The 123,625-nt window shown below is 42.7% G+C and overlaps 5 protein-coding genes and 1 long non-coding RNA gene across 15 annotated transcripts in view; 2 read left to right on the top strand and 4 right to left on the bottom strand.

The window, feature by feature from the left end:
* Positions 1-3,283: 3,283 nt before the first annotated feature.
* adamtsl4 (ADAMTS-like 4) lies at positions 3,284-38,351 on the bottom strand. The gene is made up of 17 exons (XM_047341009.1): positions 38,109-38,351; positions 36,381-36,444; positions 32,819-33,399; positions 30,926-31,631; positions 18,876-18,978; positions 11,309-11,448; positions 10,655-10,859; positions 10,097-10,275; positions 8,290-8,449; positions 7,507-7,779; positions 7,215-7,344; positions 6,297-6,501; positions 5,429-5,602; positions 5,125-5,304; positions 4,715-4,894; positions 3,853-4,000; positions 3,284-3,761 (listed from the first exon to the last, which is right to left on the bottom strand). Exons 1-17 carry the CDS (start codon positions 38,129-38,131, stop codon positions 3,631-3,633), a joined length of 3,582 nt encoding a protein of 1,193 aa, XP_047196965.1. The 5' UTR covers positions 38,132-38,351; the 3' UTR covers positions 3,284-3,630.
* Positions 38,352-50,574: 12,223 nt separating this feature from the next.
* Positions 50,575-77,636, bottom strand: tars2 (threonyl-tRNA synthetase 2, mitochondrial). Of its 6 annotated transcripts, none has more exons than XM_035164186.2 (18): positions 61,342-65,788; positions 59,400-59,581; positions 59,193-59,307; positions 58,775-58,896; positions 58,260-58,368; positions 57,278-57,342; positions 56,873-56,951; positions 56,166-56,312; positions 55,950-56,048; positions 54,812-54,981; positions 54,569-54,731; positions 53,490-53,627; positions 52,984-53,061; positions 52,276-52,376; positions 51,407-51,508; positions 51,239-51,311; positions 50,988-51,102; positions 50,575-50,841 (listed from the first exon to the last, which is right to left on the bottom strand). In XM_035164186.2, exons 1-18 carry the CDS (start codon positions 61,549-61,551, stop codon positions 50,699-50,701), a joined length of 2,211 nt encoding a protein of 736 aa, XP_035020077.2. In that variant the 5' UTR covers positions 61,552-65,788; the 3' UTR covers positions 50,575-50,698. The 6 variants fall into 6 exon arrangements, with proteins under 6 accessions (XP_035020077.2, XP_035020079.2, XP_035020080.2 ...); XM_035164188.2 differs by having other exon boundaries at positions 61,332-61,514; XM_035164189.2 differs by having other exon boundaries at positions 59,400-59,575; positions 61,332-61,514.
* A 157-nt stretch (positions 77,637-77,793) lies between these two features.
* On the bottom strand, positions 77,794-85,021 carry prpf3 (PRP3 pre-mRNA processing factor 3 homolog (yeast)). The gene is made up of 17 exons (XM_035164191.2): positions 84,836-85,021; positions 83,082-83,234; positions 82,525-82,655; positions 82,130-82,297; positions 81,952-82,038; positions 81,565-81,851; positions 81,345-81,463; positions 81,072-81,259; positions 80,758-80,924; positions 80,549-80,631; positions 80,239-80,382; positions 80,058-80,157; positions 79,816-79,929; positions 79,586-79,704; positions 78,799-78,876; positions 78,669-78,724; positions 77,794-78,560 (listed from the first exon to the last, which is right to left on the bottom strand). Exons 2-17 carry the CDS (start codon positions 83,224-83,226, stop codon positions 78,411-78,413), a joined length of 2,136 nt encoding a protein of 711 aa, XP_035020082.2. The 5' UTR covers positions 83,227-83,234; positions 84,836-85,021; the 3' UTR covers positions 77,794-78,410.
* A 7,456-nt stretch (positions 85,022-92,477) lies between these two features.
* Positions 92,478-97,846, bottom strand: LOC118113094 (serine/arginine repetitive matrix protein 1). Its single transcript, XM_035162461.1, has 6 exons — positions 97,541-97,846; positions 95,689-96,011; positions 95,490-95,565; positions 94,939-95,017; positions 94,381-94,564; positions 92,478-94,288 (listed from the first exon to the last, which is right to left on the bottom strand). Exons 2-6 carry the CDS (start codon positions 96,007-96,009, stop codon positions 93,677-93,679), a joined length of 1,272 nt encoding a protein of 423 aa, XP_035018352.1. The 5' UTR covers positions 96,010-96,011; positions 97,541-97,846; the 3' UTR covers positions 92,478-93,676.
* Positions 97,847-105,074: 7,228 nt separating this feature from the next.
* ca14 (carbonic anhydrase XIV) lies at positions 105,075-117,948 on the top strand. 5 transcript variants are annotated; one of them, XM_035162817.2, is made up of 13 exons: positions 105,079-105,216; positions 105,484-105,507; positions 108,807-108,986; positions 109,325-109,470; positions 110,470-110,565; positions 110,689-110,755; positions 111,432-111,589; positions 112,232-112,358; positions 113,185-113,208; positions 113,559-113,643; positions 113,794-113,827; positions 115,392-115,445; positions 117,085-117,948. In XM_035162817.2, exons 1-12 carry the CDS (start codon positions 105,147-105,149, stop codon positions 115,401-115,403), a joined length of 1,023 nt encoding a protein of 340 aa, XP_035018708.1. In that variant the 5' UTR covers positions 105,079-105,146; the 3' UTR covers positions 115,404-115,445; positions 117,085-117,948. The 5 variants fall into 5 exon arrangements, with proteins under 5 accessions (XP_035018704.1, XP_035018708.1, XP_035018703.1 ...); XM_035162812.2 differs by having other exon boundaries at positions 113,794-113,835; XM_035162813.2 differs by lacking the exon at positions 105,484-105,507 and having other exon boundaries at positions 105,075-105,216; positions 113,794-113,835.
* Positions 117,949-121,868: 3,920 nt separating this feature from the next.
* The window catches only part of LOC124852285, a 2,781-nt gene continuing 1,024 nt past the window's right edge, over positions 121,869-123,625 (top strand). Inside the window, exons 1-2 of the long non-coding RNA XR_007032898.1 lie at positions 121,869-122,074; positions 122,157-123,625. The exon at positions 122,157-123,625 is cut by the window's right edge and continues 40 nt beyond it. This is a non-coding gene — a long non-coding RNA (uncharacterized LOC124852285). The remainder of the gene's footprint in view (positions 122,075-122,156) is intronic.

Here is a 123,625-nt window from a genome sequence, read left to right as displayed (position 1 = left end):
CACACACACACACACACACACACACACACACACACACACACACACACACACACACACACACACACACATGTGCATACATATCACTACTCCAGGGGCTTCTTGCAAACCCAGACGTGGCACGCAACGCCCGCTGTGCCCTGTGGATGTGAACGGTGTGCAGGCAGCAGGAATCACGCCACCGGCAAGATGAGGAACACACAACGCACGCAACTGCAAGAGCAGGGAAGCTCTGTATTACTCAGCTTTTTTTTTTAGCTATGCAGCCATCAAACTCATTCCATCAGACTGAAGGTTGAATCGTATTTGAAAGACACATTACAGATTCAGTTTTATGAACCTCTACAGCTAAACGTTTTGATTATTTTAATGCAGTTAGCACTGATTTATAACAAATGCTTTTATAAAAGTCCCCTTTGGCCAAAAAGCTAATATTCTGTATTGGGGTAATTTTCTAGAAACACCTGAGTTCTGTCAGCTGGACCTGAAGGCTAAAGAGGTCATGTCCTGTTATTTCAGTTTAAGTGTGACAACTTCTATTCATATCACTACACATCAGTTTTCTTATTGAAAGGTGCAGGGCAAAGCTTTTAGAATTCAGCCATTATCATGTTAGGAAATCTAATTTACTCAAATTCAATTGAACTCCAAAGACTATCCTAGAGGTAAGGGGAGACTTGGCCTCATGACCAGAGTGTTTGTAAACCAGGAGATGAACCAGGCCTCCTAAGCAGCATATATACAAGGCTGCTATGACCTTTACATTTTCAATCTCCTCTCCCCTGCTTTCACTTTGTTTTACTGTTGACCTTACTCATCACACTGCTTCTCCTCCAGCCTCTAACTCCGACAGCAAGACATAGCTGACCTTTCTCAACCGGGAAAAATTTGGAATAATCTCCTTGATAAAATTCATGTGGCAACACAGTTTTCATATCGGGCATTTTAACATCACACCGCACATAAAAAGGCCTCACAGGAAGTGTAATTATTTAAACAATTGCTTTTTTGGTTTCATGTCTTTCAGGCCCCATACTATTTATTGAATGTAAAATGATCTGACTTAAATTACTGCATTGTTTTGGGTGTCTCTCTTTTATGAAACAGACAATATCAACATAATATGTAATAAGAGACGGAAGCAAAAATAAATCATAGTAAATAAATCATCAATGCAACTGGCCTCAATGTGAATTTGACACCAAAACAGACGTGTATCCTGTAGTAGATTCATTTCTGTGGACAACTGGGCCTGGTCCAGTATGACACTCAAGGGCGCCATCATTTGGAAGAAACGGGCAACATCACCCTCAGTCATTGGACAAAAAGAAAACACTGAAAAAGATCCAGGCTGAACGTTGTTTCAGTTTTATTTAAAATGTAGGTTTTTCATTTAATAATTTTTCCACACTGCTTTTTGCTTTTACATGATAAAAAATGACCGGGTAACAATAAAAACAATCTCATAAACTCTGATGGTGACAAAAAAATTGCTACAGCCCCTTAGAAAAAGAAAATAACTTACATGTTCTTTAGATAATAGATAAATTACTATCGTTTTTTTGGGGGGTGTTTTTGTATAAAATGTAATTTTCACTACGAGGGATTAGAAACGAGAAGGACACATTCAAAGCCACGATCGGAAAAAAACAACAACAACCATTCACGCACACACACACAAACACTCACACATCCATAATTCATGTGTACACATCAAGGGCCAAATACAATAGTTATAAGACAGTTAGATGAGAATAAATGCAGTCTACAACAACACTTCTGATAACTCTACTTAGTTACAGTATAAAACATAAGTGCCTACTATATTCAAAAAGAAATTATAGACATTAAAACATATCTGACAAATATACAGACTCCTCGAGTACATGTTTCTTTGTGGGAGGTGAAGAAAAATGAAAGAAAAAACAAGAAAGAGCTAAGTAAAACAGTCAAAGCATAAAGATTACTTACACACATATACAGAGGACGCCACCTCGATATGCAATATTTTTACTTTCAGGTCAAAGCAGAATGGTTTTATTATTAGATCCTATCTTAGCTTATAAGAAACAGCTTCCTCAGTAATGTTTGTCTTAATTCTGGCATCACCTATTCTCACAGGACAGATTTATCCTCTCCCTCCCAACAAGGCGATGATGGAAAGGATGTATTGAGATGAGGCGAGGAAACCGGGGGGGGCATGAAGCTGTGTTTTTTTAAGACCTCAGCCCAATAGTCACGGTGTGGTGTGATCTCACAGCAGGAAATAGTCCCTAACAAATGAGCAATGAGTTGAGTGACATTTGTTGATGACTAAATTACCCAATGGTTTTAGAAAATTGCTGAATTTGTTTAATGAAACTAAATTAGTGAGCGGTTTTCAAGCTTTACATCTTCAGTAGGAACATGTGAACTCGGGGCAGAGAGCCAGAGACATTGACAGGAAGTCATAAATTCTTACGAAACGGACAAATCATTGATATTTTGAGGTTTTTGGTGGCTGTGGCTCAGGAGACAGAGCGGGTCGTCCACTAACCAGAATGTCTGTGGTTCGATACCGGGCTCCTCTGCATTCCCAAGTGTCCTTGAGCAAGAAACCAAACCCTGAACTGCAAATGGTGTATGATTGGAAAAAAAATGCAACATATAGAAGTGCTGTGGTCGATAAGTCTAGAAAAGCACTAAATATATACAGTCAGTTTTTTCACGTGATTTGTTGACAAGAGGATTCCACAACCAACCAACGACCCAAAATCTCTTTGTCTTATCACTTGATAATATATATATTCCTTTAAATCTTATTTAGAGAGCAGTATCGTCTTTAGCCCAGTAAAAACACAACTGCAACTATGAGCCTTCGCACCTTAACGGCAGAATTTCACACCCTTCCATCAACTCTCTTTAAAAAGACCTTCATGTATATTGACATGAACACGTCGAAGGACCGTTCAGAGTCTGTGCTGCTTGTTTAACATTCCTGTCTAAGATCCTCCTGGTCCTGGAGGCCTCTCACTCTTTTTATTTGGTCACTTACTGCCATGGTCACCCCTCTCCTTTGGTTCATCTGTCCAAATACTGACGTGAACAATAAAAGGACACTTGAGGAAATATTTTTGGCAAACAAACAAAAATAATGACACACTATATGTAAATTAAATCCTTCAAGCTCGGTTGGGGGACATGTGCAGCAAACAGAAACACAGTAGATCTATTCCAGTAGATCCTCAGCACACATAGAACTACAGTACACACACTTTACTCTAGCACACATGGTAATTATTTTTTCAGAACATAATTAGTGGTATGCATGTCTGTTTAAATCTGTCTCAGGATCCTGTAGATTAGGATGAATCTTGACAAATACTAAAATAAGTAAACAGAAACAAGCTCAGTGGAATAAGCGGTTCTAAGAGACGATGTTAAACTGTATGCAAAGTAATGGCAAGAGGAACCGGCTGCTTTCACAGTGTTTGGCCTGGAGACTCAGGAGAAAAAAAAAAGCTGAATGTTAACTGAAGCCATCACACGCCTACTCTGGGCCGTCCGTTTCTACAGACTCGTCATTTCAGGGGTGATCGGCCCTCTTGACCTAATCCTCGACTACTTCCTGCGCACCTGTCTCTGCTTGGCAGGTCATTGCCTCTTGGCACGCTGAGCACTCTGGGTACACGAGGCGCAGCAGGCGGTCTTGTAGTAGGAGTAGACGCACAGCCGGGCCTGCACCACCATCACGCAGTTGTGACGTCTGTCCCGGCAGTTTTCATCTGTGATTGAGGAAGAGGAGTGAGATGCTGGGAGGGATCAAGCCAAACACACACATAAATACACAGTCACATCGAGCATTCACACACCAACCTGAGACTTGGGGACTGCAGGGGATTGTGTTGCATATTTGCTCCTGTGCTGGTTTGGTGTCGGAGTCACATTCAGGGCTGTGCGTTTTGTCTGGTTTAAGACACCGCACCTCCCTCATCTGTAAACCTTTTCCACATGAACGTGAGCACTGAGAACAAAGGTAGAGAGAGGTAATAATATTATTAGACATATAAATTCAACATTATTCCTCCGTAAACCAGCTTAGCTAGAGCATAGTTTTTGCCCCTGCTTGCCCCATGTGTGTGTATGTGCATAATAACTCGAAAATGCATTGGATGGAATTAGACCAAACCTGCGAGGAATGTTACTTGGAAGGTAAATCTCCAGATTATTACCTTTCGGAGCCAATTGATTAAAGGTCATGGTAAAATATCGACATTAATATGGTCAAATAATAGGGCTAGAGAGACAAATTAGAGGTTATATTGATAAGAAAATTATTCTAATTATAATAATAAAAAAACACGACTCCATGCATAATTCAAAAATGCATTTTCCAGGCATCTCTGCATCCAGTTGGACCATAGATACAACTTAAAGCTTAAAGAGATCAAAAATAATTTATCATCATATGGAAGTAATGAGAGAGAATGATATCATAAAATAGTAGTAATGCAAACAATAAGACAAGAGACAGGATCTACAGCTTATTCAGATTAATCCCTCATTCATTATCATATGGTAGAATTTACGTCATGATGAAGTCATTTTTAAATGGCATTATGACAATATAAAGCAGAATGTAACAGAACACTAACAATCTTCTAAAGACAATTCACTTGTTTTGCCCTGTTATTTAAATATTTCAACATTTTAATCCCACATTCCCCTCGTCTCTCACCGCGCTCCACTCTGTCGTGAACCACTGTGACTGACACTCTCCCATCTCACACTCCTGGACCGCAGCAGGTTTGTCCAGATGAGCACACTCACTGACAGGCGCGACAGCAAAATCGTTCCCCGTCTTTTGAACACAAATGAAGTCACGTCGCTGAGTTCCACTTCCGCATGGCACGTTACACTGGAATGAAAACAAACATAAATAAGTCGTATAATCTACACCAGCAACACGGTAGCTGTAACCACTGCAAAATAAATGCTGTACCTTAAAAGGTACAAAGGTAAAACAAAAGGTTTAGTCAAGTAAATTTAACTAAAAACACAATTGACATGAAACTTGACAGGAAATAAACAAAACAAAAAAGAAGTAGGTCTCAGTATTTCCTTCCTTCTTTATTCCCTCCATCTTACCTGTGTCCAGGGGCTGCTGTACCACATGGCTGTTGGCACACAGGGGCCTCCATTACAGGCCTTCATCTCTGCCGGTTTGTCCCCAACACAGTCCCCTCCTCCTTTACCCTCTCTGACCCCTCCTCGAGTCAGACACACCACCTCTCTCTTCTGCACCCCGGGGCCACACTGTGCGGAACACTGAGCGACACAAAGTGGAAGTTCGTGTTGAGGATTATACTGTGAAGTGCTGTGTTCATTCCTTTGTTTCTGTGTGTGTGTGTGTGTGTGTGTGTGTGTGTGTGTGTGTGTGTGTGTTACTCACCGTGCTGGCCCAGTCGGTGAAGTACCAGTTGGTGACACAGGGCCCCATGTTGCACTCCTCACTTCCCTGTGGACGGAGTCCGGAGTTGCAGTCCATGTCGTTCACCAAGCTGCCTTGATCGCTGACACAGCGCACGCCCCTTGTCCTCCTCCCTACTCCACAGTCCACTGAGCACTGCGATAGACAGAGAGGAGAAAAACAAGAAGGAGAGGAAACAGATGAAAGGAAGGACATAAACTCCAGAGATCTAATTCATCGACATTCCCATTACCTCGTCTGTAATGCAGAGGAAATCAAATTCTATTCAAAGAAGGTTGAGGGTTGATTATCAATAAATTACTCACTTTATTTGTAACCAAAGGGAAATTGGTTGGGCAGCAGTAAAAACAGAAACAGAAGATAAGCACACACATACCATACGTATAAAACAGAATATGTAAATAATATTATAGGTACAGATATAAACAGAAATGAGAATCAGAGAACACAATTTAAATAGAAGTTAAGTTATGAATAAAAACTTAAAAATCACATTTAAGATCATTAAACACGTGGAGGTTGTTTGTTGGCTTCACAAATTAATGAAATTACTTATCATTCATCATTATTGTGATACTTTAAGTATCTCAAATATGTAACAAATAAAAAAATGGTTTTCTGCCACTCACTTGTGTAATCTGACCTCATGAAGGGATTTTAAAAATTCATGCTACAGACACTGCCATCATTTCAAAGCACCAGGCCAGAATTTCAAGGAACTCTACAAACTACTCAGGTTTATTTTAACCAGACTCTTTCTGCCTGGGTTGTGTTCAGATGCTGAAGAACTTGGCCTCTTGTAACCATGTAACTGGTGTTGTGGACTTACTGTGGTCCAGTCCGAGTTGACCTCCCAGTGGGAGCAGAGGCGGAGCTCGCAGGCCTGCATGGAATCTGGTGGCGTGAGGCTGGCACAGCGCTGCGGGTGGACCATGGTGGAGCGGTTCCCAAAGCTCTGCCTGCACTGGAGCTGCCTCTGCTGCAGGCCGGGTCCACAGGAAACGCTGCACTCGGACCAGGCACTGGCTTCCCAGCTTTAACACAGACAGGGAAGGAGACAGGAGGAATAAAGTTAAAGATAAATGTTGGTGAAAAATCAACCAAGGTCAAATATTATTTATATCAAATATACAATTATAGATTGTTACTGCATTCATCTATATTTTGAGACCACAGATAGCTACTGTATGGCTTTCAGCAAATTAACAGATTAGAAATATTACTTGTATATACTTGTATTGTCAAGAACTCATCACAGTCACCATCATTCTCAGCTTAATTGAGCGCAAACTAATGAAAATAAATGGGCGACAACTCATCTTTGACTTAAGCCTTTAACTTTAAAAAACCCACAGAGCAAAAAAGAAATCAATATAATTCAGCATAATTTTTTTTTTAAACCAATGAAAAGAAATCATCTAATGTCAAACTGTTAATGGTAGAAATCATCTTGTTTGTTGCTTTCCAGAAATTAATTTATCTTACAGAAGAAAAATTAAACTTGATTATTCTATATAAGATGCTGTAGATGTAGAATTTTTTGAATTGTTTAAGGAAAATGAGACTTTAAGGACACAAACCCACAAAAATGACTGGATAGGGAGATTTTGTGGTTTTAAATTCTCAGCTATGAGACATGCATGAGCTTCTGTCAGCAAATAACTTATTCACCTCCGATAGTTTCATAAACAGAAACACAATATTTATAAAGTTGCGTCTCCTCAAGGGTAATTGGGAATAAGCTCACAATGGTGGGCAGGGGTGTGTGTTACAAGGCTCCTCCTCAGGAACAGGTTTGGCTGCAGAGTCACACGTCCTCTCTGGAACTTCCTCGTCTGTGTGACGATTTATACACAGAATCGCTCGATACTGAGAACCTAGAGAAACAGAGGCATGGGCAAATTAAAAGGGATTTTAGTTCAATGTCTTGTAATCGCGTCCACCAGCCACAAGAGGGAGACATCACATCATTCAAAGTAACAGCATTTTTGGTCAATGGGGCAATGACTTTTAAAATGACATATATGAGGACGTCTGACCTTTGCCACAGGAAGCAGAACACTCTGTGAGTCCACCTCTTTTCCAGACAAATGGTGGCTGAGTGTCCGGTGGCAGGTCAGTGCGAGGGGGGATCCGAGCGTTTCTATTGGGGGCGGATCCTCGAGGCCGCAACCTGTCAGGTATCCAGCGGTCTGAGGACGGGGATGAAAATGCCGAGGTGGACGAGGAGGAGGAGGAAGAAGAGGGGAAAGAGGGGATGGAAACAGGGTGAGGGGCAGGAAGAGGGTCTTCTACTGACACGGTGAGGGGACCTGGGAGAGAGGAGCAAAACACAGAGGGACATAAAGACACATTAGAAAGGGCAGGAGAGGCAGTGGAGACATGGGGAGCAGGGGGGAAGAGCGATAGTGTGAGTAAAGGGGCAAAACACAAGTGATGAACTATTGAGCATAAGGAGGAAGGCAGTGAGTCAGACGCTAATGATGTCATGATGAGGTCAGGGTCTCATGACGACCGACATGTGCACCAGATAGCCTCCCATCTAGGTCATACACAAACACACAAGCACATTTCTCAAATAATTCCACCCACTCGGCCAACGACCACACCCGTCAATAAACTTGTCAATCATTTTACGAGTATATGAGTTGCTGTTACCCCGACTAATTTGGAAAGAATGAAGCTGGAGAGCCTTGATTTAATTTGTTTGTGTAAATTCCGCCACCACCAACATTAAGCTGTATATGTGTCCTACTACTGTACGGAACAAGGAGAAAACAGTCATCGTAGGGTTTGCTGAGGAGAAGGTGTGATAGACGTACTGCGAAGGGGCGCCCTCACTGGCTCCCGCTCCCTGGGCCTCTCTCGGGCCGACTCCCGCTCCCGCCCTCTCTCCGTCAGCCTCTCCCTCCCTGCCTCCTTCTTCTCCACGGGGATGTAAAACTCGTAGTCGATGCCCGGGTTCTCCTTGTGGAAAATGATCTGCGGAGCAAAACGAAGGGGCGAGAAGGCACAGATGTGAAACGTAGCCAGGAACAAGAAAAAAAAAAAGAATAAAACAATTTGACTGATCCCCAAAGAGAAATGTGCTACTCCCCTCTTCTCCACAGGGAGGTCAGAGGTGAGAGTGAGCTACAGAGGGGTCAGTGACATGATGGGGTTACCTCAGCAGGGTTTACACTTGTCACTCTGTTCCTCCTCTCGCAGTAAATCCCCATCTACAACACTTAACACAGTAAAGGTCATCTATACTCAATCAACAGGAGTCTGCTGTGTTGTGCCAGAGATGTGATGTTCTGAAACAGCGTCTGTGCGGAGGATGTTTTTTTGGGGAGTTTTTTGGGGGGCTATTTTAAACCTTGATACTTGAGATACTTGAGATACTTGAGATACTTGAGATACTTGAGATAAAGAGGAAGAGAGAGAAATAAGCCGTTTTCCCACATAAACTCCAGATAATGTCGGCACAATAGGATCAGGACAGAACAAACAGTTTCCCTTTCACATAGGAAGAACCCAGCAGGAGATTGTCCAGACGCGTTAACAACAACAGAAAACGTTGGGGTGAGGGGTGGCCTCTGGGTAGCACATGCAGGAGGCATGTTTCATCCCCGTTTATACCGTGAAGATCATGTGTTTTCATTTACATCCCATCGACACCGGCATCGGCCATTATCACCAAAAACTCTCAAATCTAATAGTTATTTCATGTCGACATCTTCTTCAGTGTCTTCTGTTCTTCAGGGTTTTGCATCTGTCATGTGTTAGAAAGGTCATCAACACGTCCACGCTCGCGGTGAATTCTCCAGACAATATCCTGCAGTATTTCACACAAGTTTTTACTCGGGGGGGCTTCCAGGAAATACTCGAAAGTTTGGGGAGCAACTGACTCGGAAATTTGTGTTCTCACATGCAGCCCCTCTGGATAATTTCAGGAGAGTTTTGTGCAGGTCTGAGAACAGCTGTGCAGCAAAGGCTTCCGGCCAGACGTGAACCTTGCAGTTCATAGTCAGTGTCTTTACTGTCTTTAAGCTCCGGGGATGCCTCCAAACATTTATTTTCTCAGCAGTGGCAGTGGATGTGCAGCCAGCAGACTTGTCTTTCTAATTGAATCCATCCAATAATGTCTTTTCCAGCATGTAATGAGCAATGCAGCCTCGCAGTGACGCTGGTGTGGTCACAGACTCTCAGCCTCTTGGCATCTTCAACCTACATCCCAGTAAGTCTTAAAAATGCAGGTGATTCCAGAGGAGATCAACCTCTGTTCTCGGTGGACGCTTGTTATTTCTACCCCCCTCCTGGATGTAAAGCTACACATGACTTCTGTTCTTCAATAAGATCTTAGCCTGAGGGCAGAATTGTCATTATTAAGCCATGGATAGTCTGATGTGGCTCAGGCTAAGCTATAGTGTAGCTGACTTTATCCCACCATGATGTGAAAATAATGCTGCTATCGGGAGGATCTTCTCGACACAGGAGAGCGCCTCGGGCTCACAATAATGTTATATGGACGTGAAATAGTCTGTATATACATGTGTGTGTGATTCTTATCGTTAACTTCATTTTGTCATGCCCTGGTTCATGTTTACTTACATTAAAATAAAAACCTTCCTGTGTTCCACTACTTACATATAACAGTAGCTGTGTGGTGGTGGGTCCTGGGGCCTTGAGGGACTCTCCCTTCTGTTCCTCCCCCTCCGCTCTAGGTCGGGTGTAGGTGAAGGTGGTCCCCCCTGCCTGGTAGTCTCCTGCAGGGTCCACAGCCCAACGCCCGTTCACCACTGAGGCCCCGGTGCCACTTCTCATGGCTGGAGGAATAAGACAGGGTCGGAAGGTCAGACAGGAGAAGAAGATGATAGTTTAGAAAGATTCTTAAGAAACACCCATGAGACTGGGAGAGTTGTATCATTACCAGACAGAGTGCTGGCAAGACAAACACTCACACACACTTCACTCGCTCCTTCTGGGCTCTAACCGTTACGAGCTTTATCTGCCCCGAGTCCGCAAGGCCACAAAATTTACAGTCTCAGTTCAGGCCAGCACACACATGCTCATGGGCCAAATCTCATTCCCAAATCTGCAATTTCCCTGCCAACATCCCACTTTTACTGGAGCTGTATTATTCAAGTAATCTTAAACTGCATGTGCGTGTGTGTGTGTGTGTGTGCATAATTTTATGTCTCTCACCCAGGTAGTTAGGGCTTGCTCGTCTCTCCGTGATGTTAATGAATGTAGCTCCCGGTGGGATGTCCAGGATCTTGTGGTAACCGAGGGGAACCGTGTCATTTTGGAAGCTTCCCGTCACCTTCCGACAGGAGGTGTCCTGCCCGCCACACACTCCGCACTTGTCAGTCACGGAGCCGGAGCCCAGGACGCCGTCGCAGCCCTCCGTCTGGCAGGAGAAGAAGGTGACAGTGAGTGACGGGAAGGACAATGGGGGGAGAAGTGGGGTATAGGGGAACAAGGGAGACATGTGGGAGGAGGAGCGGGGAACAGCTCCTCCAATCTTGTTGGCATTTCACGTCCACTGCCAGTGTTTATTTCACCGTTGTTTGTGCGAATGGGTGACTGCAGCTCGCCAAATTACAACCAGGAGGGTGGAATGAGGGTGAAATCAGCAAGTGAGCGAGCAAATGAGAGAAATTGGGAAAGAGAGACAGAAAAGAGGCCCAGAGAAGGGTAATAAAGAAGAAAAAAAAAGATTGGAGACACTCTGAATCTGAATGCCAGGCTTAAATCAGCCTCTAGACGTGAGACTAACAGAGCCAGGTCCTGGAAATTGTCAACCCTGACTAGACAGGAGGGACTCAGAAACCTGACACGTGTTTGAAATCCACTCACCAGACACTGTCCTTCTACACACACGTCATTTGAGCTGACGTTGAAGCAGGGAGTCCCGTCTCTGACACGCTCGGCCTGACGAACGTAGAAACGATAGCTGGCAGGTCTGCAGGTCAGCTCGCACTGCTTGTCCGCACCAACTGCAAACACAGAGACAGAGCAGGGTTCATGCACAACATACGTGTTCGGTGACTGTGAGATGTCCTGTGTGACTCTGTGCAGTTTCTCAGTGCCTGGAGAGGAGAAGACACAGCAAGGGGATGAATGTCTTTCCATGTGGCCAGGAGTCCGAGGCCAGACCATATAACACATGACTGTCATACGGTGAGAGAGTGATTTGATATTTCCCCTGCTGCTCGTTTGCTCGCTCGTGCACTCACCGCAGCGCTTTCCCAGGGGATGCAGACCCAGAAGTGAAGTAAAACGTACGGTCGAGATTTATGAGAGGAACCCAACGGGCGCGTGCTTTGGGGAGACATGTACGTGGAAATGGAGCATGGAAGGAAAGAATCAAAAAAGAGAAGTAGGGAGAAGAAGGAGAAGAAGAAGAAGAAGAAGAAGAAGAAGAAGAAGAAGAAGAAGAAGAAGAAGAAGAAGAAGAGCGCTTTAAGGTAAAAGAGGAAATGAAAAGACCTTCAGCACTTGGAGAATAAGCCGACAAACAGACCAGTAGAGAATACAGAGGATCTCACAGGGGAACGGGGGTGAGGTAAACACAAAAAATGTGGAGACAATAAGAAGTGTGTGACTACATGTTGAAACACAAGAAGCAGGTTTAAAGGAATAGTTCACATTTTTCAGAAATGTAATGTGAAATGAAAAGAGCTGGAACATAACTTGGTTAGTTTCCGAGGTGTTGGTTGGTGTTTGGAAAAAGTCTGGCCATCCCTTTCCTCCTGCTTCCAGTCTTATGCTAAGCCAGGCTAAACAAATTCATACTCCATACTTACAAGTACAAAATGTAATTTTGGACGCCAGGGGGTCTCTCAACACCAACAATAACAAAAGACCTAGTTTGATGATGCGGGTTAAGCTGATGTGACGCAATTAAAAGGCGACCAAAACGAAACGTCCTGTTACCTTGAATAAAATTGGGTATTTCTCTGGGTTTGAACATTGTTGGACACATTTTGCATAATGTAAGTTGAAGTCAACAAAATATATAACATCTCCCTTTTAGACGTTTTAACGAAGAATTGTTTCATATCATATCTTTATCACACAGGCGAGATGGATATAGATCTTTAAATCAGTCAACTGGTTCCTGTTATCTTGTTTTCAATATCAGAATTTGGCAAAGGTGAAAAAAAGGTTTAGATCGTGCAGCAGACCTTCAGTTTCAGGGTTCAGTCTTTTTAACTTTTAACTTTTCACCCACAATAAACGTCAATCACAGGCTACATGAAGTCAGAGGCATCCTCAGGCCTCACTGAAAGCTCACAGGGCTCCTTCCGAACAATAAACCCCATTAACTTAACTTAAACCTGGGTTTTACGTGGATGCATCTAAATGTTTTTGTCTCACTTGCAAAGAAAAGATTCAATAAGCAGATTTCTGAAATTGTCAGAAAGAGATGAACAAAGAGGTGATAAAGAAAGGAAGGGACAGTGAGGGGCTTGACTGTTCATCATTTGAGACAGGGGGTGCAACAGGGGTTAAAGACCTAAAGGCATAGCTGGTGTGTGTGTGTGTGTGTGTGTGTGTGTGTGTGTGTGTGTGTGTGTGTGTGTGTGTGTGTGTGTGTGTGTGTGTGTGTGTGTGTGTGTGTGTGTGCCCGCGTGTGTGTGTGCAGACATGAGCTCATAGCATGAGCAAAGGGTCAGAGATTAGGTTGCAGGGAGGGAGGGAGGAGTTTCTGTAATTGGGAGTTCAAGGGTTAAAAGGACAATCTCTGTGCTTCTGAAATTATGACTTCCCACTGTGGTGTCATATTTCTCTGCTGCATAATGACAGAAATGTACGCACTATTAAATTCCATATAAACACGAGCAGCAGGACATTTTGCCAAGAGTGGTCAGAAAACATTCCACAGTTTTATTATTCTGTCCCTGAAACAAAATGTAAGTTTCCTTCCAAAAGTCTTAATGAAACAATTGGACATTACAAAGTCATCAAACTGCACTTCTGATATTACCTCAACACGCCAAAACATTTTCATATAATAACACTGAATATTGTTACACCATGAAAAAACATGCTGTCATAGCTCAGTGAGACATGAAACGGTAATAACACAAAGCTCCTGTACCACCTTCAAAGTCAAGAGGTCCCTCAGAGATAGTCGAGAGCAAAGGTCACAGGTCAAAAGGGTCAAATACCAGACCCCGCCTTCCACCTTGTGTCTAAGGGAGAATTCAAAACCAGTGCAGTAAGTCGTCAACACAAAGGAATTCCATATGCTCTCACAGAATAAGTGAATTGAACTTCGTAAAATACAAAAACGCTTTGACATGTGTAATACAAGTAGTACAGAGGTCAACATCGAGGATAAAAGATTGAAAACCTCCAGACAAAAGAGAGGGATTAGTAAAACTGGACTGTTTAGATGCCTTTTCATTGTTTTGTTGGTTTTCATTCCAGCAGGACACCACCCAGTCAGAAAGAGAAGGTGAAAGAGAAGTATTTCAGTGGGAGAGAATCACAATGAGAAAATATCTTCTGTCTAAAATACGTACATCTGCATGGAGGCTGAGATGAGATTCTCAATTTAAAACATTTAAGTTGAGACCAAGACACCGTGTTCAGTTTCGTGTCTTCAATCCATGGTTGTTTGCTTGACCCAATATGTGAAGACATTACAGACTGTATTTAATCTCGCTAAGTGGTGAGGAAGTCGTACACGTGACGCCACTGACCCAGACGTGTTTATCTTTCCACGAGAAATGAAATGAAGGTCATGTGTAACTAGGTACAACAATTTGCTTATAAATAATAAAGGTTAAAAAAAAGTACACTTCAAAAAGTCATTCCGATGGTTAATCACAACATGGACCACACACCGTGGTACAGACGGCCCTCTTCAGGTCTTGTTTATAAATATAATTTGGGTAATGTAGAAGTGGTCCCTCGGCATTGGTATACATCAGCTCCACTATCCTTAAATCCTTTAGCCAGAGTTTAGGGAGCAGTGACACACGTTCACTGAGATAAATCAAAGGTTAGTGAATTCTGTGAATGTCTCTATAATATAATGAGAAAGGATGTAAATCATTAAAGAAAGAGCTTCATAAACATACAGCAGTATATCGTCAGCATACTGTGTGCAGCAATGTTCTGGTGCCAATTAAAGAAAGTGGTGTCTCTTTGTTCCTCTATGTGACAGAAAAAGGAAACGTTGGACCAAAACTTTCATTAAGACAAAGCCATCAGTAAATCTTAAAGAAAATGAATATGATATATATTTAAAACTCACAGCTCAAGTTGACTCCGACCTTCAGCAGCAAACTGCTTTATTTTGATGGTATTTTTACAGAAAAGGAGAAAAAGCAAAGTAATAAATGTACTTTTTCTATTTTTATTGATTTTACCGATTAATGTTATGATTTTTATTAACCAACAAATGTCAATCTAATTAATTATGTATCACGACTCTAAAGAAAATCAGGAAATCATGAGAATCTTGAGTCCTGTCCAAACTGTAATTTGCTACTGTCTAATAACTGCAGAGACATATATACAGTACATGAGAGACAGAAAAGAGAGGGGAAGTTAAAAGTGGGAGATGTGTTGCCACCCAATCACTCTTTGCCTCTCTCTCTCTATATATATTTTTACTCTTCACCACCTTCATGCTCCATCTCCTCTTCTTCATTTCCTGTCCTGATGTCATGCTTGAGCGCCCTCCCACTCTTAATCACCCTTAATCTCCTCTCACTATTTTTGGTCCTTATCTCACATTTGTCTCTCCCTACTGCTCCGCTCCGCTTCTCTGCTCCTCTTTTTTTCACCTCCATCTCTGGCCTCTCTTTTTCTCTGCCACTGTCTCCCTCTCCCTCTCTGAGCTTAGTGTTCAGACAGTGGAATATATGTTGTCTAAATATACTTCCCCACTATCTCTCCATCTAAACAAACTCCAGCAGGGGCAGAGAAAGAGAGAGGCAGTGGGACAGGAAGAGGGGAGGAGCGGGGGTGCAGAGAGGGGATGAGGCCTGGAAAAAAATAAAATAATATTGAAGTAAAACAACACCTGCACGTGCAGCGATTTACAAAACTACAGTGGTTCTGCTTACAGAGCGGAGCATGTGGGGGGAATTAGTCAGGACCATCACTTCTGTGGTTTCTAAGTGCATTGGCAGCTTTACAGTTTAAACCTCCAGATCTAAACCATAGGCCGCAGTACTTAGCAAGTCATATATATCAGTGTTGTCACCTCCAAGGCACAGGAATCATACACAGGGCAGCGAGAGATCAACATAAATACTCATGGGGAATATACGCAACAGTGTCCTAAACAGATGAGTGCAGCTGGAGAGAAATGACGAATACACTATTCAGTGTCGAAACACACACACACACTCCTCACAGCCTCCAGTGTGTTGATGGGAAACTAGATATGAAGGTCTGGGCTGCAGCCAATGGGACCGGACTGAAGTAAACAGAGCGATAGAGTTTACTTAGCAGAGTGGAAAAGGATCATCTCCAGCACAGGCCGAGTGTGTCTGGCCCAGCTGACGTCATCCGCGAATACTTCACAGTAAAATAACCGAGCTGTGTCTTTCTAATGCACGTACCATGATTGATTTGATTTACGTCCCTATCAGAGGTTGTCTGTCTGTTTTCCTTCCCCTGCTCTTTCTCCTCTGTCCGGGCCCGGGCCCTGTCCCCGTCCCAGCAGAGCTCAAGGACATGACCGGTTTAAAATAAGCTCGGCCGGAGAAGAGGGCAAGGACGCGCATGCAGAGGGAGAAATTCTAAGAGCGGCTCAGTTCAGGATAAGTACAGCAATCATGCTCTTTCCCCCTCGATAACACACTGGAGCAGGGGTGGTGGACATGAGGAAAGCCCCTGTGTGTTTATGCAGACATTCTGACTCCAGCTGAGAGCTACCGATACTGATGGACGGCATGCATCGTCTAGATCTGCCTCCATCCTCAAAACCGCCCTCAGTCTGCTCTGGTAATTACATAAAATGTATAAAAAAACGATCCTCTAAGTCTGAAACCCTTTGTTCCCTTGGACAAAACAGGAAATCAAACAGCACAACACCTGCCTCTTATATTTCAAGTAATGGGATTGGGCCATTTTAAGGCAATGTTGTCAGCAACTATATTCACTGGATTACACAGAAACAGATGTTTGTCATCAGGCTCCGCTGTCCAAAACAAAAGCGCCTCCGTTTATTTTGTAGGAAAATGTAATATATCTTGAAATAATGCGATATTTTATTATTTCATTCATACTACCCACTCCTACCTGAACTTCTTTGGCCTTTGAAGAGGAAACTGGAGTAGCTGGAGGAAACTATAAAGTTATACTCCTGCGTGTTATTACTTTACTATTAAACTTTGGGCAAATTTAAGTATGACACAGGAAAATACAATGAATGAGTGTAACACATTTCCAAAGTTTCCACTTCATTTATCAGACTGGCACAAAACACTACTGTATTTGTTTGGAGATGTTAATAACTGCAAGTCCAATATGTACTTTCTTATAACTATAGCCGTATGTCTGTTTTCTGGAGGTTGCCTTTCACACATGAACAACGCAGCAGGAGCTTCTCTGCTCAGACGACGGGTGGCGCAGCGTGCAGATGCAGGACATAATAAATTCTGCTGCCGAGATCACGTGTTTTTGTTTCGCGCACATCGACCCCCGCATCGGCCCTGATCCGAAAATGCTCCGTTGACATCTTCTTCCTGGTCTTCAACGTGTATGTCACCACTTTTTCATCCATTTGTGAAACATCATCAATTCGCCCACACGCTCGTGGTGAATCCTGCGGAGGAGGTTTTTATTAGGGGGGCTGGCAGGAGAAACTCGAGAGAAAGTCCGGTGTTCGCACATACAGCCCCTCTGGAGAATGTGGGGAGATTATCCGGAGTTCAGTGCACATCTGAAAGCAGCTAACTTCATCTGTGGGTAGTTAGTGTGGAGTGTTTAGTGTGTACGGTGGCTTCATCAGAGCGTTTCCACTGTAAACCTCTGCCTGCTGTGGCTGGTAACGAGGCTGATGGGAGCGGTGAACCATTACACTAACGCTGAGGTGCTGGAAAAGCTAAACAATGAGCCTAAAGTGGGAACTGCAGAGCTGGGTAATTATTCTCTGCAGGTCCGTCATTATGAGCGACCTCCGTTTATCTAATATAAAAAACAATGAGGAGTGCAGCTTTAGCTTTTAGTGTTTTTAACCTCTCATGCAAATATTGCTTGTGTGAATCACTGTTTTTAAATGGGTGTGTTATGTATGTTTGAACAGTGTGTCTGTGGGTAATAGTGTGTTATGCGTGTATTGTCTTAAGATGGAATGAAATCAAACTGATGAACGTGGACGAATTGTGTTGCTGATCTAGTGCGTCTGGCTCTGCGCTCTCACACTGAGCGTGTTGAGTAACTTGAGCCAGCTGTTATATTGACCACAGACAGATACACAAACATACGTATGCAAACATTTTTCCGCATATTATCTTGGCTCCATTAAGCCGCTCGGCTGCGGTGCCAGAGCACTCGCCAATAAAGTCGCACTGTAAATACACAGAGGCCCGTACGCATATTTCTCAGTGTAATGACGAGTACATGTTGATATCATCCCACAGCTGTGTTTCCCACCTCTTTACCTCTCCCAAGTTTGTCATATTCTCTCCATTCATTCTTCCTTTTCTGTCAAATTCTTCAAATTTCTGTTTGTCTCTCTTCCTCTTTCTTTCCCTGTGGCCGGGGAAAACAAAGCTAAACAGACACAATCTCCACTGGGCTGAACTTTTGTTCTCTTGCACAAGAAAGTAAACATACACGCGCACACACACACAGAGAAACAATGACACAACACACACACATGCACAAACACACACAGGCTGTGCTGTCTCGCTTTGCTCCCTGTGGTCATGTGACGAAACACTTGCATCCCATCACCTCTCACCTCCCTCTTCATCTTGCGCTCTTTATCTCACTCAGTAGGAATCTGAGTGCTTAGTCAGAGCAGGGAGGTGGAGAGGCTCGACGGGAGAGGAAGGGAGAGAGGGATATGTTGAGCGAATGAGAGGAAAACAGAGAGGAGGGAGAGTGTGTTGTGTAGAGAATAAAAGCCGGGTGAGTTCCAGTCATTCTCTTTTCCTCCCTCGACTCTCATCACGCTTCATGTAGATGTCGGCCTGCTCCAATGAGTGGAGGGGATTGTGGTGGGTTGGGCAGGCTGCAGGGAGGCCTGTACTGATGCCAGAACAACACACGTTTTTTACTGACTCTCCTCTCCTCTCCTCCTCTCCTCTCCTCTCCCTCTCCTCTCCTCTCCTCTCTCCTCTCCTCTCCTCTCCTCTCCTCTCCTCTCCTCTCCTCTCCTCTCCTCTCCTGAACCCTAAACTACTGTGTGTGTGTGTGTGTGTGTGTGTGTTTCCACAGCAGGCCTCACCCTCAGTGAAAGGTTCCCAGTCGTAGATTCGACCCATGAACTCCTGGGTGTTAAACGCTGCACACTGCTCCGCCCTGGAGTCCAGCGCCCCACCTGCACACACCTGGAAGACAGAAACAGGCAGAGGAAAGTCAGTGCCTCACATTAACATAATATGAAATCACTCAGCTCGTAAACCTGTTTCTCTCCCAGTCCCCAAAGACCCGAGGGTGGAGTGAACTGCTGCACGTAAAAGTGAGGGAAAACAGCTAATAAAGAAGAGGAGAATTAACTTGAGATCATAGAGGTAAGTGCAACCATTCCATACCCTCATACACAAACACACACACACTGACACACATGCACGCACACACACTGTCTCCATGCTGCTTTTGGCAGTCGGTGAGGGTATTAGGAGCATATGGAAATAATAGACTTTTTGGAAGAGGCAGCTCACATAAATCCACTGTGACTTTCAGTGCATGACCACAGACTGTGTGAGCGCGTGTGTGAGTGTGTGCGTTTGTGTGTATGAGCACATGTCCAGCTTGCGCTCATTCAAGAAGAGCCGTAGAGTGGAAATAGTTTTAGCATACCTGCACTTAAACATCAGGTGAAAGATCGTCACAGACACGACCCTGCTGGTTCATACTGTACTGACCATAACTCAGAGAGGTTTACCATAGTCCTGGGAAACACACACACACACGCACAAACACACACATGCACACACTTCGTCCAACACGGCTCACAAATTCAACTTCATCTGTTATTGTTACTTTGGGGAAGCAACAACCATCCGGCCTGGTCAAAAACCCACTGAGTTTACAACCCTCTGATATACAGCAGGGTTCAAACACATACACAGACACACACAGACACACACAGACACACACAGACACACACACTCTTGCATACCGCACACAGAGCTCTCGGATTTCCCTGCAGCTCTTGATCTCTGTCAGCTCCACAATCTTCTTTTCTTTCCCCTCCGCTCTCTTTCTTTGATTGGTTTCTCTTGTCCTTTTTTTATTTTTTTTTAACCTCTCTCCGCTCACACAGCTGTCACAAACAGCTGGAAAGCTTCTCATCTAGGGAGACAAGAGCGAGGGAGTAGTCGATCTACACACGCACACACACATGCACTCCCACCAGACCCACACAGACAGTTCCCATGTGAACCCACCTCTTGTGACAAAGTGTAACTAAAAGACTCTCATGGATGAAACGTCAAAGCATGCACTCATCGACACTGGCCTTGCAGAATTTCACACTGTGAGAAGGAATGCTTGTGGCCGTCACATCACCAGGCCCTCACATAAGGATCATCTGTTGTTTCTGTTCTTGTGAGGTGTGAAACCAGCTTGTCAAACTTTATGTGCTGTGCTCCGCATCGGTTTCACGCTACTGAAACAGACTTAATTTTGTCTTCGATTTATGGCCGTTTTTTCTTAAGCCGCTTACATGAGAGTTGGTTGGAGCTGCATCGACTGAACATGTGAGTGTGTGCAGGCGCTTGAAGGTCAGCATACGCACGTGACCCCGTCGGTGTGCTCGGATGTTTGTGAGAAATACGGTTGGTAATGGTTGTAAATATTTCTGCTGGACATAAACATGTTGGGCCCCCATTATAAACTGGATAGTTTCTGTGTATCAGTGCCTGTGTGTGTGTGCTTGTGAGGCCATAAACAATGAGTGGACACCAACCGCAGACACATGTACAAGGACGGTGAGTGTGCAGCAGTGGGATGCTTCAGTAAAAAAGAAAAGAACGAGAGAAGGCGCCTGCTGACAAGATAAAAAAGGGATGTAAAAGAAAAGAAAGAATGCAAGAAAATGTCAAGTGTGTTCATTCATGCGTCGGGGATTGTACGAGAGCTACAGGGCGAGTGGGATCTCCTCCCAAAAGAGTTTAGGGTGTGTAAAAACAGAGGGAGGCTAATGGGCTGAATGAAAGCCTAGGGAGGGGAGGTGAAGTGAGAGTAAAAACAGGAGCGAGAAAAACCTTTTCACTGGTGTTTCATGGTTCTGCCGGAGAATTTGTGTGTTATTGTAAAGGCTGGAATACTCTAGTTTTACCCCCCATTTACTGTGAGCTCAGGGTCAGGGGGTCTCCTCATAACCGCCGAGGAGAGAGGGAGCGGAGGGACAGGTGGAGGCGTGGAGCGACAGAAGAGACAAAAGGGAGAGAGGCAGATATTGAATGGGCCAAAGTCAGAGAGAAAAGGATGGAATCAAAACATCTAAACCACAGGAATGTACTGTATGTAACAGTCACAACAGCTCAATCACTTAGCAACATAAGAAAATTAAGATTTAAAGCTTTTTGTGGCCTCATTGCAGTTTATTTACCTGTGGATTAACCGTAGACTGTATATGAAGATCCAGAAATGAAGCTAAAATATCCCATGTAGGAACGCCGTGGTATCAAGGTCTTATTGATACACGCGACCAATCATGAGTCAGTCTCAGCTGTAAATCATGATGTTTCACCCTGTAGTTATAGCTTCAAATAAAACTTATCGGAAAAAATGAGCACTTGCATGAGTGTGATAAGAGCTATACTAAAATGACCGAAGCCATCTTTGAGAAATAAATATGTGACGTGTAATTTGACTTTTCTATGTCCCATCCACTGACACGGAGGAGGCAGGTCATATTGGCCATCTTTATATAGTCTATGTTATCAACTAATTAAATACACTGTAAATACACTATTCACATTTCTGAGAATACAAATCTTTCTTTATCTTCTGGCTCATTGTGATAAAAACAACATTTCATAGAGAGGATGGATTATTGAACTGAAATATGTCAGTGGCAACGTGTAACAAAAGTAGTCAGGTACTACTTAATACTGCTGTTTTTATATGTTTAGACAACATAGAAGTTTGGGTTAATTGTGTTGGACTAATCATGTTGCTTATTATGTAATCAGATAGTTCCTGATGGAAATCCCATTTAGAAAATTTTAATTTTAATTTTTTTCTATTCTTGTAGAGCTTTTTGTTTAACATTTAACATTTATCTTTTGTTCAATGTTTAAAAAATTGAGTTTGCAGAATCTGTTTTATATTTCTCTAAGTACAGCACTGAAGTATTGTTTTAGTATTGGTATCCAACCTCAAGTACCCCGCTGACACTATGGACAAATACCCTTAAATTGATTTGTGGTTCATAAATAGAGAGCGATAACACACTGACTTTTTAAAGGTGATTAATTTTTACTCGATTAACTAAAACAATAATAGTCACCGCCTGTGTGCATCTTATTCTGAAAGTTGTGTCAATCATTTACACTCCACATGGAAATGAGTTAGTAAAGATAACAATGTGCTCGGTGAAGTAATGACTGTGAACTGGGAACGCTGTGATTGCATCGGTGAAGTAACACGAGGCAAGTGGTCACACGAGAGGTCGACGATCAGACAGGATGTAAACAGGTTGAGCCAGATTACCTAAAACACTTCAGAGGTCAAAGTGAAAGTTGGTCATACGCCCTCACTGCACAGGAAAAGTTCAATCCAGAGGTCGGTGTGTAAACTGGTGGATGTTTACAGTAGATTGGGAAATTGTTTCACCTTTTGCCTTCATTTTCTTCTTCAAAATAGGTTTGGCTAACAAAAGTGACGTCTCTCACATTTCCGCATTTACCTCGGTATATACAATGATATAATTACAGATAACACTGATGATTAAAAAGACCAAAATTGGGTAAAATCTGGATTTCCCATTAACTTTCATTATTCACTCAAACGATCACAACTCAACTCTTAAACACTGTTTAAGTACTTGAGAGGGGGCAGCTCAAAGCCTCAGTTAGGCTTATGTAAGTAAACATGAAAGCAGCACGAGATGAAAGATGTAGAAACTGTCTCATCCTGGACTGACAGGCTGAAAGATGGAGCCGAGAGCAGGTGAAAGAAAAATGAATCCAGCTGCTGAAAGAGAGACAGTGTTTTTGTACGGGAGCTGGCAGATGTGTTTTTACTGCCAGGGAGGAGGGAGCCCAGAGAAAGTGAGTGTGTGTGTCTGGGTACTACCGCCTGAGGGCCGGGGACTTTGTTTTGAGCACACACAGACAGACACACATGAAATCGCCACCCACATAAACATACACAAGCCAAGTTCTTGATCACATATAACGCTACCACGTGAAACGCAAACACCGACCCACACAAGACCTGTGATCTTTGAGGAGGGACGGAATATGTGGGAAAAGCAGGAACCTTTCACCGCATGTTAGTTTCCGTCTGGGAGAGCCCAGGTGACGCGTCGCTGTCGCCGTCGCCGTCCTCACCGCTCAGTCGTTTAAGAAATGCACAACCGAGAGTCGCCTCAATACCGCATGCAGGTTAAGGCTGGCCGGTCATTCCTGAAGCATTACACACTCAGACTAAACAACCGACGGCTGGTCCCTGCAGCCATAAATCAACATCCTTCACACGGCAGGAGTAATGACTGCATGCACACAAATCCATGACATGTGTTGATACTGTATGGGCGGGTGTGTGTATGTGTTTGTTCTCAGCGATTAACATCCTCTGGCTAATCTTGTTGCTGAGGCCGTGTGTCGGAGGTTTGCAGCGCACCACCCTGACTCCAGCCTTCACCCTGGTTGGGGGGTGGGAGTCAGGAGTCGTCCAGAGGAAACGCTGCTCATCTGTCAACAACAGTCACAGGAGTGAGGGAGGAGGAGGAGGAGGAGGCATCGAGACAGTTCAAGCTTCAAAACAACAAGTGTTCGAGGAAAAGAAAAGTCAAGAAAAGAAAGGAAAAGAAGAAAAACTCCAAATAAACACTGCAACCACAAGATCAATAAATGAAACCAGAACTTGGCTCAGAGGCACAGACCAAGACAATCTTTCCACGTTCCACTTTTCACCTCACACCTCGACACACTCGCATCATATTTCTACAAATATGTATTTCATGCACAGTGATAACTCTTCACTTATTTCTATAATAACACAACAGAGTAAGAGATTGAGACTTGGAAAGTGTGAACAGTTTTTTTTTCTCGTTGGACTAATTTCCTCCAACAGATCCCAAAATCCAGACTGAACCTAAAAGAACCTTTTCTGTGTAATGCTGCTTCCTCTGCCTGGAAGCTTCTGCACCTGGATGTGAAATCACTAAACGTGAATTCAAATCACTGCTGCAGACGCTCGGTGCTCCGTCGTCATGCTGCTCATGTTCTGGAGCATGTTCTCAGACAGTTTCACCCTTTGGATTGTTGCGAGTTTCTGTTTTCGTTGTTACTGTGATGAAATCTTTTGCATGGTTGGATGTGAAAAACAACTCATTCTTTTACCATTGCATTTTTGTTTTATTTCTAATTTTACGGCTTCTTGTGTTCTTTGTCTTCTGTTCTTTATCTCAAACTCAGTCTTATTGATGTTGGCCAGGAAAACTGAACCAGAGATGTTTAATCTAAATCAGACTTTTCCCAGCGGCAGTAATTACAACACGATCGATACAGATTTTTGGGACTGATACAGATTAGGGAGTGAAACATTTTTGATACCATTATTTCAGAAGATATATATATATAAACTGAATCTTTACAGTTTAACCCTAAACATATTCAAAATAAATGCTGAATAAATAATGGCCTTTATTTGTATTGTGTTTTTCCAGCACTCATAGACTGTTAACACAGCCTTTGGGGGCAAGGTTCAGGGTCTTGCCCAAGGACCCTTCGGATTGAATCACCGACCTCCTGGTTAGTTGATGCCCCTCAGCCACCATTGACTATACATTCAAAGAAAAAACAAACACAACCAAATATATAGAACTAAAATTAAGAAAATAAATATAATTTCTAACATAAATGCACATCTTTTGTAGGTTGCTGATTCTGTAAAATAAAAGGTTTTATATCGGTGCATATCAGCGAACAAATGCAGACCCAGATATGTCTAAATTGGTCGGGCTCTAGCGGTTAGGCAGATTTTGGCCTGTTCTTCTTTAAAAAGATCAACATCAGCTGTTTGCCTTTCTCCAGTCTTTGAGCAATAAACCAAGCTGATGGCTTCAAAATAATTGTATGGGCGTGAGGGTGGCATCAATCTAAAAAAGGGAATAAAAGTATTTCCAAAACAGTTCAGCTATTCCTTTAAAGGGGACATAGCATGCCCATTTTACCACAAGTTGATATGGTTCCTTGGGGTCTTAATGAAATGTCTGTAACATACTTTGGGCCAAGGCCATGTAGGGAGACTTCCAGTGCCTTGTTACGACACAAAACCCAGGAAGCTCAATCGAGTCACTCAAGCATGACGTTTCTGACTTAGAGGAACCATAACAAAACGTGCGAGTGTTTTTTTCCCAGAGTTTTTGGGTTGGTAGACATGCCAGATACCCACATTAACCTGTAGAAGCACTAACAAAGTGGAATTTGCATGCTATGTCCCCTTTAAATAAAGACAAACTTCTAAAAATGGCTGAAAAGGTGGGCACTGAGAAAAAGACCAAAAGAGATGAAAAGCCACATGAAAGAAAGATTTTAAGGGGAACTCAGAGAAAACAGGAGCAAATGTAATCAGACTTTAACAAGCAGAGACGTACCTGGTTTCTGTTGAGAAGCAGCTACCTCGGCTTATTAAAAGAGCAAAGGACGTGCACATGAATGAGAGCATGTGTTGGAGTGTTTTTGTGAGTGTGTGGAGTGGTAATCCAACACATCTGGGCCTGTTTGTTGCTTCACGACAACAGCAGTGTTAGTGTGTGCACGCGGTCGTTACAGCAGAGGAGTGTAGCTCTGTGCTGACAGTCGTGATAATTTATTAAACACTGTGTAATGACAGCCTGTGGTCGGATCGCATGACTCTGGCTGCTGCAGCCTGAAGCCACGTTAAGTGAGTCGAGGTAAAACATAAACTCCTCAGGTTTCAGCTGCAGCAGTGAGATCAGTGACCTTCTTCAGTGTAAACTCGAACAATAACGTTGTGTTATTGAGTCGGTTCAAGGGCAATGTGTTCAGTGTTAGAAGAGGTGGAGTGATAAATCACATGTGAGTGCGAAAGCCTGCGTTTAAATATGTTAAAATCAATCCAAAGAAATAAAAAATTACCATTTAACAGATCCAACTACAAACTCCACCATTTTGTAAAGCAGACTGTATGATATATGATCGGATGATTCATTGATCAACAGAAAAACTATTTTAATCACTGATGGATTGCTGCACTTGATTTTATAACTAAAACTGTGAAAAGATGCCGATCATTCTCTTCTGCACGATGAGGATTTCCACAAAACTTGGTAGGAGATGACAGCGTCGGGGAAGAAACCATTCAAATTTGGTGCCGATTCTGATCAGGGGGCGGATCCAGTATTTTCTTACCCACTTTCTTTAACTTAATGAGATAGAACTAATATTTCGTTTTACATTTCCCCCAATTTTCCAGGAAACTAGAATGAGTCTCTGGAGTCTATATCTCTGCCAAGGCCCAACACTCCCCTTAAATTCAATCAAGCTGCACCAAATTTCACACACTCGCGGATAATTTATTGGCACCTTCCCTGACGCACACTGCACGCTTCCTCCAAGTTTGGAAGTAATCTGTTTAGTTGTTTTTGTGAAATCTTGCTTAGAAACAAACCAACAAACATCTGAGAGGGGTGAACACATAACATCCTTGGTGGAGGCAATAATTCATGGATCTGGCACATTTAGGGAACTCATATCTATGAGTGTGTACATTTGGTGCAGCGTGATTGAATTTAAGGAGACTCTAGGGCCTTGTTGGAGGTATGTGCTCTACTGTATGTTCTAAATCGCTAACAAAAATATTATTAATGGCAGCCTGGAGCCATATGTCGCCTGTGAGGTGAGATCCAGGGTGGAATGGCACTCTGCTGTGATTCAACATTAACAACTCCGAGCTTCTCTCATCTGGATTTTGGCAGATGAACAGTACGAGGACAATGATCAGAGAGATATTTAGTCTCCCCCGTCCCCAGTGGGAATTAGGCCCCGGTGTCCGTCGGTATCGATCTCACTAGGCCGCGTGTTGAAGTGCTACCTACACACATGTCTGAAATCCACATGCTTCTCATCTCCCCTCACTTCGTGTTGCAGGGCCACACACTGTCAGTGACCCTCCGTAAATATTTACTCCAAAGAAGAGGACAGAAAAAGAAGTGAGAGGAGATGTTCCAAGCTTCATCGGAATCTGTGGTTGGAACACTTCAAAGACTGAGAGTAAAGGACGAGAAGAGCAGCGACGTCTGCTTCAAGCTGCAGTGTCTCTTCTTTTTTCTTTTCGTGCAGCTTCTTCTCAAATTCCACCTTTTCCTCCCCTCTCGCTCTGACAGAATAACTTCTTCTCTGGTTACACTTGCTCGCTCACACACACACACACTTCACTTTTCCATGAATCCCTCTCTTCCTTTGACACAAACTTCCTCTTGTTTTTCCTGCAGGATTTTAGTTTTCTCCCTGTTGCCACTTCTGACCATCCCTCCTGTTACTCCTCATTTGCCTCCTGCACAATACAATACAACTCTCTCTCTCTCTCTCTCTCTCTCTCTCTCTCTCTCTCTCTCTCTCTCTCTCTCTCTCTCTCTCTCTCTCTCTCTCTCTCTCTCTCTCTCTCTCTCTCTCTCTCTCTCTCTCTCTCTCTCTCTCTCTCTCTCTCTCTCTCTCTCTCTCTCACACTCTCACACACACACACACACACACACACACACACACACACACAGTACTTCCATCTTAGTGAGGTCACTCATTTGGCATTTTGCATTCCCTAGCCCCTTACTCTGACATCAACCCAAAGCCTAACCTAAACCTAACCTTACCTTAACCTCTAGCTATAGTAAACCTAACCTAAACCTAAATTTAACATTTAACCTTTAATCTAGCAAAAACCGAAACCGAAACCTGATCTCTCCAACTTCAAATGTAATGTTTTATGTTATGGGGACTTGCTTTTTGGTCCCTTTTCTGACCCTTCACCAGCCTTCATCTTGTCTTTGTCTCCCTCCCCCTCTCCACCTTCTCTGTCCCTTTGCCCTTTAGCTCACTCTCCCACTACTGTGTGCAGATTTCTAAAAACAGTACTCTCTTTCACTACTACTTATACTTACCCTGCCCTCTCTCACTCACACACACACACACACACACACACACACACACACACACACACACACACACACACACACACACACACACACACACACACACACACACACACACACACACACACACACACACACACACACACACACACACACACACACACACTTCCCCTTTCGCCCTCCTCATTTCCTCTGTCCCTCTCCTGGTTCCCCATTTGCTTCTACGCAACAGTAAAAACACATGTACACACAGCCAATCACACTTGTGATGGGCCTCAGGCGCGCAGTGTTATGACAAACATACCTAATAGATAATAGCATGTGTCACACTCAGTCTGGCTCACTCCCTACCATCGCAAAAACACACATGCACTGACAAACACACACATGTATGTACAAGCCTGGGCAAAGTCCTGCATTCATCAGAGCTTTTAACCGATCTTCAAGCAATGATCAGACGTATAAAAATGCGAACCAACAATCCACTGCAGGAACAAACAAGGCTGGAGAGCACGAGCTAATGTTGAGTAAATATGTAACTCAATGAGTCAGGCTCAGTCCTCACAGGACTGCTATTAGCACTGCTGGCACACAGGCGGCCTGTACGCTGCCAGCTGCTAAATCTGTTTTACCATAGGGACTATCGCACAAAGTCAGATAGAGACGGAGAGAGAGGAGGATGAAAGACGATGAGAGGCTGCCAAATTATCTGGAGAGAAAAAGTCAAGGGCTCATGAGTGCCAACCTGTCTCCAGACTCAAGTGTCTACTTCCACTCAGTGAGAGCCACATGTAGAGTGAGTGTGAGAGTGAAAATGAATTTGTAGTTGTGTGTGTGTTTGCACGTGTGTGTGTGTGTGTGGTATTACTTCACGTCTATCTTTTCACCTCCCTCTACAGTCTCACACAAATCGGACCTGCTGCCAGTGGCCCGCGGGCGTAAATAACCTGATCACATGTCCCTCATGAAGTATTTTTGTCCCCATGATCAAATCTGAAAAGGGGACTATAGATCTGTTTCTTTCAGTTTATCTCATCTGTCTGTTCCTCCATCCATCATGTGCAATATCTCACTCGTGGTTGATCCATTTTGCGTGAAAGCAGAGACGGAATCAAACTTTTCATGATTGCATTTTGTTGTTTTTAAAAAGAAAAAACACTCTGATAAGCCCAAGAGAGATACCTGCCGTTAGTTTGTCCTAGTGGGGCCATCGAGGGGACATCATTTACACAGAGGATCCAATTATATGTCCAACATCAATGTAAAATTCCTGATTCAGTAAAGTCCACATTCAAGTCATTCCTTCCTTGTGTTCTGCAGAAATGATTGGAAAACTAACATTTTTAGCAGATTGTCTTAATTTTGCTAGTATTGTTAGTAAGTAAGAAATCGGGGCAAATCCGATTTCAGGTGTGGCCAGTGCCCCCTGGCTCCCCCCCTGAATCCCCCCGTGGTTCGTCCTGAAACTGTCTAAAATTTTGCGACGTGATGGACAACAACATAATCTTTCAATACCTGACTTTGAAGAATCTTTACTTTTTCTTTGTACTTTGCACATAGAAAACTAACTTCTTAATGTTAAATGTTGTTTTAAAACGTGTTGTTTTCTGAAGAATAAGACATTGACATCCATCCATGATACGTGACCCTACATGTGTCATGCATAACTCCATAGATAGTAAAGATCTGTTTTTGGTTTACGAGTCAACTACTTAACTCTTGTCTAAATAAAGATGCAGGAGCTGTTTTGTGGTTGCACTATAGACAAGAATAAATTGAATCTAAAACATGTGACTTTCACCTGGTAGAGCGTGGAGGAGAGAGTCCTCCACGCTCACACTGTTTCTTTAAATAAAGACCCCCAAAAATATACTCTGTGACTTTCCATTCCACTGTGTTGTGGCTCTTCTTTTATTTCCTGACAGAAGAGTTGATTTATGGTATTTAAAATAAAAAAAAGGCAAATATGGCGGAAAATCCTACTGTTAATATAAAGCAGCCACTGTAAAAGGTGGAGAATGCGTGAGCTTGTCAGATGTGGTATGCTGGGATGTTGCATCTGATTAACATATGTGGAATTTTCTTTATTCGGTGCTCTTTCAAAAATGATTGATGTTTTTATGCTTAAAATATTCCAGCGTACCAACAGAGACATTATTTTTACCAAGATATTAGAGAAACTAAATCGCTGGTAGGACCTCTGAGAAAAACACCTGGTCAGTAAAAACTCCCAGTGTGGTTGAAAAGCTCTATTCACTCTCAGTCGCACACTTAATTGAGTGAAATCAAGTGTGGCATTCCTGTGTCAGTGAGAGCTGAGTTACGGCGAGGTCGCCTTCACTTTCTCACCTGTGTGTTGAGAGTGAGTTTGGCCCGACTGACACCCCCGGCCTGTCTGTGTCTGGCTGCTCTTCTTGGCAACATCGACACGCACTTTGATACTGATACTGTTTACACTGTGCGGCTCTGAGAGGTACGGAGCTGCTTGCAACCACGGATCATCACTGCAGGCCCCGAGCCAGGCCAGGAGCCACTACACGCTGTTCAACACACACTGTGCTACTGACACGCAATAAGACACAGACATAGGCAGATACACACATGTGCAGTCACCACAATCACGTGAGCTTCGCACTACAGAGGTGTGTGCACTGGTTGTGACCCAATATGCCCTGCGGAGGCACCAGCAGGTCGTTTCCATCTGAGTGCTCAGAGACAACCAGCCAGTGTCGGAGCCGGGGAATGATCTGCCTATCGAATCCTCTCTGCTGACCTTCAGCTCCTCGTTTTACAGTCTCCTAACTGTTCCCTTCGACACATGGCGTGCATATAAATCAAGAACAACTGCAGGCTACACACAGATGAGGCAGAACACAGCAGAGGGGAACATTTGGCCACCTGAAGTGATTTACTGGTGCTAAGATGGTGGGAAGCCGATAAATTAAGGGGAGTATCCCTTTTCTGGGAATTACGTGTGAAGGTTTTACCTGTGAGAAGCACCTGCGGTACTCCTTCTCCGGCCCAGAGCATCTGATGACCGGAGGAGCTCCTCTTCCACCATCCCGGTCTGATTCCACCCCCAGGTGGGGGACGTGGGGGTGCTGCAGAGGGTAGATGCTCCCTGCGGGTTGGGCCTGCGGGCTGAAGACTGGGTGGAGCTCCCTGTCTATGTGCACGGGGCTGGGGCGGTGGAGGGATTGGGAGAAGGGCGAGGCGGGGGAGTTGGGGCGTGAGAGAGGAGGGTTGGGAGGGGGTGGAGCGGTGACGGAGTGCCAGTCAAAGCGGTGGCGGCTGGATCCAGACGGCGATGAGGAGCGGGAGAAGGAGCGGGAGGACGGGTGCTGCTCCCTCCCCCTCACGTGCTCTGTACGGGAGTGTGAGGGTCTGTCAACATGGCGGTGAGGTTTGCCAGGTGTTGCGGCCGTGGTGGGCACCTCCTCGGCAGCAGGGGGCTCCGTGCTCTCCTGCTCTACGTTCCTCCTCTCTTCCTCTCTCCTCACCACATGCCTATCTTCTCCATCACTCCCCCTCTCTTCCTCTCCCCTGTTGTTCCCTGCCTCATCTTCAGCCAGTCCAGATGTTGGTGATGCTGTGCCGTTGACTGTGTGGCGAGCCTGTCGGTTCGGGCGGTGCAGTGGTAAAGAGAAGGGGACCCTGCCGTACCCAAACTGACCTGGACGGATGTTGGAGGACCTGCGAGCCAAAAAAAAAGGAGAAGATGAACCATGAGATAATAAATTTAGAGAGAGAGATTTACAGAAGAGCAGAAAGAGCAGAAGCAGACGCCGATTGTTAAATGTCCAGTGTAATTACAACCGACATGAGCGGGCAGAAATAACACAGCAGATACCAGAGGCACAGACGGGCACAACTCCAATACTCAGAATAATGAATGTTCTCTGATGCACAAACAATGCAAACACTTAAACTAAGAGCAAGACGTGTACATGAAACAGTGATCTGAGGAATCAGCGGTTCTTTTATTTTGGTGACGTCCTTGCTGTTTCTGGGTTAGTTAAGTATAACATTGTTTTTCCTTGTATTTTGTGATAGGATGGAAATCTGTTCTGATTCTACTCTAATGCGGTGGCTCTTGCTGCTCATCCTAGAAACCAAGTTCTTTTTATTTATCCCAAACAAACAAACAAACAAACACCGTTGCTAGTGGCAGCGATGCAGAACTCACGTTCTGTTTGCTCGAGGCAGTTTCCTGGAATAGATGAACTGCCAAGCAAAGCAAACGTAAAAGCTTCCATTACCAAATCAGTTAAATTACTGTTTATAGCTTTTGTGTTAAATAAAACGATTTCACTATTAAGAAAACAATAACATCATTGAGGCTGATAAAAACAGCTGGTAACAAGGATTCAATTTGTGTTTAAGAAAACAAACATACACATACAGACATAAAGACAAAAATTCTGATAATATATGAAAAAGAAAAGTATTAGTTGAGATATTTTCAAATCTAAAAATAGTGATTTCTGTGAAATGTGACTATTTGAACTCTCAGTAGCTGCTCTGGAGCTTCTGATCAAATCACGCCACATTTTTCTGTGGCTGCACATGTGGCAGATGTTGCAGATGTGGCCCATTTATCATGGAAATGCTGATTTTCTCAGTTCTACTCATCCATGCTAAGTTTTAAAAGTGCTCAAAAGAAATGGAAAAACTCAACATCTGCACTCATCACCACTGGGCACCTCCATCTGCTGAGGAGGATTGTGTTGTGTGATACGACTGAACAGCTGCTAAATGGACCTCATAGAGAAATTATTTTGTCTGGTCCTGAAAAACCTCTGACATAACTTTGGTGTGTTCTTGTTATTTATCAACCATTAAACATGCTGATATTAATAGCAAGCTTAATTCTGTCTCACCTTCTCGCTGGCAAACCCTCCCGACTGGGGGAGACGGACCTCCTGCTTCCGCTTCCTCCACCCCTCACTGCTCCTGGATTGGTCGGTCTCCTGATGGTCCGTGCCGGCTGGGTGTAGCCATGCGAAGGAGCATGATAGGGAGATCGGTAAACGGACACATGGTCCTGATTTGTTGGGGAGAATTCTTGTTGGTAAAAAGGGAGAGATGGATTGGCCTGTCTGGGAACAGGAGCTCCTCCCCCACCTCCTGTGGGGGCATTCCGATACAGAGACAATCCTGGGTTGTGATTAGAGGAGATTGGCGGGGAGTGATACGGTGGGTGTTGCCCAGGGAAACGAGGGGGGTAGTAGGGGAACCCAGGTGAGATGACAGGACCTCCTATGCCCCCAGGCAGATACCCCGCCCAGTTAGGTGGGGAGTGGGAGAGGGGAGGGGACTGTGGAGGAGGTAAACACGTCCTGCTCCTCTGCGAGACGCCAACACCGCAGGTCTGAGAGCATTCTGACCACTCCCCCCAAGCAGACCACACCCCATCCACAGGCTCCGCCTCAAACACCTGTCTGGACCGTCGGCCTGTCACCTGACACACGGATGAAAAAAACAAACCAAAAAAAAAAATTTTTAGGAAATTTTCATTTTCAAACTGATTATTTTCTTGATGAATTGATTGATCATTAGCCACTAAAATGCTAACATCTAACAGATCATGCCAATCACAAGCTCCCAGGGGTCAGACTTAAGATCGTTTTTCGTCCAAACATCAATTATTCAAAATAATATAAAAGGAAGGGGTTTAGTTTAAAAACCTTTATAATAGTATTCAGCATAAAAAATTTTGATTCAGGAGATAAAAGTTCAAAAATCGTTTTTTGTTACTTTTGTTCTACTTTTTAGAGCTGAATAAAGTAATAAGGAATATGACTAACTTTCAAAAAGCACTACAACTAACTGTGACCTTAACTCTGCTGTCAAAACTGCAAACCTTGGTAATATTTTAAAGAAGCACTTAACTTAGCAAAGCTGTTGCCACTGCAAAATTTTAAATCTCTGGAAAGACTTATTTCTTCACAGTAACTGAGTCGACTGATGAGCTGTAGTCTCGTGAGTTTCCTTCCTCAGAGGCCAACATATATAAGAGCTGAACCCTTCACAGTTCACTCAGGATTAGGAGAGACTCAGTAACCTGCCAGCAGCTTGTGAGCAAATGAATAAATCCACTGGAGCTGGTGTCATACAGTATGTACGCGCTGCAGAGACGACATAATCAGAGCTAATCTGGCTGTGAATTTGTGTTTGTATATGTATATATGTGCAAGTGTGTTTGTGTGTATGTGCCAAGTCAGTCCTTGATCCCTTCCTCGGTGGCTGTAGATACATTTTTCTCCTCTCATTTAATAACTGAAGCATTGGCCAGGTTGGCAGATCAGCAAACATGAGAGCTGAACAAAAGTTTCCATTCAGAAAGAACCAGTTCATGAATCAGTGCTCCACTTCTCTCCTCTCCGTGTGTTTGAGTATGTGTGTGTACTCGAGCAGAAATGTGCTGGTAAACATTCAGTTCAAAGTGTCTGTGGATGGAGGAGAAACGACAGGTGTAAGTTATGTGTTTTTCTCTGTTCAGTCCAGCTCACCACCTGATTAAGGGTTCCTGCCTATGTACGAGGTAAAGTGGCGGGAAGCGGGCGGGCAAGGAAAGAGAAAGTGTGTGTGTGTGTGGAGGAGAGGTGTGGTGGGTCATAATGACTGACATCAAACACACAGCTGCCACATAACTGGGACCATAATGAGCTGCGGTGCGGTGACCCTGCAGCAGCTGCCGTCGACCTCTGCAGCTACTGGTTAAACTCCTGCGGCGCGGTACCACCAGCAAAGAACCAGTCGGGGCTGTGAGTGTAAACTCTGGGCCCCATGTCATTTTATTACCATTAGGTTATGTTTTCATTGCTGTGTTATTTAGCAGGGTTACTCAAAAACTACTAAACCAATTCTGGAGGGGCAGGACATGACCCAAGGATGGACCTATTCAATTTTGGAATTGATCGTGATAAAGGAACTGATCCAGGGTTTTTATTTTTACTTTCTTTAACAAGGCGAGATAGGGCGTTAGCCTTGGCGGAGATATGCGCTTTCTAAACACCCTTCTAGTTTTTAAAATAAAATGGTCAAACTGCTGTTACTGTGGCCTCGCTCCAGCTCTCTTTGACAGAGAGCTTCACATTTTTTCAAGTCTGTCGTAAAACAAGACCCAAATATATACAATGATATGGAAATCTGTCACTGTAATTACTATGCTGCCCCCAATTAGGGGCAGCAGAAACAACTTGACATATCATCACCTGTGAAGTTGTCGCACTTGTTAGCAAACAGTTGTTTATTTAAACATCCAGCAGAACGTGGCATTGTCTTTTTTTGCTCCGATTTTGGTCTCCACCAACTCCTATGGGATATATCTGTCCCTTTAACCACTAAATGCTCCCCAGCGTTCGCCAGCCTGTCACTAACTGTGTTTGTCTGCTAATTGGTGCTGAAAACAGCTGAGACGACCGTATGAGAGCGGTGGGAGTGAACCAAACCAGTAAAGTTGCAAGTTGGACGGATGAACAATGAGCTGGAAGTCCACAAAGCTGTGTTAAGTGACTCCTCTCACGCTGTGTGATGTTTTCATCTGCATTTGTTTTGTTTGTTTGTCTGTTAGTTAGCAGGATTTGGCAAAAACTACTGGACAAATAAGGATGTGGGTCAGGAGAGAACCAAATCATTTTTTATTTCTTTAACATTGCAAGATAGGGCAGTTTTTTTATCATTTTTGTTGATTTCTCAATGAATAACTCATGGATCTTGAGGAAAAAAATCTGGCATGTTTAGGGGACTGATATTGTTTTTGCCATTTGGTGCGGATCAAAATACGAATCCAGACCTAGTTAAATTAAATGTGGGGAGGTATGTGCTCTTGAGTGCCTGTCTAGTTTGAACTTTGTCATTTAATTCATAAAAACAACAGACAGCTGCTTTAAGATGAATAGACAATAAATTTAAAAAAAAGATTATCTCCTAAATGAATTGTCAAAAAGCTAAATAAAACAGGCCTGTTTAATTTAGCTTGTAAAAAGATGAGGTTGTCTATTACAAAAATGGAGAATCAGCTGTCGGAGTGAATCAAATCAAGTGGGGATTTAGCAAAGACTTTTAATCTTTTTAGTTTCAAAATTCTCTCTTTGTGTTTTACAGTAAACTCATTTCTCGGGTGCTGTGGAGGGAACTCAAAGGGTGAATTTCACACCAGAAAGACGATCTCTTTGTAGTTTGGCTCCATTTCAGCGCAGAACAAGGACTGCGGCTCCATTTGAATCATGTTAACAAGCGAAACAATAACAGTGACCAAAGACTCTTTTAATGTCGGCTGCATAACTCTTTCAAGTGTACAAAATTATTTCCGTGGGCATGTGAGCATAAGACAGACGTGAACAAATGTGAATCTATCCTTTAATTGCCGTGACCTTTGACCCCTCCACAGGGATGCCATTGTCTGCGGTTGGGACTTATGATGAGTTAATGACTCACCTTCCGTTTGGCGGCCTTGGTCACAGAGGTCGTGACCACCACAAAGCCCCACAGCACATAGAGCCTGCAGGGATAAAGGCGACAGAGTGAAAGAAGTTGCAGATAAACAGCATTTTGAATATCAGCAGGTTGAATGAGCTCTTTCATAAAAGGGACACAACTGTTCCATGATCTAAACGTGAAGCGGCGACATGCTGGGTGAACTCACACAGACTTCCATTATCCTCCGCTCAGTGATCGCCAACTTTCTTCTCCCTCAATGTACATTTATTTAAAGGACAGAGTCAAACGTGTTGGGCGAACCCCCTATCAAATGTTCCAGTGACCTAACTGTACTTTAGCAGCCAATTATACCACTTTCCCTCCTGCCACAGGTGGTGTGTGGGCTCAACGGGGTCGAACAAAGGTTTCTTTTTCCCTTCAGGGTTCACGGGCAAATATCTCAATTAATCTGGGGATGCCTGAGAGGTGCTAACAAACTAATGGGTTTAAACAGCAAGCATGTTTTCCCTCTGCATGCCTCTCTCTGGGACTGTACACACCCTGAGGATGTGGTCATACACACACACACACACACACACACACACACACACACACACACACACACACACACACACACACACACACACACACACACACACACACACACACACACTCAGGCTCAATCACTCACAACATCCCAAACCATCTTGTACTAAGGGGAACTTTTTATTTGAGGTCTGATCTTCAAGGGAGGTGGTTTATGGTTTTCCGATGGTGTTGAGTGTCTCCTTTAATTTTGGGATAGGAGTCCTTAAATTTAACGTGGAAGTGCTTCAGGGAGTATGTTGACCCACAGCAGGGTGTGCACCGAACAGTCTGCCAGTTCGAAAAAGTAATTTATCATTGTAGGTCTCGTTTTTTGGCAGGAAAATGTGACAGCAAAGTAAAGTGAATGCACTTGTTCCAACTCAAAATGAACTTGTTGCAAGAAATTCCTGAAATCAGCCGGTTATTGCGTAATTGTCCCAACTCTAACCACACACAGAGTGGAGACAAGTGCACTGGAAACAAGTGGAACACCATCTCTGCATCTGCCAGGGACAAACAGCCTGAACATGATGCTAAACGACTTATAAAGATGGACATTTGAGCGCTCACCACCAGAACCAAACCATCACCACATCACCAGTCCGCAAGCCACATGCAGTCAGGGTAATTGGTCCCTTCTTCCCAGTGTGGTGCACCGCCGTGGTCTCTGGAAGCTTCCCCAAAACCGGACTACACAATTACCCCCGAAAAACTCAGACAAAGGTTCCGCACAGTCCGACACAACAGAGCCGCTCAGGCCGAAGTAACGACCCCCTACCCGCGTCCACGTTTCCCTGGCCGCTACAGTGGCACATTGTAGAATAAACTCTCGGAGCCGCGGGGACAAGGAAAGGGGAAGGGAGAGGGAGAGGGAGACATTGCAGCGGGGGAAGCCTCACAAAAACCCACCCTGAGGAGAAAAGGGGAAAGAGGCTAAACCTAAACCCAGATGCCTTCGGGTACATTCCTATCATGTAACCTGCCCGGCGCCTAGTGCGCAACGAGAGCGGCGTCGTGCGTAAAAGCCAAATAACTTCGCCGCAAAACAAACTTTTAGGAATCACAGCCACAGTCAAGTTAAACTCTGTGTGGGCTCCGAGGAGGATGCAGAGCTCAGTGTGGTGTGATGGACAGAGGCAGCAGATGTGTGAGTGTTACCTGAACAGTGAATCCAGCCGCATGCTCCTCCAAAACGCAGAAACACTCCGCTGCTGATCAGAGATATTGATTATCAGTCCAGATTAAAGCTCCAGTCTGGTCCGTGCAAAGAAACGTAGTGAAGTCCTGAGAAGTTCCTCTGCTCCTTCTTCTGCTCTCTCTCTCTCTCTCTCTCCCTCTCTCTCTCTGTCGCCTTCCTCCTGTCACAGTCACTCCCCGTGATTTTTTGGAGAGTGGGAAGGGTTCCGTTTCTCTCTCTCTCTCTCTCTCTCTCTCTCTCTCTCTCTCTCTCTCTCTCTCTTTTTCTTTTCAGCCTCGTTCACTCCACAAACTTTTTTTTTCTTTTCTTTTCTGGGTCCTTATTATAAACTGGTGTGACGCCTGGCAGCCAGGGGGCCGGAGGGGGAGAGGGGTGAGAGGGGTGAGGGGATGGGGGGTGACAGGAGACACAAAATGGACAGATTACACAACTCTTTTCTTTCTTCTTCTTTCTTTCTCTCTCTCTCTCTCTCTCTCTCTCTCTCTCTCTCTCTCTCTCTATCTCCCTATTTCACACGCTTAAGCCATGCACTCCCACTACTGCCTCTCTCTCTCTCTGTCATACACACACACACACACACACACACACACACACACACACACACACACACACACACACGACGCACACACGCACACACACACACAGCCTACCCACCCACACACCACTATGGGCCCTGACTAAGCTATAATAACTCAGAGAGCCGCTTTCTTAGTTGCACAATCCAACGTAAGAATGCTCCATTGTACAGGGTCACACTGATCAGTAGTAATGATCTAGCCATTGTCGGAACCGGCCCTGAGCTGGCAGCATCTGCAGCAGGGACACTGCTGGGAGAGTCCAGCGGCATTATGGACATACTATTATTGTGCCAATACAAACACTAATTGTTCCGCAGCACCGATACAGACACATGTTCAAAGTAGAGATAATGATTCTTTTCTTGTTGTGTGCATGGCTGAAATATGGCTGTTGACTTACTGTAAGTGTGTAGCTGCACATGCAAAACATATTTCTGAACAACACAAGCACGGCTGTGTTTTCTCGAAGCTGTTTAATCACAGTTGAACTCTTGAAACCAGACATGCTCCACCAATTTGGAGCATAGATAAGTGCACCCTAGAGACACGTGTCTTCTGAGCAGGATTGATATCCCTGTGTATATATGTGTGTGTGTGTGTGTGTGTGTGTGTGTACTTGTATTTTTGTGACCACATTTTTGGAAAGTAAGGACATTTTGACCTGTCCTCACTTTTTCACAGGGTTGTTTGAGGGTTTAGACTTGGTTTCAGGGCTAGGGTTAGAATAGGGTTAGGGTTAGGGTAAGAGTTAGGCCTAGAAAAGTGTGTGATCGTGTGTGTGTGTGTGTGTGTGTGTCTGTGCGTGTGTGTGGGAGAGCGGACTCATTTTTGTTACCCTTTTGGACCTTTTCCAGCATAAACACTGACCTGGTCAAGACCAGTTGTCCTTAAAGGGAAAACGTCTCGGTCCTAGTTTAGGGGTCAGATGTGAATTGTGGTTAAGGTTGATTAGTGGGGACCAAAATCTGTTAACACAGTCACATTATGCAGAATTGTCATCTTTCTGCAGACAAAAAGCAAGTCCCCATAACATAAACCGTTAAGGTTAAGGTTAAGGTTAGGTTAGGGGTTAGGGTTAGGGTTAACCGTTACCCTAACCGTTAAGATTAGGGTAACGGTTAGGCAAGTAGTGACTATGGTTAATGTTAGAATAAGTCTCCAGGAAATCAATATAATGTCCTCGGAAGTCAGCAGAAGGTCTTTGAGCATAGACCTAAGGATTGAGGACATTTTTGGAAAGCAGTACATTTTGGCGTGTGTGTGTGTGTGTGTGTGTGTGTGTGTGTGTGTGTGTGTGTGTGTGCGTGTGTGTGTGTGCGTGTGTGTGTGTGGTCTAAATCAGAACTGAAACCTGCTTGATGCCAACTTACATAATAATAAAAAGATTTTAATCCACCGACATTCCATGTCAGTTTTTCTAATGCCATCCAAACAGCCCAGTGGAAGCAGTGGGGGGTACGGAGTGACACAGAGGGTAAAATGAAAAGTTCTCTGTGGAAGAAAGTGCGTCGCTCACTTTCTAAGAAGGCTGGAACCCGGCCAGGATTTCTGCTGTTAACGCTTGAAACCGTTAACTGTGACTTTTCCTTTCAGACTGAAGAAAAAAATTTGGTCACAGCCAAATTGAAGGTCATGTACAGGATGCAAGGTTTCCTAGTCGTGCTTATCGCAAAGATCTTTAGCTGCACAGACAGAACTGGTAGTCATCCTCTATCTACTGAGGTTGACGGATTCCATAACATCACTGAGGCAAAGAGACTGTGTGAGAGAAAGAGTCACATGTTCTGCGGGGTTGTCGAGTCATGTCGACAAGACGGAGTTGATTTATATTTCTTTTGACTTGAAGACACTGAACGTCAGTCATGAGAATTATGTGATTTGGTTCCTCTTCAAATTTTTTTTGACTCTTATTAAAGTTGTTTACGAATGTATGTGCTGTATTGTTGATCTGGTTCTTCTTAGTCATTTGTGGTGTCTTTTCACGACTCAAGTCTCTTGAGGCATAGTCACATGCACGACACAGTAATAAATAACATCATCTTCATCATGAAAGGGCAGAAAGAGGAGAGAGTCAGCACAGGGCCGACACGCAGGAGAATAAAGGTGAAAATTTGCTAGAATGGGAGGAACAGGAACACTAATGAGACTAAACACATTCACTACTGATCCTCTGGGAGATAAAATACACTACAGCACTTCCAGAGCTGTCTCATCCTGTCCTCAAACGTTCCCCACCCTGCCGCCACTGAGAGGCCAGAGAGTGGAAATGTGGGAGAAATGATGAGTGCAAGGAAAGGGTGGGTTCTCTGTGAGTTATGGTCTAACTAACACGTACAGTGTTAAACACACCCAGGGCCTGAGATGTCCCAGGGCCAGACTGCCGCTGCTTTTCTTGGACAGGCATCCTACAACATGGGCGCAGCGATGGTGACGGAGATTAGGGACTTCAAAGTCCACTGCGAGCCAACAAGTAAAGCCTGAACCACATTACAGAGCGGGCTTAAGATTCGATCTGTCAAAATACAAAAAGTTAACGTCGGAGTTGGGTCGCGAATGAAGAGGGTGGATTCCAGCGGGTGATGCACGTGCATACACACATATGCAGAAGCTTAGGGTGTGTTTCATGTGTGATTAGTGAAATGGATATCTCTGTGAGCAGCGTGTCTATCAGCAACTACAATTAGCCAGAGGTCATTGCCATGGCCACCAGTGGTTCGTGACCACTTATAGCCCTCCGCTCCCCTCCTCCCGCCCTCATTCTCTCTATCTGCCTCTTTCTTGTCCTCCTTTCCCTATCTCCCTCTCCCACTGGATCCTTGAGAGGCAATAACTTACATGCCGGCCCGTGGACATGCGCCACCGACCGCAGAACACTGATTAGCGAAATGTCTGTATCAACTAGTGACAACAACACACAGATGTGTGTGTGTGTGTGTGTGTGTGTGTGTGTGTGTGTGTGTGTGTGTGTGTGTGTGTGTGTGTGTGTGTGTGTGTCCGAGTAGGTCTGTATGTAAGCAGCAGATCTGCTATTTGTCTTGGATGGCTGATCTGAGTAACAGAACTGCAGATCAGAGTGTTGGGGCCCTGTGGGGGCGATAAATCACTTGAAAAACTTCTTGCATGCACACACACCCTGCCTCCAGAAAACACACACACACACCCCAGCTCCAGGCTCCAGACACAGTAGGCCCACGACCCTTTTAACTGTGAAAGTTAACGAGGCCTCCAGGCTTCTTCAGACCGACCGAGGGTTCAGGGGCTTCCTCCTGTGAAGGCGGCAGCGAGACAGTGCGACTTAAATGGGTCAAAGTGGGGAGACGAGAGCAAAGACCTGTCTGATGGTTATCGTCGACCATTTTCAGACCACAGAGCATCTCTGTTCTTGTGGCTCTGCTCCAGTGATGACGACACAGCAGCTCGCACACTGAGATATATGGCTGAAGGAGTCAGAGAAGATGTGTGTGATCGTCTCTGTAGGTGGAAAGAGACAGTGTTTTTAAACCATGCTAGTGGTTTGTATCAGGGGATGGCAATGGAAAGTTCTTGAAGACATTCCTGGAGACCAGAGGATGAATCTTAATGACTTTGTCGATCGCCAGATTTTTCATCTGGCCATTATGTTCAAATTTGTCCAAAACTGTAATGATAGTTTGGAGATATCTGATGGCTGTTTATTTTACTTCGATACTTTGTTTTTCTCTCTGTGTTTTGAACCCAACTCCAGAAAAGAGATGGATTAGCCTATTGACATTCTTGATGTGCAGGTCCATGTGATTCTGATATCGCTGAGATTTGGAACGGCTTCTCTGCGACTCACTGTTTCCCAAAACAACAAAGCTTCTGAGAGATGTTTAAAAGAATCTTCTCAGAAGTTTAATGCCAGCTTTAGTTCTGTGGAGAAACTCTGGCTCACATCAGAGTCAGATGTAAAACGAAAAGAAAAAAAAAACTTCAAATAATCTGTACCTGTAATCCGGTGCATTAGAATCAAACAAACCAAAGTCTTCACACTTCGCCTGTGCATGCTTTCACACTCACAGCTGCACAAGTATGTTCCAGGCTCAAGGCAGCAGCATGTAGTCCGACATACAGGTGGGACATCCAGACCATAGCTTGACACTGAGATTCCAAACGGATTGAATTGATTGATCTCTAATTCAGCCGAGAGGAGGAGGAGAGGCCTGACCGAACCGCAGTGACAGCCTGAGAAGCCTGGAGGAGAGTGAGAGGGAGAGAGGGAGAGAGGGAGAGAGGGAGACTGACGGACTGGGACACAAAGGCAGTGAAAAGAGAGGCAGCGGCAGAAAGGGGATGAAAGGGAATGTGAGAGAAAGAGGTAATGGCAGATTAGACTGGGAACTGAGCAAGTGTAAAGGAGAGGGAAAGAGAAAGAGCTCGGGAAGGGGGAGTGATTTGTCTGGCTCAGATGGAGTCAATATTTGCTCCATTCCACCAATCCTGTGCCAGGGTCCGGATCAAAGTAGGGCGTGTGTGCTCAGAAATAGGTGCCGAGGGCCAGAGAAGAAAAACGGCTGACATCTTTACAGTCTGCTCTGGATGTGGCCGAGTGCACAGAGAGGAGATACTTTTCCACTCAGGCCATTTTGGTTTGAATTCAACCTCTGAGAATCCATAATGCACGGGGCCAAATGGGAGCCCTCGATTAGCCGCAGATGGAAAACTGTTGGAAAAGGAGCAGAGGAGAGGGAGATAAGACGATCGCTGAGTGGAGCGCTCTAATGAGGAGATACAGTCGTCACTGGCCAGACCCGGACGTGAGAGGGAGAGAGACAGGTCGGCTCAGTCGGGCCCTAATTGGCTGAGGAAACTGCTGAAATAACCTTGTTCCAATTATTCACACAATGAGCAATTGTTGGCCATTCAGAGAAGCCACTGGGCCACGTATGTACACACAACAACAACAAACAACAGGATTTATATCTGTGTGAACAGGCATGTATGGCAGAGGAGACACATGGGCCACGAAGAGATAGAGCGGGAACAATGCTGCTGGGTAACGGGAGCCTCGCTATGTTTATGATGTGTTGGTCATACATCACTGTGTGTTGTATCACAGCCTATATTTCAATTGACTGCTGCTGGTGGGGAATTCCTGCTCTGCTCGTTCACGGAGACCTCGGCCGCTGACGACAGATCTAACGGCCATCAGGAATGCATCGCCATTCCTTTTAGATTTCTGTGTTATGTTTGATGCATACAAGTTAATTTCTTCAGAAAAGACTCCAAGTGAGGCCGTAATGCTCATATGGCGAAAAACTAACTTGGGTCAAATTTTGTGCCGATACAAATTGACATATATTTTACTCAAAAACTGTAAACTTTGACTTGTTGGCAGAGCAAAAACCAGAGCGTCACCAAAGTCTTCAGGGTTAAACTTCTGGGAAACATTAATGTCCAGACACAATTTCATAGTAACTCATACTGTGGTTGCTGAGGTACTTCATTCTGGACCAAAGTTGTGAGATGACCGTCAGTCAGGGGTGGAGCCAGTACTCAACCATTTTACTTAAGTAAAAGTACCAATAAAAAAAAGTTAAAGTACCATATTAACTTTTCTACTTAAATAAAAGTACATAGAGTATTAAAAGTAAAAGAACTCGCTGAGTGTTTCCTATTACTGCATCATTCTGCGTCCCGGCTGCTGCAGGAGGCGCGGCCTAATCTAGCCTGCCAGCTTGAGTCATCCTCAAAGTGATGAAGCCAAAAAACTTTTATTTTCTTTTGGCAGATACACTTAGAATCTTTATCAGGACTTTTACTGCTGTTCTGTTTAGACGTATCACCCAAAGAAGAAAACAACAGATACTGGGAATTGCTACTACACGGTTACTTCACTACTACCACTAACAATAAAAGTCATTAATCATAAACCCAATGATTTGAGAAAAGTGAAAACTTCCAAAGATTTATTCTATTTACAACCAAAAAATAACTTCAAAAGATCCTTTCTGTCTATTATGCATATGAATCCTAAGCAGATTCATCCAGAGGCAGGACCATGATGCAAATTCACCACGAGTCCCGACCAACTGTGGTGTGAAGGGGCCCAGACCTCCACACAACAGAGACACAAGACCGGCTAATAATGCAGGGCTCAGAGAGAGAGAGGCCCCGGCCAGTGCAGCTGATACCGAGTCTGAATGCTGCAGACTCCCACACAAATTTACATTTCATCTAATTGTCACAGGAAACAAGAGGAATCTTTGCGGAGTTTCAGGGTCTTTGGGGAAGTGGATGCCGGACGATCATGAACTGAAATCCAATCTAAATAGAATCATCTCTCCCAAAAATATTATCGGAGCTCAAAACAATAAGGGGAACTTGCTTTTTTATCGGAACAGAAATTCTGGAAGAATATTTTAAGAAAGCAACAAAAAGAGAGAAAAAGAAAGAATTTATTTCATGTGTTCACTCAAGTATCTGTAAACCCACATAAACCTAATACAAACCCACAGCTTGTCATTTTGTACTTTGCTTTTTTGGATGAATTCATCAAACAAGGCACACTGTTTTCATTATTCAGCTTCAGAGGTGCCAGTAGTTCTTACTTCACTCAGACACAGACCAGCTCTTCCCCTGTGGTCTTTGTGCTAAGCTAAGCGGCCGCTAACAGTGGCTTCATGTTTCTGTCTGAGTCTCAGTAGGAAGTGAACTTCCCAAAACTATTTTTTTTAACTTACAGAAATCAGTTATTCTTTACAATAAAGAATATTTTTGTATCCACCTGTAATCAATACCCAGCATATCTGAATAATGGGACTAGATATCTAATTAAACATTTAGAAAACCAGTATGTTATGAAGATGCATGAAGTATTATGTGACTGCTGTTGCAAAACAAGCTGTGACCCACAAAAAATCTCACACACATACACGCACACACACACACACAAATAAATAATGAAACCTCTCCGATACACAGAATAAAGAAATATCTGCCTTTCATCATAATCTCCTGCAATATTTTAAACAAACTCCGAGCCACATATCCATCAAAGATTTGGCTGGGGATCATCCCCTCCCCCCTCTCTCCCCCCTCTCTCTCCCTCCTTTTAGCCTCGTATGAACTGACCGCTCCATCTCTCCTTCCCTCGGCCAGGTTTCAGTTACCCTCCAAAAGCAGGAATCTTGAAAACAACCTGAGGGTCAGCGTCAGAGGTCAGCTCCATCTCCTTCGACTCCCCAGGGCTGCAGCACTGCAGAGTGTCTACACTGAGACCGAGAGGAGAGGGAGGGAGTGTTTATACTACATGTTCTAGATATGTTACATGCACAGTAGATCATGCAGGCCTGAATCTCTATATGAACTCCTCCTGGTTAAAAAAAATAAAGTTTATTCTGTGGTTTAAATTACAACTTGAGGGTACTTGGAAAGAAAAGCAACATTCTTTTAAATACTGGCTCTTTTGTAGCATTTTATTACAAAAACTTACTTGATTCAACTTTCTACAATGATGTTTTCTTTAATAATATTGAATAACATTTATTTCATAATCATGCAGTGATAAATGACCATGACTTTAACTCGCCAGTAAATATCACATCATTTGTACTTCCCTTGCATCAAAAATGTTGTATTTTTGTTATATAAGAAGCTCTGTTATCACTTTTGAATGGTTGACTTGCAGTTTGGAAGTCTTTAAGTCTAGATTAATGTCCCAACTTCATTTTTTTCTTTACTGCTCCTTTATTTCTTGGGTCTGCTTTGGTTCCTCCGTGTCCTGCACAGTTTGAAACAACAACAGCAGTAGTGCGCGATGTCAGAGCACGGGCGTCTTCCACATGGGCTGGCACGAAGTCACACGAGCAAATTCAAAACTGATGCTCGCCTCTCGAGCCGTTCCTTTCCTCACTCCTCCTCGCAAAGGGAGAAAATTCAGAATTTACAGTGGGCTGCTGCAGCACGAGAGGGGCATATGTAAATATTTGTGAATTTGCCGAGGGGTCGGTTTATTGTCCTCACTTACTAAGCTGGCCTGAGAGCCAACATGACCTCTGACCTCCCCCTGAACCCGTTAACTTCTCCCTTGTGAGAGCGATTGAGCAGGTTGGCTGGAACAATAAACCAAATGCCTCTTTCCTTCAGGAAAGCTTATTTCTCTGGCCTCTGCCTGCTCCCTCTCGTCTCTAGGTATCCTGCTCTGATGAGGAGCCGGACAGAAAATCAGGTCAGCGGTGTGTCGAGCATTGCAGACATACTTGGGAGCAGGTTGAGGCCAAGCGGAGACTGTGCACTACTGTGCTGCGTTATAAGTTATCTGCGTGTCCTTGTGAGTGTGACTTCCCCGGGCCCTGGCACAGTCACCGGCTCGGCGTAAGGGCGTGCGTGCCAGAGCATCCATTACTGTTAAATGAATCTAAAGCCAAGTGCAAGCAAACGAAAGGCGTGAACTGTACACTGGTGGATTAGAGCAGAGACTGGCTGCCGGCTTCCGAGAGCAGCTAGACAAAATAATTACTAACATACCGAGAAACTCTTTCTTTTTTCAAAGAGAGTGGACTGTGCCGAGTTACTGGACCCAGAAGAGAGGGAGAGAGGAACAGAGACAGAGGGGGAGTTGGCGAGAAGGAGCCGAGCATGTTAGGCCTGGCAGCGCGGGTGGGCTGAGGTTTTGGAGTCGAGGCCGAAATATTTCTGATGACTTTAATCTGCTGTCTTGGATTTACAAGGAAGAATTTTTTCAGCCGACTGTTGCCCGGCATGGTACACGAGCAAACGTGTCCCCACCCAGCTGCATCACACTTTGTTAGATGCCGTGTTTTGTGTGTGCACTCATGCTGCAGTGACAGACGTTCACCCCCCCGGCCACACCTGCGGAACAGAATAAACAGTCGGGTGATATTCCCTCAGGTGGTCATTTACAAACCCCCCTAACTCAAACATCACTGAATTACAACAGGCATGAATGTAGGCACATGCTCAGATGAGTAAATATGGAATGTGGATATTGGAGGGAGATTAATTACTGCTGCTGGCATGAGAGTCACAATCAGTGTGTGTGTGTGTGTGTGTGTGTGTGTGTGTGTGTGTGTTGTACAGAGGTCAGCGGAGGGTCTCGACCACTGGGCCCCTGTCACTGTTTGATTTTAAGTCTCACAAACCTCCTGTTATTGTTTTCAGTGCTCTCACTTTCTAAGGCCGCCTCACATTTCTCCCTCTTTCCGCTCACACACACTTTCTTTCTCGCCCCTTTTCTAAAACACCGACCCACACAGAGGGACACACACATAAAATGCAGCAACACAGGACGCGCACACGCACGCACACAAACAGAGGGGGTATTTATAACAGGGTGGGAGGGAACGGCAGCTCGGCCTCGCAGCTCCTATTTTGGGAGGTCGAGCCTTCAATCAGTCAGGATGACAGCTTTTCAGTGATACCAGCAGAACAATACAGAGCAGCCTGTTTATCTTCCTCCGCCACAGCCTGGGAGTCTCTGCCCCCCCCGGCCTGGCTCACTGTCACCCTGCCTCCCTCCAGGAAAAGACCCCGACTTCCAGGACAGCAATGATCTCAAGAATCTGTCACTAAACAACCACGTGAGCTCCAGGAAATGCTTCCCCAATCAGGAAGCACTTTCCCAAACCAAGTTTTATCTCTACACCGTTTATCTCTGGTGCCTCCACAATGCTAGATAATCAAAAATGACTAACTTTAGGAGGGAGAATCAGGTTTTATTTTTTTAAGGGATACAGTGAAAGACATGTGCAATAGATGCAGCGTGTAACTGAACACATCAACAAAACATCAGTATTTACAACATTGATTAGAAGAAACAGATTTTAGTGTAAAGGGTTTGTCAATGTTTAAAGTATCTATACATAAGAAAACGTCTGATAGAGATGAAGGGAGCAGCAATGACATTTGAAATGGAGGAGTTATTGCCAGAAATGGTAGAATATGTGACCTTTCTCACTATTTTCCGACAAATGAAAATGATAATTGTATGAATGAAAATAAAAAAGGCTATGAATTGATAAAGAAAACAATTACACAACATTCAGTGTGGTGTTTATAGTTCCCCTTTTATAAACTCGTGCACTTCTGTAAACTTTGGAGATAAATGGTTCCTCCGGGCTGCACTGCACAGTAGTAACATAGTGATGACATCGACCATTAGCTCCAGCAAACACTCCTGAAATCTTCACGTCATTAATAACACAACATCAGGCGGCCTTCACCCACCCTCTGCCCGCCTATCTCTCCCCTGCTGCGCACACACGCGCACACACACGCACACGCACAAAGCAATCCTTCATCTGACTGGTGGAGTCACACAGAGTTCATAGTAAATTATTTTTAGCTAAAGGGGTTTACCAGAAAATCAGAGCTGCTGTGGGGCCAGTGAAACAAGCTTTTTTACCACAGAACACAGAGAAACAATGAAGAGCTTTAATTCAGAGAGGAACAGATTGATAGACTGTTTATTAGAGCAACAAAGACAAAGTCCAAAGTTCAAACGTATCCTCTCTGTCAAGCTCTCATTGTGAGTTATGAGGCTTGACATCCTCATTTTCTGATAGAGTCACAGCAGATCCGTTTCCTTTACATGAGACCTTTCTGTATTTCCTAACTCCCTGTGTTTTTCCCCTCTGGTTTCAAGTGGGTGAGGCCCAGTTAGATGAAAAATATGTTTAGGGCTTTCACAATTGAATCAGGCTGGAACCACCCATTATTTGAAGTATTATTTTCTCAGGTTACCTCTCAACAGTTTTGCCTGTAAAATGTCCCAAAATAGTGAAAGATGCTTTTTGATATTCCACAGCACAAAGTGACAATTTCTTTTTTCTATCTTTAAAAGATATTGAATTTAGAGGATCGAGAAAAGTATCATCTTGCCACATCTGAAAAGCTGACGCCTATAAATGTTTGGGACTTTTTACCAAAGTCGCCAAGGAGGGTATGTTTTCACCCATTGTCCCTTTGAGTGTAAACAGGATTTCACAGAAACGACCGCAGAGATTTCTCAGAAACTTGGTTGGAGGATGTGATGTGGTTCAGGGAAGAACCCATTACATCTTTGTGTGAATCCAGGATTTCTTTTACTTTCTTTTCAACATTTTCCCTGTTTCCCCAGGGACTAATTCTTGAATCTTGATAAAAATCAGGCACAATGAGGGAGCTGATCTTTGAGTGTGTGCATGTTGGTGCAGCTTGGTTGAATTAAAGGCGACCGTTGGGCTGAGGTGTTGCAGTTTGCTTTCAAATCTGGGCTTGATTGACATCTGTCAATCAGAGGTGACCCGAGTTCAGCGGATGCTCCATCATGAACCTGCGTCACCTTGTCCTCTGGAACTAAACACACACTCCTCTCCACCTGTTTCACAATCAGCCTTGTTGAGGCAGTTTCCTTTTGTTCGGTTTATTCTTTCAGAGCCGCGACTCCCTCTGCCTCTGTGTCACTGTTGTGACTGATGTCTTTTCCATCCTGCTGCCCCCGCTCAATTAAAGAGGAAAAAATGTCCAATCCCTTTGACCTTTACCTTGACTTGCCTGTTTCCACTAAACACACATGAAAACACACAGCCCTGACATGGCTGCTCCCGCTCCTATTTTAGTCAAATCCCCCTCCGTATCCTCCCTCTCTTCCAGTCTTTTAAAGGTATGCGAGCTCTTCTATTCTGATATCATGACACATGCTTACGTAAGAGGGACGTTTGCATATTTAATGGCCTTAAGTGAACATCTGAGGCTGAGTAATGTTTGCATTAGACTGATAATGATCTTTTAATAGTCTATAATCTCTTCTCTGTCCTTTTTTAGAACCCAGAATTATCAGCGAATGCCATTAGAGGGCAAATCAACAATGAGCGAACGTGCACGTAAGATTAGTTCTATGACTTTATTATAAATTTCAGACGGATCTTCAGACAAACCTTGAGTGCAACAGCTTTAACAAGTAAAACAAACATTAATAACATCAGTGGCTCATTATTTCCTGAACGTTTTCCTCAAAACTCGTCTACGTTGCTCCTTGTGTCTCGTAGCTGTGTGAGGGACTTCAGCACCTCCTCTGATGGCCTCCTCCCAAGCTGTTTACCCCGTCTGCTCCTCACACTCACTGTTCCGCTCTCACTCTCCTTATCACCCACCACTGGGTAGAAAAACACAGTAAAATGCCTGTAGTCATAATTAAGTATGATAACTTTAAAAGTAATGAATGAGCAGTTGGAGTTTGTGTAGTAAATTAAAGAACAACAGTGGCAGGCTTCAGTGTGTAGCCTCAGCTTTCATCTTTACCAAATATGTAGTTGTACTGAGCCAGCTGAGCCGAGCGTATCTTCTTATTTAAGGTGGCTCCCTCATCGTCACTGAAATCAGCCATGAAGCCAGCCTCACGAAACTGCCGGACCACCTTAACAGGCGAGGGAGAGACGCTTCTATAAAGGTTTTATCTCTGTAACGTGCTTATCACATTTTAAAGGACAAATGAATGATGACAGCAAGAACGTGTTCTTCCTCAGCTCATGAAATCTTCATCATACACTGACCTGCTTGGCGTATGACGCATTGTTGCCCCCTACAGGAATAACTGTGACCTGCGCCGGAGACAGCCACAGTGGCCTAGACGAGGGTAAGACAGAGGTGATGAGTCAGCGAGCGTCATAAGAGCAAAAACAAAATGCATCTGACTTAATGTGATTGTTGTCATTTCGCACCATTTCCCTCCAAAGTTTTCAGCCAGTATAGCGATCATCCTCTCCAGGGATCCCAGCACCGCTCTGTGGATCATCACGGGCCTGTGCAACTGTCCGTCTCGCCTGAGAGAGAGAAGGAAAAGGTTGATCGTGCCAGCGAATGTTGGGTGATATCCTATGAGAATGCCAGGAATTTCTGTATGTAAATAAAAATGTATGCATGTTGGGTGAATGGTTGTTTGTCTCTCTTTGTTGCCCCTGCGATACAAACTGGTCCAGGGTGTAATCTGCCTCTCGCCCAACGTCAGCTGAGATGGTTTGACGACCATTATACTGTGGTTGTTTTCTTTTAGTATCTCTGAGATTATTAGGTCACTATGTACGATTTAGCACATCAATAAGTCAGATGGATTTATTATAATTTCTGCATCGATGTGAGGTACATTTAACTCTAATGTGTTTGCTGGATTAACTAAAAAGAGGTGGTCGTGTTCAGCATAAAGTTGTTTCCTCACAAAATGTGCTGTGTCATGACACATTGTCATTGCAATTACAGATATTTGTATCCTTATTGATCTCTGCTAAACTGTGTGATAAAATACACTTTTACATACAGCAGACTAATGAAGGAAGTAGGGCAAACAAATACGAGGCTAAACGGCGTTGAAGGCAGAAACATGGAGTGTGATCGTCTAAATCAACAAATTCAATAAAAGACAAACCTTTCATAATGAAATTAGGCCCCTAAGACGTTAGACTCGTACAACTTGAGTGACAAACATGAGGTTTTATCACACAGACCAGCACATTGTGCGAGAGCAAGGTTTTAAAACTCTGCCGATGTAGGAATGTTTAAAAGACTCAGCGCCAAATGCTGAAATTTGACTCACCCGACATACTGAAGATCAAATCTGATTGGCAGCTGGAAGTCCAACTGGATCGTGGCACACTGGTGTTGTCGGCCAATGGCATCTCTGATCTGAATGTCAATCTATGAAGAAACAGTGTTTTAGTTTCAGGATTTGTTTCTCTTTTTCAGGCAAGATCTAGTTCCCTGAGACGCTGCTGGTGACAAACCACGTGTATTCTGTACAGACATGAAAACAAATGCGTTGCCAAGACAAGCTGCTAATAGCAAATTTTGGCTATGAAATCCTATCAACATGACTTAGAGGAAGATCTGTTTATTTTTACCGAGCATGTTCTTGTGCATCCCCACCCTGACTTGATTTACGTCCATAGCCCTGGAGTATATTGACTTCTTGTCTGACTAATTTTGAATTTGAAGGTGTCTACACACTATAATAAAGTAGAAAATAAAAACAACAATGTGTCGTTTTTACACTTTTTACGAATGCTAATATAACAGTTGACCACCAAACAGTACTTAACAGACAAGAGTGGGAGAGGTGTCAATCGTCTCATTTAATTCTTAGCAGAACAGTAAAGTGTAGTTAACAGATTTTGAACTTTTAGCATTAAGTGAATAAAATGAGATGTTGACCAAAAGGTATTTTGGCTGCAAATTTTTTGATAAACTACATTTACTTTGGTGTGTAAATCAGTATCCTTTCGTGCATGATTCACTTTCCACTGACCTTTGGTCCGTAGAAGGCTCCGTCTCCTGGATTCAACTCCCAACGTTCACCAAAGTGCTGCAGACTCCTCTCTAACTGCTGCTCACACAAGCACATGCAGAACATGGAGCGTAGCAAGTGAGTCGGCCCAATAGAAAATGTTAAGTACATTAGTGATTGTCATTTAGGTCCTGCTTGGTTGTGTGTGTGTGTGTGTGTGTGTGTGTGTGTGTGTGTGTGTGGTATGACCATAATGTCCAATTACACTCAATTGAATCAGCTTTAATTGCCTCTGTGCCAATTTAAAAGGCATCTGTGGGGACTTAAAGATATACATCTACCCAGCAGCCTGACACGGAGCAGCGCTCTACTGCAAAGTACCACTGGCTTCACTGATTGGTTAAGTAGATCTTATTAAACCATGTTGTTTTGTTTAAATAAGATCTTTAACTTGGCTCCTCTCTAGGACTAAGTCTGTTTTTGGCAGAGCACAAGATGATAAGTGTGTGAGAATGTTTTGCGTTTACCTGCTCAGCACTGTCCCACTGTTCAGGCTCCCCGAGGCACGGTGTGGGACGAGTGGACAGGAGGCAGTGGAAAGAAAACCCAAACACTTGATATACATTCCTCACAAAGTCCAAACAGGCCACAATCTCTTCTTCAAGCTGGGAGGAAAGAATATAACAAAAGCACAAACAAGGAGGAATTAATGATACAAAATAAGGAGCTCAGGCACAGGAGTTGAGGATTGTGGATTGTGCTCATCTTTCCACCATTTACAGAAATCTCTGTCTGTGGATCCCATATCTCAAGAACCGTTCATCTCATCGGCTTCACACTTTGCATGTATAGTTTTAAAGGACCAAGAAAATGCTGTGTCGAATTTAGTGCAATTTGGACATGTAATTTGTTCAATATTAATAATATTTGAATAAACAGTCTTCCAGCACTCTGCAGCAACAACAACTGATTATCTAGCTCTGGTTTCTGTGCACTGACTCAAACATTACTGAACTTTGAATAAACAGGTGAAGAGCTCTTTGCGCAGCAGCTGGGGCGCAGCTTCAGGGTTACACGGACTCACTGTCGGTCTTTTCTTCAGAAAGAAAGCTGCAACCAGCATTACCACAGGTCAAGAAAACAGCCCATTCCAAACAGGCAGGTTTAAAACAGGCGCTACACTGGTTTATACTAACTATATTTACTGTAATGCTCTAAATGTTCCATTGGATTAGTATCCATAGTAGTGATTATCATGTGAGTGTTATCTGTGAAGAACAGGATGCCAACCAAGGAGCTAGAGCCGCACAATCAGTATCATGGGAACGTTCCAGGTCTCTCTGTAGGGGATCAGGATTACACAGACTGCAGAGATGTACATATGGAGGTGTAATGTTTAAACAGCACAAAGAGCTTCATTCATCTGGGCTAAGGCCTCCAGGAATGTCTGGAGTTATTTGTACAGCCCATCTAATCACTGTGATATGGTTCCACATGTGTCCCATTTACCGCTTCTATCCTAGTTACTGCACCTCAGCGAGTATGCGGTCATCGAGAGATGGTGAATCTGACACAAACCCATGGTTGCATGTGTGTTTCTGTGTACCTGCTCAGGTGTGCAGAAGATGTGAGCATCATCCTGGCAGAACCGGCGAACACGAGTGAGACCTCCCAGTGCGCCGGAGAGTTCATTACGATGCAGCGCCCCGAAATCAGCCCATCGCAGAGGAAGCTCCCTCCACGAGCGAACTCGCTGCTCAAACATAAGACTAAAAATAACAAAGGAGAGTCAGCCACTGCGAAGTCTCTGTAATAACACTTCAGTACAGGAATGTGTGTGGGTGTTCACCAGTGTGCAGGGCAGTTCATGGGTTTGAGAGCGTAGGTCTGAGAGCCCTCTGACGTCACAGTAAACATGTTCTCGCTGTAGTGCTCCCAGTGGCCTGAGCGTTCCCATAATGCAGTGCTGTACAGAGTGGGGGTCATGACCTCGGTAAAGCCTCGCCTTTGGTATTCACTCTGTGAGATGTCAGGAAGGACAATGAGCGCAGGACAGAGTCAGACGGTCACACGAGTAATAATCGCAGACTAACGAGAGCAATATCCTGACGACTTATATGAACATGTTTATCCTCAGGACACAATCAACACAGCACATGTTAATGCATGCGTGTGTGTGTGTGTGTGTGTGTGTGTGAAACTGATTCTGTTCAAATGGATGTTATTACACTATAAACCCATTGAAGGACGTTTTGGTTATTGGTGCTTAACAGGGCGATCAGGTGTCAGTTAATTAAAAGTGGTTTTATGATTTAATCGGAGGCTGCAGGGGAAAAGTTGAACAGGAGGGATTTGTCTCTGAAATACAGCCTGTAACACCACAGTAGTTCTACCATAGATCTACTGTAACTTTATGTTATAGAATACTGTGTGCATCAGTTTACTCAAAAGCGAAGACAGATCCATGTTAAGGTATTTTTGGAGCAGCAACTCAGATGCAGGTTACATGACACATGTTGATCTATTAACACTGACACAATATATGGTGGTTAAATCGAGGTTTATACTGTATATGATTGTCAGTGCAACTAAATGTTGCAACACTGCCCTTTGTAATTAGCTTAATACGGCTTTAAAAATAATGGTATTTATCATCTGAACATGAGGATTCCTCAATGCACCTTAAGGTGCCTCCTGAGGTTTGTGGGTTTCTTCCCGAGGATTTTGTAGCTCTACTGCTTCTCTCCCAACAACTACACACACTTTTCTCTCAGAAATCCTTACTGTATGTGATATTATCTCCAACAGCCATAACAGTTGAGTGCATATCTAGGTCCAGTCTAACACTGCTGTCAGTCTATGTTGATATAGTCACAGTTAATGTTCATTGATGTCTCATCATCGTTTCTTTTTAGTCAAGGAAAAAAAGGTTGTCATATTTCTCATTAATGACACTAGTGAGTGAACAGTGACTCCTGTGTGTTCACCTTAATGAAGTCAGTGAGTCTGTTGTAGATGTGGGCTCCTTTCGGCAGGAAGAAGCAACTGCCTGGACTGACGTCATTGAAGAAGAACAGCTCCTGGTCCTGAGCAGAAACATGCACACAAGATATTTATGACCAGAAAACCTTTCAACATAAGATTTTCACTTCTCTCTCTTGATCTTGATTTATTCAATTCTCCATATTAAGACTTTGTTTAACCGTTCCGATGCGCCTGTGGTCCCTCCTCCTCGCCTCCTCCTGCTCCTTCTCCCACTCAGCTTTGTCCTTCTCTCCCGGAAAGGCAACACCAAACAGACGCATCAAACCTGAAGACTCCGTCTGATTGGCCAGGGTGACGGGCGACAGCTGCCATGTTACAGAGAGAGAGAGAGAGAGAATACTGAGTGAACAAAGAGGTTGATAGAGAGTGACTGTGAAAGCACTTCTGGTGGATGGCAGTGTGTTTGTAGGAGCATAGAACAGGAAACTGGGCTCTGACAAACACAACATCCTGCTGCTGATACTGTATTTCCAGCCTGACTGCCATGAAATTCCAGTCTACCCAGTCAAAGCCCAGTATGGAAACACCTCTTTCTCTCTCTCTCTGTCTGGATCAATAAAGACAAGGAAAATTCCATTTAGCCAGCGTGGGTCCCACAGGATGGTCGGCGCCAAATGGGCCCAAATACAACAGGTTTTTATAGACTAAATGAGGTTAACCCTGCATCGTTGGTTCTGTGGATATTGTTTCAATAAAAAAATAGGCTCTGGCCACCAAACCATAAGCTGAAATGTGATAAAACAGCTGATGCATGAGGCAAATATGGAAGAAGTTGTGCAGTAAATATTCAAGGAAAAAAGAGGTGAGAACACACATAAAACCACAAAGGGGCAAGTGGTGGACCGGCAATTACACACACACACACCTGGAGCATCTTGAAGGCCTTGAGGAAGCCGGTATGTGGGAGGAGGGGGCCGGTGCAGACCCCTATGCTGTCTCCACATCTGTCACACAGAGAAAGAAGAAACGGGTTTAAACATTTCATTCATGTTTTGAAAACATGGACAAGTGAGTCAACATCAGGTACAGATATCTCGTGATGACAATTTTGAGCATAGACCTTAAGGAGTGGTGACAATTTGATCTGTCCTCACTTTTTCAAAGGGCTGTTTAAGGGTTAAGACTTTTAGGGTTAAGGTTAGACTTAGGTTTAGGTAAGGTTTAGCGTTACGATGATTCCAGCTAGGGTAAGAGAAATGTAATCTGCCGACGAGTGTCCTCACTAAGACAGAAGTGCAAGAAAGTATGTGTGATTGTGAATATTACATGCCTGTATACTGCGACGGTGGGACCATTCATCTGTTCCTCAACAAGCTGCAGTCTCAAATTACTGCTCTATAACAACAACAAAAACACACAAATTCCTTTATTACTACATTTTTATACAGAGCAGAACTGCAGGAGCCCTGTCCTCAGTAATTATGTCTTTATAATCACTACTACTCACATTATCATGGGCAACATAGAAAAACACAAGCTGCTACATGTATAGCGCAAAGCAACATGCAAAGATTACAGGTCCACTGTGTAAAATTTATGTGAAAGGGATCTACTGGGAAAAATGCTATGTCAAAATAATCCAAGTGATATTTTCACCAGTGTCTAATTTTCACGAACTGTTTTCTTTACCCTAGAAAGGACCTGTATATTTAAATACTTTATATCCACATCGGGGGCGGATCCTCTCTACGGAGGCCCTTTCATGTTTTTTTACAGTAGCCTAAACTGGAAAAACTAAACCCCTTTTGAGTTTTTATGACAACTGAAGGCTGCCACAGGTTCTCTTTCATGTTTGGAGGGGGGAGAGGAGGTGGGGAGGGTGAGGGGTGTTCAGCTGCAAAATGCCACTTCACCACTAGATGTCACTAGATCTTACCCACTGACCTCTACTTGTTTTTTTATGTCTGTAATATATTATTTTTCTCTTAGTCTTTATAAAGGCTGTTGCGCTTGCATACAAGAAATACACCAGCCCATGATAAACATCAACAATATATACCTCATGCCATATATACGCCAGAAGGAGCCACATTCCTAATCAACTATTCAATATCAACTAATATAATTTAAACTAATAACAATTTACATTTTTAGAATAACTCAAATTCAAGGCAAATATTTGACAAGGCATTGAAGCAAGCAAAAAAAACACAAAAGGCCTAAACCAGGTTGATGAAACTGACAGAACTGATGGGACAGGAGTCAAACTGTCTGATGTGAAACGTGTGTATTGGTACTTCTGTATCACTGACCTGGAAGAGCTCTCGCACCTCTTCTACATTCAGCAGAAGTCTGGACAGAGGGAGTTTGAGAGCTCCAGCTTCCTTACATCTGTCCTCCACATCACTTAGAGACAAGGCACTGGAGGTGAAAACAGATTCAGGTAAAACATCACAAACAGAAAAATATGCGGAAGGACGACACAACTAAGGAGTGACAACGTGATTATGGGGGAGGAAAGGGGTTGTGTATGCATGTGTGAGATTAACTAATCCCTGCAGGGCAAAATGAGTCATAGCAGCACAGCAATAAGAAAACAACAGACCATCACTTGTTAATCAACCTCTTCAAGGAAAATGAACTAAATGTTATTGAAAAAAACAACCATTACTTTTGTATCGGTCAGTTATTCTTATAGTATTCTACTAATGTTAATAGTCTACGCAGAGCCTGATGATATTGGGACGCATGTTTCGCAAAAAGCAAAACATCACTGGACATGTTTTCAATACAGAAAATATCAGGAATAGTGACATGAATAGCTCACCTGTTATCTTTCAGATGGTCACAGTAAAACCCATGCTCTGATGCTCCTTCTCTGCAAACCTCGGCATCAAAGACCCCCCCCAACACGCCGCCAAGGACACACGCTGCTGTCCTCCATGCTGCCTGACAAAGAGAGGGTGGTGCAGACTAGAATTGCTGTAAATGGCAACTATGTGAGCGGCAACCCGGGTGCAAACTGTGTACAGTTCTTAACTACTCCCTTTCATAATTAAATTAATTAGAATATAATGAACAATATTCAGTGGCATGATTGTCTTTTACGGCTCCTATATTTTAAGTGCACCTCATGCGTTTTTACCTGGACACTTCCCACTGAGGTCAATAAAAATGATTAGGAAAAAAAAAAGTGGAGAAATACTTTAGGATAAGTTCCACCTTAAGCTTAAAGGTGGGATTACCTGTTTTCCCTCTACTGTGTCAAACCCCAGAAGTTGTAGTTCGCAGTCTGCCTCTAGGGGCTGTCCAAGCTCCCACAGCTCCCCATTCACCTTACTCACCAGTGCCCCCTTCACCCTGCAGTAATCACATGCAACAACACTGTTACAACACTAAAGCTTTAATAAATAGTACAAAATTAAACTTTTCTGCACGAGCTGTGTATTTACCGGACACTCTGAGCAACAAAGAGAGGTGTGGTCACTCCTGCCTTTCCCTTCACCGTCCGGCCGTCAGCCAATCGAATGCTGAGGGGTTTCTCTGAAGCTTCAACCCTCTTCTTAATGCCTCGTTTCTCAATGAGCGACTCGAAGACTTGCAGTCGCTCCGATAAAACTGGCGACACCTGCAGCTGGAAAGAGAGAGATAAGCGTCAAAAGCTGTGGAAAGGAAGAGGGTGACAGAAGTAAAATGTGAAGTAGGAGACAGAGACCAGGAGAAAAAGAGACCGAGGAGAGGAGCAGAAAAGCAGGTTTATATACAGGAGGCAGAATAGATATATACATCATTAATAAAAAGTAATTTTCACTCTGACAAAATGTAATTGCTAACTTAACCTCAGTTTATATGCTGTATTGTTATAACATGATAGCATTTGTATTATTTTAGTATTCGAGCAGAGTGAATTATGCACACAAGCCTCGTTTTCCCTCATTAACTTTGTCCCTTATCAATAGTTTACGTCAAGTATTTCTCTCACTAATACATGGAGTGTGGATGTTAGAACAACCTGTTGGATTAATGCAAACCTATTCAAAAAAAGTTGAGTGAGTCCTCCAACACTTTAGTGAACTCCTCAGTAGAACAGTTTCAATCAAAACTGAATTGGAACCATGATGAAGGGTAGATTTACTGATTGGCTATTGTATTAGACTGCAGACATGATTAACTGGCTATTGAAATCTATTTTGATACATCAGTATCAACAGTATAATGACAGTGTTCTAAAAGCTTTAGCTTCATCTTTTCCTCACTTTAATGGCTGTATTATGGCATCATCCAAATTAATGGAAGAAAAATAATATATTAAAACAAAAATAAATGACATCTTTACACATCAGCTTGATTTTCCTTTTTGTTTTATCACTAACTCCTTGTTAACATTAAATTGTGTGTAGTACTGACAGTCATGTCCCAAATGACCAGTTTGGAGGCATTCAGCCAAAATAGAAATATTTTACATTTGAAAGAAGCTGAAGGTGCGGTTGGGTTTATTTATCTCATGTCGAACACACTAGTTTACTGCATATTAAGCTAAAACTAACAGTTATTTTCCTTGTTAATGAATCTGCCACTTTCTCAATTAAAGGATTATTTGTTTTGTCAGGATAAGGTTTGAAAGTAAAGACAGTCTATCTCAGTTTCACAGAGCTCAAGGTCACATCCTCTAAGATATTTTCTGCTCAATCAATGGATCAAAACTAGGACTGGACAATAAGACAATATTAATATCAATATCAATAATCATCCATATAATTTTCATTAAAAGCAATATAACAAAAGTTTATGTATATATATATATATATATATAGTAAAATACTTAGGCATTGAGCACAGTGAGATGGTTTAACAAATATTTTGTTTATCAAGTGTTTGTCAGTCTCTGCTCATAAAGAAGAGTTTAAAACCACAAACTTCACTCAGGAACAAAAGCAATCTGTCTTTACACCTAAATAACAATGTGAAATTTATAGTGATAATATGATCAACTGATATAAAATGTTTTATCATGATATAATGTGTGTCCCTATGGCCCAGCTCTGTTCCAAAGATATTTAATTTGAAATCATATGAAACAAAATCAAACAGGAAAATAAATCCCACAATCCAAATAGGTCTTCTGTCATTTGACTGGTGAGTTCAGCTGAACTGTAGCTACAGAGAATTACAGAAATAAAACTATATCTGAACAACATGAATAAGAACAATGTAAATTTAACAATAAGTCTAGATAGATGGTATTTAACAGGGTAGTTTGGTTGGCACGACACAAAACAACACAATCTGCACAGAGCATCTATATATATATACACACACACACACAGTGCAGATGCTAACATTAGCTGTGGCTACTGTACTGCTGTCATAACAAGCACGCGCACCTGGCTGTACCTCCTGTGCACGCGGAGTGTCGCACGAGCTGCCGGTCGACAGACAAACAGCTGTAACAGCTGTGTCACCGCCATCACACACGCAAACACACAAGTCTACACACACACGTTCATTTCCAAATCTCCGACATTGCATCCACCGCAAGCGGCCATTACACCGGAAGTCGGAAAGCAGCGGTGACGTCAGGACGGAAACCCGTGACGCCGCCATGAAGCAGCGTGCGCGGTCCCGAGTGTTTACGGTCTAGACAAGAGCGCGCCTCCACAGAGGAGCTGCACATGTGGATAAAGCGAAACATCTGCAGCTGTTCGCGAGAATACCGAGATGTGCACGTGAAGAGTAATATGATGTACTTTCACACAAACAGCGCACACACAACCACATGAACCGTGTCTGTAGTTCACTGATCCTCTAGCGTGTGACCACAGACACAACACACACACACACAGAACAGGAGACCCTGAGCTCCATGATAGAGCTGCACACAACCTAGGAATTGGTAGATTGTGGATCAATAATTGAAAAAAACAAAAAACTGAACGCAATTATAAATGTACCATCTACGACATCCATCTTCACCCTTCAATTAATTTACTCATTTTAAAACCCCCCCTCTGGATACTTTTACAAAGTGCAAAAGTAATCAAATGTGGAATTTAACATCTAAATCTGATCTGCTTGAGTATTTAAGTTTTCAATAAAATAACTGAATTAAGTTTGTAACCATATTTCTTCCAAATGATCTGCAATAACTCAGGAGCACGTTAACAGCTCATGTCTGGTTGTGCCATAGTAACAGTATGACTGTACATAATGGACACTGACCTAAGAGCTGAAGTTACCACTGAGATGCCACTTGGGGGAGCTACAACACTGAGAAATTGTATGGTCCCTCTTCATAGTAAAGTGCATGGAATGCATGTAAGGAGACGAGACCCTTTTCTCAATGATACCATGTATTCAGACGCCTATCAATTAATTTTCATCCCACCAAACCGAGACCATTGTACTGCTGTTTTGCCCAACTTTTCATAAATCCTTTGTGAATTTAAAATCTGGGACTAGTGTCACCATGTCCACAGTAAAATGAAGCTGAATGTACACACATGTACATACAATATATTGTAATATAAGCCAGCTACATCTTTTCAAGTGAAAACAGATCAGCCTGAAAAGAAGAGCTGGTAGTTTGGCCTCGTGGTGCAAATACAGCAGAAGTATGTAAGCACCAGTTTGTATGTACGATTAACAACACTACACAGGCATGAAGGCCACAATAAAACATGTCCGCATGTCCAGTGTAGCTGACTTGATGCATGAATGCATTAAGGTGATTCACCCTTGTGTCATATTAATTCAATACTACATTTAGATGTAGCTACACAGCCACTGCTTGTTATTCTTTGAAAGTGAGACCGAGGTCATGGCTGCAAAGTTAAGCTAATAAAGCCTGTGTGATAATGAGTAATGCTGCAGTTTAAAACTGACATCAGTAGTGTTGCAACAAATTTGAATTACATTCCCAGAAAATATGGCTTCCCATCAACTGTGTGTATTGTGGTGTGCAAATGTTTAGTGGAAACCACAAATTGAGGTAGTGAGAGAAAAAAGTGAGTTGAGGTCTTTGCAAGAGAAAATAAGTTGTCAAAAACAGCAAAATACCTCCCATGACAAATTTAGACAGAGCACCGACTGCTTACAGTCAGTAACACAAACAAAATTACAGATATATTAAATGTGTGAGGATAAGTCACCCTGTTAAAGCACTAATAATAAAACAGAAAACAAACAAACAAAAGTCTTCTATATAATACTGTCATGTGTTCTGTAAAAAAAGGATGTATGCATATTTTCACTGTGTCAAAATACTGCTGCGGAATGTGTGCATCACACCAGAAAGGATTGGACACTCGAAGACCAGTGATATAGCATCATTGATGAGAACAGCAGTAATAGCAACTTCTCAATATACACAGACACACATCTTCAGTCATTTTCAAACAAACTTGTCTTAAGGGGAAAACGTGAAGATGTTATTTACAAGAGCAATTTAAGAATTCTTCAGAAGGTGCTGAGTGAGCATCAAGAGGTTTAACAGTTCATCTATTTTTCTGTGCACACACCAAACTAATGTGGCTTGATAATTAGCAGTTGGATTGTGACTGCAGAGAAGACAGATAACAGTTTACAGAGTAGTAACAGACTTTGTGTGACATTCAATAAAAGATCTCAGAGGATGTGCCGACAGTGTGGTGACAAATATAATCTTTGTTGTTACATTTTTATAATGTATCTGTTTACCAGCTTTACATGGGAACATCTGCAGATGCCCAGTGTGTCGATGAAGCTGTACTTTCAGGTCAACTTGTGAATGAGCAAAGGAGACACCACACACACACACTCCATGATCAGACAAACTCTGGAGATATGAGGCTTGGACAGAAACACTCAGCCTGCACCTCTCACTGTGTAGATACGCCACATCAGTGCAGGGCAGAGAGCAGCATCACGGCAACAGCTCCTGTATAAGAAAGCTGCTGACGTCGTGCTGACTCGTGTTTGAGTGTTTTTGGGTGAAGCCACGTGAGCACAAGGGGACTTGGGGGCGAAAGCATGAAAGTAGCAAAGAAATAAAACAGAAGGAGGGGCCAAAACTGAAATATTTAAAGAAACCATTTTCAAAACAATCCTAACTGGCTCAAATGTCTTTCTGATAACACATGTGGGTGCTGCTGCTAGAAAATTACCAGAACTATCTAGTTAAGAAAAACAAAAACAAAACACAAAAAGCGCAAACAAAATAATAATGGAAATGGCAGCAGCTGTGTAGGTTAATGAAAAGTTTCTTGGTGAACAGGCAGAAAATACAGCCCTACAGCGCGATTAAACTAAAACAGCGCAATTCAAGTGACTAATAGTGACCAAATAAAAATACCTCCCCCCCAGTTGAATTGAAACTCTGGATTTTATTCAAGTCAGTACATGTTGAAGCCGAGCAAGAGTGTGGTCCAACCTGAAAAGTCTCCCCCCCCACCCGCCATCCTCTACGGAGTATCTTGATGACTTGAGTCTAACTTGAAGCGCGCACAGGCAGACATTAATGTTAGAAATAAAAGACAGAATTATCTTCACCCTCCTCTTCTGCGTGGTGGTTTTCAAAAAGGAGGAGAGAAAGGCGCGACAGATAACTGCAGAGAAATTCTTCGGGAGCTAAAAGCTTATCCAAGGCCTCAATCACAGTAAAGACGAGAGGTGCATGAGAGGCGGTCATTTTCCTCTAGCCAGAAACAAGAGCTTGAAGAGAAAAAGCTGCATCATCTCAGTTTCTTTTTTATATTTACAAGCTTAGAAATATACAGTGGGAGAAATAGAAAGGTGAAAAAGGTTTTAGCAGGAGAAGAATATTATTTACAGCAGGTTCTCTGGAAATATGAACAAGTGTTAACCTCAACTGCGACACAAATCTCATTACTTCAAATGAGAAGTACCTTTTTTCAGACAAATAGACGCACTCACACGGAAGAAAAGATAACTTTCAAACCAACATTCATCGTTTCGATTAAACATTTTAAAAGCAATAGTTTGACATTTTTGAAAATGTGATTATTTTTTTGGGGGGGACAAATCCGTCTTTCAAATATGAAGCTGGTGATAAAAGACATTAGCTTAGCGTAGCATAAAGACTGGAAATGGGCAAACAGCTTTTATGCTTCAGTAACAATTGGATCTGCCTGCTGTGAACGAGAGCAAACCTCCTGGAGTCCTGCTGTCGGTGTCAGGAAATCAGCAGAGGCTCAATGAAGTCACTGTGCCCAGTCATGAAATGATTCACTGTGAACCACATATGTCATCTTGATAGTTCAGTTTTATGTACCATTTAAACAAATACGAGAAATTAGCTTTAGAGGTGTTAGTACCTGGACATTTCTTTTTACATTTGGACAGAGCCAGGTAACATTTCCTCTCTTTTCCAGTATTTATGCTAAGCTAAGTTGGTTGTAGCTTCATTTTTAGTGAACAGATCTTCTCAACCAACTCTCAAAAAGAAAACAAATACGCTCATTTAATCAAACTATTGCTTCTTGTTTCTTTTCCTCTGTATCCCACGACAACCATTCCTTTTCAAGCTCCGACTCGCTCTCAGGTAGTGTAACTCAAAATTCACATAGGTAGAACATTTCTAGGTATAGTTTCATTTCTGCTTCAACTATCTGTATCATTCCTATTGTTATGTCACTCTTGAACCTAATGAAACTACTTTCTATTGTGTATGGAGAAATGGTAAGAAGGGACAGATTGAGGGTTGATACACAACACTCTAGCTTGAACTCTTAGCTGTACAGTTTAAGGAGGCTGCCTACGGAGCTGAAGCATGAAAATTTAATCAGTTATTTACACATGACTCAAGGTAGTTTTAAGCTAATTAACAGAGTAAAGATATCTGGGCTCATACCAGTGGGGCTAACACACACACTGCGCTGCTAGATGTGTGGCTTGCACTTCATTCAGCTTGTTATAGATGACCACTTCAGTAGCGTGGGGGTAGGAAGGGTCTCTTCTGCCCATGATGGAAAGGACCACCTGTGAATGGAGGACCGTGCCGCTTGCCCCCACGAAATCCCCCCATGTGGTGATCTTGGTTATGGTGGTGAGAGGGTGTACGGCCTCGCAGCAGAGGTCTCTGTGAGATGTGACCTGAAAGGTTTGGGGGCCGAGAAGTGGGCAAGTTGAGGAGGGGGACGGGGTTCGAGGTTTGGTTGCGGGGCTGAGGTGGAGGACTGGCAGGGGGTTTCTGGAGAGGGGGGGCAGCGGACTGAGAAGGGAGACGACCAGGGCCAGAGTCGACTGCAGGGGAATTAGGCGTGGAGGGAGAGGTTGTGGAGGATGTGGAGGAGGGAGAGCGGGGTGGAAGAGGTAGATTGAGTGGCTCCTTCACTCTGCCCAGTAAAGGTGGAGGGACACCAGGGGTACCTGGGCGGTGAAGAGGGGGTGCATGGCGTGGGAAAAAAGGCTCTTTAACTGTGCCAGGGCGGGGCATCTTATGGGGCTCACCTAGCAATGATGTCATGAGGGGTGGAGGACCACCTTTGTTTCCTCTGCTCCCCATTCCGCCTCGCTCAACACCGTCAGGTCTGATTTGGGGAGGAAGAGATAGGGGACGGTCAACGGGGACCAACACTCCTCCCACCATGACTGCAGAGGGCAAGGAGCCGTGCTGTGGTAAAGGGGGGGGAGGGGGTCGGGGGATTGGTGGAGGATTGCTGAAGAAAGAGGATGGAGGAGGAAGAGCATGCTGGTGGTGGTGTGATGGCGGAGGGTCCGTGTGGTAGGGCATTTGGAACTGAGCTTGGGGAGGGGGGTGTGGGTGAGGATGGCCCGGAGGCGGGTGAAGATGAGGGAGGAGGAGTTGTGGGTGAGGAGGTGGCATGGAGGGGGTCATGTCCTCTGCGCCTCCTTGGCCAATGTTAAGAGGAGGTGGGCCAGTGCGGGGTGAGGGAGGCTGAGCTTCCATGTATTCTTCCTCTTCATACCACATCGCTCCTCCTGGCCGGCCGCCAGCCCCTCCTCCTCGCCGAGAGCCCCGGCCAATCACGCGGATGCTCTCTACCGTCTTGATGCGCTCTCCAGCAAGGGGGCGATTAGAGTAGCCCAGAGTTTGGATAGGTGCCCCTTCAGTGCAGGGTGACACTAGTGTCTCAATACGATGGTACTGCCCCTCTTTCCTATCCCTGCCTGCAGCCTCTTTCCCATTGTCTTCTCTTTTTCCACTCAGACTTCCGTCATCTGAGCCAGTGCTCGTTTTACGAGAGCCTGAAGAGAGTCTCCTCTCTCCTGCTCTGTTGATGCCCATCATCCTTAACTGGTTGTGTTGTCCATCTTTCTTACCCTTCATGTCATTACTGGGGGAGGAGGAGACCTGCCTCCTTACATTTATCGCTTCATCCTCCTTCAATTTTGTGCTGTTCTTTTTCCCAGCTCCATATCGGGAAGAAGAGGAGCTCAGGAACTCTCCATCGCTGTTGCCTCCTGACGGGGTGATCACAGCATCCCAGGGTTCCTTGCGGTAGGCTGTGGGTGAGAGGTTATGACCTCCAGAAGACCCTAGAGATTCTGGCACACTCCCAGGCGTGTCCATGATCTCATCCTGGGTGGGGGTTCCAGCTGCCTCATCTCTCACTGGAGTCCCCTCCACCCCATCGGGACTGACATCACCTAGAGCAAGACTAAAACCTGGATTACCCTGCAAGAAACTGTTGATTTTCGATTCTAGGCTGGGGGGAGAGACAGAAGGAACTGTGGGACGAGGAGGAGGAGGTGGAGGAGGGGACAGCTGTCTCTCTTTTTCCCAGTCTCTGGTTCTTCCAGACGCGTCACGTTTGAGGCTGTTCCCCAGACTGGGTTTTGTTTTTGGGGTGGTTGGGCTGAGTGGGGTTTTAACTGTTGAAGACTCAGGGGAGGTTCTGGTGGGAGGAGCGGAGGCAGTGTTTGTCACACTTTGCAGGAGAGAGGACAAACCTGTGCCAAGATAGAAACACAGGGGGACAGATAAGATAATTGTATATCATATACATATTATTTTTGGATATCATCTTTAATTTAAAATACAAGCAGCGTTTGTAGATCTTACCTTGTGTGTTTGTTTTAGACAGAGCATTGAGTATGCCTTCAGGTGTGATGTCAACACGTGACAGGATGCTGGCCAGGGCAGGGCTAGGAGGGGTCACTTTGGAGGCTGCTGATTGGATAGAGGGGGTGGTGGGAGTCCCAGGAGACGGCCGAGGTGACGGACTAGCTGCTGATAGACAGTCAAGGACAGAGAGACAGAATATTTGAAGCTCTAAACTAAAATCGTATACTTGTAATCCTGCGCTGCACTACACCATGCAGTGATCATTTTTCAGGTCAGGTAAGACTTCTTCTCATAAAAGGGGGGCACAGAATCTGTTTGTACCGCATAATTGCATCATATCACATAAAGTTGTAATGTGTTGAATCTCACTGCATATCGACAGGGGTGAATCACACATTGGTTATTTACTTTATATTATATTTAATGTATCGTATTGTTGGCATCAGGTGTGTGTTGCATCAGGAAGTGATGAAGATGATAAAAACCATGTGATACTACATTAAGGTAAACAATTACGTTTCAACAGAAACCTGCCATTACTTCTGCTCAAAAACAGTACAAATATTTTGACCAACAGTAATAACCAATAACTTCCAAAGAATAAAATACATTGTACTTAGAGAAATGTCAGTGTGTATCTGTCAGAACTTGACTGTGAATTTAACTGAGTCTCACAATTACTTATGATCCCAGGGGAATTGTTAAATAATTGTTAACTATTGATGATAAATTTACCATCTTGTCCCAAACCCAAACAAACCTGTATTCTTCATGGCAGACGTGAGGGAGCTGAGAATGGAGCTGATCTTTCCTAAGTCGACCTTCGCCAGGTTGACTCCCAGCGGGCTGGTGGGAGCGCTCTGAGCAGAGGCAGAGGTGGGAGTCATTGGAGTCGTAGTAACAGCAGCTGTGTTAGCGTTCGTCTTAGCAGCCTTTGTAGGTGTAGTTGGAACCTTTGGTGCCAAATCGGACTTTGTAGCCTTGGAAACAGCAGCAGACGCCTTTTCTTTCTTCTCATCTGTTGATGACAATAATGCAAAAAGAGCTGATACGGTTTAAAATCAAAATCACAACCCTACAACAGGGCAGCCTGGATCTGAATAGATTTTTTGTAACACTGCAACCTGAGACCTAAAACCCTCTGCAGCCACTAACCTGCTGTGGCAGCATCAGATTCTTCATCAGACATATCCATGTCCTCCATGTCTCTGTTGTCAATTTGTATTTCTCCTTCATCCATTGCTTTGCCGTCGAGCTCTGGATCCACCTGGGCTCTGGTAGCCACCTGTCCCAGGAAGGGCGAGTCGGAGCCAGTCGGGGAGGGGGCATCTTCAGAGGGAGAGGGGATGGGGGAGTCGTCAGGTCCAGGTAGAGTCGACTTGAGGGAATCCAATTTCCTTTTAAGACTGGCCACACGGTTGGCAAAGGCATTGTATGCCTGAACAGAACGGCAGCAAGAAAGTAAAAGAAACAGAATTAAACGCGAGATAAAGAAAAACAATGTCTACTTGAACATCTATTGTAACATTTATTTGTTTCTAGAATCAATTCACCAACTTTCCTTTCAAAGTAATACAGGAATCATATCATTACAATAATAATCTAGGTCAAAATTCGACCCCTCACTCACATTGGCCACAATCTTAACCTCCTTGTACTGCATCTCGTAGAAAATGTCTGCATTTCCCAAAGCTTCCAGCAGAGGAGGCCCTGTTTTCAACTCTTGCTCCAGGAAGCTGACAAATTCCTGCAGCTTTAAACTGCCGTCCTCAACGTCCTTTGCGAACTTGTTCCCTCCTGCCTTGTCTGCAGCAGGAGAAATTGACAAGCAAAGTTTTAATACAAAACAAAAAATTATGTTTTCTTAAAATTATTCTACTGACATTAAAGTTCCTTTACTTCTGTACCATCCTTTTCACTAAAGTCATTTCTACTGTTTGTGGATACTTTTTGCCTCCCAATAAGTATATAGTAGTATAATATAGTCTAAAACCAAAAAATTCACTAGGCATGCGAGTGTTCTCGTGGTTTACAGCAGAATATACATTATGTACTGAATCAACAGCACCAGTTAAAACTCAAATAATTTATGATAATCTTGAGGGTTAACTGTGAACTGCAACAAACAACTTTCTACTGAAGAAACATTAGCAGAAATCCCACAGACTACATCTACACCTCCCCTACAAATGAGTAATGTCTTATCACGTGGCATGAAGAGGGGGACACATTAAGAGTCAGTTGTGTTTGGGATTTAAGACAAAGTGCAAAGGACAATGAGTGCATGTTGATGCAGAAATAAGCTCGGTGACATCCGACCTTTAAGTCTCTTGAGGGCCTCTGTGCTGCAGACATCCAGCCTGAGAGCTGCCAGCTGCTTCTCCTTGAGTTCCTCTTCTGCCACTGCTCTCTTGTATCTCGACAACTGGTCGACAAAGGAGTGAGGCTAGAGAAGAGGAGAAAATTCAGTTTTACATGGCAACGGTCGACAATATACGATATGCAGGACAAAGCTATTTAACACAACAAAAAACTTACTGTGAACTCGGCTACAATCTTGGACTTGAGAGCAGCTTTGTTGGTAGCTGGGGCTAAAAAATAAAAGTAAAATATAAATGTTATATCCACTGACAGTTGCTTCTGGAAATAATTTACCATCTAACATTAGTTGGATGCAACTTAAGAAAACTGCACTTTTAGATTTGATTGACATGATGACAAACTGACTATTTGCAGGTGGAGCCTCTTTTTCTTTCTCCTTTTCCTTCTCCTTTTCCTTTTCTTTCTCCTTTTCTTTCTGCTTCTGCTTCTCTCGGTCCTTCTCCCTTTTGGTCAAGTTGGTTTTGAGCTGGGTGATAAGCTCCTCAGGATACACACTCCTCTGCTCCCAAATTGTTAGGATCCTCTCCACTGACCTTCGTACCTTTATATCCCTGACAGAGAAAAATGATGACATAACATGACAACATGTACAAGATGAGCATATTTGGAAATCAGACTCTTTTTAGCCAGTAATATCCATGAAAATTTAAAACAACAAAGACTTCTAACAAATGGTTAATAACACAGGTAAACACCAACCCTGAGTACTTACTTAATAAGCAGAACCGCATTAGGGAGGACCTCCGCGAAGGCTGAACGAAAGACAATGGCGTTCTTTCTTTTGCAGTTTTGTATCACATCATTGGCAAGGTAGAAGAGATTCAAGCGATGAGTGTTATCAGCTGAAAAAAGCAGACAAACCAAGACGGTATTAAATAAAGACTGTTCATTACTCTGGCGGTGTCCTAATACCAGAATGGTTAAGAGGCATATGACATAACTGCAACTGGTTCTTTTGCAGCCAGAGAAGTTTGTTATAAAATGCCCCACCTCTTCCTCCGTCTCCCCATGTTTGTGTCTGAAATGTCTGCTATCAAAGACAGTGGACAAAAGTATCATAGTGTATACGAGTATACTTTACTCGTGGGTATTTGTAATGCAAGTAAGATTTAGAAATAAAGCTAGCAAAGTTTTTGCCCAGGCTGTGTCAAAAAATGTGGCAATGAATAAGAAGGAAATGTTTTTTTTTTTTTTTACCTTTTCATTGGGATGGCCTGAGTGGGTGTTTTCCTAAGCCAGATATAAATCCCTCAAAATTTGGAGGAAAACACTTTATAGCACGTGGACAGATTTGTTTGCTTTACCCACCACTGCTGCTGATTTACAAGAAAGATTGATCTGCGATGAAAAGTTGGCAAACAAGGTGAATGTAATGCAGAAGGACATGTCCACAACAAGCACTGCATTTGCTGAATAGTGTTTTCAGAACTGCTGCAGAAAGCAGAGCAGAGGAATATTAGTTAATCAACCTTTGAGTTCTATTAAGAACGTCTATAATTAAATCAAAACACTGAAACATTGCATTATTGTATATTCCAATGAAAATGCAAGGCTTAACTATCTAAATAATCAAAGACAGCCAAGACAGTGGTACCTGCATTATATGGCCAGGGTGGCAATGACATGTCACAATAAGTCAGGTGTAACAAATCCACAGTTCAGTTCAGACCTATATTTCTGAGCTACTAGGTCACCAAAACGTTCCCACACTGCTGACTTGAATGTGCCAATGGAGCCTGTTATCTCTGGGTTATTATCCGTCCTGAACTAATTAAGCTAACCAAACTATGTACTTGATTGTGATTGTCCCAAAAGATTCATGTGACACATTCAGTTGGAAGTGTCATGATACAATCTTCCTGTATCATGTTACAACCATAATGAACGTTATTATCACTGTTTCAGTTTCATTACACCTCAACTCAATGATAACTGTCTTTATCTCAGCTGGGTTTCATACAAAAGCCTTTTAGCATTTGATTAAATTACAGAATAGAAATGATAAACACAAGATTGACTACTGAAATAAAACGTACCAGTAAAAACAGACACTCGTAGATCTAAAAATCTGTTTCCATGGTCACCTCACTTTAGCATTAGTGATCCATTGCCATCAAAAGATATACAATGGCAAGGACCGTATCATATCTACTGCTCCCTTAAACAGCTCACTGAGCAGCCGGATTTGACCAGAATTCAATTACAGCCAATAAGCACAAGCGTTGGATCATGTTCTCTGACTTCCAGGGAGAAAATGCTGCCTTTTAATTTGTTTACTATGTCACATTTTGGCAGATGTCACAGCATCTGTTATTCTAAAAGACAACATTAATACCTCAGTAACATCAGCAAGTAACTTCCATTGTTTGAGACAAAGAAACTGCCACACATGGGCTTGTCACAGATGAGGTAAGTCATACCAATGCGGAAAGAAATTAAGAAATTGAGAATCCAAAATACCACTCATCCAACGATATAAAATAATGTGTCTTTACTCCTAAATATCAACATTAATGTTACCCCAAAATATCAGGATTTTAAAATGAAAACACACTTTACACTGCTTTATACCCTTAACAAGCAGGGTCCACTTGAAACAGATTCACAATAATACCTCAAATGAAATGAGAATAAGAAGCTGTATCTAGTGAGGAACAACAAAACTCAACATGCACATACACAGCCAAACACACAATAGTAACTATGACATGTCAAGTGCGATGTTTCATTCAGTCCATACAACAAAGGTTTGTGTCACTTGTGAATGATCATTGCGCTTTCAAAGAATTCATTGTTGCTCATCTTCTCTCTGCTACATTACAAACTGGGAAAAGTCTAAAAATCTGACTGTGATTTTTTTTATTACAAATGTGAAATGCAATTGCAACGCTAGTGCCTTTGAACAAAAAAAACGTCTTTCTTCACCAAAATTACACATGCAGAACAAATACTGTAAAACCAAACGTTGCAGCTGTAAAATTAAATATCAGACTTCTCCTGTAACACAAAACGACTTATCTGTCTGTTAATATCTCTTGTTCCATCATGAAAAATGATTGCACTTGATTTAATTCAGTGAAAACAACAAAGTACACAACATGGATTGTCTGATACTTGGTGTCTGATGCATGATATCGAGTGGTAATCTAACTGATATAAAGTTCTGATTATGTGTGTTAAAGATGAACGTCAATTTCAATCAATCAATCAACATGAAACTATGCTGTACATTATAGGATGGACTATTTTTAAATGTCATCTACATAAGTAACATTACAGGAATGAAACGGAATCTTCTTTTTTATCATTCTATGTAATTAACATTGCAGTGCCTCTTTAGATTATCAATCAATTGAGCTTGTTTACGGAGCATTTACAAAGCTATGACTGTTGCACCTCTAGTATACACAATCACAACTTATTCTAAAAACTATCCCAGAAACAACTGGTGCTGAGGTATGAGGGCATGCTGCAGATATTGACATATTTCTGACACTCATCCACACATGACACAAGCTTTTCCGTCTCTTTTCTGAGCTAATAAATAAGTCAAAATTTGCAATAAAAAAATGGAATCACATTCCGAAACTAAAATAGCTCCGAGTAGAGCACATACCTCCACCAAGGCCAAACAATACTATGAAAGTGAAAAAATACACCCCTTAATACACACCAAAATGTCCCGATTCCCCATCCCTCCACCAAATTTCGGCGTAATCCTACAAACAAATAAACCAACAAACAGACATGGGTGAAAACATAACCTCCTTGGTGGAGTTGTTAAATGAGCTAATATTTCACTACAAGGTCGGAGAAAAGAAAACCCCTGTAGTCTTGACTGGAAACTGATTGGCATGGACTGACAACATGGATCAACTTTATACCTTTTGGGACATTTATAGAGCATTTTCTGATACAGGACCAACATTTCATAGCCTAGAAAGACCCTGCAGCAATAAATGATGATGGTAGATCGGCTCTTGGTTACTTGTCGCTGCTCTTCATCAGAAAACAATGGCTTAGCCAGTGCACAGCAGTTTGTTACATGTTGTCAGCATAAGCTTTTGTCATTCAGTGTTTTGTTATCACTGTTGGAGGGTGGGGATTTTTTTGATGGCCGTAGCCACATGATGACTTAACAGACACTGACTATTTAACCAGAAACTCCTTAATGGATATTTCAACTCTACTAATTTTAGCACAGAGGCTTGAGATCACACAGATGGTAATATGATGTGTACACATTGTTCCACACTGAAGTCCATTAACTGAAGTATCCGATTTGAGACACGGGAAAAGATTTTTTTAAATTATTCCTAAACTTTGACTTGGTATTTACCAGCCTCTTCTTCATCAGACTAAACATTACTGCACCAGAGGAAATTCTTTCCAAACAAATATGGGAAACTAAACTTTTGAATACAACAGCAGCAGAAAACCAGCAGACAAAATCCAACATTTGTTTTGTATGCTACCAACTTCCCTCTCTCAACATTATATTCCATCCTTTCTTTGTCAACATCAAGGCCTACACACCAAACTTTATCAGGAGAAACATGTGGGATACTTTAAAAAAAAAGGTATTAAAAAAGGTTTTAAAAAGCAATCAGCTTACAATGCAATACCTCTTCTACAAATATTATTTTTGGTTTCCAAACACTGCTTAATGCATATTTTAATACCAAGTACTGAGATGATATCAAACAAAGTGTAAAATAACCAATTTCAGAAACACTGTATACTGTTAGAATAAGCCATAAAGCGAACTCACGATTTCACTGTATAAAAAAGTGAAGATATGCAGATGACATTGCAGATGATAAGCGCAGTGCAGTTCACTCCCCCTTATTACGTTCAATCCACTCAGAAGCAATAATGAAGAACAAGTCATACATTTCTACAACACACATCACAATAACATTAATCCTGCTGTAATTTAAATTTAAAGTTAGTAAATTTCAACCACATCTCCTTTCAGAGTCTTCATCTCTGGATGACTTTTATTCATTTAAGATATCGTCAAAAATACAGTAAATATTGATCACAATGAAAAGCTCCAACCAGTGATTACTGCTAATTTAATAAGTGAAAATGCATATCCCCTCTTACCACCAATTGCAGTATTTTAAGTGCAGCATCTAAGAGTCACAAAACCACAGAACCCAGAGCTTTGGGGTAAATTTAATCTGCAACCATTTTAATAATCAAATAATCATTTTAAGGCAGAATGACCCTCTGGTTTCAGCTTCTCAAATGTGATAAAGTGAAGATTTTTTTGGTCATATACACAATAGTAAATTAAATAACTTTGGGTTTTTACTCTGTTTGACAAATTAAGTCATCTAAACATGTAGCCTTGCAATAATCATTTTTGTCCATTTTCTGACATTGTATCTAGGAACAGATAAATAATCAACAGATGAATCCAATGATTGTCAGTTGCAGCTCTAGTTGCATTGTTTACACGAACAAATGCAGTTGCTACTTTTTCCAGACACACCTATTATACAGTAAATATAAACTACTTAACTTTTAATTTGGTGCAAATTATACTAAATTTGGATATATCAGCAATAACTAAAATATTGGACTAATAGTACATTCAAACAACTATCCCTCTGTACTTGTGATGCGACAATGGACATATAAACTTACATTAGTTCCACCAACTGGAATATATTTGAATACCTGTTACAACACAGTAACTCCCAAGTGATTAAAATTACATTAATTATGAACTTAAACTCCTTTCCAGAAGTAGAAGGGGTACTGATATCTTACATTTACAGAAAGACACATTACCATACTGTAGAACTACTCAAGTCTGACTCCTCCATTCAAACTTTTACTAATAACACAAACGTTTCAGCATCAAAAGATATTTGAAAGAACAAAAGCCACTCAGAATTTTAGAACAACATGTATTACATATTAAAATACTGTGTATATCACTTGTATTGTTGGTGGAGGTAAAATAATTGATAAAATAGAATTAACGTTACTCAATATTCTGTTAAGTAGCTTAAACGTTTCCCCCAATGGACAAGAACCGAAATTGTACGATGTATCTGTTAATTGTGTTTATTATTATCTATCTGCATATGCAAAGTGCCTCTTGTAACCAAAAACATGTAGTGGAATAAAAAGTACTATAACGGATACTAATCTGCTGTGGGGTAAAACTACAACATGTTAATGAAATGTATACACAACTACAATTAAATTTAACTCAAGTACAATTCTTGAGAACGTGTACTTGGCTTTTTGCAACTGCACCATTGATTCTTATTTATATTGCTACTTATTGTCCAGTTTACCAGATAAAATGTATTCAAAGTTTAAACAAAAGCATCATATTCAGATTTTTTGGTGTCAGACCTCCTGCAAGATGCATCAGCAGATTACGAAACGACATTAAACCGAGGCTGGGTTTACACACAAGCTTCTCTCTGGATCATCTCCCAATCTTTTAACGCATTGGATTAGATTTTGAAGTCTACTTTGGACTTCACCATGACTTCGATTGAATGAGTTGCTTCACGACAAAATCAATCATGCACCACACACATCAAACTGCAAAGCACCGACTCGAGCTAATGATGAATCTGACACAACACGCTGTGAACACATTTCTCTCAGAGTTAGAGTTCGTTGTTTTAGATGAGCAGTGTCGTGCGTGATAATTTATCACAAAAAGTGCAGAATCGAGTTGTTGCTTTTTTACATGATCGTGAACCCAGCGAGGCCCTGCTGTAAACAGGCTAGCTGTGGGTGGGGGTGTGGGGTGGTGTTAGCATTAGCTTAGCTGCATTAGTGGCTAATTTCGAGTAGTGATAACGTCAGTGTTGCATTTCAAAGATGCGGTGAATTAACGATTTAAGGAGATAAATCAGCATTATTTTGTGACGCACCGACTCGGTTCGCGTTTCGCTAAAACACCACCCCAAGCAGCGTCAGTGGAATGTCCCCAGCTCGTCAGGAATTGAATTTGAATTAGCTGAAAGTGCGCACGCTAGCGGGTTAGCTTCAGCGTACATTGCTAGCTACTCACATTTCTTGAGCCACTTCATCCAGTGGCGAACGATAAGGCTGTGGTTCTTCTTGTTTTCAATGCACCAGGTGGAAAGTCCCTGTATGGCCTCCATGGTGTTGGATACTCCTTGAAACTTGCGGTCCAGAGACGCTTCCATAGCCGCGCTGGATCCGCGGGCTCCGTGGCCGCTCGCAGCCCCAGAACCGGCCGCCATCTTTGCAGCTCAGTGTGCCGATGGCTCGCTGACGGTGATGGATGGAGCAGATAATGTGATGGGAGAACACGCCCCCGTGTCTGACTCCACCGTAAACAACTATATTTACTATCAAACAGCGTCACGCTTCATGTAAAAGTTTAATATCAGGGGCATTTAATACTGCCAATACAAAAACACGCACACAAGTTGTTCCATTTTGTTGTTTATTTAAGGCTTTGACTGTAATATTACAGAGAAATATCGCTAGAGTGAGTCAAAGATTTACTTTTATCCAAAAGAAAATAAAATGCATTGTGGAGATTTTTTATTTTGTGAAATGTAGCTGTAATACCAGAGTCAGTCCTGAAACTGGAGCCTCCAGTGCTTCCAGGTTTACTCTACGTGTGTTAGCACAGCAGCAGTCACTCACTGAAGTTGATTTATTCAACTGCTTCACTCACACAGGGATCAACATCAGTGGACATGTGGGGGTTTCATCACAAAAAAAATGACGTCATGATATAGTTTGACAGTTTCTCATCCTCATATATAGCCTTGGATCCTGTTAATCTATAATAGATAACAAGATCTGATAGAGGTGCCTACGGGTAAAGACTGATGATGCAGGCATACACACTCTCCTACACACACTCATCTGTCACACATCCTCAAAGACCTACACAGGATTATTCTTCCTGCTTTTCTATGTTCAAGTCTCTGAATTAGGTTTGTATGCTGGGCAGATGAAAGCAGCCGGTCAGCAGTGAGGATCTCCTGACTGTGAGGCTGTAGGTCTGGGAGGGGGCGTGTGGACTGAAATGCAGGTTTCAGTCGTCCGAGGTTTCCAACACACTCTGGCTGAGGGCCAGGTCCCAATACTGTTCTGTGCGGTGCTTCTTGAAGTGCTCTCTGGCCATATTCTCCGTGGGACACTGCTTGAACTTCATGTCTCCAAAACTGCGCTCCTTGGCTGTTCCCTGAAGAATCAATAGGAATTAGATTTAAATGAGATTACAACAAAAAAAAAACAGACAATTAAAAACTTTAAAAAAAAATTTCAATAAAATACAATGAAAGAAACTTGCCTCCCAAATCAACCAACACTTGTTATTTCTCCTGGCCTCCTCGTCACCATCAGGATCTAATAAAGAATAAGGAGTTTATTATCTGTCAAACACATGATAACTGGGATAAAAGACTCCAGACACAACTTACCATCTCTTTTACTGTTGTGTTCCTGCCATTTGATTCTGTGCATCATCAGCTTCTTGAACTTTTTCTGGGATTTGGGGCCTAAACAGAGTAAAAATCCAGAAACACAATACATCAATTATGAGTTTGATTTTTCTTTAACTTAATTTTCTTCAAGGTGTAACTTGAATGGAAAACGATCGTTAAATGGTGACACTATTATTTATCCTTTAACTGTTTTAGGGCAAGTGCAATATTCAATTCACTTTTATTCTGCCTTTTTATTCTGGGTCTTGCTTGATATGTCTTTGTGTACTGTTGTTGTTGGTTGTAATATGTTCCTATCTGCAGCTGCTGTAGCATTTTGGCCCAAGACAAATTTCCCTATGGGACAATAAAAATATATTTGATATTTGACATTAGTCCTCTTAAAAACTTGTGCACTAGAAACAGACACATAAACAGGTTCAATATATTTGAGATAAACAACACATCAGACAACATTTCAACCTTTTGCGGTAAATTGGGAATAAATAATGATGTTTATAAAAAAAAAAAGGTGCAGGAAGTGTTATAGAACCACAGTGAGATGCTGAAAAGGATCAATCATGTACTGAACTGGGAAAAAATGGACTGATCATTACTTTAAGAAATTACGAATATCAATGGGTGTCATTTAATGTCAAACCAAATAGTTTTCCTTCAAGGCAATATATATATATATTTTACAAAGCACTGGTCAAACTGGCAAAAAACACTGTAAACCTGAGAATCATTTCCCTGTGGGGTGTCATGGACAGGTTTTCCTTACCTCCCTCCACTACAACAAGGTTGACATCTCTGTGCAGGACTACTGTGCCTGACAGGTACAGCTGGATGGCATTTTTCTCCACTTTAAACTTCTTAGAAGTACTTTGCAGGTAACGGATCCTGTACGGAAAGGTACAACAATTAAAACACACTTTCGTGATTCAACACACAAACGCTGCAATATATATGTAATTGCAATACAGTGTTTGATCTCTCCCTACAAATACACACCTGTACACTGCAATGTGAACACCATTAGTAATGTCTTCTTTTAACTTCTTGACCTTCTTCTCTTTCCTCTGCCCTGCTGTGAGTTTGCGAGCGGCGTTGGCGTCTTCATGAGCCCTGAAGGGAGGGGGACACAATTAGAAAAACCTTTAGGGTGGCTTTTATTCTTCTTTAATATGATATGTGATTCTCCATGACTGCAAGATACAAGAAGATAATGAAGGAGGGTTGATTGTGTTACTAACTTCTGTCTCTTGGCCATCTGTGCTCTGACGTGGGCCTCTACTTTTGTTGGGTCCTGAACTGCCTCCGTCCCCAGCACTCTCATCAGGTTGGAGATGCGCACTGTGGAAATGAAAAACAATCAGCTGCATTCTGTTTAATCTTGCACTGCACCAAATTGTAACTGTAGGTTTGTGTAGGTACCTTTGGGTTCTGGTGGAGGCATGAGACCCAGACGGACCTTCTCTTGAACTTCTTTTTGGCCCTCCCTTCGCGTCTGTCTTCTCAATTTCTTCTGTTCTTTCTTTGTCAGGTACACGCCAAGCGTGACTGCCTTATCTGTGTCAACTGTGAACCCACACACATACAAATATTTTAATAATTCCATCAAACTAGTATGGTAATAATCAAATAAATACCATTAAGACACCAATTTTTGCTTTACTTCATAATGATAATATGAAATGTAAGTTTAAAAGGTTCACAGCTCACATTTAATCTCCTGTACACTTACCTGGGGGGTTAATTTGTGCAGGATGTTCTACAAGGTTGGTCACACCAAATAACTCCAGCCGTTCAAATTTTGTTTCTGTGCTTCTGCAAAAGATTAAGAAGAAAGACTAAATTAAGTACAAACGGTGTAATCATTTGTGCTTGGCACAGTTTTTACATTCAACCTAAAATCATACTGCCTTTAAGCTTCAAATAGCTGTGGGTTCTTACAAGTCTACGTTGTTGGGCAGGATGAAAGAGTCCCACCACTCAATGTTGGGCACCTCCCATTCTCCAATCTCCTTCCTGGGTGCAATCAAGGCGAGCTTGGTGGACGCCTGGATTCCTGTCTTCTTTGCTGCCTGGGCAATCTCACACTGCAACCTTTCCAACTGGGCCTGGTTGAGGTACACATCAGCACAGGAGGGTCAAAAGTCAAGTTGGGTGAATCTTAATTGCAAAGTCCTCTATTCAAAATATCCAGGCTCAGAGCAGCCAATGCTGACAATGAAAATATTGGAGAATTAAAAAAAAAAAAATCAAACCTTAGTTCTAATTCTCTGAGCAATCTTCTCGAAGCGCCCCTGGTCATGGAATTTGAAGCCCCTGCGAGGGCGTTGAGCTGGTGTTATAAATACACGTTGGTCGAAGTAGGACGTGGACTCCATGTCTTCACCAGGCTTCTCCTTCAGCTGCTGACGGAACTGCTCTCTCTTCACAGCTCGAATGTTAGCTGAACATTGAGAGGGGAATTTATTGAGAAACACCCAAACAAGAAATTAAGACTGTTTGTGTCTAATTGGCTTCTGTATTCGTACCTTTTAGTGTGGGCATGCGATGTGTGAGTTCAACCTCTTTGCCACTTGCATCCACAGTTCTTCCCTTCTCATCCAGGATAAGAGGTGTTGGCTTATTCACCTCCTTGACTTCCACTTTCCTATAATAAAGGAGCCCACAGGGAAAACAGTCCGTTTTCACTCTGCCACATCAAGATAAATTACTAAAATGTTTTTTTCCCCCTCTTTAGATTCTACTTACGGTGGAGCAATTCCCATGGCGTGTAGATTAGCTAGTGCCACTAGGTTGTGAGGCCCAGTGTTTCCCAATGCTCCGAGGATACCAGGTTTCATGGCTAACTGGGACTGGATGCGTGCCTGTAGCTCAGCAGCCTTGCGGGCCTTCTCGATAGCATCATTCATAAAGCTGGCAGCCTGGGAGGGGGCAATGGATGAGGCACCACCAACAGCTGCAGCAGCATTGGTGCTGAGAAGCCGTGATACTGTGGAGGCTTCCATTTGTGACTGTGGTGTAGCAAGGGAAAACATCTAAAATCAGGGAGAAAAAAGAACAGCTTAATACTTTATAAATTGTCTGAAATGCACGATACTGAGAAAAATCTGAGTTTTCATGGGGAAAATGCCTTACCTGTGGAGCAGGAGTTGGAGATGAAAAATTCAGTTGTTTCTTTTTCTCTTTGATCTGTTTTGTGGCTGCTTCCATCATCTGTTTAATCTATTAGAGAAAGTTTGAGTACGGGTAAAAAATATTATAACGCTAAAAAATAACTTATTTTGCCTTAACTGTGGAGAGTGGAGTATCATACCTGCATTTTGGTGAGCATGCCAGAGCTTTCAGATGGAGGTACAGGGATGACCTCACGCTCTTCCACCTCCTCGAATCGAGGGACCCGTTTTCGCTTTGCCACTGTCCCATCTCCTGAGTTCTGAGGTTCTCGCTTGGCACCCGGGTCAGTTTCATCCCCAAACACATCCTGAGACAATCAAAACAGAAACAGCAATCAAATTAAATTATCTGATAAAAAAGACATGTTACCATTAAGCCAAAAAAAGGGTGTTAACACTTGGAGAACTTGCACGATTATTTTAAGCTTTTTCTTCTTCAACTATCTAGTTTCCGAAACTTATGTGTAAACATGAAACCCAGTTTCCACTTTATAGTTGAAATCAAGTATAAAAGTCTCCTCTGGTGTTTGTGTACCTTCAGGTCTCTCTTGCGGTTCTTTTCTCCGGATCCTTTGCTGCCGCGGGCACTGCGACTCTCCTCCAGCGCTTCAAAAAGACGCTCCACGAAACCCCCCGCAGAGTCATCGAGGAAAGGACGCAGCTGGTCTGTTGCAGAAATAAATGTCAATTAATTCAAGCAAATCCAGTATCATTTGATAATTTTAGAGTGCCTTTATGTTGCACAGAAAATACATACAATTATTTGCTCATCACTCATGTGACCCTGACCTTATCGAAGCTAGAGCTGAAACTATAAGTTGACAAATTGGTTAGTTGATGATCATAAAAGAAATCTGCAAAAACTGATGACATTACAATTCAGAACATGTAATGAGGGTCACACCTATATGATGTACCTTAAAGCCATTGGAGTCTTTAGCTTTGACTGTACAGTCAAGAGGAAACATTGTTTTTTGTGTAGCTGATGTTTATCCAGAAGAATGAAATCTGACTGAGAATGTCTAATGTGTGGTATTCGCAAGACTTTATGTTGATGAAAAATAGCAGGATTCAAATAGTTAGAACAGTTACCTATGGTCTTCCTTTTGTCCAGTCCCTTTCCAACACAGTGTAAAGCTGCAGTGACCACAGTGGGCTCTGAGAAACCGAGCACTTTCTTCACAGTGCGCTCCACCCATGGTCTCAACTCCTCCACCTCTCGCTTCGGAAGAGACATCCTCTGATCCTGCACAAGAAGAACAACACAGAGTTAACGACATGTAACAACATTCACTAAGTCTACGACTAACCCCAGTCAAATTACATACATTTAAAAGTAATAAGCCAAAAACATGTATTAAGTGCTGAGAAGAAAAAGGGACATTGTTTCACTGCCTGTGGGAATGTCCGGATGTAAGAAGTTCTGGTGTGAGATGTCACATGCAATAGGTCAGATGATTGGCATAAATCTACCCATGCACCCAAAGTTCATTAGGGCCCGAGCACCGACAGTGCTTCGCAGCCCTAGTTTATATTAAGAATTTATCCAACTAGCCCTACTATTTAAGAAAAAGACAAAGCTTTAGTTAATATATGCTTCCTTCACGCTATGCACCTTACATCTCTAATGTGGAATTAGACAAGTAGGTCGTATTTTGGCCAATGGTTTAAGGAGATGTCTTACTGTCTCTCATTGGAGAAAATCACTAACATCCTAAAAGGTAAAAGGGAAACTTTCGATTTCAATTTGGGAATCTTTCATCCACTTAATGGAAATTGAGGATATGGCTGTAGTACTACAAGAGTCTGCAGAAAGAGGTAATATGTGAATCAAGAATGGATGACTGAAGAGGGGGGGAAAGTAACTTTTTGTGAGGTTTGTTTTTTACCTCTGTCTTCAAGGTGGTGTTTATTAGGGCCCGAGCTTGAGCGAAGGCCCTTTTGAAATTTACATGATTATTATTATTATGGCAAATGAATTGCCTTTTTGAGGGCCTAAACATGCTGGAAAATTCAAAAGGGGTGAAAATGTATGTATTCTGGAGTAATTTGAAATTAAAGCAGCGACCACCCAAGTAAAGCCCCTTACTTCACGTTCACCGATCTTCACGAAATTCGGTAAACACGTGTATCAGGACCAGACGCGCTAAAAAGTATCAAGGAGCATTTAGAGTCGTCACATGGTGTAAAGTTTGATTACACGCCATCAAAACACGAGGTTGTTGTGTCTGTATGTCAGTTAGTGGTCATAGATGTTGCAAAGGTGAAAGATGTATACGATCCGAAGAGAAACAAGTGTTTTTGACCTGAACAGATCTATTAGTCTGTATGCAGTGATAATGATAGTTATGGTTCCACGTACTGGCAACATGACGTAAGCCCCTTTTAACATCTTTATTTCGATTTACATACGATTTTCCCCGTGTGGTCTGCACTTAATGGCGTGGACCGTGATGCATGGTTTATTTCACATTTTAGCTATTTCATAATTGCATCTGCTTATTTGTTTCCGCTTTTTGTTTGATGTTGAAAACCAATAAATAATTTTGACAAGATTATCACAGTCCCCGTGGACTCACGCAAACACAATCACAATCCAGTAAACAAGCGCTACACAAACATACACGTTGAGATGATGTTAACTCTTAGACGCACAATCAGACTAAAACTTAACACCGTCTGTTCAATGTTAGACTAGTTGACAAATGTATTAACCAGTAGAAACACACGAGCTTAAATTAATTATATCCGTAACAACTCCCCGGCAGGGTGCTAACTACCGTTAGCATGTTGCTATCTGCCAGCTAACAACACCAACGGATAGCTGCTCAGAGAAAGATACAAACCTCACTGTTTGTCTTTATCCTCTGTCAGACCGCTTTTGTTGTAAGAGTCCAAAAGAAATAATCAAGTCTTTGAGGCGTAATCCAGCCAAACCACGAAGTTATCTGAGAAACTTTCTGCTGAAAGTGGCGCCGTTCACACGACGTTTTACAGCCACGACCCGGAACAGGAAACAGACTCTTCTTCGGCAGAATGTCTGTCCGGTCGTTCCACCCATAGGTTCCACCTAGCGGCGTCCGTCGGGAACGGTCCAATGTATCTCTCAACGTAAAAGATGAAAAGTATTTTTACAGAGAAAAGAGTTTTACAGAGAGACGTTGTATTTTATCTTTTGTATTTGACGTTCTTTTCCTTCTTATTTGAAGTTATGTTCTTCGTCTTAGTTCGGTGTTGTGCTGGAGAGCAAATCAGAGATGTTTGAAGTGCACTTTAATGCCTGTGTATGGTGGCCCAGAGAGCCCAATACACTGCAAATTAAGAAAACATATGCAAACAATAAAAACACATGCAAACTAAGAAAACAACATGCGCTGCAAAAATTCATAGCAAATGCTAACATGAAAATACAGAAGCACGCAAAACAAATTGCAAAAACGACGCCAAACTGTTTCCAAGACCCCCCAAAAAGTTATTGAAGTCTGCGACGCGTCAGTAGTGATGGAACTTCACAAAGCATTGAACTACAGCCAGGCTCATTACTCCTTTGGGGTCCCTTTGAAACATTTCCGTTATTTTCTTAATTTGCTCGTGTTTTTTGTATTTGCCTGTGTTTTCTTGAGTTGCAGTGCGTTGAGCTCTCTCGGCCACCGTACTTTTAATTGAATAGAGCTGAATAAGATTTACGTTCTTCTTCTTCTTTGTTCAATTTATTGATTGCCACCCACCAATAAACTGAAAAAAGATGAAGAAGAAGAAGACAATTCTGATCCTTTACCCTGAAACCTCCCCCTGAGAGGTATATAGTGGTACAAATGTATAACAATGTACAGCAACAGTAGTAGGCAATAGGATTTTAATTGTTGTCAAACCTACTGCTCAAGGTCAAGAGTTAACTTCAATTTGCAAGTTTAAAAAAACTCAATGACGCTTAAGCTCAAGTTTATATAGTAAAAATGATTATAATTGATTATAAATATTTCTTATGCATTTAAAAAGCAATTTTGGTCCAAATGTCTTGCTGAAATTATGACGTCAGTTTTAGGTAACACTGTTCCATAACGGACTCTCAGTGGATCAGATTACATGTACATCCACACAACACATGGCCACTTCTTGTATTTTCTAGGGTGATTATTTGATCTCCAAAATATTGTTTATATTGTATTTTGTTATAGTCAGAAGGTTTTAAGCCTCAATGGATAAATAGCTAACACAAACAAAGTATTTTGACTTTCTCTTCTAATTACTATCCTTTGTTGTTGTTTTTTTAAGTTTCAACAAATATAGTCTTTGTTTAGTTTTTTTTTTGCCTCTATCTTGAAGTTGATCAATAAATAAAACATCCGATTATAAATCAGTAAGTGAACAGTTAAACTCTCACAAAAAGAGTTTTTCTGACTATCACAAAAGTGGTTATTTTACATTTCCAGTTGCCTCGTCTAAAGTGATGGCTTAACTCTTGGCTTAAATCACAACACTATCTATAATCTCCTTTTTGTCACTAGAGAGAAACATTGTCCAGCTCTTGCCTAAGTAGTCACAACGTACTGAACCCAGTCCCCTGCTGCAAACATGGGGATAATCAGGTGATCTCCATTTCCTTCCTCTGTAAGCCCACCCACCCGTTTGTTTTCTCTATCGTTGCGTGATGTGGGTCAACTTAGTGCAGTTGTAGTAGTGTGAGCATGAATGCATAGTGAGCCTGAGGCAACACCAGTCTGTCAGATCCCCCTTCACCCCCCCACTCTCTCTACCAACGTCCACGCTTTCCCTCACACTGTTCATGTTGTGTGTAACCACCAGGATAAACAGTTTACACAGAGTATTAGAGTAAACCAGACAGGTTCTCCCTTCGACCGTATTTAACTAACTTATACTGAACCGCAAAACCCCATCATCAACACCACCCTTCATATGCTGATTCATCAAGGATCCATCAGTTACAATTTACCTTCTGGCTTTCACTCACTCACTTACTCACTCACCCGCCACTCAGGTTGTTTACGTTCAGGTTAATAAGTTCCCTACGGCCCCGTTTATCTGAATAACCACACTGTGCTCTGACATGGTTTGCACAATATTTCAGTATCTGGTAACTCAAAGGAAGCCTCCGATTAACACCACAGAATAATAGAAAGACATTTGAGAGACTGTCATCGTATACTTGTTTTTGTCAACGCTGACATGTGAGCGTCTTCCACCACCACAAGCCTCTTTGTGTATAGAAACACAACTTTGGATCCAGTTCACTCTGTGACCTCTCTGTTGCAAGTGTAAAATCAAAACTCAGAAACGAATCTGTCAATTATTTTTGAATGATTCTTTTGACCTATAAAAAAATTTAAAGAATATCGATCTAAATTTTCAACAGCCCCAAGTGACATCTACAGCTGAAACAATTTATTGACCCTGAGTAGATATAGCTTCTCAAATGTGATTATTTTCATCTTTTTTTCATAGTAAAAATAGTAAACTAAACATTTTGTGTTTTTCAACTGTTGGTCAGTCAAAAGAAGACATTGGACCTGACACGTTTTAGTGACATTTTTTTTGCAATTACTCATATTCTTTGGACCAAAAAATCTATTGATTAGTCAAGAAAACTGCTAAATTAATCGATAATGACAATAATAGTTTTCTGTAGCTGTAGCGACATCTTCCGATGGGTTTTTCTGTTCTATCAACCGTGAAAAATCCAGAACATAGCGCACAGAAATCTGGCAAAGGCTCACATTTAAAAAGCCAAAAGCACCAAAGGTTTGGTGTTTATGCAAAGGCAAAGAAAAGATTATCAAAATGGCTGTATTGTTGATTTTTGTTGATCAACAAATTGATTAATTGATTGTCTCAGCCCCATATGAGTTATTTGCAAGGTTAATAATTAAGGATGATTATATTTGCACGACATTTACACTGATACTGCTTTAATCTGGTTGTAATCAAATGATCAGTAGGAGCAGGAAATAGCACACACGCGCACACACCCACACACAAACACGTTTGGGAAGCTATCCTTTTTAGGACTTTGCATTGACTTCCATGAGGACCAAAGCCTGGTCCTCATGAGGTCTGCTAGTCCTGACAAGATCAGGGTTTATGTTGGAAAAGGTCCTAAAGAAGCAAAAAAAATGAGTACACACACACACAGAGACTCAGATTGACCCACCCCGCTGCCTCCTCACTGGCACATCACATGTGCTGCCTCCCCACCCACACCCACACACCCCCGCCGACCCCCCTCGCCCACCTCTCTCTCTGGCCGACACTGTTATGTAATGACACCTCAGCACATAATATGACAATACCGCAGATATTTCTATACAACTACACACACACACACACACACATAACCCTCACTGGTAAACACACTGACTTAAACCTGCTTGTGCAGCTTAAACAATGTGTGGTGAGAATTGCATGAATTAATGTATTATATCAGTGGAATGTGAAGCATTTAGTCTGAAGCAAATCTTCGTCCAGAATCTGTAAAGCACAGATTGTTGAGCCTTCACAAATGTTTCCTTGTGTTTGCTGTGTAATATTTCCTATAATGTGATGTCAGCTGAGTGTATTAAGGTGCATTAATGCTTCCACATAAATATTACATAAGAACATAATTTACGACTTAAGTTGAGATGCTCCCCGTGCTGCTTCATCCAGCTTTTTGAGTCATCAAGTGTGTGGCTATGATATATTTCATCATGCTGCCCCAGTTTTATTTCATTGTATCTGACAGGGGCTGTAAATCATGTTGGAAGATACAATCTCAGGGGATGCCGCTGTCTTTACTTCACACATGACTTCAGTGTATGTCTCAGTGTGAGTTCTAAATACTAAATCTCAAACTGTCTACTATAGGTTTAAGCTTCTATTCTCATTCATAACCCAACTCTGCCTCCTTTATGCGGCTGCATATTTCCCGTTGTCAGTGTATTTTATCTGGTGATTCCCTTTCTCTCACTGCACTTAATAATTGAGCAGGCGTGTAAAATGGCGTCATCACGGGCAGGCTCCCGAGAACACATTTAGGCCAAAGAAACTGATGAGGATGTTATTTGCCTGTAGCTCGGGCGTGCCCCAAATATCACACACAATGTCATGGGATACACGTGTGTCCTTGAAAATGTAGTCCTGGTATGTCTGTATTTACCGTGTCCCCTGTTGGTCACTTCATGGTGATGGGGACCACAGATGGTGGGCAGACCGAGGGCCCGTCATCATGGTGAGCTCCTGCGAGGCAGAGATGACTTCAAACTTGCTCTGATTTCCATTGTGGGGCTGCCCACTGTGCAGTTTTAATGAGCATCGAGGCTGTTTTGGGACTGGTCGGCCCTAAAACCCCCTGAGGACTGGGGTGAGTAAGAGTGTGTGTGTTTGCTCCCACCATGTCTGACTACATGAGCGTGTGTGTGTGCAGTTGTAAAGTCACAGTGTGGCTTCACCTCGCGTGAGTTTTACTGGAGAGCACTGGGGGAGGGGATTTTTAGAATAAGTGAATAAGAGCCTCATCCACTTCATTACACACAACAAAACATACAGCAGGTTACTGGACAGACATCCTGGAATCATTGACTTGTTAAAACCAATAACGGGAATGTGGACCATTACAACCTACACAACAAGGGATCACCGGGGCAGTAAGTTCGTGCAATCCTATTCATGCACGGACACACATGCTCAATTAATCCAACGCATGCTTTTTGGATAGTCACAAGTGAAAACAACTGAGGGCGGTGGTGATGCAATAGGAATGAAGGGTGTTTTACAGGGCGGACTGTAGACATGTGGTTAACACAGTGATGGTGGTGGGGGTATTAAACTTCAAAAAGCAGAACACAAAGAGTAAAAACACACAAACAAGAAGATGAAATCATTGTTAAAAAAAGTAAGTGGGAAAATCAGCATATGTCCTTCATGCGTCACAAAGCTGAAATGAGGTGAGGTCTCCTCCCTGTGCCCTCCACACATCCTCCTCCCGTCCTTTTCCTCTTGCCCCTCGTTTCCATCCTCCAGAGGAGAAAGACGAAGAGAAGAAGGGGGGGTTAGCGTCTCTGCTAAAAACTGCATGGATACAAGGGGGGGCTGAGAGGGAGGCAGGCTGAGGGGAGGAGGGAGGGGGAGGGCTGTTTCTGTTGTTGTTCCACAGCAGAGTCAGTGTGTCAGAGACAGGCCCATCACAAAATCAGCCAGTCAGTGTGTCAGAGTGTGTGATGGGGAGTGGCCCACGTGTGTGCATGAGTGTTTATAACTCTGTGTGTGTGTGTGTGTGTGTGCGTGCGTGCGTGCGTGTGTGCATGTACCATGGCTGATTTCACCCCGTCTGAAAGCGAGAAATTAAACCACTCCCACTTAAAATATGCCATCTCCTGTGCCCATGTGCACGCATGCAGTATCCATGGATGGGAGACTGGCGAGGAAACTCTGGTGACTGAACTGTATAGCTTTGTGTATGTTTTTTGCACGTGGACTTTTACCCTTTCATTTTTCTTTCAGAAGGACTGATACGTCTGTGTCAGTATGCAGAGAATCAGGTTGAAGCAGCTCATGTCGGACCGAGGTGTTGTAATTCAACACATTTACACACACACACACACACACACACACACACACACACACACACACACACACACACACAACACAACACACACACACACACACACACACACACAACACACACAACACACACACACACAGGGCTCGTTTCTACTATACACATCTACTCATTTACTCATTGTGATCTCAATATCAACACCCAACCCACACAGGAAAGCTACAGTAATGTTTGGGCTGCGTGTAGTATAGTAGCAGCTGGTCGGAGGATCATCCATCCCCCCCCCCGCCACACTACTACTACCACTACTACTACTCCTGCCAGTCAGATTAACAAGGCTGTAGTCTCACACCCTGCTGCCCCTCCTTCCTCCCTCCATCACCCCTCCTCGCCCACACACGCACGCACACTTCAAAATGTACAGTCTCTAAATCTGCACCCCATTGAGTCACACATCTGTTTAGTGTGAGCTGCTTTCCAAAACAAGCCCCACTGCATGTCGTGATTTTATAGCAGAAAAACTGAAATGTGGAAAAACATGTGTGTAAATATATGAATAAAATAAGCAGACAGTTCAGCTGTCAAAAATGTGTCATTTATTAAAAGATTTTTTTGTCCTTTTGCATCATTATTGAAAAAAGATTAGCCAGAATAATAATATCAAGTAGAGATGGGGTGAGAGAAAGACGGATTTAGCTGAGAAAGAAAAGATACTAATGGGATTGAGGGAGACGAAGGGGAGAGGGCAAAAGCAGACGAATGCAGCAGGGTGGGGGAGGGGAGACAAGGGTTTTTTGGGGGGGGGGACTACAGTCAAAATTTGGGATTGAAAGAAGGGGAGGAAGCAGAAGCAGACGAAAAGGAAGCAAAAATAAACAAGACGTATTATTTCTGACCAGTCATCAGTAGAAAAACCCATACATGAAAAAACAAGGATACGATGAAGTGCAAATGGTTTGTCTTTCAAATGGTTTGTCTTTCAAACCACAACCGTATAAAAACTGGGTGGAAGAACCCCCCCCCCAGCCTTGGAAAGAGAGCCAGCGTCTGACGCACCATGAAACAGAATGGGGCAGGACGGTCTGACCCTGAGTCTGTGACTGAGGGTGTGTACACTCCTTCACGCCAAAAAACAATCGGCAGTAACATGGAGGCTGCCATTAGCTCTGAGTTGACATGTGGGGCTTTTTGAAGGAGGAGGTCTGGTACATGGATAATACCCCGCTTCCTCCTCCTCATCTCTCTAGTTACGTAAATAGCATAATATGAATCACTTGTAAAATTTAAAAAATACTTTAGTCTAAATATTTACTATTTTTGCCATTATAGGTAAATCCAATCACATTATTAACCCCCCCGTTATACATGTACAAGAATATTGTGAGGTTTCCGAATAAATTGAGAGAGAGCGCCTCCTATTAAACATCTTAATTAGAAGTGTAATTAGAATAACAATAGCAGCAGTCGAGTAGAGCAGTAGAGGGTTAAATTAGTATTTTCTGCTTTTTCAAGTTTTCAAGAGCACCATCTTGAAGTGGAGGTCAGTCTGTTCCTCCGTCGATCAGAACCGATAGAAAATCCCCAAATGAAGGCTCGTAGCAGCCGCTGCTGTGTGTGTGTGTGTGTGTGTGTGTGTGTGTGTGTGTGTGTGTGTGTGTGTGTGTGTGTGTGTGTGTGTGCAGAAGGTGAAGAAGTATTCAGTTTGGATTCACTGTAGATGTCAGAATATTGGATAGTTTTGAATACTGTTGTTTTTTGTGCGTGTCCGCCGATGAGAGATGACTACATGTAGGCGTTCAGGATTTGAGTGTGTACTGGTTTTGTGAAACACGAGCAAACAATCAAAACACATGAGTTCCCGTAAAGCACCAAATGCTTTTCTGCTTTTTTCTGAACACATCCTATTTGGTAAAAAAAAGGCACAGTAGTCCCAATAGTCCAAGTCAAGAGACTTCACTTCCTTCAGTTAATTATTTTTCGCATTTTCATCATGATAGCATTAAAAAACCCACAAACAGCATCTTCCCAATCACCTCAAAAAGTCGTAGGCCAAACTGTGAGTGTGCACAGGAGGTGATACTCAGCTGCCCAATAAATAAATACAAACAATAAATAAAAACAGTGTCGGATCAACACATGAATAAATTAACTGTGGGACTCCAGAGTCATACATGTCCTTGAGTGGTCCTTATTATTTCTTCAAGCTGGTCTTTTTTTGTTAAGTCTCTCACGACCCTGATTATCGGCCAGTTTTGCAGAAACATTTTGACCCACAGCACAACATGAAAGTTCACGTGACCTCTGCCCACCATGACGTCGCTCCTTTCAACGCCTCGCCGCCGATCCACCAGCCAAGTGCCCAAACAGTTCTCTGATTACATTCGTGAGTTAATGACATCATTTTTCCCACTGTCTCCTTGATGACTCCTGAAGCACCACACGTACAGTTGAATGCTGCTTTCTGTACATTGTATTTCACATCACTAGCTATAAGATTTTCAAATGACATTTTTCTCTCCGCAACCAAGGCGCCTTGGTTTCTATCTACAAGTGAGTGTAAAGTCAATGTGTCTCCTACCATAAGACGCCGCATTACTCACTCATCGCTGGAGTTACCTCATCAAGCTGAACCCTGGAAGCTTTTCGCCCTGAACCCTGACGCCAGCTCCTTCTATTTTCTGTGCCTCAAGTCAGATACCTACTGAAACATCTCAGATTACAGTGTATTTCGTTTTCATGCTGAGGAGGAACTGCTCATCGACAAATCTTCAGAATCTCTCCTATTGGTCGTTACTCAAAAACCTGTAAATAACCTTTAAGTGATTGGTTCTCTTTCCGATCCCCCTCACTCACAACCACCATAGTGCACATATTAATGATTTTAATGGAATTGTGATTATCATCTAGGTTTGATTTATTGAAATATATTACGTCTTGTTGTTTACACTAACTGTTGAAGTTGCGCTCTTGATAAGGGGTTGTGCTTCATCTATCATTTACCTACTTTTCCTTCCTTTCTTTAATGTATCTTTAATGACAGGCCTTCAGCCTCTTCCCTTCTTCCTCTCACAGCAGTTTTTTGCTTGATGCAGTTACAAAATCGAGGCTGCCGGCTCTTTGCGTGTCCAATGCATCAGGTCTTTACCGGGCTGGGGCACGCCCTGGGTAACGGAGATTGGCTCTGACCCTGACAGGCAGCGACTGTCGCATTCTCACTCTGTTGTCCGGCAACAGGCTGGCTTTGGCACGGGGTTGGCTCCTTCAGGTTTTTGGGACGCTTGGAAGGCTTAGATGAAGAGATGGCCTTGTTTTTCCTAGTGGGGCTGCCCCTCCTGCTCGGTGGGGGAGTGGCACTGATAGGCTGGTTTTCGCCGTTACTCCCCGCCGCTGCGCCCTCATGTGAGGGGTGGGCCTTTCGTGGGGACAGGATGGGGGCGACGTGAACCCACGTCAGACTCGGCTCAGAGCTTTGACCTGCTTTGTAGTTTGATAGCTTGCCTCGGTCCTCGCTGTCATTGTCCTTTCCCTTTGTGTTCGCAGTTAGCCGTCTGTCACCGGCCACATCTGGGGAAATTTGATTTGCATCAGATGCCAATGATGGAGGAGGTGGAGGAGGGGCAGAGGGTTTGTCCCTTTCATCATGATCTCGCTTCACCCTCTTCTCTTCTGTTCTGACATGAGGGCACTTGAGAAGCAGCGGGGAAGGCGTGGGAGTGCATGTACCTGTCCAGCTGAGTCTGCGCTTCTGGAAAAACAAACAGTAGAGTAATTTGCATGAGAACCTGAAAACGTAAAACGGTGGTGGTGGCGGCGGTGGCTTGTTTCGTGTGTTCTCACCTTGACGGGAATATGTAGCTGATCTCTGTGCTTATGCGGCGGCGTGGAGCTGGAAGTGTCTTGGAGGGAGAGGGCAGAGGATGTGGCCACGCTGGAGTTTGAGGAGACCGGCGGAGTAGAGATCTGAGGAAACCAAAGCTTTAGCATCATCTCCACCTGGAGCAGAGTGTTCAGGTACTTCTCACTAAAAATAGAAGAAAAGAGGAGACATAAACGTAAATTGAGGGAACAGATGGTGATGAAATTGTGCACTGCATGATAAAACATCTGGATGTTTAGAATCCTGTATATAGATCTTGGTAATACATCCTCTAAACTGCAGTGTTGCTCTGCCATGGATGTGAATGCTGTAACTCTACCCACCCCGAGGACTGTTCAATAAAACATGGAACAGGAGAGGAAGCTTGAAAGACATCACTATAACAATCCTCCCCTCTAGTTATAACTACAATTTAATAATCATTAAGATGCTGTGTCTAATTATTCACAGGCAAGACAAGGAGGAGTCACCGATTAAACACTGAGGGTGGATGTGGGACAATGTGAATGATATCTCACCCGCTGTTTGGTCTCTGCAGAACCCCCACAATCCTCTGGATTCGATCCATAGCAACACTCTGCTGGAAAGTACTCAAACCTGTCAATCAAAGACATATTCCTCCAGTCAGACGTTTACACCTTTGAGTCATGGAAAATCTGTGCACATGTTGACACGCACAGCCTCTCACACACACACACACACACACACACACACACACACACACACACACACACACACACACACACACACACACACACACACACACACACACACACACACACACACACACACACACACACACACACACACACACACACACACACACACACACACACACCACTTTCTCTTGGGAGATCAGTAACCTCTCGTGAGCTGATGACTCAGCCACAAGACTCGTGTGTGAAGTCGCTTCACACACGCTGCACTTTGGACTACATCAATAAGCAGAAAACACCCTATTACATGGTGGAGACTGCTCAGACCTCTCGAACCAAGCACTCAGCATCTTGAGTTACCAGTCTGCACACATGCTTATCTGAAGGTGGTAACGTGTGGCGAGGATGCTTACCGCGCTCGAATCGACCCCTCTTCAGGCCACTCAGCAGCTCCAGCAGGGGCCTGACAAAACCCTGCAGCTCAGCACACTGACAGAGGGAGAGAAGACAGATCCCGACTGAGTTTGGGTTTGGACTTTCTATCTAAATAATTCTGCTGTGACTAGCTCTGTCATCTATCCTCTTTTTCCTGCACCCTGACCCATCCCTCACCTTCTGAGCAAACTGCAGGTCGCCGTGTGATTTCGCGGCCTGGCTTGAAGGGCCCGTCTCGTCCGCCTCTTTGCCACCACTCTCCAACCTGTACGACTCCTCCTCTTCCTCTTTATCTGTGAAGCCATCGCACGTCCACTGGGACCCTGGGCTTTCCGACCCCCTATCGCCATTGGCCGTAGCCCCTCCCGAGGAGGAGCCGTCTGTGAGGAAGACATCCGCGTCGTCCTCCACCTGATCCAACTCGCTGAACAGGAGGCTGTCGCTGGAGCTCAGGGAATCGAAGCAGGCCTGGGTGGAAGTGCTGCCCTGGGACTGCATTGCTGTTGTGGGGCAGGAGCAGAGGGACGGGGTTAATATGACAAGTCAAACCCATGCACAAAGAACAAAACTGATTGAATGTAAACTCAAAAGGACACAGGTCACATGGAGACAGAAGAGAAGTGGAAATCATCCAAAAGAACTGATTTCCTGGTGCTTTACTTCCTTTAATAATACCCCCAATTACTCAAAATGGTGGGTATACCAGTGCCCTAGTTTAACATGGTGCAGAGTGGGACTGGGGCTAGGCAGTAGGCACACAATGGTAGTGCATGTCTGGCTCCCATTGAGGAGATTGTAGAGGAGAGTAAAGTGTGAGGGGGATGGGAGATTGTAGAGTAGTGAAATCAGAATAGGCCGTCTCTCTCTCTCCCTCTCTCTCTGCCTCCAGTGCTCTCTCTCTCCCTCTAGCCCCTCCTCTCCGTCTCAGGCTTGCTGTCCCCCCCTTGGTTTCACACACAAACCTCTCTCTCTTTCCTCTCCGGCTGTGTTTCTGTATGCCCCTCCGCTCTCCCTTCAGCTCATCCTGTTTGTTATGCACACACACACGCACACACACGCACACACACGCACACACGCGAGCCTGGTGCTCCTCTTCCTTTCCTCTTCCACAGACCAGCCCTCCTCCCTTTCCTCTTATTCACATTTTACGTTCTCCATCTCTGGCCATGTGCCTTCTCTCCTCTCTTTTCCCTTTCTTTCTCTCCCTCTGTGTAATCTGCTGCTGGGGCCGGATTCCACCGACACAAGAGTGGGGGGGAATTAAGAGGGGGGTGTGTCCACATAGATGGAATAAAGAGCAAGAACCACTTCAGAGTTCACATGTAGGAAGATATCACCAAACTTGTTTACGCTTTTACACCTGACAGAATATGTTGCCATTCATATTCTATATGTATCTGATGGATGACTTCCCTGTTTCCTTTTACAACCAAAGTTCACGATGTTTTCATGCATTAAAAGTGGAAAAAGATTCCAATTAAATGAATCTCTTTTTTTCTGATTTTGTCCACAGCCCCTGGGAACTGGGATGAGGACGGGGCACTGGGTGGGGTGGCGCATGTCTGCACAGGTATGGGCATGGACCACGAGGCTGAGTCTCAGGTGCTGGCTGCCTGTCTGCGCACCAACACAGCCGCTGCACAATATCATACAACATGTTCTGTAGGGTTGAGAAGGATCGGATTAGCGGGGGGCGTCAGGAATCGAACCGGTGACACCAAACAACACAGCAAATATCAGAGCGAAGATGGAATAAGATTTATCATTGTTTTGTTGCGGAAATGTTAAAAGTCCTAGCAATCCCATGTTATTATGAGGTAGGGAGTAATAATAATGAATGATAATAATAGTTGGCATAAAGCTGCATGAGGAAATATAGCTGTGTTGATGAAATGCAATCAGTCTCGGGATCTATCTGGGCAGGAAATTCCTTCAGGCTGCACTGTGAACTTCTGGAAACGCTGCAGACGCACACAAACACACACACACTCTCACACACACACACTCAATCACACATTTATTTACTCACCCTCAGTAATATGCTATTAAACACCAGCAGCTGCCACTAAACAAAGCGTCTGTGTCCGTCCTCTGGTCCGTCAGTGCTCAGTCCGAAGCCGGGTCATCGTCGGGTCTCCCAGCATCCGCTCTCCGCCCGGCGGCTCCTCTGTGTGACTCCGCTCGCTCCTTCTCTCGCCGCTTTACCAACGACAACATGTGCGCAGATCCACGTGCCCACGTTTTGCGCGCATCCCATTGGCTCCCGACCTGTCAGCGGCGCACGCCACTGGCCGACGCTTCCAGCCAGTGATCGCATTACTCGCTGCTGATTGGACGCTGGCCCGGGCACTCACGGTGCCTGCCCACTCATGTTTCGCCCGTGTGCACGGAGCGCGGAGCCGGGGCTGCGCGCTCTTACTACCGCGGTCCGGTGTAAACACATGCGCGCGATCCGCACGAGAGATGCGCGATTTATTCCCTTCTCTATGCGTCCCGATGTGAAGAGGACCCCGCCCACCACACTCATAATAAACTACTACACGTCGTGAACGCGCCCGCATAAACAATAAACCTTACGCAACCCTTCTGCGATTACACTGATCGGGTTTAAATGAACTGATGTGATGAGAAGTAACGAGCAAGGAGACAAACATCAATGAGGATGATGCTCTAATGTGAGGAGGAGAAACTGCTTGTGTGCTCTTTCCATGGTTCCCTGCTCATTTCTTCAGCTCATTTCTTCAAGTAAAATGTGTGATCAACAGATGATCCAATAGCTTCATGACGTGATAGACGATTCCTAATAACCATGACAGGAGCAGGAGCAGAAATATCACATTTGAATGGCTGAGGTTATATAGGAATACAAGAAAACGACAACTTGTTATTCTAACATCATTCTTTGAACCTGCCTGTAATGGCCAGCATACATTGGGTCTTATAACTGTTCGTCTAAATGTATTATTGTAAAGTTTTGGCAGTTTTGTATCAGGAGATTTGCACTATTTTGTATTTTCCCCAGTTGTCTTGTGAGTGACTAAACCCATGAGTCACAAAAACCAGTTTATCAGGCTTTGCCACTCAAATATTTTGTCTCACAAACATCCCTTACGTTGATGAAAAATGTGTTCACGCTGTATACATTGCAAAACCAGAAAACAAAAGGATTTCATTTTTTTAATAGAATTTAGATTTCATTGCGCCTCTATTGATAAATTAAAGTCAGTAATACATCAAAACAGCTAGAGATATGACAGTAATGCAGCAAGTTACTTTCCAGATCGACGATTTATGGCTGTGGAGCAACAACCCCCTCCCTGAGCTTTACCTTACTACAGAGTGTACTCAATGACCCTGGCTTGAAACGTATAGATAAGTTCATCAGCCTAAAGACCACACACACAAACACACACAAACATACACACACAGATCACCAGATGTATTGGTATTTTCTCTCCCCATAAGACTTTAACTGCTGGTCAGTTATAATGCTGGCTTTACTGGTATTTTTAGATGGGAAATACCAGGTTGAAGCGTGAGGAGTGAGTGGGGGGATGCCTCCTCTAAGCGCCTTGCATGTTGCAGTCACCGAGGAAGGGGCTGCCTCCCATCCCCCACTATACATACAACATGCATACAGACCCAATGACCCTCTCCTCAACACAGGCACGTACACACACACCCACGCACACACGCACACACGCACACACACACACACACACACAGCTATCCATAGGACTTTGTATTGACTTCTATTCATTGTGGACAGCCCAACCCAACCCTTTTCCTCACATTGACAGTTCATGCCCAACTCTAATCTTAAACCGAATCAAAAATCAAGATTTACCACTGACCTTAACCAGGATCTCAGAAATGACATTTGGCCTCAGAGGGACCAGGCTTTGGTCCCCATGAGGTCTACTGGACCCGACAAGGTCAGTGTTTATTCTATTCCAAGTCCTAAAGAGGCAACATAAAGGAGTGGAAACAACCATACCTGTCTTTTAGCATTGTAAACATGTACAATCCCTTGGTAACCTTGACACCAGGTGAGCAAACCATCCCATAGTGTTCGAACAATACAAAGGTTAACCTTAAACCAAGGTTCTTGTTTGTGTATACCAGCACTAGGTCAAAAGAAAAAAAGCTTTCCAGCCCTACTAGCATTCCAATGAACCACGTGAACCCAGTGATCCTCCTCTGAGTTCATAAGGGCTGGAGACCACCCCCATCATTTCCATCTCCCATCCCCCTGGGTCCCTTCCCCCCACCTGGTTTCTGTGGTGTGTTTTTCTACATTCTCTTCTCGTCACCATCCCTTGTGTTGACATGCTTGAGAATCCAATAGCAGTAACCATGTTAAGCTTAAGCCTATGGGTATGGTGCATTTGACATTGAAGTGGGTCAAAGTGTCATGTGTCAAATTAGTCCCCCATATGACCAAATACACCCTTCCACAATTGGGTCACTCGAGGCAAACATTGAGTCACGCAAAGAGAATCACTTATGTTGCTTGTGAAGTTACAACACAGTGTAGAAGATTTGTTGATCTCCTGCTGGAGCTTGTGTCCTCAGATGACAAGAGCAGCGGATGATGGTTGTGTCGAGAGCTCGGTGGCAGCACTTTAAGTCATGTTGAATATCATATTCATAATCAACCTGTAATGATGATACATTACTCTGTGCTCATTGTGAAGGCATGCAGGCCTTCGGTGGTGAAAGCACGCAGGAGTTTCTTTAAGGCCAAATGCACAGAGCAGGTGTGGTGAGAGTCACTGAAACAGAAATGTGATCTGCCTGAGGGAAAACAGAGGCCTAAAGAGAGACTAAACTGTCTCCCCTCCCTCTTTGCAGAGGCCGAGGCACGTTGGATCACGTTTCACCTGGAAACCAGGAGAGTTGGGAAACAATCGCACACTGCTGCTGTCCTTGTTGCACTGGACCTGTCTACCTTCCTGACTGCCTGTCTGTCTTTCTGCCTGCTTCCCCCTCCCTCTTAAACTGTTATCTTTCAGTTAGACAAATGCGACCAAGATGAAATCATGTGTGATTGCAAACGTTTCAGCTTCAGGACATGACAGACAGGAAGAATACACCTTAAACATCATAATGAATTAGTATGGTTGTTATAGAGCATGATTATCATAGTTTGAAGCAGCCGAGCGCAAAGTGATGACATAGCTCTGCACCTTTTATGATCCATTATCTCTCTTTCGGTCATGCAAACGGATTCTGTTTTGGTATTGGTGAACAGCACTTTCACAACAGTCCCCTCTCAGATCCTATTAAAGAGATAGTTCACCCAAAAATTTAAATTCACTTTGTATCTACTCACCACTATGTCGATGGATGGGTGGCTGAAGTGTTTGAGTCCACAAAACACTTTAGGAGTTTCAGGGGTAGACAGCGTTGCAGCCAATTCTAATAGAATTGAAATAACTTGGCAACCACTTGGCAACTAACATAAAACGCCCCCATACCACTCCTGTGTTGTTAGTAGGCCCCCACATTAAAATTTGACTGGAAACGGTTTCATTTATGTCATGTTTTTAACCCCAATGTCAGCTGTTATTCTCCTCCTAGTTGTAGGAGCAGTAACTGCAGTTAGATTTGGCTGCGACACTGTTTTTTGGACTCTAACACTTCACCCACCCCTCCATCGGCATAGTGGTGAGTAGATAATGAGTGAGTTTTCATTTTTGGGTGAACTATCCGTTTAAAGGATGTGAGCTGTGCCTCTGCAGCTGTGGGATAATATATGTTTATACCAGTTTACAATAAATGGCCATGACCGAGTTGTAAACACAAACATGACCATGTGATCAGACTGCACCTCCCTGCCTGCACCAGAGGTCTGCTCACATTTCAGAGGGATCTTCTCATGTTGGAGAGACGCTCCGCTCTGAGATTTGTGAATGAAGCCGACCGGCGCGCCCCCCCGAGAAGGCACAGCCAATAGCGTGGGGAGAATGCTCTAAACGGCGCCCCTCTCAGAACGCTGAAGGACCAATTGGGAGCCGGAGGTGGCGGCTGCTGTTGCATAATTTGGCTGAATGGCTTCACGTTTGCGCGGCGCCGGAACACAGTGTGAGAAGATGGAGCAGCAGAGTCACAGGAGAACAAACACACAGAAATGTGAGCTCACGATAGAACCATTCACCGCCACTGAAACTAATAATCATCTACAACATGACAGACCTGCTGTGAGAGGAGAGTGTAGTGTGTTCCTTAGTCATGGAGGATAAAGGTCACAATAATGTTACTGATAAACAATGTCCAGATAAACTGGTGAGCTCACATGTTGAAGATTGAAATAATCCTAAACCGTCAGATTACAGCTGGAAAATTATAATCTAGGGAATAGGAACACATACAAAATCAATGTAATATGATTAATACAATGAATAATGAATAATAATATTACTGGTGTCTGTCTGTCTGTCTGTCTATCTATCTATCTATCTATCTATCTATCTATCCCTCCCCCCCCCTCTCTCTTTATCTATCTATCTATCTATTATCTATCTATCTATCCCTCCCTCTCTCTCCATGCATCCATCTCTCTCTCTCTATCCATCCATTTATTCATCTCTCTCTCTCTCTCTCTATCCCTCCATCCATCTCTGTCTCCATCCAATACTCTCTCTCTCTATCTATCCACCCATTCATTAATTTAGTTGTCTCTCTCTCTATATCCATCCATCCCTCCCCCCTCCCTCCCCCCTCTCTCTATCTCTCCATCTATCTATCTATCTATCTATCTATCTATCAATCAATCAATCAATCAATCAATCTATCAATCTATCTATCTATCTATCTATCTATCTATCTATGGGGGGGCTGTGCAGTATATGATGCAGTATATGATGTAACCTTTGCAGTTTTATTGTCATGTTGTAAATTTATCCATGTCTCCACATTGTTATGTAAGTACATCAAAGAACTGTGATTGTCTTTGATTAAAGGCAACTCCACCCTGAAAACACAACATAGCTGGTGGTAATGCACGTTGATGTTGGGGGCCACCCGCCAATAGACCGAACAAAGAAGAAGATACAAGTTGTGTTTTTAAAAGTTAAATGTTTAATCTACTTAGCTCATGTGAGCAGCAGGGCTTTAAATATCATTTTTTTCCATTTTGATGGACTCACGTGACATTATACTATTTTATTTTTAGGTGCTGGTTGTGACTCATAATTTCTTATCAAATAACCATTATTCTGTTACTTACCGTCTATGGTGCTGTTCCTGGATCGCACATATAATCTGTTAGGGGGATTAAAGATATTATCCCCAATTATCCCCATAAGGAAGCAGACCATCATGTCACGTGGAGAGGGCTCCCCCTTGTGTTCATAACAGAACAAGTCCATAAAGTTTGTGAACACTGTGTCCTGATTGTGTAACCTTTTCTAAATAGAGACACAGGTTACTGTGATCTAAAATAGTAAGATATAATTAACTACTTTTCTCTCCGGTGAATGATGCAGGGTTGTGTAATCTTGACACACACAGTTAAATGTGAACACTCTGAGAAGGCTGCGCTGCATTTCACTGTGGCCCTTGGTTCATTGCTGGTTACAAAGAGAGTTAATGATGATAATAACAACGGGCCTTTCTCTATCATTTAAGTATTCAAGTGCTGTAGTAAGACATGACAGTGAGTGTGTTTACATACATACACTAAGATCCTGGTTTTGATCTTAAGGTACATGAGACACCTGGTTATTTATATCCCTGTATCCATCAATCATTCTGACATCATCCAGGTTTCTGATCGGCTGTGTGCTCTCATGTTTTTGATTCCTCAACATCACAGCCTCTGTGTTCAGGACCAAGAAATCTTTTTTTTTAGGAACCTGAATTTGGTGTTTGCATGCCAAAGTATCCTGGTTTCCACTGGAGGCCTCTAGGCAGCAGATCCAGTTTTCTAACACAATGACACTGGTAAACACAGTGTGAAAATGAGTCAGTCTGTGCAACACAAGGAAACTGAAACCACAGCTTTTATTAACTAGTTATTATCCAAATCTGTGCTTTTCTTTTTCATTATGACCTCTGTGAAAGAAAGATCTCAACTCCCCAAATGAAAAATTAACATCTGAATAAAATCACACTACTGCATATATAATACATAACACGATTATTGTGAATTTAATCCTGACCAAACTAACACACATCACACACACTACATCTACACACACATAGCACTGCAGCAATGAGTCCATTACTAAATTAACTGATGAGCAGAATTTTTTATCAGTAATATTTTGATAACCCATTTATTGTTTCATTATATTCTCTAGTTTCAGCTTCTTAAATTTGACCTAGTTTGATCAAAAAAATTATATTATAGGCAAAACAATTAATTCTATTAATACAGAAAATAAATGGAAGCTTTATTTATATAAAAAATAACTGTCAGCCCAACGTATGGTGTCATTCTAATACTGCACACTTTTTTGTAGTGCCACGTATAGAATTCATATATAAATGCTTTGCACATGAAATAAAGTACATTTACTCCTAAACCGTCAAATACAAAACACATAGTACAACTATTATCTTTCAAATGCTTTCTATGGGATCTGAAAATAAAGATAAAATATGTAATCGGAGAGACTAACCTACATATTACACATATTTCCTCGTCCTGTGCTTCACATCCTGTGGTCAGGCCTCATTGGAGATTTCTAAAGTGAATCAGGAAAAAAAATCTCATCTGCGGGCCTCTTTAAATATTCACGTTTATAGTCATATGTGTGGAAACAATAGACATCTAATGCAGTAAGATTATTTTGTCAAGGCATTCTCAATTTTAAAAAAAACCCAGAAAAAATTTAAATATACAAAACACTATATTAAAAAAAGATTGTCCCTCATACATACACAGAAAGCATTTATATGACAGATGGTTTTGGCTGCAACAGAATCACATTATGTCACTCACTGCTCACACATGAGAGACATGGAATATTGACAAGGGGCTGTAAGTAAATAGTGTATATACTGTACCAACCAGTGTGGAACATCCTCATGCTCTCTTCTTTTTCTCATGCCCAAAAATTAGATAAAGTTTATGGTTGCACCTCTAATGCAACACTTGTTTATCAAGTCAGTCAAATTCTCAAATTCTCACATTCCCATCCCTCGTCTGTCGTGATCTGAGCACTTCTGCATCACAAGGCCTTTTTCTCTCCTTCTCCTTTATTTCTCAGCCTGTTTTTGGCACCCTGTTGCTTCTGTGCTGTAAGCTCCTTTTCTCTGGATTGTGTTCCTCTCACCCTCTGTTGTATCACCTTTTTTTCTGTAGTAACTAACACTGAATTAACTCTCACTCGCTGGTCTGTCTGTCACCTTGTCTCTCCCCTTTTTCCTTCTCTCTCTCCCCCTGTTTGTCTCGTGCTCTGGTGCCAGCGTTGATTCAGCAACATCCACAATGTGGCTGTTACACAGAGCTGTGGCAGGTGGGATCACTGGTCCCAGTTAACCCCCCCTCCCCACCTCTCTCTCTCTCTCTCTCTCTCTCTCTCTCTCTCTCTCTCTCTCTCTCTCTCTCTCTCTCTCTCTCACTTGCTCCTCATCTCTCTCTGTCCTCCTTTTTTCATTTCTGTGTGTGGACAAGGAGGGCTAACATGGACTCTTTGGGTCTTTTTATCTTTCTAATGCTGGTGTGTTCCCAGTGGACAGCTGCCCCTGCTGCTGGTAAGGTTTTCATTAACATAATAATCAGCATCATGCTTGGTTTGGTAGCTTGTTTCAGTGTTTCAGTGTGAGAGCTAGCCGAGGAGTAGTAAAGTCCAGACATAATCAGATTTGACAAATACTGTATGGCTGAGTAAACAGCTTGTTCAGAAATGTACTCGAATATTTAAGGAGTTAGGTGAAATATAAAATACTTCAGAACCAGAGGAATAAAAAAACTGGCTAAAAGGAGTTTTAGGAGTTTTTTTCTCTTTTATTCTTTTTCAGAGGAAATTACCTGGACCTACACTGGTGAGTTCAACTTTAAGTTCATTTATAGAACAAATAAAAAGCAGCATAATATGTTGTAGATAGATAGAAACAAATTGTAGAAAGTCAAACATTCGATTATATATCAGATATAATGTATTTTCGGACCTGGGGCAAACTTTTGTAATAAATAGGTAATAAGTAGAGATATTTGAGAAATAGTCATGTGATCAATTTTTTTACTGTATGAGCAGCTGCTGAAGATGTCGTGTGACTTAATAATATTAATAACAATCCACAGTGTTTTCACCCTGACAAGTTAAAACCGTATCTCTAAAAACATAACTGTCTTAAAAGTGAGTGCAACATATATAGGATTTGTCCATTTCCCCCCTCATATCACCCACTCCTTCTCCTCCCCTTCCCTCTGTATTAGTTACAGTTCACCAAGCTGGCATGAGCACAGCAGTCAAACAGAGATGATGAAGGGTTGGAGGGACACATGGAGGGAGAAGGCAGAAGGAGGGCTTAGCGAGAGGCTGCAGGGGCCGAGGGAGGCAGGTGCACGCAGGGATGAAGCAGGCGGGAGAGGAGAGCTTGATGGGCAGAGAGAGGGAGATGGGACGGGATGAAGCAGGGGCATACCAAATCGTGCCCTGTATTGTTGCAGCGCACAAAAACCTATGTGTTTATTGTTCTGTGGAAGCACACTGGCTGCCTTTGCCGTGGACAATGACACTGTGTGAATGAATGGGGGCACACACACTCACACTCTGCGTGTATTCAGGAGCCCAACACCAATGTACAGTGCATACAGGACGCACAGCAAACCTCCGAGGCCGTGTCTGGAGCCCACTTGTATCTATACATCGTCTGTTTAAGCGTTATTATAATGGATACAGCTGCATGTGTTCTGTGTGGTGCTGTGTCACATTGGCAGCCTGCATGTTGTGTGATACGTTTCTTGAATGTAGATGTATTTATTTTGGTTATTGTCAAAAAAATTCAAAGTAAAAGCGACTTGAATCCATGCTCAGTCCATACAGTGCTTGAGTAAGTCAGGGTGTGTGTGTGAGGCATGTTGTGTGACACATCAATCCAGGATGTGGCCGTCACTGAGCTGCTAGCTGAGGTGGAAAGTCAGTTTGGTTGTGCACAACATTTTGTCACGCGACACAGCAGAATTGCAAGTAGTGGAGGGAGAGTCTGTATGACGTTCCATCATTGTCCTCCTTATGCTCTGAATGTGAGTGAATATGTGTGCGTCTTTGTTCCTGCCTGTATTCTGCACAGGGGTAGCATGCTAGGGGAGCTAGGGCAGGCGCACCGGGTCAGAATTTTCGGCCTCCGGTTACCGTGGAGACCTCCATGACGACCAATAGCAGGGCTGCGGGACACGACTTTTGAAGTCGTATCATGGTGTGGGGCTTTGCTTTGGAGAGTGGCGAGAAGAGGGGGCAGATTAGAAGTGCAAAATGGGGGTTGCAGGCACAGGGAGAGGAGAGGTGGTTTGTGTTTACATCACCAACAAAGAGACCCCTCCTCGTATTGTTTGTGTGTGTGAGTCATGAAGGGGGAGACTGGGCCTACTATACTACTATACTGTATTCAAGTAGATGACATTGGGTTTAGAAAACGGTTGCAGCTACGATCCATCGCTAACAAACATGGAGCCATATTCCCCATATTTGACGACATTTATTTCATTTTCCTCAACTTTTTGCATAAACGCATTTGTTCTTAACAACTTTAACATCTGCAAAACCTGCAACCATAAAATATATCATTTGAAACTTGTTCATACGGACGACTGACACGTTTCCTTTTGTGCCTGTTTTCTAAAGCATTCCTTTGCAATTCAAATTCACATTCTTTCACTCACATGTCACTCACTTTTTCATTCAAACTCGTTTTTTCTAACTGTCTTTTATTATGCAACTGAAGAGACCACTCTCTGTTTTTTACTCCGTGTATCCAGGCCTCAGTCACAGTGTCCTCTCTCGCTTAAAGTTCTTTATGTTTATCTATTGTACGAGGATGAATTAAGTACTAATATACAATATCTGAAAGAATGTATACGAGCGTGTTCAATTAATTAATGTGGAAAATTCTTCGTCAGCTATCAACTTATGTTTTGTACTAGCTACTACTATCATTACTTCTACATTTCTGACATTATAATTATTAATATTTGAATACCAGTTTGGTTTAATATTTTCAAATGCTGAATTTTGTGCATCAAACTCATTTTACATTTCTCCATGTGACGTTCTTTATTTGAGAACGATATAAAATCGCAATTTGAAGTCAAAGTTCAATCTGTGTTATGACTAAGAAAAAAATATTTAATTTCTTTTTTACTTTTAACCTGCTATTAAAAAGAGAATTTGTTTATTTATACACCCAATTTCAGTTGTAAATCCTAAACTCTGGGGTACAGTGTAAATCAATTTGTAATTTAAACTTGTGTTAATATGTTTAAAAAAAAGCAAATTCACTAACTTGAAGAAAGAGACATTTCATTCAAGAAAATCTTATAATAGGTTTATTCATAGAGAGGACGGCTCTTATTATCAGTTCTCAGGCAAATTCAGAGAAAAATTTATTATCACTCAATTTTTTGGTGCTTAACCTCTGTTGATTTTGGATGTGTTGTTATGGCTGAACAGCTTTTTTTTGGTTTAATACTCTGATAACAGCTCATAACTGTGTTCGTTTCTTTGTGAGTGGCACACTTAGATTTAAGTTTGATTTAAATTTTAGTCATTTAGTTGATCCAGGTTCATTCGGTGCAACAACAGAATTCAGCTGTCGGTGGATCAAACAAAGATCTATCCAGTGCTGTATGTTTAGTGATGCTCCTCCATGTGTGATCTTATGGAGTGTTAATATACAAAATGAAATATATTGCTTACTGGCAGTGCAATTACTATTTAGTGGAAAATCTATTAATATTGTGAAGTAACTTGCTTTTTTAAAAACACATGTTGAAGTTGCTGTTTCAGGAATAATTGTATCTTTTAAAAACATGTGAGTTGCTCAAGCATTAATAACATGTCAATTTTTTTTGTACTTGCTTTTTACGTAAAAAGAAAACGAAGAATTCATACTATATTCTTTTGTCAATGTTACGTTGGATAATTCTGCATTATGAGTGTTTATTATGTTCATCGTACAATTCACCTCCACGATAATGTGAACCTAAAGAGAACATGGAGGGATAATTGCCCGGCACAATTAGAGTCTGATCAATGGAGCTGCTTTTCTCTGCAGGACTTGGACGCAGCAAGCTGTGTAATTGGGTGACATCATTTTCTCTCTGTCTATTCTCCCCGTCAAAGGTTTGGTGGGTCAGTCCGAGTGGTCAGAGTATTTCCCGGACTGTGGTGGTACATCTCAATCCCCAGTGGATGTGGTTACCACCCAGACTAAATATGACCCCAGTTTGATTCCTCTGACCCCACTGGGCTACAGTCAGCACGGCAACAGGCCCTTCACTCTGTCCAACAATGGACACACAGGTAACTATAGCAGCTGGTCTCCAGCTCATAATGTGACCCTCTACCAGGTTTCCCCAGCAGCTTTATGGTCCATCTGATTATACTGCACCTTCCTCAAACACAAGACGGCAGCGCACTATTTACTGTTCATTAATAAGTTCAGGAGATCAGTTATAATTAAAATAATAATAATAATAATAATCCTTACAATTTCAATAGGGCCTCCCACCGTCGGTGCTCGGGCCCTAATAAATATCTATAACCATAACCACTCTTAAGAACAATGTACTCATGCCTTCCTCGTGTTTTTTAGAGCTTAGAAGAAGTCATCGGTTTTATTTCATTATTCTCTTCTCCAGCTGTGATTGAGCTGCCAGAGTGGATGGGACTGAGGGGGCTGCCCTGGCTCTTCACAGCCGTACAGCTGCACCTCCACTGGGGCAGCGGCGGCCCGAGCCACGGGGGCAGTGAACACACCATCAATGGACTGAGTGCAGAGGCAGAGGTACTTGTGAATGCAGCCACGTGCACAGAACAGACGTCAGGCAAACTGAAAGAAAACGTCAATCTGAGTCACAAGGAATGAAGAACAGTCAAGGTCAAGTGATTTGGCGATAATACTCTTTAACACAGCAAATGTGTTTGAGCTCAGAGGAAAGGTGTCCTCAACAAATGACCGAAAAGAGAAGCAAACCTAAGACATTACTGTGGGAACTGTGGAGAAATTCTTATAGACCTATCGCACTGGGGTTGTATGCCTCTGCCGACCAGTGCAGTTTCAGTCAACATATGTAATGAAATTCTCGATGGCTGTTCCTGATATATCACAAGAACTCAAGATCACCGTGACCTTTGACCTTTAACCACCAGAATCAAATCAGTGAGCGTTTGTACCAAATTTGAAGAAATTCTCTCAAGGCATTCTGGAGATAACGTGTTAAACACAATGCCTCCGGCCTCTGGCTGTCGCTGGCTGCAGATGACTCATAATCATTCGTCTGTTAAAGCTCTAATGAGTCAAGAATGATTCAGATTGTTAATTAAACAACTTTTTATGGAAGTGGACAAGATGGAGAGAGTGTATGAAGGAGGGAAGGTTCCCCGTCTTCAGTTTCTGTCCATTTGTCACTGGTCAGGTACGACAACACTGTGGTTTCCTCCGGGGTGAATGGATGGAGGGAAATAGGGGTGAGCCAATGTAACAACAAATTATGAAATGATAGATACAAACAAACAATACAATGAGTGGTCTTATTACATAACGAGACAATTAAGTGCTTTCTCGTTCACATCAGTCTTTCCTCATCGCTCTTTATTTTTCTTCAGTCGTCCTCTCAAAAGAAAAAAACGAGTTGGCAAGCAGCCTTTTCCTCTCTCACTCTTTCCCTCTGTTTTTCCTCTCTTTTTTTAAACCCTCATCTGTCGGGAGGTCGAGTCTCTCTCTCACTCCTTTGTCTCCTTTTCTTCAGAGTCGCTCAACTAACTGTGCTCGTCCTCTCTCCAGCTTCACGTGGTTCACTACAACTCGGAACTCTACCCCAACATGTCTGCCGCCATGACACAGAGGGATGGCCTGGCGGTTTTAGGAATTCTCATTGTGGTAATAAAAAAATACAAATGAGGAAAAAAAATGAAATGATAAATTAAGTCATTATTTTACTCTTCATTTGGAGTATTTTTGAGAAATTGAATAAACTTTCAAGGCTGAGTTTTGTTTTTTCAGACAGGTGAGGAGACAAATGATGCGTTCAACAACATCCTCAACTACCTGAGCCGCATCAGACACGCAGGTAACAACAGGAAATATGAAAATGCATAAAAATGCAACATATAATCTATGAAACTATATGTTTTTGTTTGGCTTAACATGTCTTGACAGTTAATTTATAATCAAGTGATTTAGTATGTTTTTCTTATTTTTTGATAGATTGAATCAGATGTAAATGGGTTCTCCAGTCACAATTTATTGAGCAGATATAGCGACGACAATGTGTCAGAAAACAAGACAACTAAATGGCTTTTAAAATAATTTGACATAAAATATTTTGCGTTTTGGATGAAGGCATAAAACAAAGCATGTTGCAATTGAAATTTAATATACTGATAACACAATTATAGAGAAATAAAAAGAACAGAGATATAGTTTGTTTTCCTCCTGGATGTGATGATATTTGGCTCCAATAGCACCCAGTAGGCCCCCCCACCTTATCTACTAGATCCAGATTTTTATTTGGATCCACACCAAATTGCACACACTCATAAATATCAGTTCCCCATATATGCCTGATTTTTTTCATCAAGATCCATGAATTATTCCCTGGGGAATCTATTAAAAGCCCTGTTAAGCAATGTGATACAAAATGTGATTGTTTCATGAAAAAAAACAGACAGACGGGGGAAAACATTCTTGGTGGAGGTAAAAATATCTCACATACTCTTCTTTCTCCTCCTTTCATCCACTGTCAGACCAGAAAGCTTCCATCCCAGCCTTTGACGTCCAGTCCCTGCTCCCGAAGGATCTGAAACGCTACTACCGCTACAATGGCTCCCTCACGACGCCGCCCTGCTATCAGAGCGTGATCTGGTCACTGTTTCACGAGAGGGTTCAGGTCTCTAAAGCACAGGTGAGGCTGAGACACCTGAAGTGTACAGATCCTAGTTGCATCAACTCAACAATCACCTTTTATTAAGGCCACTGATGACATGTTCAGTCATAGTGGATCTTGTTAATCTGCAGCCGTCTTTGTTTTTCTTGCACTGGTAAATTTTGATCGTCATCCCGTCCTGCTTTACCGCTCCAAGCATTTCTTTTAACATGCTCTCTGTTACAAACCGGACAAAACTTACTCACATAACTCAAACTGCTGCCAAAACACCAGGTCTTCCAAAACCCAGACTCTGAAGTCCATTCTATGGCCTTTACTCACATCGCAACCTCAATAACACATGCCATTATCCACCCACTCACCCGCCACTTGAACATGCTGCCATCAGGATGCGGGTTACAGGTCGATAAGGCTGCAAACGCCTGGTACCTGTAGCCATAGCAGCAGTAACACATCCCCAGAGCTAAACCTTGCTCTTTACTGCCAGTCAATGTTTGTCCTTGATTGTTATTGTTGCTATTATCGTTGTCTAATGATGAACATGGTTGATGTTAAACTGAATTTACCTTCATCAACTAACAACTAATACTTTTACTTAACCGTTTTAATGCGTCTGGACGATAACTGTTCTCTCCATCTCTTTTCCTCCGCTCACTCCAGCTGCTGAAGATGGAGACGATACTTTATTCCAGTAAAGCCAAAGATCCCGACAGGATGCTGCTGCAGGACAACTACCGCACGACGCAGCTGCTCAACCACAGGGTCATCTTCGCCTCCTTCTCTGCAGGTCAGACAACAGATGCACAGATATTCATGACATGAGAAAAAAAATGACACCCACTCTTCCGAGTTGACAGCTGCCATGAAAGATAAGCACTCTCTACATTTTCAACTATAAGCTGATTAGTGTACTTTATAATTAGTATATTCCTGGAGTTTATCCCTTCAAATTGCACAAATGTGGAGGTGCAAAAGGTCAACGCCAATCTGCTTTGAACTCCGGTGTCCCCCAAAGGCATTTCCACACTGGTAGATTGTGCAGGCGGCCTGCTGCTTACAATGCCAAGCACAACAATTAGACGGAGGGTGGCCATGCAGAGCAAAGCTAGCAATTAGCACAATCCACGCAGAGAGTGAAACGTGGAATGTGGAGAAAGCATGTGGGAAATAGTAAGGATTACCGGTGACTTTGTCTGAGAGAGCCTTGGGAAGGCAGCAATCGGAGAGAGAGAGAGGAATAGTGGAAAAGAGGGAAGGGGTGGAAAAGTGAAGGAGGGGGTGCAGTGTTTGTTTGCCAGCTGATTAGAGAAAAGGATTGTCGAAAACGAAACACTGACGGCATTGTTATAACGGGGGAGAGGAAAGAGAGACAAAGAGGTGAACGAGGGAGAGCGAGTGGCAGACAAAAACAAAGGGGAAAGAATTTGTGTGAAGTGGACATTGTGGTGAGCGACCGAAGTGGAAGGCCTGTGATGTCAGCATGGCCGTCACAGGCAGCGAGGCCGACCACACACAAACAAACTTCAATCAGCTGAACTCACAAATCACTGTGAGAAAAATAAACATCCACTGTGATTTTTAAAATGATTTGGTCTGTGTCTTCTCTGTTGTAGAATCAGGGAAGGAGCTGTCCCCCGGTAAGACGACATCACGTTCTCCGGCTAAAATCAAAATGTTTCACTGGTGTCAACAAGGGCTGTGGAAAAAAACTGTATCAATAATTATCGTAATATATTTTTTTTATCAACAGCCAAGTCCAAATTATATTGACACAATGCTTAGACGGAAAAAAGAAAATAGATTTTATCACCTTTAAAAAATGTGACATCATCTGAATAATTCTCAATATTGACCGATATTAAAGTATTTATCTCGATGTAATTCGGCCATGTTCTCCAGCCCTATTGATTATCATGTCACTTCTTTAATTGCTATGATTCATTGCTGTGTTTGAAGCCCTCTTGCTGCCTTGTGTTGTCCTGTGCAGGGGAAGTCACAGCCATCGTGATAGGGGTGATGTGCGGCTGTGTGGGTCTGGCTGTTATCATTCGCTTCATAGTGAAGACAATACGGTAAGAAACTCTGCGATCGGTGGCCCTGTTTTCATTCGACCTCTCCTCCACCAGTGGCTGCAGCAGACACTCTCCACCGGTCGGCTGTGGGAAATGTCACAGTGGAAGGTTCCCGTCTCTTCTCATCCTCTCTCTCCCGTCTCTCGGCAGATTTTTTACTCTCCTCCACCATGAAACAGTCGTGGTAAACAGGTGGCCTACTTGACCTCAGTACTGACAGAAACGCTCAGCATGCACTGACTTTGCTGCTCTTTTTGCGCTTGACAGATATTCTTATGCGCAGATCTTGGATCAATGCTATAATAAACTAATAATGCACATAGGCAAATTTGGAATAAAGTTATATATCTGCAAAGAAATACTATTGTATTTTACCGTAATGCTCTACAGGGACATTTGAGACATTTTGTTGAGTCCAACTGATACAAACCTGGCGGATATATTGGTACTGGTGTGTATGTCAGTCAATAAGTAACATGAAATTGCTACAGATATTGTGTGTGTGAGGTAATTAAGAAACAGTTTGGCCATAACATAGTTTGTCCACCAAAGAGCACTGACAAGTTTTCTTTTGTATTTCATATTTGTATACTGGGCGTCCAGTTCAATTTGTCACTCATCTTTCAACCTTTCATCAAAAATGTTTTTCGTGTTTTTACATATAGATAATATTTGTAGTAAAATAAATACTGTCCTCATAAGACAAGTTATAGTCACTTAAAAAAAACCTCAAATTAGTAAACAGTTAAATGCTGAACTTACCTCTGCTTCCAACCGCACTATACTGTCTAATAGTCCATTTAATAAATATTTGTATAGTTCTAATATTTATTTTCAATCTTAGTCTAAGCTATTGCAAGGCAATGACACATCAATTAACTTAAAGCTAAGTCTGATCAGACCGATACACACTTTTATTTTGTGATAACTCACTAAGGAAAGTTATTCAAACATCATCTCGGTACAACATTATATGGACAATCATTTGATGAATCATCGTGGGAAGCTTAAACAAAAACAAAACCCCAGTCAGAATAACATCTCAGCTATCGGCTCTGAAACTGTGTTTGTTGGGGTCATGAAAATGTCTCCGAATGTGAAATCCTGACGTAAGATTTCAACACAAAAGTTAAAAGATTAGCGCTAAAGATAATCTGATTTAATCTAATTCTTACCTTTGCTGCAATGTCATGGCTGTTTTCCAATATTCTGTAACTACTTTCTCTCACAACTACTCACCACATACCAATGAAAGTCTGTGGCGGGTTGGCCCCTGTGTCCAAACAGTAAGTTATTTAACTTTTTCCACTGCTTTGACCAAGGGTTCCCAAAGTCCCCATATTCAATTCAGTTCAATGTCTGAGTCTTTCCTCCTAAGAACATAAATCAGATTTACCTTATTGGATATGTTGTTGTATAGAGTTGATTTATGACGGGGAGAATCAAACTCTCCGATCACAACTTCAGTGATTACAGTCACATTATAACCTCGTTCATTTCTCCTGACGTCCCCTGAAACCTTGCCGAGGAGCCTTCCAGGGGCCCTTACCTCTCACTTTGGGAACCACCGGCTTTCATAATGTCAATCAGCCAAGTGCAATTACTATAATACCGTCATTTCCGATCCCTCTATCCAATGACAGTGGACGAGGGGGAGGGAATGGTTGCACATTGTCACTATGAAATTTGAATTCTGGGATTTTCTCTCTGTTTTGGTCACATGACTCTGTCTTTTGATTTTCTGACAGCTCTACCTCTAGCTGGGACGTCCTGCCCAGTAACCGGCCTGCTCCCACGCCAAGGTCACCTTTCAGAATTATGACCTCTGACCCTAAAACTTTAACTTTGACACAGTTAGATTCCTAAACACATCTCTTAGCTTTAACCATCCATTTACAGTGTCTCATCCTCTTAGGTTAGACCCTAACACCTCTGTTAGAGAATTAGTATCTAAAGAAATTCCACAGGCTCTGGAAAATCTCTTTAGATAAATTAACTGAATTATAACCTCACAGTGTTTCCTGTGTTTTTAACTTTTAACTATCAACAATTGTTATTAATCCTTTTGTCCTTTTATCCTCAGTTTTTAAACCTGGTGCTTTAGAGGCTTTTGTCCACAGTCTATTGTATTGATTGATCCAGTTAGACCCCCCCCCCACACACACACACACACACTGTCTACTGGATGCAGATTGGGTGTTGCCATAGTAACTTCCACAAGTCTTGTCAATTACACTTTTCGTGTCCCACTGTATTTATTTCCTTGACCCGTTTCTTGCTGAAGCAGCTGCGTCTCTAAAGTTGGAACTGTGATAAATGCAAAAAGTATTTCAAGTTGTCATGAATCAATAGTTAAACATGTGTTTCATCCTACAGATGTTATCTCAACACATATAGACAGAAAATAAGTTTTTCTTGTTTGTAAATATATGTCAAGAGAGAGAAGGAGTAGCCATGCTAGCAGCTCTGAGAGGCTTTTTTTCTGTGCTCAAAACTAACTTGAGGATGCTGATTTTAAGCAGGCATAAAGTTTTGGACATCTGCCATTTTAGCTCAATGTTCTAGCATCAAACATTGATTAATTTTGCATTTATCCACTAACCAGACGGCTTCACACGCTGGAAGAGAAAGTTAAGAGATCGCCACAATGATTGCAATTAATCTTGAGGTGGACATGAAGGTTTGTACCCGAAAAAAATTGTGAACTTCATGGTGGCGCTACAGGCTCATGAAAGTTGTAAGGGATTCATTCTCTGGGAACAATGAATGTCTGTACAAGATATTTCAGTCTGGACCAAATCCATGGATCAAATTAGCAAAAGGACGAAATAATGATCCATAGTCCCAGGCCACTAGCAAGGCTGAACTAAGAGACGAGACACGGAGGGAGGGAGGCGGTGACATTTTGAGTGCTTCTAGAATTCAGGAGGTACAGATACAAGACGGTATGGGTTGGTACAGTTAGAGCTTATGATACATCTCAATGCAAATCAGCGGCAAACATAAAATAAAAAACTCTAAAAACTATCCCCGGGGATCAATAAAATATTTCTGATTCTGATCCGATTCAACTTGTGTCCCTCTCAGGTTTATTCTAACCTGACTCACTATAATATTTTAACAAAATTAAAACAACACTAAGCAACGTCTTTTTTTTAACCTTAAAACAGCAGCTTCAAAATTAGTATGATATTACACTGACATGGACATTTGGCTGCAGAGGGCGCTGTTGCTCAGTAAAAGTTATCTTATCCTCTGAGTTCTAAAACCCTTTCTTGCTTTTAATTGTCTTATAGTGCACCAGTAGTTGTTATTATATAATGTACTCAGTTTCTCAGTCGATTAGTATAACAAAATACTCCAGCACTAATAAGTCTACTGTCTGGCTTTACATCTCATGGCATGACTCAGTAAAAATGGCCGTTTCATTTGAAATTTCAGGGCGAAGGAGCCAGAGAAAGCAAATGAGAAAAAACAAGACGTGGCTCTGAACTCGACCTCTGCGGCGAGAAAGAAAGAAGAGCCCTCGCCGTCTCTTCAGACTGAGCCCTAGCTGACCGCACACAGTCCACTTCAGGCCTCGATCAGACGCTCAAACACTCATCTCCCCTCTCGACGGTGAAGCCATCGCTGATCCCAGGGGACAGAAAGCAAACATGTTCTCATTAGCCACAGCTCAGCAGGAAAAAACATTTTACAAACAACGAGGGAAGGATGTAAAGTGAACACAGGACAAATCACCTGCTTAAATGATGTCAGTATTATTATTTCCACCCAAATTCAGAGATGTTGGGAGTTATGGTATCAGACATTTCTTCAGTTTGCACATGACGCACTTAGTGTAAATATGTCAGTTTGCTGGCTCGGAGTTAAAATGCCTGTGATGCATGACGTGATTCATGTAAATACTTTGTAAAATAAATATTTGGTTTGTGTTTTTTCACGTTTGTCATCTCATCTTGTTCATTCTGCCTTGAAACACAAGCTCACTGTACTGTATGAACTGAAATAGACTAGTTTTTTGTTTAATTAATAATTAATGTAACGTTGTCATGATTTTTTCCCCCGAGACTTGAAGATTAACAAAAATTGTCTCAAAGTGTCTTGATTTGTAAATGCTGGTTCTGTCCAAACATATTGACTCTGAATTTAAATCTGATTATTTTGTAAATGTATGATGAGTTATATTTGTGTATATGCGTTTATTCTGTCAGAAAAAGACTTTTGGAGCCATATATCATCTTCGTCTGATTTTTGTTTGTTTTGTTGTATATAACTCGCCACATTAAAACACTTGAATTTCAATCTCAGTTTTTATTTTTTTCATGTGCTTGAGTGAATTATTCATCTTGCCCCTCACAATGCAACTTTCCCCAAATTGGCAATTTTTCCAATTCAACTGCAGAGGGTGTTAATGTGATTATCATAATGATAATAATCAGATGTTGTTTTCAGCTTGTTCAACTGCCCACAAATGACTAAAAATATCAATTAAATACAACTTTAAAAGAGAGGTTGGTAACGTAATGTGTACAGTGTGTGCCATGCCCCCTAGTGGCCAATTAGACCATGTATTGCAGCTTTAATGGAGCTGATACATCATAATTGTTGTTAGTTATACTTATGTTGTGCAAAGGACCTTTAAAACAATGGTAACATGTTGCACCATATATTTCATCACTGCATCACTTGATATTTACATGTTGAACATAAAACATAAGCATCAGTTTCATTACCTTCATCCAAATTCTACTATGGTGAACTTTTCTCAGCCCGGTTTGGTCCTGAGGCAGCAGAGCTCTGAATTAAAGTGGCTCATAAAAAGTTCTAGCTTCATAATGAGATCTGCACATCAGCATGTCACATCTGTACACTGAGCCATCTGGTAAGTGGTGTGTGAGCTAAACAGGGATATCTGAAACGAGACAATGGGGAAGTTGAACCTATATTTTACTTCTGAAAGCACTTTTTTTTTCCTTTTCCTCCTACACACAGATGCCTACTCACTATTTTGGTCTGCTGATCTCGGTGGTTATATCTGCCATTAAAATTACGTTTTGTTTGATTTTATATGATTTCTGTCTTTTTGGTTTGCAAAAACATTTCCCCCCTGCCTCTTTTGGTGTGCAGTTGTATTCATTAGATATGAAAATGGGTATAAATCCTTCAAACCAAAAATCTTCTTAGATTGATTGATTTTTATTTATGAATTAGCACAAAAAAAAACATAGAATAAAATGTAAAGTGAAATAAAAGACTTATTTCCAACACAGTCATTAGATGTCAAGACAAAAATTGACATTATGAAACAAATACTTATCTAAAAACAAAATAATAGGCAGTGACAGCATCGAATCAAAAGACCAATATACCACTGGTTCTTCATTTACTCAGGATCTCGGTCATTTCCAATCAAATCTAAGTTTTTCCACATTTTCCAGTTCATTGATTTACGCTCCTTATTTATTGTTTACAATTTTGGTGCCATTTACTTTTAAATGATCTACATGTGGTTGGGACAGAAGAGAATAGTAAAGATTGATTTTCTACATCCTGATGACCCACACAGGAATGTAGACATTAAAACATTAGATAGAATATAAGATGCCATCTGAGAAAGACGTACAATCATCTTTGTTTAAGGCAGCACACAGACACTGCTAATCTAAATATAGCTGACTGAACTACACTGAGTATTTATAGCTGTAACTGGATCACCTCTCACTGTGATGGCTGCTCTAAAGCACAGCCGTGTGGACAGACTTATATAATGCAAAACACATGCAGTTTAGGCCACTCCCGCTGCTGACACAACACAAGGAAGTGGTATGTGGAACCGCAACTGACGGACAGAAGAAAACTCTCAAACAAATCACACAACTGGAGGTTTCATGTCACTCGTATCTCACATGAGCCTCCAGGCCTGTTGAAATAAGGTACGGAAGCGGTCAGGCAGCTGTCTGCTACAGTCCTGCTACAGACAGACAGAGAGACAGAGACAGAAGAACTTTGTCCAACTCAGCTCTTTGACACACTCGTACATAACTCAGAATCAGACTAAGTAAGTTGACTGAGTGGTAGAGGGTAAAGTAAAGTTTCTTTGTTCATGCTGTTGTGACCTTACAGTCTGTGTTCCTCCCTAGGTCTGCTGGGTAATGGCTGCTCTCAGGGGTTTTCTCCCTCTCGCCATCTGCCTCCTGCTGGGGCATCAGACGTTTGCCAAAAATGACGCTCCCTGCCAGAAGTCCAAGTGGAACAACGGCTTCAACACCTTCGTCAGGCGCCACATTCGCGCCGGGTTGCCCACCACTCTCGATCAGAACGAATGGGAGAATTACATCAAGAACAACGGCGGCTGTGGCAGACCCACGCAGTCTTTCCTTCATACTGCAGAGCTGGACAGGGTGAAGGCCGTGTGCACGAAGGCAGGCGGGAAGACGCACAAGGAGAACCTGTGCATCAGCAACCAGCCTTTCACTTTTGTTACAGTGAGGAGCCAGCAAGGCACCTGCGGCATCAGGAGCATCCTTGAGGAAAGTAAACATCTGATTCTGGCCTGTGAAGAGCTGGAGAATCAGTGTCTGCCTGTGCATTTTGAGGGAAACCCTGGAAATGTAAAGCCCCAATACAACTCCAAAAGCTGCCAGGACCCTCAGAGTAGAGGCCACACACCCAGCTTTAAAATGTCATGGCTCCTCTTGTTCCTCTTATCATTTGTGGCTTTTTACTTATTTTAATATGAGAAACATGAGAGGACAACAAAGATTCTATTAAGGGACATTTGAGCAAAACTATTACAAGTACTGAAATTAAATTTGAAGAAGTTGAGGTTTTAAAACAGTATGAAAAACACAGTCTTTTTTAGTTGTATTTTTTATAGCTTGTATTATATTTCATACAATAACATGCTTGTGTATCTGTAAGTTGTGCATCATCTATCTTTCAGTGATATGTTTTAGAGCAGAGGTCTTCAACAGGGGGTCCGAAATTTTTGGTTGATTAGAATTTTTTTAAATATTTAAATGTCTTTAAATACACATTAACATGAATCCAACATATTGTAGCGAACGGATAAATGGAGGCAGAAAACGTTATCTTTCAGTCAGCAGTGCACACACTGCAGCTCCTATACCTTGCACATGTTTAAAATAAAAACATGAATATATGAACCTGTGTATTATTTGAATAGCTTAGTATTGAATGCACAATAACAGGGTAGCTATGTTTATACATGGCACTAGGCCCAGTTTAATATAAAACACAATTTTATACAATATATATAGTAGGGGGTCCCTGCTCCATCTCTCCATCAGTTTGGGGGTCCTTGGCCTGTAAAACGTTGAAGACCCCTGTTTTAGAGGATTGATGCTCCAGTGGCGTTTCATTTAGTTTTAGGATTGCGATTTGCGATCATGACCGACTGCATGCGTTGTGTGTATTAAAAAGGGAATCAATTACATTTCCACACCAAAGGGATTGTATTTTATTATATATGTTTGTGGGATATAGAATAAAGTGAGTTCAGAAGAATTTGAATTTGTCTACAATCATTTCCACCGTGGTTTATTTTAAGTGTGAAACAGATCATCGTAGTAACTTCACTCCATAACAGGCAAACAATAAGACACTCTATGAAAACATCAAGAAAAAACTCTCAATATTAAAACTATAATCTATAATCTTTAGTGGTGTCATCCAAGTGTCCGCAAGCCCCGACATTCATATTCTCCTCGGAGGCCTGTTCATGTTCGCACAGGCACAACGGAAAACCACACACACTCTCGGCCAAGGGCACCCGCGGGGTGCGCGTTGGTGTGGCTACGTCCGCTAGCATCGCCACTTCCAGTAGTGGACTTTTAGGCTAAAAACATGGTGTAAATGACACCGTTTCGAGTCGAATATGAATGTCGGGGCTTGCGGACACTTGGATGACACCACACAAGCAGTATGGAGGCATAATGTTTTTTTTCTGTTTTATTACGTCTGAAGTAGAGGTCGCCTTGGCTGAAACATTGTTTACCCCTGAGACTCCTTTAGTGTTTTGTGGACCCAAACACTTCAACCACCCCTCCATTGGCTTAGTGGTGAGTAGATGAGTACATTTTCTGTGACCTATCCCTTTAAAATTTTAATTGTTCTAAAAAATTTGAAATGGTAGAGAATAGAGTGTAGTTTAGGCCACTCCCGCTACTGACACAACACAAGGAAGTGAAATGTGGAACTGCATCTGACGGACAGAACAAAGCTCTCACACAAGTGGAGCTTTCATGTCACTCGTAGCTCACATGAGCCTCCACGCCTGTTGAAATAAGGTAGGGAAGCTGTCAGGCAGCTGATTGCTACAGTCCTGCTACAGACAGACAGACAGACAGAAGAACTTTGTCAAACTCAGCTCTTTGACACACTCGTACATAACTCAGAATTAGAAAAAGTAAGTTGACTGAGTGGTAGAAGGTAAAGTAAAGTTTCTTTGTTCATGCTGTTGTGACCTTAAAGGCTGTGTTCCTCCCTAGGTCTGCTGGGTAATGGCTGCTCTCAGGGTTTTTCTCCCTCTCGCCATCTGCCTCCTGCTGGGGCATCAGACGTTCGCCAAGGCGTTCGCCCCACATTGGCGCTCCCTGCCAGAAGTCCAAGTGGAACAACGCCTTCAACACCTTCGTCAAGCGCCACATTCGCGCCGGGTTGCCCACCACTCTCGACCAGAACAAATGGAAAGAGTACATTACGAATAACAACGACTGTGACAGACCCACGCAGTCTTTCCTTCGTCATGAAGAGCTGGACGCAGGGTGATGGCCGTGTGCATGAAGGCAGGCGGGAAGACGTACAAGGGGAACCTGTGCATCAGCAACCAGCGTTTCACTTTTGTTACAGTGAGGATCGAGAAAGGCACCTGCAAAATCTTCGAGATATGTTGGGAAAACAAACATCTGATTCTGGCCTGTGATAAGCTGGCGGATGGGTGTCTGCCTGTGCATTTTGAGGGAAACCCTAATAATAAAAGCCCCGACAACAACGCCAAAAGCTGCCAGGCCCCCTCAGAGTAGAGGCCACGCACGCAGCCTTAAAATGTCAGGGCTCCAATAGTTCCTCTTTTAATTTGAGGAACATGAGACGACAACAGAGTTTCTATTTGGGGCATTTGAGCAAAACTATTACAATTACTGAAATTTAAATTGAAGAATTTAAGGTTTTAAACCCCCAATATGTAAACCATTTTTTTTACAGGACTTTTTTATAAATGTATTTGTTACTTGTATTATATTTAATACTATTACATGCTTGTGCCTGTGTATCTGTAAGTTGTGCATGATCTATCTTTTAGTGATATGTTTTCGAGGATTGATGCTCCAGTGGCATTCCATTTAGTTTTATGATTGCGATTTGCGATCATTACCGACTGCATGCGTTGTGTGTATTAAAAAGGGAATCAATCACATTTCCACACCAAAGGGATTGTATTTTATTATATATGTGTGCGGTATATTTAATAAAGTGAAATCAGAAGAATTTGTCTAAAGTCATTTCCACCGTGGTGTGTTTGGTCGCTTTTGCTGAAACAAGGTTTACCACTGAGACTTCTAAAGTGTTTTGTGGACTCAAACACTTCACCCCCCCCCCCCATCCATCGGCTTAGTGGTGAGTAGATAGCGTAAACGTACATTTTTCAGTGAACTATCCCTTTAAACTTTTAATTGTTCTTAAAAAACTTTAATGGTAGAGAATAGATATAATTTAGGCCACTCCCGCTGCTGACACAACACAAGGAAGTGAAATGTGGAACCGCAACTGAAGTACAGAAGAAAGCTATCACACAACTGGAGGTTTCAGGTCACTCCTATCTCACATGAGCCTCCACGCCTGTTAACATAAGGTAGGGAAGCTGTCAGGCAGCTGATTGCTACAGTCCTGCTACAGACAGACAGACAGACAGACAGACAGACAGACAGACAGACAGAACAGAAGAACTTTGTCAAACTCA

This window comes from Hippoglossus stenolepis, chromosome 8 (assembly GCF_022539355.2).
Source record: "Hippoglossus stenolepis isolate QCI-W04-F060 chromosome 8, HSTE1.2, whole genome shotgun sequence".
Taxonomy (NCBI): Eukaryota; Metazoa; Chordata; class Actinopteri; order Pleuronectiformes; family Pleuronectidae; genus Hippoglossus; species Hippoglossus stenolepis.
Note: the sequence above shows the minus strand (reverse complement) of the source record. Positions and strands in the feature narration are given on the sequence as shown.

Coding starts and splice junctions, on each gene's coding strand:
- adamtsl4 (XM_047341009.1), bottom strand. CDS start 38,131: ATGCGGCTGGATTCACTGTTCAG. Junction 11,449..18,875: donor CTGGGAACCTTTCACTGAGG/GTGAGGCCTGCT, acceptor CTGTGTTTGCAG/TTGGTGCGGACAAGCAGTGC. Junction 5,305..5,428: donor TCACCGACTGGGCCAGCACG/GTGAGTAACACA, acceptor TGTGTCGCTCAG/TGTTCCGCACAGTGTGGCCC.
- tars2 (XM_047341007.1), bottom strand. CDS start 77,601: ATGGCGGCCGGTTCTGGGGCTGCGAGCGGCCACGGAGCCCGCGGATCC. Junction 70,419..70,510: donor AGATTGTAGCCGAGTTCACA/GTAAGTTTTTTG, acceptor CCTCTTCTCTAG/CCTCACTCCTTTGTCGACCA. Junction 68,991..69,127: donor ATCTGATGCTGCCACAGCAG/GTTAGTGGCTGC, acceptor TGTCATCAACAG/ATGAGAAGAAAGAAAAGGCG.
- prpf3 (XM_035164191.2), bottom strand. CDS start 83,226: ATGTCTCTTCCGAAGCGAGAGGTGGAGGAGTTGAGACCATGGGTGGAG. Junction 80,383..80,548: donor TGCACAAATTAACCCCCCAG/GTAAGTGTACAG, acceptor GTGGGTTCACAG/TTGACACAGATAAGGCAGTC. Junction 78,877..79,585: donor CCTTGTTGTAGTGGAGGGAG/GTAAGGAAAACC, acceptor TACTCTGTTTAG/GCCCCAAATCCCAGAAAAAG.
- LOC118113094 (XM_035162461.1), bottom strand. CDS start 96,009: ATGCAGTCCCAGGGCAGCACTTCCACCCAGGCCTGCTTCGATTCCCTG. Junction 95,566..95,688: donor ACCTGCAGTTTGCTCAGAAG/GTGAGGGATGGG, acceptor TCCCTCTGTCAG/TGTGCTGAGCTGCAGGGTTT. Junction 94,289..94,380: donor AGCTACATATTCCCGTCAAG/GTGAGAACACAC, acceptor TTGTTTTTCCAG/AAGCGCAGACTCAGCTGGAC.
- ca14 (XM_035162812.2), top strand. CDS start 105,147: ATGGACTCTTTGGGTCTTTTTATCTTTCTAATGCTGGTGTGTTCCCAG. Junction 110,756..111,431: donor GAGCCGCATCAGACACGCAG/GTAACAACAGGA, acceptor ATCCACTGTCAG/ACCAGAAAGCTTCCATCCCA. Junction 112,359..113,184: donor CTTCGCCTCCTTCTCTGCAG/GTCAGACAACAG, acceptor TCTCTGTTGTAG/AATCAGGGAAGGAGCTGTCC.